The sequence below is a fragment of the Haemorhous mexicanus genome, chromosome 16 (genome assembly GCF_027477595.1).
Source record: "Haemorhous mexicanus isolate bHaeMex1 chromosome 16, bHaeMex1.pri, whole genome shotgun sequence".
NCBI classification, from domain to species: Eukaryota; Metazoa; Chordata; class Aves; order Passeriformes; family Fringillidae; genus Haemorhous; species Haemorhous mexicanus.
This window is the reverse complement of record NC_082356.1, coordinates 16,924,627-17,049,279: the sequence shown is the minus strand read 5'-3', so window position 1 is coordinate 17,049,279 and position 124,653 is coordinate 16,924,627. Positions and strand designations below refer to the sequence as shown.

The following is a 124,653-nucleotide window of genomic DNA, read 5'->3' as shown; positions in this document are numbered from 1 at the left end:
AACCCCCAAATCTCCCACTTGGGACCTTCCAGGAGACCCCAGACCCCCCAAAACCCCCCAACACCTCCCCAGCCCCCCCAAATCATCCACTCAGGACCCCCCAGACCCCCCCTAACCCCCAAATCGCCCACTTAGGACCCCTCAGATGCCCCCAAACGCCCCCAAGACTCCCAAATCTCACACTTAAGACCCCCAAAACCCTCCCCAACACCCTGAAACCCCCACTCAGGACCTTCCAGGACACCCCAGAACCCCCAAATCCCCGCCTGGGAACTCTCCAGGAGACCCCAGACCCCCCAAAACCTCTCATAACCCCCAAATCTCCCACTCAGGACCCCCCAACCCCCCCCAGACCCCCAAATCTCCCACTTGGGACCCTCCAGGAGACCCCAGACCCCCCAAATCCCCCAAATCTCCCACTTGGGACCCCCCAAATCCCCCCCAGACCCCCCAAATCTCCCACTCAGGACCCTCCAGGAGACCCCAGACCCCCCAAAACCCCCCAACACCTCCCCAGCCCCCCCAAATCACCCACTCAGGACCCTCCAAACCCCCAAATCTCCCACTTAGGACCCTCCAGGAGACCCCAGACCCCCCAAAACCCCAAATCTCCCTCTTAGGACCCCCGAAACGGCCCCAAAACTCCCACTTAGGACCCCCCAAACCCCCCTAACACCCCAAATCTCCCACTTGGGACCCTCCAGCAGACCCCAGACCCCCCAGATTCCCCAAATCTCCCACTTAGGACCCCCAAAACCACCTCAAATCCCCCCAGACCCCCCCAAATCTCCCACTTAGGACCCTCCAGCAGACCCCCGACCCCCCCAGATCCCCCAAATCTCCCACTTAGGACCCCCCAAAACCCCCCCACACCCCTCAGACCCCCCCAAATCTCCCACTTAGGACCCCCAAACCACCTCAAAACCCCCCCAGACCCCCCAGATCTCCCACTTGGGACCCTCCAGCTGACCCCAGACCCCCCAAATCTCCCACTTAGGACCCCCCAAGCCACCTCAAAACCCCCCAAATCTCCCACTTAGGACCCCCAAAACCATTCCAAAACCCCCCAAATCTCCCACTTAGGACCCCCCAGACCACTCCCAAACCACCCCAAAACCCCCCAGATCTCCCACTTAGGACACTCCAGGAGACCCCAGACCCCCCAGATTCCCCAAATCTCCCACTTAGGACCCCCAAAACCACCTCAAATCCCCCCAGACCCCCCCAGATCTCCCACTTAGGACCCTCCAGCAGACCCCAGACCCCCCAGATCCCCAAAATCTCCCTCTTAGGACCCCCCAAACCATCCCAAATCCCCCCAGATCCCCCAAATCTCCCACTCTGGACCCCCCAAAACCCCCCAGCCCCCCCAAATCTCCCACTTGGCACCCTCCAGGAGACCCCAGACCCCCCAAATCCCCCCAGATCCTCCAGATCTTCCACTTGGGATCCCCCAGACCACCTCCAAATCCCCCAGACCCCCCAGATCTCCCACTTGGGACCGTCCAGCAGACCCCAGACCCCCCAAATCCCCCAAATCTCCCTCTTAGGACCCCCAAAACGTCCCCAAAACTCCTCCAAATCCCCCCAAACCCCCCCAGACCCCAAAATCCCCCAATCAGGACCCCCAAATCCCCCCAGATCTCCCACTTAAGACCCCCCAAATCCCCCCAGACCCCCCTAACCCCCCGTCTCCCCCTCCCCAGCAGCTCCCGGGCCGCTGAAGCCGGCGATGCCCCAGGCCCATGGCTGCCCTTAGGATGGCCCGGGCGCTGCCCATCCCCCCCCTGCTGCTGGGGGTGCTGGGGGTGCTCCTGGCGGGGGGCGCCGTGCCCGGGGCGGGGGGCAGCGCCCAGGCCACGCCCTGCCCGGCCGCCTGCACCTGCAGCAACCAGGCCAGCCGGGTGATCTGCACCAGGAGGGAGCTGCTGGAGGTGCCGCAGAGCATCTCGGTCAACACGCGCTACCTGAACCTGCAGGAGAACCACATCCAGGTGAGGCACGGCGGGGAAAGGGTTAATTGCATTCCCTGAGCCCGCAGGTGAAGCACAGCCAGGTGAGACACAGCAGGGAAAGGGTTAATTGCATTCCCTGAGCCTGCAGGTGAAGCACAGCCAGGTGAGACACGGCAGGGAAAGGGTTAATTGCATTCCCTGAGCCCGCAGGTGAAGCACAGCCAGGTGAGACACGGCGGGGAAAGGGTTAATTGCATTCCCTGAGCCCGCAGGTGAAGCACAGCCAGGTGAGACACGGCAGGGAAAGGGTTAATTGCATTCCCTGAGCCCACAGGTGAAGCACAGCCAGGTGAGATGGCAGGGAAAGGGTTAATTGCATTCCCTGAGCCTGCAGGTGAAGCACAGCCAGGTGAGATGGCAGGGAAAGGGTTAATTGCATTCCCTGAGCCCGCAGGTGAAGCACAGCCAGGTGAGATGGCAGGGAAAGGGTTAATTGCATTCCCTGAGCCCGCAGGTGAAGCACAGCCAGGTGAGATGGCAGGGAAAGGGTTAATTGCATTCCCTGAGCCTGCAGGTGAAGCACAGCCAGGTGAGGCACGGCAGGGAAAGGGTTAATTGCATTCCCTGAGCCCGCAGGTGAAGCACAGCCAGGTGAGACACGGCAGGGAAAGGGTTAATTGCATTCCCTGAGCCCGCAGGTGAAGCACAGCCAGGTGAGACACGGCAGGGAAAGGGTTAATTGCATTCCCTGAGCCCGCAGGTGAAGCACAGCCAGGTGAGGCACGGCAGGGAAAGGGTTAATTGCATTCCCTGAGCCCGCAGGTGAAGCACAGCCAGGTGAGGCACGGCAGGGAAAGGGTTAATTGCATTCCCTGAGCCCGCAGGTGAAGCACAGCCAGGTGAGACACGGCAGGGAAAGGGTTAATTGCATTCCCTGAGCCCACAGGTGAAGCACAGCCAGGTGAGACACGGCAGGGAAAGGGTTAATTGCATTCCCTGAGCCCGCAGGTGAAGCACAGCCAGGTGAGACACGGCAGGGAAAGGGTTAATTGCATTCCCTGAGCCCGCAGGTGAAGCACAGCCAGGTGAGACACGGCGGGGAAAGGGTTAATTGCATTCCCTGAGCCCACAGGTGAAGCACAGCCAGGTGAGACAGCAGGGAAAGGGTTAATTGCATTCCCTGAGCCCGCAGGTGAAGCACAGCCAGGTGAGATGGCAGGGAAAGGGTTAATTGCATTCCCTGAGCCCGCAGGTGAAGCACAGCCAGGTGAGGCACGGCAGGGAAAGGGTTAATTGCATTCCCTGAGCCCGCAGGTGAAGCACAGCCAGGTGAGACGGCGAGGAAAGGGTTAATTGCATTCCCTGAGCCCGCAGGTGAAGCACAGCCAGGTGAGACACGGCAGGGAAAGGGTTAATTGCATTCCCTGAGCCCGCAGGTGAAGCACAGCCAGGTGAGACACGGCAGGGAAAGGGTTAATTGCATTCCCTGAGCCCGCAGGTGATGCACAGCCAGGTGAGACACAGCAGGGAAAGGGTTAATTGCATTCCCTGAGCCCGCAGGTGAAGCACAGCCAGGTGAGACAGCAGGGAAAGGGTTAATTGCATTCCCTGAGCCCGCAGGTGAAGCACATCCAGGTGAGACACGGCAGGGAAAGGGTTAATTGCATTCCCTGAGCCCGCAGGTGAAGCACAGCCAGGTGAGGCGCGGCAGGGAAAGGGTTAATTGCATTCCCTGAGTTCTAAAGTGTCCGTGCTGAAGTATTAATTAAAGTCAGGCCTAAAGTATTAAAGTCGGTGCTGAGGTATTAAAATCCATGCTGGAGTATTAAAATCTGAGCTAAAATATTAACGTCTGTGCTAAAGCATTAATTAGTCTGTGCTGAAATGTTGAAGTCCACACTGGAGTATTAAAATCCATCCTAAAGTTTTAAAGTTCGGGTTAAAGTCCATGCTAAAGTATTAATTAGTCTGTCCTAAAGTATTAATTAGTCTGTCCTAAAGTATTAATTAGTCTGTCCTAAAGTATTAAAGTCTGGCCTAAAGTAATAAAGTTTGTGCTGAAGTCCCTGCTAAAATATTAATTAAAGTCCGTGCTAAGGTATTAATTAAAGTTTGTGCTAAAGTATTAATTAAGTCAGTGCTAAGGTATTAATTAAAGTCCGTGCTAAGGTACTAATTAAAGTCCCTGCTAAAGTATTAATTAAAGTTTGTGCTAAAGTATCAATTAAAGTTTGTGCTAAAGTATTAAAGTTTGTGCTAACGTGTTAATTGAAGATTGTGCTAAGGTATTAATTAAAGTTTGTGCTAAAGTGTTAATTAAAATCCGTGCTAAAGTGTTAATTAAAGTTTGTGTTAAAGTATTAATTAAAGTTTGTGCTAACATCTTAAAGTCTGCCCTGAAGTATTAAAGTCGGTGCTCAAGTATTAAAGTCAGTGCTAAAGTCCGTGCTAAGGCATTAAGATCCATGCTGAAGTATTAATTAGAGAGTGCTAAAAATATCAAAGTCCACACTGAAGTATTCAAATCCATCCTAAAGTATTAAAGTTCGTGTTAAAGTCCATTCTAAGGTGTCCGTGCTAAAGTATTAATTAAAGTCTGGCCTAAAGTATTAAAGTCGGTCCCAAAGTATTAAAGTCGGTCCTAAAGTATTACAGTCAGTGCTGAAGTGCGTGCTGAGGTATTAAAATCCATGCTGAAGTATTAAAATCTGAGCTAAAACATTAATGTCAGTGCTAGAGCATCAATTAGTCTGTGCTGAAATGTTGAAGTCCACGCTGGAGTATTAGAGTCCATCCAAAAGTATTAAAGTTCGGGTTAAAGTCCGTGCTAAAGGATTAATTAAATCCTGGCCTAAAGTATTAAAGTCTGAGCTAAAGTATTAAAGTCCGTGCTAGAGTATTAATTAGTCTGTGCTGGAGTATTAAAGTCCACGCTGGAGTATTAAAATCCATCCTAAAGTTTTAAAGTTCGGGTTAAAGTCCATGCTAAAGTATTAATTAGTCTGTCCTAAAGTATTAATTAGTCTGGCCTAAAGTATTAAAGTCTGGCCTAAAGTAATAAAGTTTGTGCTGAAGTCCCTGCTAAAATATTAATTAAAGTCCGTGCTAAGGTATTAATTAAAGTTTGTGCTAAAGTATTAATTAAGTCAGTGCTAAGGTATTAATTAAAGTCCGTGCTAAGGTACTAATTAAAGTCCCTGCTAAAGTATTAATTAAAGTTTGTGCTAAAGTATCAATTAAAGTTTGTGCTAAAGTATTAAAGTTTGTGCTAACGTGTTAATTGAAGATTGTGCTAAGGTATTAATTAAAGTTTGTGCTAAAGTGTTAATTAAAATCCGTGCTAAAGTGTTAATTAAAGTTTGTGTTAAAGTATTAATTAAAGTTTGTGCTAACATCTTAAAGTCTGCCCTGAAGTATTAAAGTCGGTGCTCAAGTATTAAAGTCAGTGCTAAAGTCCGTGCTAAGGCATTAAGATCCATGCTGAAGTATTAATTAGAGAGTGCTAAAAATATCAAAGTCCACACTGAAGTATTCAAATCCATCCTAAAGTATTAAAGTTCGTGTTAAAGTCCATTCTAAGGTGTCCGTGCTAAAGTATTAATTAAAGTCTGGCCTAAAGTATTAAAGTCGGTCCTAAAGTATTAAAGTCGGTCCTAAAGTATTACAGTCAGTGCTGAAGTGCGTGCTGAGGTATTAAAATCCATGCTGAAGTATTAAAGTCTGAGCTAAAACATTAACGTCGGTGCTAGAGCATTAATTAGTCTGTGCTGAAATGTTGAAGTCCACGCTGGAGTATTAAAATCCATCCTAAAGTATTAAAGTTCGGGTTAAACTCCGTGCTAAAGGATTAATTAAATCCTGTCCTAAAGTTTTAAAGTCTGAGCTAAAGTATTAAAGTCGGTGCTAGAGCATTAATTAGTCTGTGCTAGAGCATTAATTAGTCTGTGCTGAAGTACTAAAGTCCACACTGAAGTATTAAAAGCCATCCTAACGTTTTAAAGTTCAGGTTAAAGTCCATGCTAAAGTATTAATTAGTCTGTCCTAAAGTACTAAAGTCTGGCCTGAAGTAATAAAGTTTGTGCTGAAGTCCCTGCTAAAGTATTATTAAAGTCCTTGTTAAAATCTGTGTTAATGTCTTAAAGTTTCGGCTAAAGTACTGATTAAAGTTTGTGCTAAAGTATTAATTAAGTCGGTGCTAAGGTATTAATTAAAGTCCGTGCTAAGGTACTAATTAAAGTCCCTGCTAAAGTATCATTTTAAATCCGTGCTCAAGTATTAATTAAAGTTTGTGCTAAAGTATTAATTAAAGTCTATGCTAAAGTATTAATTAAAGTTTGTGCTAAAGTGTTAATTAAAGTTTGTGCTCAAGTATTAATTAAAGTTCGTGCTAACATCCTAAAGTCTGTGCTGAAGTATTGAAGTCCCCACTGAAGTATTCAAATCCGTCCTAAAGTATTAAAATCGGTTCTAAAGTATTAATCAAAGTCTGTGCTAAAGTATTAATAAAAGTTTGTGCTCAAGTATTAATTAAAGTCCGTGCTCAAGTATTAATTAAAGTTTGTGCTAAAGTGTTAATTAAAGTTTGTGCTCAAGTATTAATTAAAGTTTGTGCTAACGTCCTAAAGTCTGTGCTGAAGTATTAAAGTCGGTGCTCAAGTATTAAAGTCAGCGCTAAAGTCCGTGCTAATACATTAAAATCCATGCTGAAGTATTAATTAGTGAGTGCTAAAAATATCAACGTCCATGCTGAAGTATTAAAGTCCACGCTGAAGTATTAAAATCCATCCTGAAGTATTAAAGTCTGGGCTAAAGTACGAATTAAAGTCTGTGCTGAAATATTAAAGTCTCTAAAGTATTAAAATCCATCCTGAAGTATTAAAATCTAGGCTAAAATCAGTACTAAAGTATGAATTAAAGTCTGTGCTGAAATATTACATCTATGATGAAGTATTTAAGTCCACACCAAAGTATTAAAACCCATCCTGAAGTATTAAAGTCTGTGCTGGAGTATTAATTAAAGTCAGTGCTGAAGTATCAAAGTCAGTGCCAAAGTATTAAATTCTGTGCTGAAGTATCAATTAAAATATGTGCTGAAGTATTAATTCAAGTCAGTGCTAAAATATCAACGTCCATGCCAGAGTATTAAACTCTGTGCTGAAGTATTGATTAAAGTCTGTGCTGGAGTATTAATTAAAGTCTGTGCTGAAGTATTAATTAAAGTATGTGCTGGAGTATTAATTAAAGTCAGTGCTAAAGTATCAAAGTCCATGCCAGAGTATTAAAATCTGTGCTGAAGTATTAATTAAAGTCTGTGCTGAAGTCATAAAGTCTTTCCTAAAGTATCAACGTCTGTCCTGGAGTAATAAATCAGTACTCAAGTATTAAAGTCGGCGCCAAGGTATTAAAGTCCGTGCTGAAGTATTAAAGTCTGTGTTAAAGTAAAGCATTAAAATCCATGTTAAAGTATTAAATTCCACGCTAAAGCATTAAAATCCATGTTAAAGTATTAAATTCCACGCTGAAGCATTAAAGTCTGTGCTAAAGCATTAAAATCCATGTTAAAGTATTAAATTCCACGCTGAAGCATTAAGGGCTGTGCTAAAGCATTAAAATCCGGGTTAAAGTATTAAATTCCATGCTAAAGCATTAAAATCCATGTTAATGTATTAAATACCACACTAAAGCACTAAGGTCTGTGCTAAAGCATTAAAATCCATGTTAATGTATTAAATACCACACTAAAGCACTAAGGTCTGTGCTAAAGCATTAAAATCCGTGTTAAAGTATTAAATTCCACACTAGAGCACTAAGGGCTGTGCTAAAGCATTAAAATCTGGGTTAAAGTATTAAATTCCATGCTAAAGCATTAAAATCCATGTTAAAGTATTAAATTCCATGCTAAAGTATTAAAGTCTGTGTTAAAGTATTAAATTCCATGTTAAAGCATTAAATTCCATGCTAAAGCATTAAAATCCATGTTAAAGTATTAAATTCCACTCTAAAGCACTAAGGGCTGTGCTAAAGCATTAAAATCCATGTTAAAGTATTAAATTCCACACTAAAGCATTAAGGTCTGTGCTAAAGCATTAAAATCCACATTAAAGTATTAAATTCCACACTAAAGCACTAAGGTCTGTGCTAAAGCATTAAAATCCGTGTTAAAGTATTAAATTCCACACTAAAGCATTAAGGTCTGTGCTAAAGCATTAAAATCCACATTAAAGTATTAAATTCCACGCTGAAGCACTAAGGGCTGTGCTAAAGCATTAAAATCCATGTTAAAGTATTAAATTCCACACTAAAGCATTAAAACCCATGTTAAAGTATTAAATTCCATGCTAAAGTATTAAAGTCTGTGTTAAAGCATTAAAATCCGTGTTAAAGTATTAAATTCCACACTAAAGCATTAAGGGCTGTGCTAAAGCATTAAAATCCATGTTAAAGTATTAAATTCCACGCTAAAGCATTGAGGGCTGTGCTAAAGTATTAAAATCCGTTTTAAAGTATTAAATTCCACGCTGAAGCACTAAGGGCTGTGCTAAAGCATTAAAATCCATGTTAAAGTATTAAATTCCACGCTAAAGCATTAAAATCCGTGTTAAAGTATTAAATTCCACGCTGAAGCACTAAGGGCTGTGCTAAAGCATTAAAATCCGTGTTAAAGTATTAAATTCCACGCTGAAGCACTAAGGGCTGTGCTAAAGCATTAAAATCCATGTTAAAGTATTAAATTCCATGCTAAAGCATTAAGGGCTGTGCTAAAGCATTAAAATCCGTGTTAAAGTAATAAATTCCAAGCTAAAGCATTAAAATTCATGTTAAAGTATTAAATTCCACGCTGAAGCACTAAGGGCTGTGCTAAAGCATTAAAATCCGTGTTAAAGTATTAAATTCCACACTAAAGCACTAAGGGCTGTGCTAAAGCATTAAAATCCATGTTAAAGTATTAAATTCCACACTAAAGCACTAAGGGCTGTGCTAAAGCATTAAAATCCATGTTAAAGTATTAAATTCCACACTAAAGCATTAAGGTCTGTGCTAAAGCATTAAAATCCGTGCTAAGGTATTGATTGACGTCCATGCTAGAGTATTAAAGTGTGTGCTGGAATATTAATGTGTGTGCTGAAGTATTAACACCCGTACTAGAGTGCTGAACCCCACGCTAAAGTAAAGTCTTAAAATCCGGGCTAAAATATTTTAAATTTGTGCTAAATAATTAAATTCCGTGCTAAATTATTAACATCCGTACTAGAGTCCTAAAGCCCATCCTAAAATATTAAAATCCATGCTAAAATATTAAAATCCATGCTAAAATATGAAAAACCGTGCTGAATAATTAAATTCCTGCTAAAGTATTAAGGTCCACGCTGGAGTAATAAATCAGTACTCGAGTATTAAAGTCCGTGCTAAAGTATTAAAGTCTGTGTTAAAGTAAAGCATTAAAGTCCGTGCTAAAGTATTAAATTCCACACTAAAGCATTAAAGTCCGTGCTAAAGTATTAAATTCCACACTAAAGCATTAAAGTCCGTGCTAAAGTATTAAATTCCACACTAAAGCATTAAAGTCTGTGCTAAAGTATTAAATTCCACACGAAAGCATTAAAGTCCGTGCTAAAGTATTAAATTCCACACTAAAGCATTAAAGTCCGTGCTAAAGTATTAAATTCCACACTAAAGCATTAAAGTCCGTGCTAAAGTATTAAATACCACACTAAAGCATTAAGGTCTGTGCTAAAGTATTAAAGTCCAGGCTGGAGTATTAATTAAAGCCCGTGCTACAGTATTAAAGTCCAGGCTAGAATATTAATTAAAGCCCCTGCTAAAGTATTAAAGCCCAGGCTGGAGTATTAATTAAAGCTCGGGCTAAAGTATTAAAGTCCAGGCTAGAATATTAATTAAAGCCCCTGCTAAAGTATTAAAGTCCAGGTTGGAGTATTAATTAAAGCCCCTGCTAAAGCATTAAAGTCCAGGCTGGAGTATTAATTAAAGCCCGTGCTAAAGTATTAAAGTCCAGGCTGGAGTGTTAATTAAAGCCTGTGCTAAAGCAATAAAGTCCAGGTTGGAGTATTAATTAAAGCCCCTGCTAAAGTATTAAAGTCCAGGCTGGAGTATTAATTAAAGCCCGTGCTAAAGTATTAAAGTCCAGGCTGGAGTATTAATTAAAGCCCGTGCTAAAGCATTAAAGCCCAGGCTGGAGTATTAATTAAAGCTCGGGCTAAAGTATTAAAGTCCAGGCTGGAGTATTAATTAAAGCCCGTGATAAAGTATTAAAGTCCAGGCTGGAGTATCAATTAAAATCCGTGCTAAAGTATTAAAGCCCAGGCTGGAGTATTAATTAAAGCCCGTGCTAAAGTATTAAAGCCCAGGCTGGAGTATCAATTAAAATCCGTGCTAAAGTATTAAAGTCCAGGCTGGAGTATTAATTAAAGCTCGGGCTAAAGTATTAAAGTCCAGGCTGGAGTATTAATTAAAGTCCATGCTAAAGTATTAAAGTCCAGGCTGGAGTATTAATTAAAGCCTGTGCTAAAGTATTAAAGTCCAGGCTGGAGTATTAATTAAAGCCTGTGCTAAAGTATTAAAGTCCAGGCTGGAGTATTAATTAAAGCCCCTGCTAAAGTATTAAAGCCCAGGCTGGAGTATTAATTAAAGTCCATGCTAAAGTATTAAAGCCCATGCTGGAGTATTAATTAAAGCCCGTGCTAAAGTATTAAAGCCCAGGCTGGAGTATTAATTAAAGACCCAGCTGAAGTATTAAAGCCCAGGCTGGAGTATTAATTAAAGACCCTGCTAAAGTATTAAAGTCCAGGCTGGAGTATTAATTAAAGCCCGTGCTAAAGTATTAAAGCCCAGGCTGGAGTATTAATTAAAGCCCGTGCTAAAGTATTAAAGCCCAGGCTGGAGTATTAATTAAAGTCTGTGCTAAAGTATTAAAGACCATGCTGGAGTATTAATTAAAGCCCCTGCTAAAGCATTAAAGTCCAGGCTGGAGTATTAATTAAAGCCCATGCTAAAGTATTAAAGTCCAGGGTGGAGTATTAATTAAAGTCCTTGTTAAAGTCGGTGCCAAGGTATTAAAATTCTAATGCTAAAGTATTAAAGTCTGGGCTAAAGTCTCCAAGTCTGAGCTAAACTCTGGACTAAAGTATTAAAGTCGGTGCTAAAGTACTGAAGTATCAAAGTCCGTGCCTGAGGTATTAAAGGCTGTACTAATAAATTATTTCCTAGTAATTTATTATTATTATTATTATTATTATTATTATTATTATGGAAACTTCGCCACCAGAAAATACTTCTTTGGTGCTTCTCCTTAATTGTAATTACCAAACCAACCAATCAAGGGGGCTTCTCCTTAATTGTAATTACCAAACCAACCAATCAAGGGGGCTTCTCCTTAATTGTAATTACCAAACCAACCAATCAAGGGGGCTTCTCCTTAATTGTAATTACCAAACCAACCAATCAAGGGGGCTTCTCCTTAATTGTAATTACCAAACCAACCAATCAATGGGGCTTCTCCTTAATTGTAATTACCAAACCTACCAATCAAGGGGGCTTCTCCTTAATTGTAATTACCAAACCAACCAACCTTTGGTGCTTCTTAATTATAATTACCAAACCAACCAATTAATGGGGCTTCTCCGTAATTATAATTATGAAACCAACCAACCTTTAATGCTTCTCCTTAATTACAATTACCACACCAACCAATCTTTAATGCTTCTCTCTAATTAAAATTACCAAACCAACCAATCTTTGATACTTCTCATTAATTATAATTACCAAACCAACCAATCAATGGGCCTTCTCATTAATTATAATTACCAAACCAACCAATCAATGGGGCTTCTCATTAATTGTAATTACCAAACCAACCAACCCTTGGTTCTCCTTAATTATAATTACAAATCCAACCAACCTTTGGTGCTTCTCCTTAATTAAAATTGCCAAACCAACCAATCTTTGGCTCTCCTTAATTATAATTACCAAACCAACCAATCTTTGATGCTTCTCCTTAATTATTATGAAACGAAGCAATCTTTGGTTCATCTCCCTAATTAAAATTACCAAACCAATCAATCTTTGGCTCTCCTTAATTACAATTATCAAACCAACCAATCTTTGGTTCTCCTTAATTACAATTACCAAACCAACCAACCTTTAGTGCTTCTCATTAATTACAATTACCAAACCAACCAATCTTTAGTGCTTCTCATTAATTACAATTACCAAACCAACCAATCTTTAGTGCTTCTCCTTAATTAAAATTACCAAACCAATCAATCTTTGGCTCTCCTTAATTACAATTACCAAACCAACCAATCTTTAGTGCTTCTCCTTAATTATAATTATCAAACCAACCAATCTTTGGTGCTTCTCCTTAATTACAATTACCAAACCAACCAATCTTTGGTGGCAACCAACCTTTGGTGCTTCTCCTTAATTAAAAATGACCAAACCAATCAATCTTTGGTTCTCCTTAATTACAATTATCAAACCAACCAATCTTTAGTGCTTCTCCTTAATTATAATTATCAAACCAACCAGTCTTTGGTTCATCTCCCTAATTAAAATTACCAAACCAATCAATCTTTGGCTCTCCTTAATTATAATTACCAAACCAACCAATCTTTAGTGCTTCTCCTTAATTATAATTAGCAAACCAACCAATCTTTGATACTTCTCATTAATTACAATTACCAAACCAACCAATCTTTGATACTTCTCATTAATTACAATTACCAAACCAACCAATCTTTGGTTCATCTCATTAATTATAATTATCAAACCAACCAATCTTTGATGCTTCTCCTTAATTACAATTATCAAACCAACCAACCTTTAGTGCTTCTCCTTAATTATAATTACCAAACCAACCAGTCTTTGGTTCATCTCCCTAATTAAAATTACCAAACCAATCAATCTTTGGCTCTCCTTAATTATAATTACCAAACCAACCAATCTTTGCTGCTTCTCCCTAATTAAAATTACCAAACCAATCAATCTTTGGCTCTCCTTAATTACAATTATCAAACCAACCAATCTTTAATGCTTCTCCTTAATTACAATTACCAAACCAACCAACCTTTAGTGCTTCTCCTTAATTACAATTATCAAACCAACCAATCTTTGATACTTCTCATTAATTATAATTACCAAACCAACCAACCTTTAGTGCTTCTCCCCAATTAAAATTATGAAACCAATCAATCTTTGGCTCTCCTTAATTATAATTACCAAACCAACCAATCTTAGCTGCCTCTCCTTAATTATAATTACCAAACCAACCAATCTTTGGTGCTTCTCCTTAATTATAATTATCAAACCAACCAATCTTAGCTGCCTCTCCTTAATTATTATGAAATGCAGCGATCTTTGGTTCTTCTCCTTAATTACAATTACCAAACCAGTCAATCTTTGGCTCTCCTTAATTACAATTATCAATCCAACCAACCTTTGGTGCTTCTCCTTAATTATAATTATCAAACCAACCAATCTTTGGCTCTCCTTAATTACAATTACCAAACCAACCAATCTTTGATGCTTCTCCTTAATTATAATTATCAAACCAACCAATCTTTGCTGCTTCTCCCTAATTAAAATTACCAAACCAATCAATCTTTGGCTCTCCTTAATTACAATTATCAAACCAACCAATCTTTGATACTTCTCATTAATTACAATTACCAAACCAACCAATCTTTGATACTTCTCATTAATTACAATTACCAAACCAACCAATCTTTGGTGCTTCTCCCTAATTAAAATTACCAAACCAATCAATCTTTGGCTCTCCTTAATTACAATTACCAAACCAACCAATCTTTGATGCTTCTCCTTAATTATAATTATCAAACCAACCAATCTTTAGTGCTTCTCCCTAATTAAAATTACCAAACCAACCAATCTTTAATGCTTCTCCTTAATTATAATTATCAAACCAACCAATCTTTGATACTTCTCATTAATTACAATTACAAAACCAACCAATCTTTAGTGCTTCTCCTTAATTATAATTACCAAACCAACCAATCTTTAGTGCTTCTCCTTAATTATAATTACCAAACCAACCAATCTTTAGTGGCAACCAACCTTTGGTGCTTCTCCTTAATTACAATTACCAAACCAACCAATCTTTGGTGCTTCTCCTTAATTAAAATTATCAATCCAACCAACCTTTGGTGCTTCTCCTTAATTAAAATGACCGAACCAACCAATCCTCGCCTGACTCCAATTACCACCCCGACTAATTACCTCCCCCCGCAGGTGATCCGCACCGACACCTTCAAGCACCTGCGCCACCTGGAGATCCTCCAGCTCAGCCGCAACCTGGTGCGCAAGGTGGAGGTGGGCGCCTTCAACGGGCTGCCCAACCTCAACACGCTGGAGCTCTTCGACAACCGCCTGACCACGGTGCCCACGCAGGCCTTCGAGTACCTGTCCAAGCTCCGCGAGCTCTGGCTGAGGAACAACCCCATCGAGAGCATCCCCAGCTACGCCTTCAACCGCGTGCCCTCGCTGCGCCGCCTCGACCTGGGCGAGCTCAAGCGCCTCGAGTACATCTCCGAGGCCGCCTTCGAGGGCTTGGTCAACCTGCGCTACCTCAACCTGGGCATGTGCAACCTCAAGGAGATCCCCAACCTGACGGCGCTGGTGAGGCTGGAGGAGCTGGAGCTGTCGGGGAACCGCCTGGGCCGGGTGCGGCCGGGCTCCTTCCAAGGCCTGGGCAGCCTGAGGAAGCTGTGGCTGATGCACGCGCGGGTGGCGGCGGTGGAGCGCAACGCCTTCGACGACCTGAAGGCCCTGGAGGAGTTAAACCTGGCCCACAACGACCTGGCCTCGCTGCCCCACGACCTCTTCGCGCCGCTGCACCGGCTGGAGCGCGTGCACCTGCACCACAACCCCTGGCGCTGCGACTGCGACGTGCTGTGGCTCAGCTGGTGGCTGCGCGAGACCGTGCCCAGCAACACCAGCTGCTGCGCCCGCTGCCACGCGCCGCCGGCGCTGCGCGGCCGCTACCTGGGCGAGCTGGAGCCCGGCCACTTCACCTGCTACGCGCCGGTCATCGTGGAGCCGCCGGCCGACCTCAACGTCACCGAGGGCATGGCGGCCGAGCTCAAGTGCCGCACGGGCACGGCCATGACGTCGGTCAACTGGCTGACGCCCAACGGGACGTTGATGACGCACGGCTCGTACCGCGTGCGGATCTCGGTGCTGCACGACGGCACGCTCAACTTCACCAACGTCACCGTGCAGGACACCGGCCAGTACACCTGCATGGTCACCAACGCCGCCGGCAACACCACGGCCACCGCCACGCTCAACGTCTCGGCCGCCGACGCCGCCGCGGCCGCCGCCGCCGCCGCCGCCGCCACCGGCTACACCTACTTCACCACGGTCACCGTGGAGACCACCGAGGGCGCCGGCGGCGACGACCAAGCCCCTCAAACCCCCGCGGCGCCCACGGCGGCCGGCTGGGAACCGGCCGGCGCCTCCACGGCCGCCCCGGCCACGCGCGCCACCGGCAAACCCTTCACCGTGCCCATCACGGCGGCGGCGGCCGGCGCGGCGGCCGGGGGAGGTCTCCAAGATTTGGACGACGTCTTGAAGACCACCAAGATCATCATCGGCTGCTTCGTGGCCATCACCTTCATGGCCGCCGTCATGCTGGTGGCCTTCTACAAGCTCCGCAAGCAGCACCAGCGCCACAAGCACCGCGGCGGCCCCGCGCGCGCCGTGGAGATCGTCAACGTCGAGGACGAGCTCGGAGGTCCCGCCGGGGGCGGCGGAGGCGGGGGCGGTCCCGGAGGCGGCGCCGGGACGGGTGGGGACAACCGCTTGGCGTTGCCGGCGTTGGAGAGGGAGCACCTGGACAGGTACGCGGCGTTGGCCGCCCACTACGGGGGCCCGGCGGCGGCGCTGGGCTGCGGGAAGACGCCGCTGCTCAACTCGGTGCACGAGCCGCTGCTCTTCAAGAGCCCCTCCAAGGAGAACGTGCAGGAGACGCAGATCTGAGATTTTGGGGGGGGGTGGGTGGGGTTTTGGAACGGACCCCGCCCTTGACCCGCCCAACCCCTCCCCCCCCCTCCCCCCAAGCCCGAAAAAAAATCCAGCCGGGAAAAGATTTTTGTGGGGGGAGAGGGGGGATTAAAAAAAAAAACACAAAAAAAGGGAAAAAAAATAAGCGGGGGAGACTTTGGGGGATGGAGGTGGAGGAATGGGGGGAACCCCAAAAATGGGGGAAAACCCCTAAAAAATGGGGGGAACCCTAAAAATGGGGAGAACCCTAAAAATGTGAGGGGAAAACCCCAAAAATGTGGGGGGAACCCCTAAAAAAATGGGGGGGGAACCCCTAAAAATGTGAGGGGAAAACCCCAAAAATGTGGGGGGAACCCCTAAAAAAATGTGGGGGGAACCCTAAAAATGTGAGGGGAAAACCCCAAAAATGTGGGGGGAACCCCTAAAAAAATGGTCGGGGAACCCCTAAAAAATGTGAGGGGAAAAACCCAAAAATGTGGGGGGAACCCCTAAAAAAGTGGGGGGAAACCCTAAAATGTGAGGGGAAAACCTCAAAAATGTGAGGGGAAAACCCCAAAAATGTGGGGGGAACCCCTAAAAAAATGGGGGAGAAACCCTAAAAATGTGAGGGGAAAACCCCAAAAATGTGGGGGGAACCCCTAAAAAAATGGGGGGGGAGAGACCGGAAAAAATGTGGGGGAAACAGCAAAAAAATTTGGGGGAGATGCTGGAAAAAAAGGGGGGGAGAGTCTGGGAAAAAAATTTGGGGGAGAATCCTGGAGGAAAATCCCCCCAGAAATGGGGGGGAAACTTCTAAAAAATGTGGGGGCGAAACCCCAAAAATGTCGGGGGGAACCCCTAAAAAATGGGGGAAAAAGGGGGAAAAACCCCAAAAATGTCGGGGGGGGAACCCCTAAAAAATGAGGGAAATTCGTAAAAAAAAAGTAGGGTGGAGACTGGGAAAAAAAATGGGAGAAACTCCTTAAAAAATGTGGGGGAAAATCCTAAAAAATGGTGGAAATTCCTAAAAAAATGGGGAAGAGACTGCTGAAAAATTGGAGGAAAATGGCCAAAAAATCTGGGGGAGACGCCCCCCAAAAAATGGGGAGGAAAATCAAAAAAATGGGGGAAAATCCCCCAGAAAATAGGAGGGAAAAGGTCCCCAAAAAAATGGGGAAGATTTGGGAAAAATGTGGGGGAAAACTAGTGGGAAAGAGGGAAAAAAAAACCTAAAAAATGAGGGGAAAAAACCCTAAAAAATGTGGGGAAAAACGGGTGGAAAAATGATGGAGGAAATTTTAAAAATATGAGGAGAACCCTAAAAAAATGTGGATGAAAATCCCCAAAAATTGGAGAGGAAAATCCCCTAAAAATGGGAGGGGGGGGGAGACATTAAAAAATGGGGGGAAAATCCTAAAAAAAAGTGGAGGAAACCCCGAAAAAAAGTGGAGGAAAATCCCCCAAAATTGTGATGGAAATCCCCAAAAATTTGGAGGGAATTCGCCCCAAAATGGTGGAGAAAAATCCCCCCAAAATTTTGGGGAACCCCCCAAAAAACGTGGAGGAAAATCCCCCCAAAAATGTGAAGGAAACCCTAAAAAAAAGGGAAAAAAACCCCAAAAATGGGAAAAACTCTAAAAAAACCACGGAGAACCCCAAAAAAATGTGGTGGAACCCCCCCAAAAAAATTTTGGGGACCCCCGGAACTGCGGACCTGAAGGAAAACCCCCCCAAAAAAACTGGGGACCCCCCACCCTAAATCGGTGTTGGACGAGATGGAAAACCCCAAAAATGGGGGGACCCCCCCAAAAAATATTGGGGGACCCCCCCCCCCAATCCCTGAACTGCGAACTTGGAGATGAAGACCCCCAAAAATGGGGGGGGACCCCCAAAAAATGGGGGTTGGACCCCCCCAAACCCACGGACCTGGAGCTGAACCCCCCCCCAAAAACAAATTTGGGGTGCGGGACCCCCCCGAACTTTGGACCTGTTGCTGCCCCCCCCAAAAAAAATTGGGGTGTGGGACCCCCCTCTCACCGGCGGAGATGAAGAGGAGCCCCCCAAAAATGGGGGGGGGAGGTGCGACCCCCCCCCCCCAAAATCCACGGACTTGGAGCTGACCCCGCCCCCCCCCCAAAAAAATTTGGGGTGCGGGACCCCCCCCGCGGACTCGGAGTGGAACCCTCCCAAAAAATGGGGGGAAAATGTGGGGACCCCCCCCAAAATGAGATGGGACCCCCCCCCCAAAATTGGGGTTCGGGACCCCCTCCCAAAAAAAAATATTAAAATTTGGAGCCCCCCCAAAATTTGGGGGTTGGATCCCCCCAAAATGGAGGAAAAATCGGGGGGGACACCCCCAAAATGAGGGGACCCCCCCCCCCCAAAAAAAAAAAAATTGGGGGTGGGGACCCCCAACCCCTCCCCCATTTATAAAACGCCCCCAGCCCCAAAAATTGACCCCCAAACCCCCAAATTTCACCCCAAAACCCCCAAATTTCACCCCAAAAACGGGGGGGGGACCCCAAAATTGGGGGTGGGGGAGGGGAAGCGAAGTGCAAAAAGTGGGGGGGGGAGGGGAGGGGGGAGGGGAGGGAGGGGGCGGGGCCGGGGGGGGATTTTTTAATTCGCCGCGGCCGAAAAGAAGCGAAACTTTCCTACTTTAATAAAAACCCAGCGGGTGTTTCCAACGGCGCCGGGCGCGGGGAGGGGGCCTGGAGCCGGGATTAGCGCCGGCCCGGGGGGTCCTGGGGGGGTTTGGGGGGGTTTGAGGGGGTTAGGCTGGGATTAGGGTGGGTTAGGATGGGTTTGGGGTGGGTTTGCATGAGTTAGGCTGGGTTTTGGAGGTTTGGGGTGGGTTTGGGTGGGTTTGGGCTGGGTTAGGGTGGGTTTGGGTGGGTTAGGGTGGGTTTGGGAGGTTTTGGGTGGGTTTGGGGTGGGTTAGGATGGGTTTGGGTGGGTTAGGGTGGGTTTGGGAGGTTTTGGGTGGGTTTGGGGTGGGTTTGGGGTGGGTTTAGGGGGTTTGGGGTGGGTTTGGGAGGTTTAGGATGGGTTTGAGTGGGTTTGGGGGGGGTTTAGGGTGGGTTTGGGGTGGGTTAGGCTGGGTTTGGGTGGGTTAGGCTGGGTTAGGCTGGGTTTTGGGTGGGTTAGGCTGGGTTTGGGTGGGTTTGGGGTGGGTTTGGGTGGGTTTAGGGGGTTTGGATGGGTTTGGGAGATTTTGGGTGGCTTTGGGTGGGTTAGGCTGGGGTTAGGCTGGGTTTTGGGTGGGTTTGGGGTGGGTTCAGGGGGATTTGGGGTGGGTTTGGGAAGCTTAGGATGGGTTTTGGGTGGGTTTGGGAAGTTTAGGATGGGTTTAGGGTGGATTTTGGGTGGGTTTGGATGGGTTTGGGGTGGGTTAGGATGGGTTTGGGGTGGGTTCGCGTGGGTTAGGATGGGTTTGGGGTGGGTTCAAGGGGATTTGGGGTGGGTTTGGGAGGTTTAGGCTGGGTTTTGGGTGGGTTTGGGGTGGATTCAGGTGGGTTAGGTTTGGTTTTGGGTGGGTTTGGGTGGGTTAGGCTGGGTTTAGGGTGCGTTGGGCTGGGTTTTGGGTGGGTTTGGGTGGGTTTGGTTGGGTTCGGGTGGTTTTGGATGGGTTTGGGAAGTTTAGGATGGGTTTTGGGTGGGTTTAGGGTGGGTTAGGCTGGGTTTTGGGTGGGTTTGGGTGGGTTAGGCTGGGTTTGGGGTGGGTTAGGATGGGTTTGGGGGGTTTGGGGTGGGTTTGGGGTAGGTTTGGGGTGGGTTTAGGGGGTTTGGATGGGTTTGGGAGGTTTAGGGTGGGTTAGGCTGGGTTTTGGGTGGGTTTAGGATGGGTTTGGGGTGGGTCTTCGGTGGGTTAGGCTGGGTTTTGGAGGTTTGGGGTGGGTTTGGGGTGAGTTCAGGGGGATTTTGGGGAGTTTGGGAGGTTTAGGATGGGTTTAGGGTGGCTCAGGATGGGTTAGGCTGGGTTTGGGGTGGGTTCAGGGGGATTTGGGATGGGTTTGGGAAGCTTAGGATGGGTTTTGGGTGGGTTTGGGATGGGTTTAGGGGGTTTGGGTGGGTTTGGGAGGTTTAGGATGGGTTTAGGGTGGCTTAGGATGGGTTTAGAGGGTTTGGGGTGGGTTTGAGCTGGGGTTGGGATGGGTTTTGGGGGGTTTTGGGTGGGTTTGGGGTGGGTTAGGCTGGTTTAGGATGGGTTTGGGAGGTTTTGGGTGGGTTTGGGGTGGGTTAGGATGGGTTTGGGTGGGTTAGGGTGGGTTTGGGAGGTTTTGGGTGGGTTTGGGGTGGGTTCAGGTGGGTTAGGTTTGGTTTTGGGGGTTTGGAGTGGGTTTGGGAGGTTTAGGCTGGGTTTTGGGTGCGTTCAGGTGGGTTAGGATGAGTTTGGGCTGGGTTAGGATGGGTTTGGGTGGGTCTGGGAGGTTTAGGATGGGTTTGGGTGGGTTAGGATGGGTTTGGGGTGGGTTTGGGTGGGTTTTGGGGGTTTGGGCTGGGTTAGGCTGGGTTTTGGGTGGGTTAGGCTGGGATTAGGGTGGGTTAGGCTGGGTTTGGGTGGGTTTGGGGTGGGTTTGGAAAGTTTATGATGGGTTTGGGAGGTTTAGGATGGGTTTAGAGGGTTTTGGGTGGGTTTGATCTGGGGTTAGAATGGGTTTTCGGTGGGTTAGGCTGGTTTGGGTGGGTTAGGCTGGGTTTGGGCTGGGTTAGTCTGGGTTTGGGCTGGGTTAGGCTGGGTTTTGGGTGGGTTCGGGTGGGTTAGGATAGGTTTGGGTGGGTTTGGAAGTTTAGGATGGGTTTTGGGTGGGTTAGGATGGGTTTGGGGTGGGTTTGGGAGGTTTGGGGTGGGTTAGGGTGGGTTTGGGGTGAGTTCAGGGGGATTTGGGGTGGGTTTGGGGTAGGTTTGGGGTGGGTTTAGGGGGTTTGGATGGGTTTGGGAGGTTTTGGGTGGGTTAGGCTGGGTTTTGGGTGGGTTTAGGATGGGTTTGGGGTGGGTCTTCGGTGGGTTAGGCTGGGTTTTGGAGGTTTGGGGTGGGTTTGGGGTGAGTTCAGGGGGATTTTGGGGAGGGTTTGGGAGGTTTAGGATGGGTTTAGGGTGGCTTCGGATGGGTTAGGCTGGGTTTGGGGTGGGTTCAGGGGGATTGGGGTGGGTTTGGGAAGCTTAGGATGGGTTTTGGGTGGGTTAGGATGGGTTTGGGGTGGGTTTAGGGGGTTTGCATGGGTTTGGGCTGGATTTTGGGTGGGTTTAGGGGGTTTGGGGTGGGTTTGGGAGGTTTAGGATGGGTTTGGGGTGGGTTTAGGGGGTTTGGGGTGGGTTTGGGGGGTTTGGGTGGGTTAGGATGGGTTTGGGAGGTTTTGGGTGGGTTTGGGGTGGGTTTGGGTGGGTTAGGATGGGTTTTTGGGTGGGTTTGGGTGGGTTTAGGGTGGGTTAGGATGGGTTGGGGTGGGTTTGGGTGGGTTTGGGTGGGTTTTGGGTTGGTTAGGATCGGTTTTGGGTGGGTTTGGGTAGTTTAGGATGGGTTTAGGGGGTTTGGGGTGGGTTTGGGAGGTTTAGGATGGGTTTAGGGTGGCTTAGGATGGGTTAGGCTGGGTTTGGGGTGGGTTCAGGGGGATTTGGGGTGGGTTTGGGAAGCTTAGGATGGGTTTTGGGTGGGTTAGGATGGGTTTGGGGTGGGTTTGGGTGGGTTAGGGTGGGTTAGGCTGGGTTTTGGGGATTTTGGGTGGGTTAGGCTGGGTTTTGGGTGGGTTCGGGTGGGTTTAGGGGGTTTGGGGTGGGTTTAGGATGGGTTTGGGTGGGTTAGGGTGGGTTTGGGAGGTTTTGGGTGGGTTTGGGGTGGGTTTGGGTGGGTTAGGCTGGGTTTGGGGTGGGTTAGGCTGGGTTTGGGTGGGTTTGGGGTGGGTTTGGGTGGGTTTAGGGGGTTTGGATGGGTTTGGGAGATTTTGGGTGGCTTTGGGTGGGTTAGGCTGGGTTTTGGGTGGGTTTGGGTGGGTTTGGGGTGGGTTCAGGGGGATTTGGGGTGGGTTTGGGAAGCTTAGGATGGGTTTTGGGGGTTTGGGGTGGGTTAGGCTGGGTTTTGGGTGGCTTTGGGAGGTTTAGGATGGGTTTTGGGTGGGTTAAGATGGGTTTGGGGTGGGTTTAGGGGGTTTGGGGTGGGTTTGGGAGGTTTAGGATGGGTTTGGGCGGGTTTGGGGTGGGTTAGGCTGGGTTTTGGGGATTTTGGGTGGGTTTGGGTGGGTTTGGGAGGTTTAGGATGGGTTTTGGGGTTTGGGCTGGGTTTAGGGTGGGTTAGGATGGGTTTATGGTGGGTTTGGGATTTTTAGGATGGGTTTGGGAGGTTTGGGATGGGTTTGGGAAGTTTAGGATGGGCTTTGGGTGGGTTTGGGTGGGTTAGGCTGCATTTAGGGTGGGTTTTGGGTGGGTTTGGGTGGGTTTGGGGGGGTTAGGATGGGTTTGTGGTGGGGTTGGGAGGTTTAGACTGGACTTTGGGGGTTTTGGGTGGGCTAGGCTGGGTTTGGGAAGTTTAGGATGGGTTGGGATGGGGTTGGGAGGTTTAGGATGGGGTTGGGGTAGGTTTAGGGGGCTTGCGGTGCGTTTGGGTGGGTTAGGGTGGGTTTGGGGTGGGTTCAGGTGGGTTAGGCTAGGTTTTGGGGGTTTTGGGTGGGTTTGGGAAGTTTAGGCTGGGGTTTGGGGTTTGGGGTGGGTTAGGCTGGGGTTTGGGTGGGTTTGGGAAGTTTAGGATGGGTTGGGGTGGGTTTAGGGGATTTGGGGTGGGTTTGGGAGGTTTAGACTGGGTTTAGGGTGGGTTTGCATGGGTTAGGCTGGGTTTAGGGTGGGTTAGGATGGGTTTTGGGTCAGTTAGGCTGGGTTTTGGGGGTTTTGGGTGGGTTTGGGATGTTTAGGATGGGTATGGGAGGTTTAGGATGGGTTTGGGGTGGGTTTGGATGGGTTTAGGGAGGTTTTGGGTGGGTTTGGGTGGGTTAGGCTGGGTTTAGGGTGGGTTTGGGGGAGGTTTGGGGTGGGTTAGAATGGGTTTAGAGTAGGTTTGGGAAGTTTAGACTGGGTTTAGAGTGGGTTTGGGTGGGTTAGGATGGGTTTAGGGGGTTTGGGAGGTTTAGGGTGTTTGGGGTGGGTTAGGATGGGTTTGGGTGGGTTTGGGAAGTTTAGGATGGGTTTGGGGTGGGTTTGCGTGGGTTAGGCTGGGTTTGGGGTGAGTTTAGGGGGGTTTGTGTGGGTTTGGGAGGTTTGGGATGGGTTTAGAGGGTTTTGGGTGGGTTTGAGCTGTGGTTAGGATGGGTTTTCGGAGGTTTAGGCTGGGTTTGGGGTGGGTTAGGCTGGTTTTGGGTGGGTTAGGATGGGTTTGGTGTGGGTTTAGGGGGATTTGGGATGGGTTTGGGAGGTTTAGGATGGGTTTAGGATGAGTTTAGGGTGGCTTAGGATGGGTTTAGAGGGTTTTGGGTGGGTTTTGGGTGGTTTGGTCTGGGTTTAGGGGGTTTAGGGTGGGTTTTGGGTGGGTTAGGCTGGGTTTTGGGTGGGTTTGGGAGGTTTAGGATGAGTTTAGGGTGGCTTAGGATGGGTTTAGAGGGTTTTGGGTGGGTTTGGGTGGGTTAGGATGGGTTTAGGGGGTTTTGGGTGGGTTTAGGGTGGGTTAGGCTGGTTTTGGGTGGGTTTGGGTGGGTTTGGGTTGGTTTTTGGCTGGTTTGGGGTGGGTCAGGATGGGTTTGTGGAGGTCTGGGGTGGTTTTGGGGAGGTTTAAGATGGGTTTAGACTGGCTCAGGATGGGTTTAGAGTGGGTAAGGATGGGTTTGGGGTGGGTTGGGGGGTTTGGGCTGGGTTTAGGGGATTTGGGGAGGGTTTGAGGAGGTTTGGGGTGGGTTAGGCTGGGTTTTGGCTGGTTTTGGGTGGGTTTAGGATGGGTTTAGGGTGGTTTAGGCAGGGTTTTGGGTGGTTTGGGGTGGTTTAGGATGAGTTTACTTAATCTTTGTGTCCTTTGGGGTGGTTATGGAATGGGCTGGGATTTTTGGGCTGGTTTGGGTGTGATTTTTGAGGATTTTGGGGTTTTTTGGTGGTTTTGGGGTGATATTTGGGTGGTTTTGGTGGGTTTGGGGTGATTTTTGGGTGGTTTTGGTGGGTTTGGGGTGATTTTTTGTGGTGTGCATGACCCTGGACCAGGGTGTCCCTTGCTGTGGTCAAGAATGCTTCAGAAATGCCCCAAAACCACCCCCAAAAATACCCCAAACCCACCTCCAAATACCCCAAAAATAGCCCAAAATGACCCAAAAAACACCCCCAAAATACCCCAAAACGACATCAAAAAGCTGCTTCAAAAATACCCCCAAACCACCCAAAAAATGCCCCAAAACCACCTCCAAAAATACACCAAAACAGCCCCAAAAATGCCCCAAAAATATGCCCGAAATTCCCCCCAAAATGCCAAAAACCCACACCAAAAATACTCCAAAAACTCCACCCAAACCACCCCAAATTACCCCAAAATTCCCCTAAAAATGCACCTCAAAAATACCCCAAAACCACCCCGAAAATGTCCTAAAATTACCCCCAAAAAACCCCCAAAAAAGTCACCCAAAGGGCCCCAAAACGATCCCAAATTACCCCAAAAAATCCTCAAAAGCCACACCTAAAATATCCCAAAACTACCCCCAAAAAAGTCATGAAAATTACACCAAAACCACCTCAAATTACCCCAAAAACACCCAAAAAATGCCCTAAACCCCACCAGAACCCGCCTGGAAAATCCCCAACATCCACCCCAAAAAACCCACCCAAAATTACCTAAAACTGCCCCAAAATGTCCTCAAAATACCCCAAGAAATCAATAAAAATGCCCAAAATACCCTAAAAATGCCTCAAAACCACTGAAAATACCCCAAAATCACCGAAAATCCCCTGAATTACCCAAAAAATCCGCCCCAAAAAAATCCAGAAATACCCCAAAACCACTAAAATGCCGCCAAAAAACCCAAATAACCCCAAAATCCCCCAAAATCGCCCCAAAACCCCTCGGGCAGGTCCCGGGGGGGGTTCCCCTGTCCTCGCTGTTCCCGTTGCCATGGGAACAGCGCGGTTGTCATGGAAACGGCGCGGGGGGAGTTGCGGCGTTGCCATGACGACGGCGGCGCGGGGGGAGTGGGCGCAAAAGCAGGAACAGCGGAGGGGTTTCTATGGTAACGGGAACAGCGGGGCGGAGGGAGGAGCGGAGATTGGGGGAAGGGCGGTTGCCATGGGAACGGAAGCGGGCGGTTCCCATGGGAACGGGAACAGCGCGGGGCGGGAATCGCCGCCCCCCTCCGGGAAAATCGGATCGGGGAGGGGAAGGACCCCAAAAATGAGACCCTCCCCCAAATTTGGGGATCCCCTCCCCAAAAAAGAGACCCTGGGGTGCGACCCGCACCCCTCTCAAAAATTGGGGAACCCCTACCCAAAATTTGGGGTCCCAAGGGCGCGACCCCCCCCCCCCCAAAAAATTGGGAACCTCCCAAAAATTTGGGGTCCTAAAGGTGAGGACCCCCTCCGCAAAAAATGGAACCTCCCATAAATTGGGGTCCCCCGCTCAAAATTAGGGGCCCAAGGGTGCGCCCCCACCCCCAAAAAATTTGGAATCCCCCAAAATTTGGGGACCCTTCCCTAAAAAAAAGGATCCCAAAGGTGCGACCGCCCCTCCCCCCAAAAATGGAACCTTCCAAATTTGAGGTCCCAGGGGTGCGAATTACCCCCCCCCCAAAAAAAAATGGAATCGCCCAAAATTTGGGGTCCTAAAGGTGCGGACCCCCCTCCCCGACAAAAAAATGGAAACGCCCAGAAATTGAGGACCCCTCCCCAAATTTGGGGGTCCCAAAGGTGCGACCCCCCCCCCCAAAAAAAAATGGAACCGCCCAAAATTTGGGGTCTCCCCCGCCCTTAAAGGGCTTCAGGCCCCGCCCCCAGGCCCCAAGCCCCGCCCCATGAGGGCTCAGACCCCGCCCTCAAATTCCCCAGGCCCCGCCCACAAATCGTCTCATGCCCCGCCCCAATGAGCTCCAGACCACGCCCACAAACGCCTCAAGCTCCGCCTCCTTTAGGCTCCGCCCCCCGGAAGTGCCCCCGCGGGGGGGTGGGGGAGGGGCGGGGGGGGCAAAGGGCAGGAGGGGGAGGGGAGCGGCCGCTAATTAGTGAGTGCGCGTTAATTAGGGCGGGAACTGGGGGGGATGGAGGGGGTGATTAAAGGGGGAGGGGTTAATTAGGGCGGTTTGGGGTTAATTAGGAGGGTTTGGGGCCTAATTAGGGGTTAATTAGGGCCGTTAGGGGTTAATTGGGGGTTTGGGGTTAATTAGGGGTTAATTAGAGGGCATTGGTGGTTAATTAGGGGGGTTTGGGGATTAATTAGGGGTGTTCGGGACCTAATTAGGGGTTAATTAGAATGTTAGGGGGTTAATTAGAGGGGTTTGGGGGTTAATTAGGGGTTAATTAGGGCGGTGAGGGGTTTAATTAGGGAGTTTGGGGCCTAATTAGGGGTTAATTAGAAGGTTGGGGGTTAATTAGGAGGGTTTGGGGGTTAATTAGGGCGGTTAGGGGTTAATTAGGGGGGTTTGGGGCTTAATTAGGGGCTAATTAGGGGGGTTTGGGGGTTAATTGAGGGGGTTGGGGGTTAATTAGGGGCTTTTGGTGCTTAATTAGGAGAATTTAGGGGTTAATTAGAAGATTAGGGGCTTAATTAGGTCGGTTTTGGGGTTAATTAGGGGAATTTGGGAGTTAATTAGAAGAATTCAGAGGTTAATTAGAAGGTTTGGGTCTTAATTAGAGTGGCTTGGGGTTAATAAAGGAAATTTTGGGGTTAATTAGCAGGGCTAATTAAGGGGGTTTGGGGGTAATTAAGGTGGTTTGGGGTTGATTAGGAGTTAAGGGTTAATTAAGGGTGTTTGGGGTTAATTAGGGCGTTAATTAGTGTTAATTTGGGTTGAGTAGGGGGAATTGGGGGTTCAGTGGGGGTTTCGATCGTGCTAATAAGGGGTTAATTAGGGGTTAATTAGTGTTACTTAGGGTTAATTAGTGCTAACTAGGGTTAATTAGGGTTAATTAGGTGTTAATTAGCGTTATGTAGGGGTTAATTAGTGTTATTTAGCGTTAATTAGGGGTTAGTTGGTATTAATTAGGGGTTAATTAGTCCTAATTAGAGGTTAATTAGTAATACTTAGGGGTTAATTAGTGTTAATTGGGGTCAGTTGGGGCTAATTAGGGGTTAATCAGTGTCAATTAGGGTTAAATAGGGGTTAATTAGGGGTTAATGAGGTGTCAATTATTGTTTCATTTTTGTTCATGGTGTGTTAATTAGGGGTTAATTAGTGTTAATTAGGGGTAGTTTGAGTTAATTGGGGGTTAATTAGTGTTAATTGGGGTTAGTTGGGGTTAATTAGGGGTTAATTTGGGGTAATTAGTGGTCAGTTAGTGTTAATTAGTGCTTAATTAGGGTTAATTAGCGATAGTTAGGGCTTAATTAGTGTTAATTAGGGGTCAGTTGGTGTTGATTAGGTGTTAATTTGGGTTAATTAGTGGTTAGTTAGTGTTAATTAGTGGTTAATTAGCGTTAGTTAGGGGTTAATTAGTGTTAATTAGGGGTCAGGTGGTGTTACTGAGGGGTTAATTTGGGTTAATTAGTGGTTAATTAGTCTTAATTAGTGGGTAATGAGTGTTAATTAGCGTTAGTTAGGGGTTAATTAGGGGTTAGCTGGTGTTACTGAGGGGTTAACTAGTGCTAATTGGGGTCAGTTGGTGCTAATTAGGGGTTAATTAGTGTTAATTAGGGGTTAATTAGGGGTCAGTTGGGGTTGATTAGGGGTTAATTAGGGGTCAGTTGGTGTTAATTAGGGGTTAATTAGTGTTAATTAGGGGTTAATTAGGGGTTAATGAGGCGTTAATTAGCGTTAATTAGCGCTAATTGGCCCCCAGGCCATGGAGGAGCAGCCGCGGACTCGGCGCGTCGGAATCCTGGGCTACGGAAACCTCGGTACTGGTTATACTGGGACATACTGGGAGGGACTGGGGATACTGGTTATACTGGGGATACTGGTTATACTGGTTATACTGGTTATACTGGGCTACGGAAACCTCGGTACTGGTTATACTGGGATATACTGGGATATACTGGTTATACTGGTTATACTGGGATATACTGGGGATACTGGTTATACTGGTTATACTGGTTATACTGGTTATACTGGTTATACTGGGCTACGGAAACCTCGGTACTGGTTTATACTGGGATATACTGGGATGGACTGGGATGGACTGGGATATACTGGGATATACTGGGCTACGGAAACCTCGGTACTGGTTATACTGGGAGGGACTGGGGGGGACTGGGAGGGACTGGGGATACTGGTTATACTGGTTATACTGGTTATACTGGGCTACGGAAACCTCGGTACTGGTTTATACTGGTTATACTGGGAGGGACTGGGAGGGACTGGGGATACTAGTTATACTGGTTATACTGTTTATACTGGGAGGGACTGGTTTATACTGGGATATACTGGGATATACTGGGCTACGGAAACCTCGGTCCTGGTTTATACTGGGATATACTGGGAGGGACTGGGGATACTGGTTATACTGGTTATACTGGTTATACTGGGATATACTGGGATATACTGGTTATACTGGGCTACGGAAACCTTGGTACTGGTTATACTGGGATATACTGGGAGGGACTGGGAATACTGGGAGGGACTGGGCTATACTGGTTATACTGGGCTACGGAAACCTCGGTACTGGTTTGTACTGGGATATACTGGGAGGGACTGGGCTACGGAAACCTCGGTACTGGGGATACTGGGGATACTGGGATATACTGGGATATACTGGGAGGGACTGGGGATACTGGGGATACTGGGATATACTGGGATATACTGGGAGGGACTGGGGATACTGGTTATACTGGGGATACTGGGATATACTGGGCTACGGAAACCTTGGTACTGGTTATATTGGTTATACTGGGATATACTGGGATATACTGGTTATACTGGGATGGACTGGTTATACTGGGCTACGGAAACCTCGGTACTGGGGATACTGGGGATACTGGGAGGGACTGGTTATACTGGGAGGGACTGGGGATACTGGTTATACTGGGATATACTGGGATATACTGGTTACACTGGGAGGGACTGGTTATACTGGGCTACGGAAACCTCGGTACTGGTTTATACTGGTTATACTGGGATATACTGGTTATACTGGGAGGGACTGGTTATACTGGTTATACTGGGCTACAGAAACCTCGGTACTGGGGATACTGGTTATACTGGGAGGGACTGGGAGGGACTGGGAGAGACTGGGAGGGACTGGGATATACTGGGAGAGACTGGGAGGGACTGGGATATACTGGGAGGGACTGGGATATACTGGGAGGGACTGGGGGGAACTGGGATATACTGGGGATACTGGGATATACTGGGGATACTGGGAGGGACTGGGAGGGACTGGGAGAGACTGGGATGGACTGGGATATACTGGGAGGGACTGGGATGGACTGGGATATACTGGGAGGGACTGGGATATACTGGGAGGGACTGGGATGGACTGGGATATACTGGGATGGACTGGGATATACTGGGAGGGACTGGGATATACTGGGAGGGACTGGGATGGACTGGGATATACTGGGAGGGACTGGGATATACTGGGAGGGACTGGGATGGACTGGGATATACTGGGAGGGACTGGGATATACTGGGAGGGACTGGGATGGACTGGGATATACTGGGGATACTGGGATATACTGGGGATACTGGGGGGGACTGGGTTATACTGGGAGGGACTGGGATATACTGGGAGGGACTGGGATATACTGGGAGGGACTGGGATGGACTGGGATATACTGGGGATACTGGGATATACTGGGGATACTGGGGGGGACTGGGATATACTGGGAGGGACTGGGATATACTGGGAGGGACTGGGATGGACTGGGATATACTGGGGATACTGGGATATACTGGGGATACTGGGGGGGACTGGGTTATACTGGGAGGGACTGGGATATACTGGGTTATACTGGGATACAGAGAACTCGGTACTGGGAGAGACTGGGATGGGACACTGTGGGGACATTGAGGGGACACTGGGAGGGACTGGGAGAGACTGGGAGAGACTGGGATAAACTGGGAGGGGACACTGGGAGGGACTGGGAGAGACTGGGATAAACTGGGAGGGGACACTGTGGGGACATTGGGAGGGGACACTGGGAGGGGACATTGGGGACACTGAGGGGACACTGGGACAGACTGGGGGATACTGGGAGGGGACACTGGGGACACTGGGAGGGGACACTGGGGACACTGGGAGGGACTGGGAGGGACTGGGAGGGGACACTGGGAGGTGGCAGGAGGTGACAGGGGGAGGTGACAGGGGGGAGGTGACAGGGGGGAGGTGACAGGGCTGTCCCCAATGTCCCCGATGTCCCCAGGGCCGTTCCTGGTGTCCCTGGGGGGAGGTGACAGGGGGGAGGTGACAGGAGGTGGCAGGGCTGTCCCCGGGGGAGGTGACACTGCTGTCCCCGGGGAGGTGACAGTGACAATCCCGATGTCCCCAGGCCCGTTCCTGCTGTCACAGGGGGGAGGTGACAGGAAGGTGACAGGAGGTGACAGGGCTGTCCCCAATGTCCCCTGATGTCCCCAGGGCAGTTCCTGGTGTCGCAGCTGCTGTCCCACGGGCCGTCCGTCGGTCTGTCCCTGTCCCCGTGTCCCAGGGCTGTCCCAGGGAGGTGACAGGAGGTGACAGGGCTGTCCCAGGGGGAGGTGACAGGGCTGTCCCCATGTCCCCAGGGCAGTTCCTGGTGTCGCAGCTGCTGTCCCACGGGTCGTCCGTCGGTCTGTCCCTGTCCCCGTGTCCCAGGGCTGTCCCAGGGAGGTGACAGGGCTGTGACAGGAGGTGACAGGGCTGTCCCAGGGGGAGGTGACAGGGCTGTCCCCATGTCCCCAGGGCAGTTCCTGGTGTCGCAGCTGCTGTCCCACGGGCCGTCCGTCGGTCTGTCCCTGTCCCCATGTCCCAGGGCTGTCCCAGGGAGGTGACAGGGCTGTGACAGGGGGTGACAGGGCTGTCCCAGGGGGAGGTGACAGGGCTGTCCCCATGTCCCCAGGGCAGTTCCTGGTGTCGCAGCTGCTGTCCCACGGGCCGTCCGTCGGTCTGTCCCTCGCCTTTGTCTGGGCTCGCCGCTGGGAGGCGCTGGAGGCGCTGCCGCCCCCGCTGCGCCTGCGCGACCTGCGCGAGCTGCCGAGCGCGTGAGGGACCCGAAATCGCCCCGAATCACCCCAAAAATGGCCCCCAAAATGGCCCCAAAATGGCCCGAATGCACCTGGAAAAAGCCCCAAATTCACCCCAAAAATATCCTGAATTCATCCCAAAAATGTCCCGAATTCACCCCGAAAATATCTCAAATTCACCCCCAAAACGTCCCCAAAAATATCTCAAATTCACCCCAAAAATGGCCCCAAAAATATCTCAAATTCACCCCAAAAATATCTCAAATTCACCCCAAAAATGTCCCCAAAAATATCTCAAATTCACCCAAAAAATGTCCCCAAAAATATCTCAAATTCACCCCGAAAATGTCCCCAAAATGTCTGGAATTCACCCCAAAAAGTCCCCAAAAATGTCACGAATTCACCCCAAAAACGTCCCCAAAAATATCTCAAATTCACCCCAAAACTGTCCCCAAAAATATCTCAAATTCACCCCAAAAAGGTCCCCAAAAATATCTCAAATTCACCCCGAAAATGTCCCCAAAATGTCTGGAATTCACCCCAAAAAGTCCCCAAAAATGTCACGAATTCACCCCAAAAACGTCCCCAAAAATATCTCAAATTCACCCCAAAAATGTCCCCAAAAATATCTCAAATTCACCCCAAAAATGTTCCCAAAAATAACTCAAATTCACCCCAAAAACATCTCAAATTCACCCCAAAAATGTCCCCAAAAATATCTCAAATTCACCCCAAAAACGTCCCCAAAAATATCTCAAATTCACCCCAAAAAATCTCAAATTCACCCCAAAAAGTCCCCAAAAACATCTCAAATTCATCCCAAAAAGTCCCCAAAAATATCTCAAATTCACCCCAAAAATGTCCCCAAAAATATCTCAAATTCACCCCAAAAACATCTCGAATTCACCCCAAAAATGTCCCCAAAAATATCTCAAATTCACCCCGAAAATGTCGCCAAAAATATCTCAAATTCACCCCAAAAAGGTCCCCAAAAATATCTCAAATTCACCCCAAAAATGTCCCCAAAGTGTCCCAAATTCCCCCCAAAAATGTCCCGAATTCACCCCAAAAAAAGCCCCCAAAATGTCCAAAATTTACCCCAAAATATCCTGAATTCATCCCAAAAATGTCCCGAATTCACCCCAAAAATGTCCCCAAAAATATCTCAAATTCACCCCAAAAATGTCCCCAAAAATGTCCCAAATTCACGCCAAAATGTCCCAAAAATGCCCAAAATACCCAATGTCCCCAACCCCCCCAATGTCCCCAGCTCCTCAATGTCCCCCCAATGTCCCCAATGTCCCCTCAGTGTCACCAATGTCCCCAACCCCACAATGTCCCCAAATGTCCCCAATGTCCCCAATGTCCCCAACCCCCCAATGTCCCCTCAGTGTCCCCAAATGTCCCCAACCCCTCCCAATGTCCCCCAATGTCCCCAAATGTCCTCAATCCCCCCAATGTCCCCAACCTCCCCAATCCCCCCAACCCCCCAATGTCCCCAAGCCCCCCCAATGTCCCCAATGTCCCCAACGTCCCCAGCCCCTCAATGTCCCCCAATGTCCCCAATGTCCCCTCAGTGTCACCAATGTCCCCAACCCCACAATGTCCCCAAACCCCCCAATGTCTCCAACCCCCCCAATGTCCCCCATGTCCCCAATGATGTCCCCAATGTCCCCAAATATCCCCAACCCCCCCAATGTCCCCAATGTCCCCAACCCCCCAATGTCCCCAATGTCCCCAACCCCCCCAACCCCCCCAACCCCCCCAACCCCCCCCAATGTCCCCAACGTCCCCAACCCCCCCGCTGTCCCCGCTGACGTCCCCACCGGTGTCCCCAGGGGGGTGGACCTGGTGGTGGAGGTGGCACACCCGTGTGTGACACAGGAGCACGGCGAGGACATCCTGGCACACGCCGACCTCATGGTGACACCGCGGGGACACCGCCCACGGGGTGGCCCCAATGTCCCCGATGTCCCTGATGGCCCTGATGTCCCCAATGTCCTCGGTGTCCCCAAACCCTCCCAATGTCCCCGATGTCCCCAATGTCCTCGATGTCCCCAAACTCTCCCAATGTCCCCGATGTCCCTGATGTCCCCGATGTCCCCAATGTCCTTGATGTCCCCAAACCCTCCCAATGTCCCTGATGTCCCCAAACACCCCCAATGTCCCCAATGTCCTCATAGTCCCCAATCCACCCCAATGTCCCCAATGTCCTCATTGTCCCCAATGTCCCCAAACCCCCCCAATGTCCCCGATGTCCCCAATGTCCCCAATCCCCCCACTGACCCCAATGTCCCAATTGTCCCGAATGTCCCCGTTGTCCCCAGTGTCCCCACTGACCCCGATGTCCCTGATGTCCCCACTGTCCCCAATCTCCCCACTGTCCCCAACCCCCCCACTGACCCCGATGTCCCCAATGTCCCCATTGACCCCAATGTCCCCAATCCCCCCAATGTGTCCCCAATGTCCCCACTGTCCCCAGTCTCCCCACTGACCCCAATGTCCCCAATGTCCCCAATGTCCCCAGTGTCCCCAATCCCCCCAATGTCCCCACTGGCCCCACTGGCCCAAATCCCCCCACTGACCCCGATGTCCCCAATGGTGTCCCCAGCTGGGGTCTCCCATGGCACTGGCGGACGCTGTCACCACACCCAATGTCCCCAATGTCCCCAATGTCCCCAATGTCTCCAATGTCCTCAATGTCCCCAATGTCCCCACTGACCCTGATGTCCCCACTGTCCTCAATCCCCCCAGTGTCCCCAATGTCCCCACTGACCCTGATGTCCCCAGTGTCCCCAATCCCCCCAGTGTCCCCCCATGTCCCCACTGGCTCCACTGTACCCAATCCCCCCAGTGTCCCCAATCCCCCCAATGTCCCCAGTGTCCCCAATGTACCCACTGGCTCCACTGTCCCCAATGTCCCAAATCCCCCAGTGTCCCCAATGTCCCCAGTGTCCCCAATGTCCCCAATGTCCCCAATCCCCCCAATGTCCCCAGTGTCCCCAATGTCCCCAGTGACCCCAATGTCCCCAATCCCCCCAGTGTCCCCAATGTCCCCAATGTCCCCAATCCCCACAATGTCCCCGATCCCCCCACTGACCCCGATGTCCCCAATCCCCCCAATGTCCCCAGTGTCCCCACTAACCCTGATGTCCCTGATGTCCCCAATGTCCCCACTGACCCCAATGTCCCCAATCCCCCCAGTGTCCCTAATCCCCCCAATGTCCCCAGTGTCCCCAATCCCCCCACTGACGCGGATGTCCCCGATGTCCCCGATGGTGTCCCCAGCTGGGGTCCCCCACGGCGCTGGCGGACGCTGTCACCGCACCCAATGTCCCCATTGCCCCCAAGGTCCCCAATGTCCCCAGTGTCCCCACTGACCCCAATGTCCCCAATCCCCCCACTGTCCCCAATGTCCCCACTGACCCCAATCCCCTCAATGTCCCCAATGTCCCCGATGTCCCCACTGACCCCAATGTCCCCAATCCCCCCAGTGTCCCCAATCCCCCCAATGCCCCAATGTCCCCAGTGTCCCCAATCCCCCCAATGTCCCCAGTGTCCCCAATCCCCCACTGACCCCGATGTCCCTAATCCCCCCAATGTCCCCAATGTCCCCGATGCCCCCACTGACCCCAATGTCCCCACTGGCCCCACTGTCCCCAATCCCCCCACTGACCCCGATGTCCCCAATGGTCTCCCCAGCTGGGGTCCCCCACGGCGCTGGCGGATGCTGTCACCGCACCCAATGTCCCCAAGGTCCCCAAACCCCCCGATGTCCCCAATCCCCCCAATGTCCCCAGTGTCCCCAATGTCCCCAGTGACCCCAATGTCCCCAATCCCCCCAGTGTCCCCAATGTCCCCAATGTCCCCAATCCCCACAATGTCCCCAATCCCCCCACTGACCCCGATGTCCCCAATCCCCCCAATGTCCCCAGTGTCCCCAATCCCCCCAGTGTCCCCACTGTCCCCAATCCCCCACTGACCCCGATGTCCCCAGTGTCCCCAATCCCCCACTGACCCCGATGTCCCCACTGTCCCCAATCCCCCACTGACGCGGATGTCCCCGATGTCCCCGATGGTGTCCCCAGCTGGGGTCCCCCACGGCGCTGGCGGACGCTGTCACCGCACCCAATGTCCCCAATGTCCCCAATGTTCCCATTGCCTCCAAGGTCCCCAATGTCCCCAGTGTCCCCAATCCCCCACTGACCCCGATGTCCCCAGTGTCCCCAATCCCCCCACTGACCCCGATGTCCCCGATGGTGTCCCCAGCTGGGGTCCCCCACGGCGCTGGCGGACGCTGTCACCGAGGCGCGGCTGCGGGCGGCGGCGGCGCGCGGGGGCCACACCCTGTACATCCCCCGGGGGGCGCTGTGGGGCTGCGAGGACATCGCCAGGATGGACAGCGCGGGGACACTGCAGGTGACACTGGGGACACTGGGGACATTGGGGACATCGCCAGGATGGACAGCGCGGGGACACAGCAGGTGACACTGGGGACATTGGGGACATTGGGGACATCGCCAGGATGGACAGCGCGGGGACACTGCAGGTGACACTGGGGACACTGCTGGGGACAATGGGGACACTGCTGGGGACATTGGGGACATGGCCAGGATGGACAGCGTGGGGACACTGCAGGTGACACCAGAGGGGACATTGGGGACACTGGGGACACTGCAGGTGACACTGGGGACATTGGGGACATTGGGGACATTGGGGACATCGCCAGGATGGACAGTGCGGGGACACTGCAGGTGACACTGGGGACACTGGGGACATTGGGGACATGGCCAGGATGGACAGCGCGGGGACACTGCAGGTGACACTGGGGACACTGGGGACATTGGGGACATGGCCAGGATGGACAGCGCGGGGACACTGCAGGTGACACCAGAGGGGACACTGGGGACATTGGGGACATCGCCAGGATGGACAGCGCGGGGACACTGCAGGTGACACCAGAGGGGACATTGGGGACATTGGGGACATCGCCAGGATGGACAGCGCGGGGACACTGCAGGTGACACTGGGGACATTGGGGCACTGCTGGGGACACTGGGGACATGGCCAGGATGGACAGCGCGGGGACACTGCAGGTGACATTGGGGACACTGCTGGGGACATTGGGGACATTGGGGACATTGGGGACATCGCCAGGATGGACAGCGCGGGGACACTGCAGGTGACACTGGGGACATTGGGGACATGGCCAGGATGGACAGCGCGGGGACACTGCAGGTGACACCAGAGGGGACATTGGGGACATTGGGCACACTGCTGGGGACATTGGGGACAATGGGGACATCGCCAGGATGGACAGCGCGGGGACACTGCAGGTGACACCGGGGACAATGGGGACATTGGGGACACTGCTGGGGACATTGGGGACATTGGGGACATCGCCAGGATGGACTGTGTGGGGACACTGCAGGTGACACCAGAGGGGACACTGGGGACATTGGGGACAGTGGGGACATTGGGGACATTGGGGACACTGGGGACAATGGGGACATGGCCAGGATGGACAGCGCGGGGACACTGCAGGTGACAGCGGAGGGGACACTGGGGACACTGCAGGTCCCCTGATGCTGTCCCCTGACTGTGCGCCCTGGGCTGTGCCTGTGACCCCAGAGGCGATGGTGACAATGACAATGTGTCTCCAAGGTGACAATGTCCCTGTGTCCCCAGAGGTGATGGTGACAATGTCCCTGTCCCTGTGTCCCCAAGGGTGACAGTGACAATGACAATGTCCCTGTGTCCCCAGGCTCTGAAGGTGACAATGACCAAGTCCCCCGGCAGTTTCCGTGCCCGGGGCTGGCTGTCCCCGCGGGTGGCAGTGACAATGACAATGTCCCCAAGGTGACAATGACAATGTCCCTGTCCCTGTGTCCCCAGGCGCTGAAGGTGACAATGACCAAGTCCCCCGGCAGTTTCCGCGCCCAGGGCTGGCTGTCCCCGCGGGTGGCAGTGACAATGACAATGTCCCCAAGGTGGCAGTGACAATGACAATGTCCCCAAGGTGACAATGACAATGTCCCTGTGTCCCCAGGCGCTGAAGGTGACAATGACCAAGTCCCCGGGCAGTTTCCGCGCCCAGGGCTGGCTGTCCCCGCGGGTGGCAGTGACAGTGACAGTGACAATGTCCCCAAGGTGACAATGACAATGACAATGTCCCCAAGGTGACAATGACAATGTCCCTGTCCCTGTGTCCCCAGGCGCTGAAGGTGACAATGACCAAGTCCCCCGGCAGTTTCCGCGCCCGGGGCTGGCTGTCCCCGCGGGTGGCGGCCGCGGTGGCCTCGGGGACAAGGACCGTGCTGTACCAGGGTCCCCTGCGGCCGCTCTGTCCCCTGGTCCCCAACAACGTCAACAGCATGGCGGCCGCCGCGCTGGCAGCGCCACACCTGGGCTGGGACGGCGTCACCGCCTGCCTGGTGGCCGACCCCAGGTGGGCACCTGGCACCTGGGTCACCTGTGTCACCTCCTGTGTCACCTGTGTGTTACCTGTGCTGTGTGTGTCACCTTCTGTGCTACCGGTGTTACCTGTGTCACCTGTGTGTCACCTGTGTCACCTCCTGTGTCACCTGTGTGTCACCTGTGCTGTGTGTGTCACCTTCTGTGCTACCTGTGTCACCTGTGTGACCTGTGTCACCTGTGTGTCATCTGTGTATCGCCTGTGTGTCACATCCTGTGTCACCTGTGTCACCTGTGTCACCTGTGCTGTGTGTGTCACCTGTGTGTCACCTGTGTGTCACCTGTGTGACCTCCTGTGTCCCCTTGTCCCCAGCGCCACACCTGGGCTGGGACGGCGTCACCGCCTGCCTGGTGGCCGACCCCAGGTGGGCACCTGGCACCTGGGTCACCTGTGTGTCACCTGTGTGACCTGTGTGTCACCTGTGCTGTGTCACCTGTGTGTCACCTGTGTCACCTGTGTGTCACCTGTGTGTCACCTGTGCTGTGTGTGTCACCTGTGTGTCACCTTCTGTGTTACCTGTGTGACTTGTGTGTCATCTGTGTCACCTGTGTGTCACCTTCTGTGTCACCTGTGTGACTTGTGTGACCTGTGTCACCTCCTGTGTCACCTGTGTGTCACCTTCTGTGTTACCTGTGTGTCAGTTGTGTGTCATCTGTGTCACCCGTGTCACCTGTGTGTCACCTCCTGTGTCATCTGTGTGTCATCTGTGTTACCTGTGTCATCTGTGTATCGCCTGTGTGTCACCTCCTGTGTCACCTGTGTGTCACCTGTGCTGTGTGTGTCACCTGTGTGTCACCTTCTGTGTTACCTGTGTCATCTGTGTGTCACCTGTGTGTCACCTGTGTCCCCTCCTGTGTCCCCTTGTCCCCAGTGCCACACCTGGGCTGGGACGGCGTCACCGCCTGCCTGGTGGCCGACCCCAGGTGGGCACCTGGCACCTGGGTCACCTGTGTCACCTGTGTGTCACCTGTGTCACCTCCTGTGTCACCTGTGTGTCACCTGTGCTGAGTGTGTCACCTGTGTCACCTCCTGTGTCACCTGTGTGTCACCTTCTGTGTTACCTGTGTCATCTGTGTGTCACTTTCTGTGTCACCTGTGTGTCACCTGTGTCACCTGTGCTGTGTCACCTTCTGTGTTACCTGTGTCCCCTTGTCCCCAACATCACCTGGGCTGGGACGGCGTCACCGCCTGCCTGGTGGCCGATCCCAGGTGGGTGGCACCTGTGTGTCACCTGTGTGTCACCTGTGCGTCACCTTCTGTGTTACCTGTGTCACCTGTGTGATACCTGTGCTGTGTGTGTCACCTGTGTGCCACCTCCTTTGTCACCTGTGTCCCCAAGTCACCACCTGGGCTGGGACGGCGTCACCGCCTGCCTGGTGGCCAACCCCAGGTGGGTGGCACCTGTGTGACCCGTGTGTCACCTGTGTGTCACCTGTGCTGTGTGTGTCATCTCCTGTGTCCCTTGTCCCCAATGTCACCCGTGTGTCACCTTCTGTGTCACCTGTGTGTCATCTGTGTCACCTCCTGTGTCACCTCCCGTGTCACCTGTGTGTCACCTGTGTCACCTGTGTGTCACCTGTGCTGTGTGTGGCACCTCCCGTGTCACCTGTGTGGCACCTGTGTGTCACCCTCTGTGTCACCTCCTGTGTCACCTCCCATGTCACCTGTGTGGCACCTGTGTCACCTGGGTGGCACCTGTGTGTCACCCTCTGTGTCACCTGTCACCCTCCATGTCACCCTTCTCCCCTCCCTGTGCCCACTGTCCCCTCGGTGCCACCCCAACTGTCCCTGTCCCCAATGTCCCCTCACAGTGTCCCTGTCTGTCACACCATCGATGTCCCCAATGTCCCCTCAGTGCCACCCCAGCTGTCACCCTCACTGTCCCCAACTGTCCCTGTCCCTGTCACCCTCAGTGTCCCCTCAGTGTCCCCACTGTCCCTGTCCCTGTCCCCTCTGTCCCCGCAGTGTCCCCGACTGTCACATCATCGATGTCGAGGTCCCTGTCCCCTCAGTGTCCCCCCTGTCCCCTCAGTGTCCCCGACTGTCACATCACCGATGTCGAGGTCCCTGTCCCCTCAGTGTCCCCCCTGTCCCCGCAGTGTCCCCGACTGTCACATCATCGATGTCGAGGTCCCTGTCCCTGTCACTGTCCCTGTCCCCTCAGTGTCCCCTCTGTGTTCCCCCCGTCCCCTCAATGTCCCCGACTGTCACACCATCGATGTCACTGTCCCTGTCCCCTCAGTGTCCCCCCTGTCCCCTCAGCGTCCCCCCTGTCCCCTCAGTGTCCCCGACTGTCACATCATCGATGTCGAGGTCCCTGTCCCCTCAGTGTCCCCCCTGTCCCCGCAGTGTCCCCGACTGTCACATCACCGATGTCGAGGTCCCTGTCCCTGTCACTGTCCCTGTCCCCTCAGTGTCCCCGACTGTCACATCATCGATGTCGAGGTCACCGCCGTGCCCGAGGGCGGCCGCGCCCTGACCGTCACCAGCACCCGCCGCAACCCCGCCCAGCCCGGCCAGGTCACGGGCAGCGCCACCCGCCACAGCTTCTGGAGCAGCGTGCAGGGTGTGTCACCCGTGTCACCCCCGCTGGCACCCGCGCCACCCCCGGCGTCACCTGTGCCACCGCCCGGTGGCACTTGTGCCACCTCGGGGCCGCTCACTCTGTCCCCTCTCCTCAGCCTGCACCGGACACGGCGGCTGCCTCAAGCTCTGCTGAGGAGGGACGGCGGAAACACCCGCGGGGACAATCTGGGGACAATTTGGGGACATTTTGGGGACAATAAAAACCTGGCCAGGCCTGGCTGTGGTGGCGCCCTTCTTGTAATGGCGGCGGGGAGGAGGCGCCATCTGATTGGTGGAAAGGCCGCGCGTGGCGCGACGGGAGGAAGTGATCTTTCCGCTGATTGGTTAACGAGCGATGCAAAGCATCACGGGAGGAAGGTCAAAACGCTGATTGGTCAGGCGTTGTGGCGGGAGGAGGTTGGCACGTTCTGATTGGTCTGCGCCGCGCAAGGCACGACGGGAGTTGTAGTCGCGGCCTTGAGGGGGCACAGGCCGCCATGGCCCCGGAGGACGCGCGGGGTGAGGAGGGGGAGGCCGGGGCCGGAATTTGGGGGGTCCTGAGGGGTCCTGGGGGGGCTTGGGGGAGGCAGGAAGGGCCCGGGGTGATTTTTGGGGGGGCAGGAGGGGATTTGGGGGGGGAGGGAGGCGGAGGCCGCGCTGAGGGCCCTGAGGGGGGAAGGGCTGGGGAGGCCTGGGGGGGGTTTGGGGGTCCCGGGGGGATTTTGGGGGGGGGTCGGGGTGGTCGTGGGGTTTTGGGGGTGCCAGGAATTTTGGGAGGGGATTTGGAGGGTCCTGGGAGGGGTTTTGGGGGGATTTTTGGGGGGGTCTCAGGCGTCTGGGGGGAATTTGGGGGTGTCAGGAATTTGGGGAGGGGTCTTGGGGGAATTTTGGTGGGGCTCAGAGGGGATTTAAAGGAATTTTGGGGGGTCCCGAGGGGAGTTTGGGGGGATTGGAAGGAATCGAGGGGTTCCAGGAATTTGGGGAGGGGTCTCGGGGTGATTTGAGGGAATTTGGGGAGGGGTCTTGGGGTGGATTTGGGGGAATTTTGGGAGGAATTTGGGGAAGGGTCTCAGGGTGGATTTGAGAGAATTTGGGGAGGGGGTCTTGGAGGGAATTTGGGGAGGGGTCTTGGAGGGAATTTGGGGAATTTTGCGGGGATTTCGGGAGGGGTCTTGGGGGGGGTTTGGGAGGAATTTGGGGAGGGGTCTCAGGGGAGATTTGTGGGAATTTTGGGAGGAATTTGAGGCAATTTTGGTGGAATTTGGGGAGGGGTCTTGGAAGGATTTGAGAGAATTTGGGAGGGGTCTTGGGGTGGATTTGGGGGAGTTTGGGGAGGGGTCTTGGGGGGTTTTGGGAGGAATTTGGGGAGGGGTCTGCGGAGATTTGGGGGAATTTGGGGAGGGGTCTCGGAGGGGATTTTGAGGGGAATTTGAGGGGATTTGGGGGGAATTTGGGGAGGGGTCTTGGCGTGGATTTGTAGGAATTTGGGGAGGGGTCTCGGGGTTGATTTGGGGGAATTTTGGGAGGGGTCTCCCATAATTTGGGTCTGGGGTCTCCCCCAATCGGGTGTCCCCACCAGCTGACGTTGCCCCCTCCCCCCTCTCCCCGCAGCCCCCCAGGCCTCCCCCTCCCCCAGCCCGGATTTGGGGGGGGTCCTGGAGGATCTCCCCGATTTGGGGAGGGGTCTGCCCGGATTTGGGTCTGGGGTCCCGGGCTACCACGAGCGGCAGCGCCGGCAGCTCTGCGCCCTGCACGCCCTCAACAACCTCCTGCAGCGGCCCTGGCTCAGCCAGGCCTCGGCCGACCGCATCTGCCAGCGGTGAGACCCCAGACCCAATTCGGGGAGGGCTCCCGGGGGCGGTGCTGGATTTGGGGAGGGGTCCCGGGGGGGTTTGAGGGCGTTGAGAGGGGGTTTGGGGGGGTTTTAGGGGGGTGGGAAGGGTTCCTGAATTTGGGGAGGGGTCTCAGGGGTGTGACTGAATTTGGGGAGGGGTCTCAGGGGTGTGGGGAGGGCTCCCGGGGGGGGTTTCTGAATTTGGGGAGGGGTCCCGGAGGAGTTTGAGGGCGTTGAGAGGGGGTTTGGGGGGGGTTTTAAGGGGGTGGGAAGGGTTCCTGAATTTGGGGAGGGGTCTCAGGGGGGTGACTGAATTTGGGGAGGGGTCTCAGGGGTGTGGGGAGGGGTCCGGAGATGGTTTCTGAATTTGGGGAGGGGTCCCGGGGGGGTTTGAGGGCGTTGAGAGGGGATTGGGGGCGTTTTAAGGGGGTGGGAAGAGTTCCTGAATTTGGGGAGGGGTCTCAGGGGGGTAACTGAATTTGGGGAGGGGTCTCAGGGGTGTGGGGAGGGGTCCCGGAGATGGTTTCTGAATTTGGGGAGGGGTCCCGGGGGGGTTTGAGGGCGTTGAGAGGGGGTTTGGGGGGGTTTTAGGGGGGTGGGAAGGGTTCCTGAATTTGGGGAGGGGTCTCAGGGGTGTGACTGAATTTGGGGAGGGGTCTCAGCGGTGTGGGGAGGGCTCCCGGGGGCGGTGTTCTGAATTTGGGGAGGGGTCCCGGGGGGGGTTGGGGCTGTGGGAGGGGGTTTGGGGGGGTTTTAGGGGGGTGGGAAGGGTTCCTGAATTTGGGGAGGGGTCTCAGGGGTGTGACTGAATTTGGGGAGGGGTCTCAGGGGTGTGGGGAGGGGTCCCGGAGATGGTTTCTGAATTTGGGGAGGGGTCCCGGGGGGGGTTTGGGGCTGTGGGAGGGGGTTTGGGGGGGTTTTAAGGGGGTGGGAAGGGTTCCTGAATTTGGGGAGGGGTCTCAGGGGCGTGGGGAGGGGTTCTAGAAGGGTTTTCTTAATTTGGGGAGGGGTCTCAGAGGGGTTTGGGGCTGTGGGAGGGGGTTTGGGGGGGTTTAGGGGGGTGGGAAGGGTTCCTGAATTTGGGGAGGGGTCTCAGGGGGGTGACTGAATTTGGGGAGGGGTCTCAGCGGTGTGGGGAGGGCTCCCGGGGGCGGTGTTCTGAATTTGGGGAGGGGTCCCGGGGGGGGGTTGGGGCTGTGGGAGGGGGTTTGGGGGGGTTTTAGGGGGGTGGGAAGGGTTCCTGAATTTGGGGAGGGGTCTCAGGGGTGTGACTGAATTTGGGGAGGGGTCTCAGGGGTGTGGGGAGGGGTCCCGGAGATGGTTTCTGAATTTGGGGAGGGGTCCCGGGGGGGTTTGGGGCTGTGGGAGGGGGTTTGGGGGGGTTTTAAGGGGGTGGGAAGGGTTCCTGAATTTGGGGAGGGGTCTCAGGGGCGTGGGGAGGGGTTCTAGAAGGGTTTTCTTAATTTGGGGAGGGGTCTCAGGGGGGTTTGGGGCTGTGGGAGGGGGTTTGGGGGGGTTTTAGGGGGGTGGGAAGGGTTCCTGAATTTGGGGAGGGGTCTCAGGGGGGTGACTGAATTTGGGGAGGGGTCTCAGGGGTGTGGGGAGGGCTCCCGGGGGTGGTGCTGAATTTGGGGAGGGGTCCCGGGGGGGGTTTGGGGCTGTGGGAGGGGGTTTAGGGGGGGTTTTAGGGGGGTGGGAAGGGTTCCTGAATTTGGGGAGGGGTCTCAGGGGTGTGACTGAATTTGGGGAGGGGTCTCAGGGGTGTGGGGAGGGGTTCTAGAAGGGTTTTCTGAATTTGGGGAGGGGTCCTGGGGGGGGTTTGGGGCTGTGGGAGGGGGTTTCGGGGGGTTTAAGGGGGGTGGGAAGGGTTCCTGAATTTGGGGAGGGGTCTCAGGGGGGTGACTGAATTTGGGGAGGGGTCTCAGGGGTGTGGGGAGGGGTCCCGGGGGGGGTTCTGAATTTGGGGAGGGGTCCCGGGGGGGTTTGGGGCTGTGGGAGGGGGTTTGGGGGGGTTTTAAGGGGGTGGGAAGGGTTCCTGAATTTGGGGAGGGGTCTCAGGGGTGTGGGGAGGGGTCCTAGAAGGGTTTTCTGAATTTGGGGAGGGGTCTCAGGTGGGATTTCCCATATTTGGGGAGGGGTCTCCCCCTGATTTAAAATGACATCATCGCTTTGAGGGCTTCAATTGGGTCTGGGGTCTCTCAGGGGGGGATTCCCCTCCCCAAATTGGGTCTGGGGTCTCTGGGGGTGTCTGGGTTAATTTGGGGAGGGGTCTCAGGGGTGTTCCCAAATTTGGGGAGGGGCCTCGGGTGGGAATTTCCCAAATTTGGGGAGGGGTCTCTCCATGAATTAAAATGACGTCATCGCTTTGTGCCTTCCCCGATTGGGTCTGGGGTCTCTCAGGGGGGGATTCCCCTCCCCAAATTGGGTCTGGGGTCTCTGGGGGGCTCTCTGGGGGTCCCTGGGTTAATTTGGGGAGGGGTCTCACGCGGCAGCCCCCCCAGGTTGGCCCCAAATTCGCGGCCCAACCCCCACCGGAGCCTGCTGGGCACGGGCAATTATGACGTCAACGTGGTGATGGCGGCGCTGGGCACGCTGGGGCTGGCGGCCGTCTGGTGGGACAAGCGGCGGTGAGACCCCTCCCCAAATTCACACAGACCCCAGACCCAAATTCCGGACCCTTCCCGAGACCCCAGACCCAAATCTTGGCCCTCCCCGAGACCCCAGCCCCAAATTCCAGACCCTTCAAAGTCCCTCGCATCTACTGAGAGTCCCTCTCGTCTCTGGTGCAGTGGGACAAACAGCGGTGAGACCCCTCCCCAAATTCGGGACAGACCCTCGAGACCCCAGACCCAAATTCCAGACCCCTCCTGCGACCCCAGACCCAAATCTGGGCCCTCCCCGAGACCCCAGACCCAATTTAGGATCCCCCAAAGTTCCCCTATGCCTGGCTTGGGGCGGGAATAGTGATGGGGAGACCCCTCCCCAAATTCGGGGAAATCCCCCCAAAATTCTGACAGACCCCAGACCCAAATTCTGGACCTTTCCCGAGACCCCAGACCCAAATTTGGGAACTCTCTGAGACCCCAGACCCAATTTGGGACCCCCCAAAGTTCCCCTTTGCCTGGTCCTGGGTGGTTGTGAGGAGGAGACCCCTGCCCAAATTAGGGAGAAACGCCTCGAGACCCCTCCCCAAATTCCCACAGACCCCAGACCCAAATTCCAGACCCCTCCCAGGACCTCAGACCCAAATCTGGGCCCTCCCCAAGACCCCAGACCCAATTTAGGACCCTGCAAACTTCCCCTTTCCCTGGCCTGGGATGGGAATAGTGATGGGGCGACCCCTCCCCAAATTGGGGAGAAACCCTCCCAGACCCCTCCCCAAATTCTGACAGACCCCAGACCCAAATTCCACACCCCTCCCAGGACCCCAGACCCAAATCTGGGCCCTCCCCAAGACCCCAGACCCAATTACTGCCCCCTCCCCTCTCCCCTTCCCCCTCCTCCTTTACCCTCCCACATCTCCCAACCCCCTCCCCTAATTAACCCCCCATTAAGTACCCGCCATTAATTGCCCCCTCGTTAATTACCCTCTCATTAATCAGCCCCCTGGAGCGCCTGTGCCTGTCCCACGTGCTGGGCTTCCTGCTCAATGTCCCCTCCCGGGTGGCCCTGGGGACGCTGGCGCTGCCGCTGTCCCGCCCCCACTGGCTCTGCGTGCGCCCCTTCGGGGGCACCTTCTACAACCTGGACTCCAAACTGGCCACGCCCACCGCCATCGGGGCGGAGCCCCAGCTCAGGTGACACCTGGGGACCTTGGGGACACCTGGGGGACACCTTGGGGACACTGGGGTGGCATCTGGGGACAGATCGGGGACACCACGGGAACACCTCGGGTGGCACCTGGGGACATCTGGGGGCTCTTGGGACACCTGGGGACACCTGGATGGCATCTGGGGACACCTGAGTGGCACCTGGGGACACCTTGGGGACACCTGGGTGGCCCTGGGGACACTGGCCCCCGCCCCCACTGGCTCTGCGTGCGACCCTTCGGGGGCACCTTCTACAACCTGGACTCCAAACTGGCCACGCCCACCGCCATGGGGGCGGAGCCCCAGCTCAGGTGACACCTGGGGACCTTGGGGACACTGGGGTGGCATCTGGGGACAGCTCAGGGACACCTGAGTGGCACCTGGGGACACCTGGTGGCACCTGGGGGTTCCTGAGGGTCACTCGGGGACACCTGGGTGGCATCTGGGGACACCTGGCTGTCACCTGTTTGTCACCTCATTGTCACCTGGCTCTCACCTGTCTGTCCCCTGGCTCTCACCTGTCTGTCCCCTGGGTCTCACCTGTCTGTCCCCTGTTTGTCACCTGTCTGTCACCTGTCTGTCCCCTGGCTCTTGCCTGGCTCTCACCTGTCTGTCCCCTGTCTGTCCCCTGTCTGTCCCCTGTCTGTCCCCTGGCTCTCACCTGGCTCTCACCTGTCTGTCCCCTGTCTGTCCCCTGTCTGTCCCCTGTCTGTCCCCTGTCTGTCCCCTGGCTCTCACCTGGTTCTCACCTGTCTGTCCCCTGTCTGTCCCCTGTCTGTCCCCTGGCTCTCACCTGGCTCTCACCTGTCTGTCCCCTGTCTGTCCCCTGTCTGTCCCCTGTCTGTCCCCTGGCTCTCACCTGTCTGTCCCCTGTCTGTCCCCTGGCTCTCACCTGTCTGTCCCCTGGCTGTCCCCTGTCTGTCCCCTGTCTGTCCCCTGTCTGTCCCCTGGCTCTCACCTGGCTCTCACCTGTCTGTCCCCTGTCTGTCCCCTGTCTGTCCCCTGGCTCTCACCTGTCTGTCCCCTGTCTGTCCCCTGTTTCTCACCTGTCTGTCCCCTGTCTGTCCCCTGTCTGTCCCCTGGCTCTCACCTGTCTGTCCCCTGGCTCTCACCTGGCTCTCACCTGTCTGTCCCCTGTCTGTCCCCTGGCTCTCACCTGGCTCTCACCTGGCTCTCACCTGTCTGTCCCCTGTCTGTCCCCTGTCTGTCCCCTGGCTCTCACCTGGCTCTCACCTGTCTGTCCCCTGTCTGTCCCCTGTCTGTCCCCTGTCTGTCCCCTGGCTCTCACCTGGCTCTCCCCTGTCTGTCCCAGGGAGTTCCTGCGGGCGGCGCTGGCCCAGGGTCCCTCTGAGCTGTTCCTGGTGGTGGCGCGGGACGTGGAGGAGGCTGGCACCTGGCTGAGCCCCGAGTGACACCTGGGGGCACACCTGAGGGCACACCTGGGGGCACACCTGGCACCCGCGCTGGCACCTGAGGTGGCACCGATGCCAAAATTTGGAATTTTGGGGCTTTTTTGGGGGGGGTTACCTGAGGAGAAGGAACAACCCCCATCCCCCACCCCCCCCAACCGTGGGGTTGGTGGCACCTGGGCACACCTGGATGGCACCTGGGGACACTTGGATGGCACCTGAGTGTCACCTGGGGATACCTGAGGGCACCTGGGGGTACCTGGGGACACTTGAGTGTCACCTGGGGATACCTGAGGGCACCTGGGGGCACCTGGGGACACTTGAGTGTCACCTGGGGACACCTGGATGGCACCTGGGGACACTTGGGGAGCACCTGGGGACACGTGGGGACAGCTGGGTGGCAACTGAGTATCACCTGGGGACACCTGGGTGGCATCTGGGGACCCATGGGTGATACCTGGGGACACCTGGTTGGCACCTGAGTGTCACTTGGGAGCACCTGGGGCCACCTGAGGGCACCTGGGGACACCTGGTGGTACCCAGGTGGCAACTGGGGGCATCTGGGGACACCTGGATGGCACCTGGGGACAGCTGGATGGCACCTGGGTGACACCTGGGGACACTTGGATGGTACCTGAGTGTCACTTGGGGACAGCTGGGTGGCACTTGGGGACACCTGAGGGCACCTGGAAGCTCCTGGGTGGCACCTGGTGGCAGCTGGGGACATCTACGGACACCTGAGTGTCACCTGGGCACACCTGGGTGGCACCTGGTGGTACCTGGGGACACCTGAGGGCTCCTGGGATGGCACCTGGGGACATCTGGGGTCACCTGGGGACACCTGGGAGTCACCTGGATACACCTGGGGACACCTGAGTGTCACTTGGGGACACTTGAGGGCACCTGGGGACACCTGGGTGACACCTGGACATTAAAACCGCTCCGTGGCAGCTCCGTCTTTGTGTGCTTGGACCAAAATCCCCCAATTTCACCCCGAAATCCCCAAATTCCACCCAAAACTCCTGAACTTTACCCAAAATCTTCAAATTCCACCCCAAAATGGCCGAATCCCAGAATTTCAACCCAAAATTCCCAAATTTCACCCGAAAATCCCCGAATTTAACCCCCAAAATTCCCAAATTTTACCCCAAAATTCCCGAATTTGGCCCCCAAATCCCCAAATTTAACCCCAAAATTCCCGAATTCTGCCCCAAAATCCCCGAATTTCTCCCCTAAAATTCTGAATTTCACGCCAAATTTCCCAGATTCCCAAATTTCACCCCAAAATTCCCAAATTTCACCCCCAAATCCCCGAATTTCGCCCCAAAATTCCCGATTTTCTCCCCGTCAGCTCCAGGGGCGGCAAACCCGGCATGGGGGGCGTTACCAAGCCTTAGCCTCGCGCTGATTGGCTCTCTGCTTTGATTGACAGCTGCACTCAACCCGCGCAGCCAATCAGCGCACGGAGTGGATTTCAAGGGCGGTGGATGCGCGCAGTTTAAAAATCGCAAAATTTCGCCCCAAAATCCCAAAATTTCACCCCAAATACCAAACTTTCACCCCAAATCCATGAGTTTTCGCCCAAAATCTCTGAATTTCACCCCAAATTCCACTCAAAATTCCCAATTTTTACCCTCAAAATGTCTAAATTCCGCCCCAAAATTCACCCCAAAAATCCCCAAATTTAACCCAAAAATCCCCTAATTTCTCCCCTAAAATTCTGAATTTCACGCCAAGTTTCCCAAATTCCGCCCCCAAATCCCCAAATTTCACCCCAAAATCCCCGAATTTCGCCCCAAAATTCCCGATTTTCTCCCCGTCAGCTCCAGGGGCGGGAAACTCGACATGGGGGCGTTACCAAGCCTTAGCCTCGCGCTGATTGGCTCTCTACTTTGATTGACAGCTGCACTCCACGCGCTCAGCCAATCAGGGCGCGGCGTGGATTTCAAGAGCGTGGGACGCGCGGTTCAAAATCCTCAAATTTCGCCCCAAAAAATCCCAAAATTTCACCCCAAAATCCCAGAGTTCCAGCCCAAATCTCTGAATTTCACCCCAAAATCCTCAAATCTCATCCCCCAAAGTTTTCAAATTCCTCCTCAAAACCCCCAAAGTCTCCCCCCAAAATCCCCAAATTTCACCTCCAAAAAAATTCAAATTCCACCTTAAAAGCTCCAAGTTTTACCCAAAATCCCCGAATTTAACCCAATATCTTCGTATTTCCCTCACAAATCAAGAAATCCCACCCTAAAATCTCCGAATTTTTCACCAAAATTCCCTAATTCCGCCCCAAACCCGCCAAATTTCCTCCCCACAGCGCCGGGCGCCAGAGGCGGGAAACCTGAGGCGGGGGGCGTGACCACGCCAAAACCGCGCTCTGATTGGCTCCGCACTGTGATTGACATCCTCTCCGTGCCATTCCAACCAATAAGCGCACAGCATGCGACTTCGGCGCGAAATCCTCGAGTTTCCACTCAAAATCCCGGAGTTTTAGCCCAAAATCTCCGTGTTCCGCTCTCAAGTCCGCGAATTTCACTCCAAAACACCCAAACTTTTTACCAAAATTCCCGAATTTTACTCCAAAATCGCCAAATTTACTCCCCACAGCGCCCGCCGCCAGAGGCGGGAAACCTGAGGCGAGGGGCGTGACCACGCCAAAACCGCGTTCTGATTGGCTCCGCACTTTGATTGACATCCTCTCCGTACCATTCCAGCCAATAAGCGCACAGCATGCAGCTACGGCGCACAATCCACGAATTTCCACCAGAAATCCCGGAGTTTTAGCTCAAAAATCTCCGCATTCTCCTCACAAATCCGCGATTTTCACCCCAAAATCTCCGAATTTTTCACCAAAATTCCCTAATTCCGCCCCAAAATCGCCAAATTTCCTCCCCACAGCGCCGGGCGCCAGAGGCGGGAAACCTGAGGTGGGAAACCTGAGGCGAGGGGCGTGACCACGCCAAAACCGCGCTCTGATTGGCTGTGCACTTTGATTGACACGTTGTCGGGAGGAGTTTAGCCAATCAGCATCTCTCATAGCGGCTCTGGTGGCAGCGGCACGGCTGAGTCTGCATCTCTCCCTGGTGGTCTAGTGGTTAGGATTCGGCGCTCTCACCGCCGCGGCCCGGGTTCGATTCCCGGTCAGGGAAGAATTTTTTTATTCTACATTTAATTTAATTTTTTTTTCCCAATTTATTGGGAATCCTGTTTTTCCTCCCCCCTCTTTATTCAGCGCTTTGTTGAAAAACAATTTATTAAATGAGGCCAAAAGGAATGTGGCTTGATGCCCAAAATATCGGCGGCGCTGTCGCGACAGAGCCGCGACAGAGCGGAGGCACCGCTGGGATTCGAACCCAGGATCTCCTGTTTACTAGACAGGCGCTTTAACCAACTAAGCCACGGCGCCGCGCGCTCCCCGACCGCCCTTGGACCAGAAAATTTCCCTCGGCCCCACCCCCACCCTCCGACCCCTCCCCAAAATGGGAAAAACCCAAAAATCCCGAATTTTCCTCCCCAAAAAATCCCGAATTTCCTTTCTTAAAAAAGGAAAAAAAAACAAAAATACCAAATTTTTCTCCCCAGAAAGGAAAAAAAAATCCCCCAAAATCCCAAATTTTTATTCCCTAAAAAATCCCAAATTTCCTTCCTTAAGAAAGGAAAAAAACCCCAAAAAATTCCAAATTTTCCTCCCCAAAAATCCCAAATTTCCCCTCCCCAAAAAAAGAAAAAATCCAAAAATCCCAAATTTCCTTCCTTAAAAAAGGGAAAAAATCTAAAAAATCCCAAATTTTTCTCCCCCAAAAATCCCAAATTTCCTTCCTTAAAAAAGGAAAAAACCCAAAAATCCCAAATTTTTCTTCCCTAAAAAAGGAAAAAAAAAAACCAAAAAATCCCAAATTTTCCTCCCCAAAAAATCCCAAATTTCCTTTCTTAAGAAAGAAAAAAAAAAATCCCAAAATTTCCAAATTTTTCTTCTCCAAAAAGGAAAAAAATACCCCAAAAAATCCCAAATTTTTTCCATCAGTAAAAAAGAAAAAAAAAAAAAACAAAATCCCAAATTTTCCCTTCCCTAAAATGGAAAAATCCCCAAAAATCCCAAATTTTCCTCCCCAAAAATCCCAAATTTCCCCTCCCCAAAAAAGCGAGAAAAACCCAAAAATCCCAAATTTTCTTCCCCAAAAAAACCAGAAATTTCCTTTTTTTAAAAGGGAAAAAAACCAAAAATCCCAAATTTTTCTTCCCCAAAAAAAGAAAAAATCCAGAAATCCCAAATTTCCTTCCTTAAAAAGGGAAAAAATCTAAAAAATCCCAAATTTTCTCCCCAAAAATCCTAAATTTCCTTCCTTAAAAAAGGAAAAAAAACCCAAAATCCCAAATTTTCCTCCCCAGAAAGGAAAAAAAAAAACCCAAAAATCCCAAATTTCTCTTCCCTAAAAAATCCCAAATTTCCTTCCTTAAAAAAGGAAAAAAAACCCAAAAAATCCCAAATTTTCCTCCCCAAAAGTTCCAAATTTCCCCTTCCCCAAAAAGGAAAAAAACCTAAAAAATCCCAAATTTTCCTCCCAAAAAAGCCCCGAATTTCCTCTCTTAGAAAAGGAGAAAAACCCAAAAATCCCAAATTTTCCCTTCCCCAAAAAAGAAAAAACCCCAAAACCCCAAATTTCCTTCCTTAAAAAAGGGAAAAAATCTAAAAAATCCCAAATTTTTCTCCCCCAAAAATCCCAAATTTCCTTCCTTAAAAAGGGGAAAAAACCTCAAAAATCCCAAATTTTCTCCCCAAAAATCCCGAATTTCCTTTCTTAAAAAAGGAAAAAAACCCCAAAATCCCAAATTTTTCTTCCCCAAAAGTCCAAATTTCTTTCCCCCAAAAAATTCCAAATTTCCTTTCTTAAAAAAGGAAAAAAAACCCCAAAAATCCCAAATTTTTCTTCCCTAAAAAAGGAAAAAAAACCCAAAATCACAAATTTCTTCCCCAAAAAATCCCAAATTTCCCCTCCCAAAAAATAAAAAAAAAAAACCGAAAAAATCCCAAATTTTTCCTTCCCCAAAAAGGAAAAAAATACCCCAAAAAATCCCAATTTTTTCCATCAGTAAAAAAGAAAAAAAAAAAAACCAAAATCCCAAATTTTCCCTTCCCTAAAATGGAAAAATCCCCAAAAATCCCAAATTTTCTTCCCCAAAAATCCCAAATTTCCCCTCCCCAAAAAAGCGAGAAAAACCCAAAAATCCCAAATTTTCTTCCCCAAAAAAACCAGAAATTTCCTTTTTTTAAAAAGGGAAAAAAACCAAAAATCCCAAATTTTTCTTCCCCAAAAAAAGAAAAAATCCAAAAATCCCAAATTTCCTTCCTTAAAAAGGGAAAAAATCTAAAAAATCCCAAATTTTCTCCCCCAAAAATCCCAAATTTCCTTCCTTAAAAAGGGGAAAAAACCCCAAAATCCCAAATTTTCCTCCCCAAAAATCCTAAATTTCCCCATTCTCAAAAATCCCAAATTTCCCCTCCCCCCCAAAATGGAAAAAACCTCAAAAATCCCAAATTTTCCTCCCCAAAAATCCCAAATTTCCCCTCCCCAAAAAGGGAAAAAACTTAAAATTCCCAAATTTTACCCCCCAAAAAATCCCAAATTTCCTTTCTTAAAATAGGGAGAAAACCTAAAAATCCCAAATTTTTCTTCCATAAAAAAAAGAAAAAAAACCCCCCAAATCTCAAATATTTTTCCATCACTAAAAAAGGGGAAAAAAACCAAAATCCCAAATTTTCCTTCCCAAAAAATCTCAAATTTCCTTCCTTAAAAAAGAAAAAAAACCAAAAAATCCCAAATTTTTCTCCCCAAAAAATCCCAAATTTCCTTCCTTAAAAAAGGGAAAAAACCCCAAAAATCCCAAATTTTTCTTCCCCAAAATTCCAAATTTCTTTCCCCACAAAATCCCAAATTTCCTTTCTTAAAAAAGGAAAAAAACCCCAAAATCCCAAAATTTCCTCCCCAGAAAGGAAAAAAAAAATCCCCAAAAATCCCAAATTTTTATTCCCTAAAAAATCCCAAATTTCCTTCCTTAAAAAAGGAAAAAAAACCTTAGAAATCCCAAATTTTCCTCCCCAAAAGTCCCAAATTTCCCCTCCCCAAAAAAGCGAGAAAAACCCAAAAATCCCAAATTTTCTTCCCCAAAAAACCCGAAATTTCCTTTCTTAAAAAAGGGAAAAAAAACAAAAATCCCAAATTTTTCTTCCCCAAAAAAAGAAAAAATCCAAAAATCCCAAATTTCCTTCCTTAAAAAAGGGAAAAAATCTAAAAAATCCCAAATTTTTCTCCCCCAAAAATCCCAAATTTCCTTCCTTAAAAAGGGGAAAAAACCTCAAAAATCCCAAATTTTCTCCCCAAAAATCCCAAATTTTCTCTCTTAAAAAAGGAAAAAAACCCCAAAAATCCCAAATTTTTCTTCCCTAAAAAAGGAAAAAAAACCCCAAAAAAACCCAAATTTTCCTCCCCAAAAAATCCCAAATTTCCTTTCTTAAGAAAGAAAAAAAAAAATCCCCAAATTTCCAAATTTTTCTTCTCCCAAAAAGGAAAAAAATACCCCAAAAAATCCCAAATTTTTTCCATCAGTAAAAAAGAAAAAAAAAAAAAACAAAATCCCAAATTTTCCCTTCCCTAAAATGGAAAAATCCCCAAAAATCCCAAATTTTCCTCCCCAAAAATCCCAAATTTCCCCTCCCCAAAAAAGCGAGAAAAACCCAAAAATCCCAAATTTTCTTCCCCAAAAAACCCGAAATTTCCTTTCTTAAAAAAGGGAAAAAAAACAAAAATCCCAAATTTTTCTTCCCCAAAAAAAGAAAAAATCCAAAAATTCCAAATTTCCTTCCTTAAAAAACGGAAAAAATCTAAAAAATCCCAAATTTTTCTCCCCCAAAAATCCCAAATTTCCTTCCTTAAAAAGGGGAAAAAACCCCCAAATCCCAAATTTTCTCCCCAAAAATCCCAAATTTCCTTTCTTAAAAAAGGAAAAAAATCAGAAATCCCAAATTTTTCTCCCCAGAAAAGAAAAAAAAAACCCCAAAAATCCCAAATTTTTCTTCCATAAAAAATCCCAAATATCCTTCCTTAAAAAAGGAAAAAAAACCCAAAAAATCCCAAATTTTCCTCCCCAAAAGTCCCAAATTTCCCCTTCCCCAAAAAGGAAAAAAAACCTAAAAAATCCCAAATTTTCCTCCCAAAAAAGCCCCGAATTTCCTCTCTTAGAAAAGGAGAAAAACCCAAAAATCCCAAATTTTCCCTTCCCCAAAAAAGAAAAAACCCCAAAACCCCAAATTTCCTTCCTTAAAAAAGGGAAAAAATCTAAAAAATCCCAAATTTTTCTCCCCAAAAAATCTCAAATTTCCTTCCTTAAAAAGGGGAAAAAACCTCAAAATCCCAAATTTTCTCCCCAAAAATCCCAAATTTCCTTTCTTAAAAAAGGAAAAAAACCCAAAAATCCCAAATTTTTCTTCCCCAAAAGTCCAAATTTCTTTCCCCCAAAAAATCCCAAATTTCCCCCTCCCAAAAAATCGAAAAAAACCCCAAAAAATCCCAAATTTTTCTCCCCAAAAAATTGAAAAAAACCCCCAAAAATCCCAAATTTCCCTTCCCCCAAAAAGGGAGAAAACCCCAAAATCAAAAATCCCCCAAAATTCCAAAATTTTCTCCTAAAAAATCCCAAATTTTTCCACCCCAAAATGACCAAATTCAACCTCAAATCCCCAACATTTTCCATTTTTCCCCCCAAATTTTCCAAATATCCCCAAAATCCTCCATTTTTGCCCCTCAAATTTTTAAATTTTACCCCAAATTCTCACATTTTTCCCATTTTTTAAAATTTTTTACCGAAATTTTAAATTTTCCCACAAAATCCCCAAATTTCGCCATTAAAATTCTCAAATTTTGCCCCAAAATTTTCAAATTTTTGCCCGAAATCCGCAAATTTCACCCCAAAATTGTCAAATTCTGGCTCAAATCCACCAATTTTGCCCTAAAATCTTAAAATTCACCCCAAATTTCAGAAATTTTGCCCCAAAATCCCCAAATTTCACCCAAAATTGACGAAAAAAAATCAAAATTAAAGGGAAAAAATTGGGGAGAATTTCGAAATAAATGGGAAAACTGAGGGGAAAGCAGAAAAATTTAAATTTGGGGGGGAAAAATCCCAAAAATTGGGGGAAAATGGGAAAAATTGGGGGAAAAATCAAAATAAATGGGAAAATTGGGGAGAAAATGATGGGGAAAATTGGAATTAAATGGGAAAATTCTGGGGAAATTGGGAAAAATGATGGAAAAAATGGGAATAAATGGAAAAGTTGAGGGGAAATGAGGGAAAAAGGGAAAATCAATGGGAAAATTGAGGAAATAAATGGGAAAAATGGAAAAATAAATGGAAAAATGAGGAAATGAATGGAAAAATGGGAAAATCAATGGGAAAAAAATTAGAATTAAATGGGAAAATGATGGGAAATTGGGAAAAATGATGGGAAAAATTGAAATAAATGGAAAATTTAAGGGGGAAAATGAGGGGAAAAGGGAAAATAAATGGGAAAATTGAGGGGGAATGGGGAAAATGAGGGAAAATGGAATTAAATGGGAAAAATGAGGAAATAAATGTAAAAAATGGGAAATAAATGGAAAAACGAGGGGGAAAATTGGGAGAAAAATGGAAATTAAATGGGAAAATTTGGGGGGGAAATAAAAGGGGAAATTGAAAGAAAAAATGGGAAATTAAATGGGAAAAATGAGAAAATAAATGGGAAAAATGAGGGGAAATTGAGGGAAAAAGGGGAAATGATGGAAAAAAGGAAATGAATGGGAAAATGGAGAGGAAAATGAGGGAAAAGGGAAAATAAATGGGAAAGTTGGAATTAAAGGGGAAAATTCTGGGGAAATTGGGCAAAATGAGGGGAAAAAATTGAAATAAATGGAAAAATTGGAGGGGAAAATGGAAAATAAATGGGAAAATTGAGGGGAAAAAGGGAAAATTAATGAGAAAATGAGGGGGGAAATGGGAAAAATGAGGGGAAAATTGGAACGAAATGGAAAAATTGAGGGGAAATTGTGCAAAAAGGGGGAAATTGAGGGGGAAATGAGGGGGGAAAGCAATTTAAATGGAAAAATTGAGGGAAAAATGAAGAAAAAAGGGAAAATTGAGGGGAAATGGGAAAAATTATGGAAAAAAACTTAAATATACGGAAAATTTGAGGGGAAAATGAGGGGGAAATGAGAGGAAAAGGGAAATAAATGGGAAAATGGAGGGAAAATGGGGAAAATTATGGAAAAATCGTAAATAAATGGAAAATTTGAGGGGAAAATGAGAGGAAAAGGGAAATAAATGGGAAAATGGAGGGAAAATTGAGGGGGAAATGGGAAAAATTGTGGAAAAAACCGTAAATAAATGGAAAATTTGAAGGGAAAATGAGAGAAAAAGGGAATTAAATGGGAAAATGGAAGGAAAATTGAAGGGGAAATGGGAAAAATTATGGAAAAAACCGTAAATAAATGGAAAATTTGATCGGAAAATGAGAGAAATAGGGAAATAAATGGGGAAATGGAGGGAAAGTTGAAGGGGAAAGTGGGAAAAATTATGGAAAAAAACTTAAATAAATGGAAAATTTGAGGGGAAAATGAGGGTAAAATGGAAATAAAGGGGGAAATTGAGGGGAAATTGAGGAGAAGATCAGGAAAATTGTGGAAAAATCGGGAAAATAGAAGGGAAATTTGAGGTGAAAATGGAAAAATTGGGGGGAAAAGCCGAGGGGAAATGGAAGAACGGAGGGAAAAATGAAAATAAAAATGGTGAAAAAAAGGAAATAAGCGAAAGTTTGATGGGAAACGGAGGGAAAAGCGGAGTTAGCAGAGGATGGTTTCGATCCATCGACCTCTGGGTTATGGGCCCAGCACGCTCCCGCTGCGCCACTCTGCTGCCCGTCCGTTCTGGGCGCTGATTGGTTACTTAACAATTACGTAGCCGGTGACGTCACCGCCCCGGGATTTGCAGCCCCCGCCCCGCCCGTTTTAATGGAGAATTTTTGCTCGTTTTTTCTTTATTTTTAATTTAATTTTGGCTGATTTTCGAGGTTTTCAAATGAATTTTACAATCTTTAGAATTAATGGCGTGTTGTTTAGAAATAATTTCATGTTTTTTCAGATTGAATTTTATGGTTTTCTCATTGGAATTTTCTTTTACAATTTTAATTTTCTCCTTTTTATCATTTGAATTTTCCAGTTTTTAAAGTCCAATTTTCTCTGTTTTTCGAACTGTCTTTTCTTTAAAATTTTCCCTCTCTCATTTAATTCCCCCTTTCATAAAATTTATTTTCCCTTTTTTTACTTAATTTTCCCTTTCTAATTCAATTTTCCCTTTCTAATTCAATTTCCCCTTTCTAATTCAATTTCCCCTTTCTAATTAAATTTCCCCTTTTTAATTCAATTTCCCCTTTTTAAATCAATTTCCCCTTTCTAATAAAATTTCCCCCTTTAAAATCAATTTCCCCTTTTTAATTCAATTTTCCCTTTTAAATTTTTTCCCCTTTTAAATTTAATTTTCCCTTTTGAATTTATTTTTTTCCTGTTTGAATTTAATTTCTTATTTTTCCAATTTCATTTCTCTATTTTTTTTTTTTTAATTTCATTTTCCCCTCTTTTGTAATTTAATTTTCTCTTTTTTATTTAATTTCCCCTTTCGGTGAAAAACAAAATCAAGAAAATAATAAAATTGGAGATAACTTGGAAAGAACAGCGGGGAACAGCAGAAAAAGAGGAAAAAAATTTGGGATAAAAAAGGAGAAAATTGGGATTTTCCCTCACTTGGCGGGACCGGGATTCGAACCCGCGATCTCCGGAGCTGCAGCCGCGCCTTAACCACGCCCCTGACCACGCCCCCTGAGGTGGCCACGCCCCCTGAGCACAGCCTATGGGCGCCGGGCGCGGTCGCGCAGCCGCGGACGAGGTGGCCGAGTGGTTAAGGCGATGGACTGCTAATCCATTGTGCTCTGCACGCGTGGGTTCGAATCCCACCCTCGTCGGGAGCGCTCTTTTGGGGGAAACCCGCGAGTTTTGGGTCAAATCCCCCAATTTTGGGGAAAATCCCAATTTTTGGGAGGGAATCCCCGAATTTTGGGGCGGAATTCCCAATTTTAAGGTTAAATCCCCGATTTTTGGGGTTCAACCCCCGATTTTTGAGGTTAAATCCCCGATTTTTGGGGCTCAATCCTCAATTTTTGAGATGAAATCCCCGAATTTTGGGGGGTTAAATCCTCAATTTTTGTAGGAAATTCCCAATTTTGGGGATTAAACCCCCAATATTTTGGCAAAAAATCCCCGAATTTTGGGGTGAAATCCCCGAATTTTGGGGGTTAAATCCTCGACTTTTGAGGTGAAATCCCCGAATTTTGGGGTAAATCCTCGATTTTTAAGGTGAAATCCCCGATATTTTGGGCGTCGATCCCCGATTTTTGAAATCTTCGATTTTTGGGGTGAAATCCCCGATTTTGGGCGAGAAATCGCTCATTCTTGGGGTTAATTCCCGATTTTTGGGGTGAAATCCCCGAATTTTTGGGCTCCATTCCCCGAATTTGAGGCTGAGATCTGCGATTTTTGGGGTTAAATCCCCGATTTTTGGGGCGAAATTCCCAATTTTATGGTTAAATCCCAGATTTTGGGGAGGGAATCGCTGATTTTTTGGGGTGAAATCCCCGAATTTTGAGGTTAAATCTCCGATTTTTGGGGTTCAGTCCCTGATTTTTGGGGCGAAATCCCCGAATTTTGGGGGTTAAATCCTCCATTTTGGTGGGAATTTCCCAATTTTTGCTGGGAAATCTCGGAATTTTTGAGCTTCCATCCCCGATTTTTGGGGTGAAATCCTCGATTTTTCGGGGTCACCCAAAATTCCCCGACCCCACCCTCATCGGGACCGGGATTTTGGGATGAAAAACCCGAAACTGGCAACTTTGGGGTGATCCCAAAATCCTCAGTTCCGCTCGGATGCGGTTTTGGGGTGAAATCTCCGATTTTTGGGGATCATTCCCGGAATTTTTGGGGTCAATTCCCAATTTTTGGGGTGAAACCCCCGAATTTTGGTGGGAAAATTCCGGTTTTTGGTGGGAAATCCCCAATTTTTGGGGTGAAATCCCCGAATTTTGGGGTGAACCCCCCGAATTTTGGCGGGAAATTCCCAATTTTTGGGGTTAAACTCCTGATTTTTGGGGTTCAATCCCCGAATTTTGGGGTGAAATCCCCGATTTTTGCTGGGAATTCCGATTTTTGTAGCAAATTCCCAATTTTTGGGATTAAACCCCCCATTTTTGGCAAAAGATCCCCGAATTTTGTGGTGAAATCCCCGAATTTTGAGGGTTAAATCCTCGATTTTTGAGGTGAAATCCCCGATATTTTGGGCTTCGATCCCCGATTTTTGAAATCTTCGATTTTTGGGGTGAAATTCCCGATTTTGGACGAGAAATCGCTCATTCTTGGGGTTAATTCCCGATTTTTGGGGTGAAATCCCCGAATTTTTGGGACTAAATCCCCGAATTTTGGGGGTTAAATCCTCGATTTTTGGGGTTTAATCCCTGATTTTTGACAGGAAATTCCCAATTTCGGGAGTTCAAGTCCCAATTTTGGGAGTTCAATCCCCGATTTTTGGGGTTTAACCCCGATTTTTGGCGGGAAATCCCCGTTTTTTGGCGGGAAATCTCCCATTCTTGGGGTCAATCCCCGATTTTTGGGAGGGGAAATCCCCAATTTTTAGGGTGAAATCCCCAATTTTTGGGGTGAAATCCCCGATTTTTGGGGTGAAATCCCCCAATTTTGGGATTCAAGCCCCAATTTTGGGGTGAAACCCCCGATTTTTTGGCGGGAACTCCCCGAATTTTGGCGGGAACTCCCCGATTTTGGGACCCCCCCCTCTCCTTAAAATTCCCCTTTTAAGCTCCCCGGTCCCCCCCAGTCCCTCCCAGTCCCTCCCAGTTTATCCCAGTCCCTCCCAGTTTATCCCAGCCCCTCCCAGTTCCCGCGCAGGCCCCGCCCATTCCGGCGGTGACGTCATCGCGCGCGAGCGCGGCCGGAAGTGGCTCCGGGGGCGGTGGCGGCGCCCGGTGAGAAACTGGGAGAGAACTGGGACGGACTGGGATGGACTGGGAGGGACTGGGAGGGACTGGGATGGACTGGGATGGACTGGGATGGACTGGGACAGACTGGGACAAACTGGGATGGACTGGGATGGACTGGGACGGACTGGGATGGACTGGGACGGACTGGGACAAACTGGGATGGACTGGGACAGACTGGGATGGACTGGGATGGACTGGGATGGACTGGGACGGACTGGGACAAACTGGGACGGACTGGGACAAACTGGGATGGACTGGGACAGACTGGGATGGACTGGGATGGACTGGGGCACTCCCAGGGGTTCCCCAGTCCCAGCTGGGGCCGTTCCCGGGGGGATCCCAAATCCGGAATTTTCGGGAATCCCAAAATCCGGAATTTTGGGGTTCCCAAATCCCCAAATCCGGAATTTTCGGGAATCCCCAAATCCGGAATTTTGGGGTTCCCAAATCCCCAAATCCGGAATTTTCGGGAATCCCTAAATCCGGAATTTTGGGGTTCCCAAATCCCCAAATCCGGAATTTTCAGGAATCCCCAAATCCCGAATCTTTGGAGATCCCAAATCCCGAATTTTTGGGGGTCCCAGATCCGGAATTTCGGGGGGATCCCGAATCCCCAAATCCCCAAACCCAGCCCGGGGGAGGGGTCTGGGAATTCCCAAATCCCGAATTTCTCCTCAAGGGATCCCAAATCCCCAGATCCATCCCAAGGAATTCCCAAATCCCCCCTCAGGGGATCCCGAACCCATCCTGGGCTTCCAAGAAGGGAATTCCCAAATCCTCATAAATTCCCAAAATCCCCCAAAAATTCCCAAAATCCCCCAAAATTCCCAAATCCCCAAAATCCCAAATTCTCAAATCCCCAGAAATCCCGAAACCCCAATTTCCCAGAAATTCCCAAAATTCCCAAAATCCCAATTCCCAAATATCTCAAATTCCCAAAAATTCCCAAATCCCCTAAACCCCGAATTCCAAGAAATTCCCAAAACCCCAAAAAATTCCCCCAAAATTCCCAATTTCCCCAAACCCCAAAACCCCAAATCTCCAAAATCCCAAATCCCCAAAAATTCCCAAATTCCCCAAAAATCCCAAAATTCCAAATCCTCAAAAATTCCCAAATCCCAAAAATCCCAAATCCCCTAAACCCCGAATTCCCAGAAATTCCCAAAATCCCCAAATTCCCCAAAATCCCAAAACCCCAAAATTCCCAAATTCCCAAATCCCCAGAAATCTCAAAACCCCAAATTCCCCCCAAAATCCCAAATCCCCAAAACCCCAAATTCCCAAACTCCCAAATCCCAAAATCCCAAAAATCCCAAAACCGAGAAATCCCAAATCCCCAAAATACCAAATCCCCAAAATTCCAAATCCTCAAAAATTCCCAAAATCCCAAATCCTTAAAATCCCAAATTTCCAAAACCCCAAATTCCCAAATCTCCAAAATCCCAAATTCCCCAAAAATTCCCAAATCCCAGAATCCCCTGCAGGAATCCCTGCCCCTGGCACTAATGAGATGCAAATGCCTCATTTGCATATTCACGACACCTCGTTTATCTCAATCCTGGATTTTGGGAATTTTTGGGAATTTGGGAATTTTGGGGGAATTTGGGCCCAATTTGGGGATTTTGGGATTTTTGGGATTTTTGGATCCGGGATTATTTTGGGATTTGGAGATTTTTGGGATATTTGGGGATTTTTGAGATTTTAGGATCCCAGATTTGGGGATTTTGGGATTTTTGGGATTTTGGGATCCCAGATTTGGGATTTTTGGGATATTTGGGGATTTTTGAGATTTTAGGATCCCAGATTTGGGGATTTTGGGATTTTTGGGATCCCAGATTTTTGGGATTTGGGGATTTTGGTATTTTTGGGATCCCAAATTTGGGGATTTTGGGGATTTTTGGGATTTTGGGATCCCGGATTTGGGATTTTTGGGATTTTGGGGATTTGGAGATTTTTGGGATGATTTGGGGATTTTCCAGAACTCCTGAAATTCCCGAATATTTTTGGAATTCCCGAATTTTTTTTTTTTTCTTGGTCCTTCCTGGGACTGTTCGGATCCCGGAGCTCCGCCCGGGGGGTCCCAGAGGGATCCCAAAATCCTTCCCAGGGAATTCCCATGGGAATTCCTCACCTGTCCCTCACCTGTCCATCACCTGTCCCACCTGTCTCACCTGTCCCTCACCTGTCTCACCTGTCCCTCACCTGTCCCTCACCTATTTCACCTGTCCTACCTGTCTCACCTGTCCCTCACCTGTCTCACCTGTCCCTCACCTGTCCCTCACCTGTCCCACCTCTCACCTGTCCCTCACCTGTCTCACCTGTCCCACCTGTCTCACCTGTCTCACCTGTCCCTCACCTGTCCCTCACCTGTCCATCACCTGTCCCACCTGTCTCACCTGTCCCTCACCTGTCCATCACCTGTCCCACCTCTCACCTGTCCCTCACCTGTCTCACCTGTCCCACCTGTCTCACCTGTCCCTCACCTGTCTCACCTCTCTCACCTGTCCCACCTGTCTCACCTGTCCCTCACCTGTCTCACCTGTCCCTCACCTGTCTCACCTGTCCCTCACCTGTCCCTCACCTGTCTCACCTGTCCCTCACCTGTCTCACCTGTCCCTCACCTGTCTCACCTGTCTCACCTGTCCCTCACCTGTCCCTCACCTGTCTCACCTGTCCCTCACCTGTCCCTCACCTGTCCATCACCTGTCCCACCTGTCCCTCACCTGTCCCACCTGTCCATCACCTGTCCCACCTGTCTCACCTGTCTCACCTGTCCCACCTCTCACCTGTCCCTCACCTGTCTCACCTGTCCCACCTGTCTCACCTCTCCCTCACCTGTCTCACCTGTCCTCATCCCCCCTTTTCCAGGTGTGGCCATGGAGGGCCATTCCCCCTTTGCCCAGGTGATGCCTCACCTGTCCGAGGAAGAGGAGGAGGAGGAGGAGGAGCAGCCAGGTGAGGAGGAAGAAGGGCCAGGTGAGGAAGGAACAGGTGAAGAACCAGGTGAGGAAGAAGATCCAGGTGAGGAAGATCCAGGTGACGGTGAAGACCCAGGTGAGGAAGACCCAGGTGAGGAAGATCCAGGTGATGACGATGAAGATCCAGGTGATGACGATGAAGATCCGGGTGATGACGACGACGATGAAGAAGACGCAGGTGACGAAGACCACCACCCCCAGCCAGGTGCCTCCCTCCAAGTGCGCCCCTCTCCAGGTGACCCCTCCACCTCCCGCCTCCGCCGGCCCCGCCTTTACCTGCGGCCACGCCCACCCCCTGCCGAGCCCGGCCCCTCCCACCTGCAGCTGCCCTGGGCCCACCCAGGTGCTCCGGGCTCGGAGTCCCCCTCACCTGAGCCAGGTGAGGCCACGCCCGGCTTCGTGCAGCTCATCGACGAGCGCGGCGTCTACTCCACCGCCAAGCTGGTGCTGGGCGGCCGCTCAGGTGCGCCAGGTGCGCCAGGTGAGGCCGAGAAGCCAGGTGAGGAGGAGGAGGAGGAGGAGGAGGAGGAGGGAGACCTACCTGCCCACCTGGAGATCCGCCAGGTGATCGTGGCCGACAAACCCTTCCAGTGCCCCGCCTGCCACAAGAGCTTCAAGCGCACCTGGGAGCTGCTGAGCCACCAGGTGGTGCACACGGAGGCGCGGCCCTTCACCTGTCACCTGTGCCGCGCCACCTTCAAGCGCCACTCGGACTTCAAGAGCCACGCCCTGGTGCACACGGAGGAGCGGCCGCACAGGTGCGACCTGTGCGGGAAGCGCTTCAAGCGCTCCTCCAACCTGCAGGAGCACCGCCGCATCCACAGCGGCCAGCGCCCCTTCACCTGCCCCAGGTGCGCCAAAGCTTTCAAAACCCCCTACGAGCGCCGGCGCCACGCCCTGACTCACCTGGCGGAAGCCGAGCGACCTTTCAGGTGCGCCGAGTGCGGCAAGGATTTCCCGGCGGCCAACGCGCTGCTGCTGCACCGGCGGCACAGGTGCGAGGACAAGCCGCACACCTGCGGCGTCTGCGGCAAGCGCTTCACCTACGGCCACTCGCTGAAGGTGCACGAGCGCGTGCACACAGGTGACCGCCCCTTCAGGTGCGCCCTCTGCGGCAAGGCCTTCAAGCAGAGCAACGCGCTGGCCTCGCACGAGCGCGTGCACACAGGTGAGCGCCCCTTCGCCTGCCGCACCTGCGGCAAGGCCTTCAAGCAGTCCTCTTACCTGGCCATCCACCAGCGCGCTCACACAGGTGAGCGGCCCTACAGGTGCGAGGCGTGCGGGAAGGCGTTCGCCCGGCCCTCGCTGCTGCTGCAGCACCGGCGCGTGCACAGCCAGGTGAGGCCGCACCAGTGCGGCCACTGCCACAAGTTCTTCAAGGACCTGGCGTACCTGGCCGTGCACGAGAAGGTGCACACAGGTGAGACGCCCTACAAGTGCGGGGTGTGCGCCAAGGGCTTCGCGCACCCCTCCAACCTGCTGCAGCACCAGCGCGTGCACCGCGACACCTGAGCTGCAGGTGAGCGCCCTGGACAGGTGTGGTGCCTTCACCTGGAGCACCTGAGCCGCGTGGGTGAAGCCCCAGGTGAAAGGACTCGGTACCTGTGAGCCCGGACAGGTGTGGACCCCAAAAATCTCCTGTGGACCCCATAAAGGTGTGGCAGGAACACCTGGACTGCAACACCTGAGCTGCAGGTGTCGGAACCCCAGAACTGCACACCTGGACAGGTGTGGACTCCATAAAGCTTCACCTGCAACGCCTGAACAGTGACACCTGTGCCCCAGGTGTGGGAACCCCAAATCTGCATCCCAGGACAGGTGTGGGTCTGGGTGTGCTCACCTGGACAGGTGAGCGGCCTGGACAGGTGTGGTGTCTTCACCTGGAGCACCTGAGCCCTGTGGGTGAAGCCCCAGGTGAAAGGACTCGGTACCTGTGAGCCCGGACAGGTGTGGACCCAAAAATCTCCTGTGGAGCCCAGAAAGGTGTGGCAGGAACACCTGGACTGCAACACCTGAGCCGCAGGTGTGGGAACCCCAGAACTGCACACCTGGGCAGGTGTGGACCCAAAAATCTCCTGTGGACCCCAGAAAGGTGTGGCAGGAACACCTGGACAGCAACACCTGAGCCGCAGGTGTGGGAACCCCAGAACTGCACACCTGGACAGGTGTGGACTCCATAAAGCTTCACCTGCAACGCCTGAACAGTGACACCTGTGCCCCAGGTGTGGGAACCCCAAATCTGCATCCCAGGACAGGTGTGGGTCTGGGTGTGCTCACCTGGACAGGTGAGCGGCCTGGACAGGTGTGGTGTCTTCACCTGGAGCACCTGAGCCCCGTGGGTGAAGCCCCAGGTGAAAGGACTCGGTACCTGTGAGCCCGGACAGGTGTGGACCCAAAAATCTCCTGTGGAGCCCAGAAAGGTGTGGCAGGAACACCTGGACTGCAACACCTGAGCCGCAGGTGTGGGAACCCCAGAACTGCACACCTGGGCAGGTGTGGACCCAAAAATCTCCTGTGGACCCCAGAAAGGTGTGGCAGGAACACCTGGACAGCAACACCTGAGCCGCAGGTGTGGGAACCCCAGAACTGCACACCTGGACAGGTGTGGACTCCATAAAGCTTCACCTGCAACGCCTGGAGAGTGACACCTGAGCTCCAGGTGTGGGAACCCCAAATCTGCATCCCAGGACAGGTGTGGACCTAGAACTGCACACCTGAAGAGGTGTGAGAACCCCGGACCTGCCCACCTGTCCAGGTGTGCCCCCAGCACCTGCAGCCCCAGCCAGGTGAGGCCGCACCAGTGCGGCCACTGCCACAAGTTCTTCAAGGACCTGGCGTACCTGGCCGTGCACGAGAAGGTGCACACAGGTGAGACGCCCTACAAGTGCGGCGTGTGCGCCAAGGGCTTCGCGCACCCCTCCAACCTGCTGCAGCACCAGCGCGTGCACCGTGACACCTGAGCCGCAGGTGAGCGCCCTGGACAGGTGTGGTGTCTTCACCTGGAGCACCTGAGCCCTGTGGATGAAGCCCCAGGTGAAAGGACTCGGTACCTGTGAGCCCGGACAGGTGTGGACCCCAAAAAAGTGTTTTAGACCCCAAAAAGCTTCACCTGCAACACCTGGAATGCAACACCTGAGCCCCAGGTGAGGGAAGCCCAGAACTGCACACCTGGACAGGTGTGGACCCAAAAATCTCCTACGGACCCCATAAAGGTGTGGCAGGAACACCTGGACTGCAACACCTGAGCCACAGGTGTGGGAACCCCAGAACTGCACACCTGGACAGGTGTGGACTCCATAAAGCTTCACCTGCAACACCTGGAGAGTGACACCTGAGCCCCAGGTGTGGGAACCCCGAATCTGCATCCTAGGACAGGTGTGGACTCCATAAAGCTTCACCTGCAACACCTGGAGAGTGACACCTGAGCCCCAGGTGTGGGAACCCCGAATCTGCATCCTAGGACAGGTGTGGACCTAGAACTGCACACCTGAAGAGGTGTGAGAACCCCGGACCTGCCCACCTGTCCAGGTGTGCCCCCAGCACCTGCAGCCCCATCCAGGTGAGGCCGCACCAGTGCGGCCACTGCCACAAGTTCTTCAAGGACCTGGCGTACCTGGCCGTGCACGAGAAGGTGCACACAGGTGAGACGCCCGACAGGTGCGGCGTGTGCGCCAAGGGCTTCGCGCACCCCTCCAACCTGCTGCAGCACCAGCGCGTGCACCGCGACACCTGAGCCGCAGGTGAGCGGCCTGGACAGGTGTGGTGTCTTCACCTGGAGCACCTGAGCCCTGTGGGTGAAGCCCCAGGTGAAAGGACTCGGTACCTGTGAGCCCAGACAGGTGTGGACATCAAAAAAGTGTTTTAGACCCCAAAAAGCTTCACCTGCAACACCTGGACAGCAACACCTGAGCCGCAGGTGTGGGAACCCCAGAACTGCACACCTGGACAGGTGTGGACCCAAAAATCTCCTGTGGGCCCCATAAAGGTGGAGCAGCAACACCTGGACAGCAACACCTGAGCTGCAGGTGTGGGAACCACAGAACTGCACACCTGGACAGGTGTGGGAAGCCCAGAACTGCACACCTGGACAGGTGTGGGCTCCATAAAGCTTCACCTGCAACGCCTGAACATTCACACCTGAGCCGCAGGTGTGGGAACCCCGAATCTGCATCCCAGGACACGTGTGGACCTAGAACTGCACACCTGAAGAGGTGTGAGAACCCCGGACCTGCCCACCTGTCCAGGTGTGCCCCCAGCACCTGCAGCCCCAGCCAGGTGAGGCCGCACCAGTGCGGCCACTGCCACAAGTTCTTCAAGGACCTGGCGTACCTGGCCGTGCACGAGAAGGTGCACACAGGTGAGACGCCCTACAAGTGCGGCGTGTGCGCCAAGGGCTTCGCGCACCCCTCCAACCTGCTGCAGCACCAGCGCGTGCACCGCGACACCTGAGCCGCAGGTGAGCGCCCTGGACAGGTGTGGTGTCTTCACCTGGAGCACCTGAGCCGCGTGGATGAAGCCCCAGGTGAAAGGACTCAGTACCTGTGAGCCCAGACAGGTGTGGACCCCAAAAATCTCCTGTGGAGCCCAGAAAGGTGTGGCAGGAACACCTGGACTGCAACACCTGAGCCGCAGGTGTGAGAAGCCCAGAACTGCACACCTGGACAGGTGTGGACCCAAAAATCTCCTGTGGACCCCAGAAAGGTGCGGCAGGAACACCTGGACAGCAACACCTGAGCTGCAGGTGAGGGAACCCCAGAACTGCACACCTGGACAGGTGTGGACTCCATAAAGCTTCACCTGCAACGCCTGGAGAGTGACACCTGAGCTCCAGGTGTGGGAACCCCAAATCTGCATCCCAGGACAGGTGTGAGGCTTAGGTGTGCTCACCTCTCCAGGTGTGGGGTCCTGGACAGGTGTGGTGTCTTCACCTGGAGCACCTGAGCCCATCGGTGAAGCCCCAGGTGAAAGGACTCAGTACCTGTGAGCCCGGACAGGTGTGGACCCAAAAATCTCCTGTGGAGCCCAGAAAGGTGTGGCAGGAACACCTGGACTGCAACACCTGAGCTGCAGGTGTGAGAAGCCCAGAACTGCACACCTAGACAGGTGTGGACCCAAAAATCTCCTGTGGACCCCAGAAAGGTGTGGCAGGAACACCTGGACTGCAACACCTGAGCCGCAGTTGTGGGAAGCCCAGAACTGCACACCTGGACAGGTGTTGGCTTCAAACCTGCAGCAGGAACACCTGGACTGCAACACCTGAGCTCCAGGTGAGGGAAGCCCAGAACTGCACACCTGGACAGGTGTGGACTCCATAAAGCTTCACCTGCAACACCTGGACAGTGACACCTGAGGCCCAGGAATGAGCGCCAGGTGAGGGGACCCTGAATCTGCACACCTGGACAGGTGGGAGAACCTTGGACCTGCACACCTGGACAGGTGCGGGAACCCTGGAACTGGGAGCCAGGACCGGTGTGTGGGCCCAGAACCGCACACCTGGACAGGTGTGGACCCTTCAAAGGTGCAGCAGCAACACCTGGACAGTGACACCTGAGCCCCAGGTGAGGGCGCCTCAGCCAGGTGTGCACCCCAAACTCTGCAGCACCTGGACAGCGACACCTGCGTGACACCTGAGCTGCAGGTGAGGGACACCTGGACAGGTGTGGACCCCGAACTCTGCAGCACCTGGACAGCGACACCTGCGTGACACCTGAGCTGCAGGTGAGGGACATCTGGACAGGTGTGGACCCCGAACTTTGCAGCACCTGGACAGTGACACCTGAGCCGCAGGTGAGGGGCCCCAGCGCGGCCACACCTGAGCTGTGACGTCACCGACGGCGGATGAGGAACTGAGGGACCCCCAGGGCTCACCTGGGGCCAGGTGTGACCCGGGCACTGCGAGGGCTCACCTGGGCACACCTGAGCTCATGTGGGACACACCTGAGCACACCTGGACCCACCTGGGCCACACCTGGGCATACTTGGGGAACACCTGAACACACCTGGGGCACACCTGAGCTCATGTGGGACACACCTGAGCACACCTGGGCATACTTGGGGAACACCTGAGCTCACCTGAACATACCTGGGGCACACCTGAGCTCATGTGGGACACACCTGAGCACACCTGGGCATACTTGAGGAACACCTGAGCACACCTGGGCATACTTGGGGAACACCTGAACTCACCTGAACATACCTGGGGCACACCTGAGCTCATGTGGGACACACCTGGGCATACTTGGGGAACACCTGAGCACACCTGGGGCACACCTGACCATACCTGAGCTCCCCTGGGCACACCTGAGCTCCCCTGGGCACACCTGGGCACACCTGAGCTCCCCTGGGCACACCTGTCCCACCTTCCCGGGCGGTACCTGTAGCGCTGGGGGCGGGGCACACCTGGATCGTTCATTAAAGGCTCGTTAATGGATGACGTCATCGCCGGTCTCACCTGAGTCTCACCTGGAGCTTCAGGGGTGGAGTCAGTGCACAGGTGGGGGTGGGGGGGGGGAGACCCCCAAAATTCACACCTGGGGGGGTGGGGACACCTGAGAGTCACACCTGGGGGGGTTGGGATCTCCAAAACTCACACCTGGCACACCTGAGGGGATTGGGGCACCTGAGAGCCACACCTGGGGGGTTTGGGAACCCCCAAAGATCACACCTATCCCACCTGAGGGCATTGGGACACCTGAGAGTCACACCTGGGGGGGGTTGGGATCTCCAAAACTCACACCTGGCACACCTGAGGGGATTGGGGCACCTGAGAGCCACACCTGGGGGGTTTGGGAACCCCCAAAGATCACACCTATCCCACCTGAGGGCATTGGGACACCTGAGAGTCACACCTGGGGGGGGTTGGGATCTCCAAAACTCACACCTGGCACACCTGAGGGGATTGGGGCACCTGAGATTCACACCTGTCACACCTGGAGGAGTTCTGGAGGAGTAAGAACACCTGAGAGTCACACCTGGATGGTTTGGGGACACCTGAGATTCCCACCTGTCACACCTGAGGGGGTGGGGGACCCCAAAATTCACACCTGGGGGGTTGGGAACACCTGAGAGTCACACCTGTCACACCTGGCGGGGTTGGGAGCTCCCAAGATTCACACCTGGCACACCTGAGGGGGTGGGAACACCTGAGAGTCACACCTGGGGGGTTTGGGAGCTCCAACATTCACACCTGGGGGGGGTGGGGACACCTGAGAGTCACACCTGTCACACCTGTCACACCTGAGGGGGTGGGGAAGCCCCAAAATTGACACCTGGGGGGGTGGGAACACCTGAGAGTCACACCTGGGGGGTTTGGGAGCTCCAACATTCACACCTCGGGGGGGTGGGAACACCTGAGAGTCACACCTGGGGGGGGGATGAGATTCCCAAAATTCACACCTGGGGGCTCCAGACGCCATTTTTTATTTATTCACCTGCCCAGGTGTACGGGGACACCTGAGCTGCTAAAGAGGGGGGAGGGGCCAGGTGAGAGTGGCCAGGTGAGAGCGGCCAGGTGAGGATTCCAGGTGAGGATTCCAGGTGAGAGCAGCCAGGTGAGGATTCCAGGTGAGAGCGGCCAGGTGAGGATTCCAGGTGAGGATTCCAGGTGAGGATTCCAGATGAGAGCAGCCAGGTGAGGATTCCAGGTGAGGATTCCAGATGAGGATTCCAGGTGAGGATTCCAGGTGAGAGAAGCCAGGTGAGGATTCCAGGTGAGGATTCCAGGTGAGAGCAGCAAGGTGAGAGCAGCCAGGTGAGGATTCCAGGTGAGGATTCCAGGTGAGAGCAGCCAGGTGAGGATTCCAGGTGAGGATTCCAGGTGAGAGCAGCCAGGTGAGGATTCCAGGTGAGGATTCCAGGTGAGAGCAGCCAGGTGAGGATTCCAGGTGAGAGCGGCCAGGTGAGAGCAGCCAGGTGAGGATTCCAGGTGAGGATTCCAGGTGAGGATTCCAGGTGAGAGCAGCCAGGTGAGGATTCCAGGTGAGGATTCCAGGTGAGAGCGGCCAGGTGAGGATTCCAGGTGAGAGCGGCCAGGTGAGAGTGGCCAGGTGAGAGCAGCCAGGTGAGGATTCCAGGTGAGGATTCCAGGTGAGAGCAGCCAGGTGAGGATTCCAGGGGAGGATTCCAGGTGAGAGCGGCCAGGTGAGAGCGGCCAGGTGAGGATTCCAGGTGAGAGCAGCCAGGTGAGGATTCCAGGTGAGGATTCCAGGTGAGAGTGGCCAGGTGAGAGCGGCCAGGTGAGGATTCCAGGTGAGAGCGGCCAGGTGAGGATTCCAGGTGAGAGCGGCCAGGTGAGAGTGGCCAGGTGAGGATTCCAGGTGAGAGCGGCCAGGTAAGGTTCAGGTGAGGTTCAGGTGAAAGATTCCAGGTGAGGGCGACCAGGTGAGAAATTCCAGGTGAGAGCGGCCAGGTGAGGGATTCCAGGTGAGAGGTTCAGGTAAGAGATTCCAGGTGCAGATTCCAGGTGAGAGCAGCCAGGTGAGAGTGGCCAGGTAAGGTTCAAGTGAGGATTCCAGGTGAGATTCCAGGTGAGGGCGGCCAGGTGAGGTTCAGAGATTGCAGGTGAGAGGTTCAGGTGAGGGATTCCACGTAGGGATCCCAGGTGAGTGCAGCCAGGTGAGCGTGGCCAGGTGAGGGTTTGCAGGTGAGGATTCCAGGTGAGGTTCAGGTGAGGATTCCAGGTGAGGTTCAGGTGAGGATTCCAGGTGAGGTTCAGGTGAGAGGTTCAGGTGAGGATTCCAGGTGAGAGGAGCCAGGTGAGGATTCAGGTGAGATGTTCAGGTGAGAGCAGCCAGATGAGAGATTGCAGGTGAGGTTCAGGTGAGGATTCCAGGTGAGGGTTTGCAGGTGAGGGTGGCCAGGTGAGAGGTTCCGTTGGAGATTGCAGGTGAGGACTCCAGGTGAGAGATCCCAGGTGAGATTTCCAGGTGAGGGTGGCCAGGTGAGGGTTTGCAGGTGAGGATTCCAGGTGAGGTTCAGGTGAGGAGTCCAGGTGAGAGCAGCCAGGTGAGAGGTTCCAGTCCCCAGGTGAGCCCCACCAGGTGAGGGATCCCAGGTGAGAGGTTCCAGTCCAGGTGAGCCCCACCAGGTGAGGGATCCCAGGTGAGTTCCAGTCCCCAGGTGAGCCCCACCAGGTGAGTTCCAGGTGAGCCCCACCAGGTGAGCTCAGGGGGCATCATCCATCAGCTGCAGCGCCTCGACCTGGCCAGGTGAGGCCCTCCTGGGCAGGTAGATGTTGCCGGGGGCCCTCGGGGCGTCCAGGTGAGCTGGGGACACACCTGAGGTCACCTGGGGTCACCTGGGGTCGCCTGGGGGGCGGGGCAGGGGCGGGACTCACCTGGGACACACCTGGCCCGCAAGGTGAGCCAGAGGAGGGCCCCGCCCAGTGACGTCAGCAGCACCAGCAGCACCACCAGGTAGGCACAGGTGGGGGCAGCACCTGGGGACAGGTGAGGCGTCGGGGGGAGCCGTCACACCTGTCCTTACCTGTCCTGCCTTCCTCACCTGTCCTTACCTGTCCTGCCTTCCTCACCTGTCCTGACCTGCCCTACCCTTCACACCTGTCTCCTCCTTCTCACCTGTCCCACCTTTACCTGTCCCACCTGTCCCACCTGTCTCACCTGTCCCAGCCCTCCCCCCTCACCTGGACCTTCACTGGGATTCCTTCCCCCACACCTGTCCCTCCCCTTTGGCCCCTCCCCCACACCTGTCCCTCATTTGAAGCCCCTCCCCCAGACCTTGAGCCCCTCCCCCATACCTGGAGTTCACCTTTAGCTCCTCCCCCACACCTGCAGCCCCTCCCCCACACATGGGGCTCACCTGGGCCCCTCCCCCACACCTGTCCCACACCTTTGGCCCCTCCCCCACCCCCGTCCCTCACCTTCGGCCCCTCCCCCTCACTCACCTGCAGGCAGGGCACACCTGGCCTCTGCCGCCCCACCTGCGCAGGTGCTCGGCCCCGCCCCCCGCTCCAGGCACTCGGCCAGCTGCGACTCGGAGCCGTCACAGGTGAGCCCGGCCAGGTGAGGCCCCTGCTCGGGCAGGTGCGGCCCCACAGGTGCGCCGAGGGCGGGGCCGCAGCCCAGCTGCCGGCACAGCACCTGCGCCTCGGGCAGCCCCCAGGTGAGGCCGCACACCTGCAGCCAGGTGCGGTTCAGCAGCACCTGCACCTGCCCCGCGCAGGGCCCGGCCCCGCCCCGCAGCCGCACCTGGGGGGGATCCTCACCTGCGGGAGGGGGCGGGGTCAGGCACGGCCGGGGCACCTGAACCCACCTGAGCTCACCTGAACCCACCTGAGCTCACCTGAACACACCTGAGCCCACCTGAGCTCACCTGAACACACCTGAGCTCACCTGAACACACCTGAGCTCACCTGAATACACCTGAGCTCACCTGAGGGCATCTTGGGCACACCTGGGGACACCTGAGCTCACCTGGGGGCACCTGAGTCCCCAATGCTCACCTGAGCCCACCTGTGTTACCTGAGTATACCTGAGCTCAACTGAGCACACCTGGCAGCACCTGGAGGGAACCAGGGGACACCTGAGCTCACCTGAACCCACCTGAGCTCACCTGGGGGCACCTGGGAACACCTGAGCTCACCTGAACACACCTGAGCTCACCTGAGCTCATCTGAACACACCTGAGCTCACCTAGGGGCACCTGGGGACAGGTGGGGACACCTGGGGGTACCTGGGAGCACCTGAGCTCACCTGGGCACACCTGTGTTACCTGGGTAACACAGTAGTTCAACTGAGCACACCTGGAAGCACCTGGATGCACCTGAACCTACCTGGAGGGAACCAGGGGACACCTGAACCCACCTGAGCACACCTGGGGGCACCAGGGGACACCTGAACCTACTTGGGGGAACCTGGGGCCAACTGGGAGCACCTGGGCACACCTGGGTGCCTCACCTCATCTACATTACCTGAGCACACCTGAGCTCACCTGGGCACACCTGAGACCCCCAAACCACACCTGAGCCTTCCCACCCTTCACCTGTGCCAGGTGGTCACCTGCGCACACCTGTGTCCCCTCACCTGTCCCCCCAGGTGCTCACCTGTCCCCCTCACCTGTTCCAGGTGCTCACCCACGCACACCTGTTCCTCACCTGTGCACACCTGTTCTTCCAGGTGCTCGCCTGCACACACCTGTCCCTCACCTGCGCACACCTGTCACAGGTTCTCACCTGTCCCTCACCTGCGCACACCTGTCCCTCACCTGTGCAGGTGCTCACCTGCACACACCTGTCCCTCACCTGCGCACACCTGTCCCAGGTTCTCACCTGTCCCTCACCTGCCCAGGTGCTCACCTCCGCACACCTGTTCCAGGTGCTCACCTGTCCCTCACCTGCCCAGGTGCTCACCTGTGCACACCTGTCCCTCACCTGCCCAGGTGCTCACCTCCGCACACCTGTCCCAGGTGCACACCTGTCCCTCACCTGCGCACACCTGTCCCTCACCTGTGCAGGTGCTCACCTGCGCACACCTGTCCCTCACCTGCGCACACCTGTTCCAGGTGCTTACCTGTCCCTCACCTGTCCAGGTGCTCACCTGCGCACACCTGTCCCTCACCTGCCCAGGTGCTCACCTGTCCCTCACCTGCCCAGGTGCTCACCTGCGCACACCTGTCCCAGGTTCTCACCTGTCCCTCACCTACCCAGGTGCTCACCTGCGCACACCTGTCCCAGGTTCTCACCTGTCCCTCACCTACCCAGGTGCTCACCTGCGCACACCTGTCCCAGGTGCTCACCTGTCCCTCACCTACCCAGGTGCTCACCTGCGCACACCTGTCCCAGGTGCTCACCTGTCCCTCACCTGCCCAGGTGCTCACCTGCACACACGGCCGCCGCCGTCTCCTCCGGCCCGCAGTCGTGCTCCTCCCAGGGCCGCCGCTCGCACCTGTCCAAGGTGAGCTCCTCACCTGTGCAGCGCACCTGGCCCAGCCACACCGGGCCCTCACCTGGGCCAAAGCGCGCGCGGCTGGGCGCGCCCAGGGCGGGGCCGCAGCTCACCTGGCGGCAGGTGACGCGCGCGGCCGCCAGGTCCCAGGAGTGGTCGCAGACCGAGCCCCACCTGCCCAGGTGCAGCAGCTCCACCCGGCCGGCGCACCTGTGCGGGCCCCCGGCCAGGCGCACCTGGGGAGCCCCCGGGACAGGTGAGGGGGAGGGGGGAGAGGCTGCTGGGAGACAGACAGGTGAGGGACAGGTGAGTCAATGGACAGGTACAGGTGAGTGAATGCACAGGTACAGGTGAGGGACAGGTGAGTCAATGGACAGGTACAGGTGAGTGAATGCACAGGTACAGGTGAGGGACAGGTGAGTCAATGGACAGGTACAGGTGAGGGACAGGTGAGGTGAGGGGGGGCTGTGGGGAAAGGGGAGAGGTGAGGGGGGCACAGCTGAGGGACAGGTGAGCACCTGGGGGGACAGGTGAGGGATGGACAGGTGAGGGATGGACAGGTGAGGGATGGACAGGTGAGGGATGGACAGGTGAGGGATGGACAGGTGAGGGACAGGTGAAGGATGGACAGGTGAGGGATGGACAGGTGAGGGATAGACAGGTGAGGGATGGACAGGTGAGGGATAGACAGGTGAGGGATAGACAGGTGAGGGATAGACAGGTGAGGGACAGGTGAAGGATGGACAGGTGAGGGATGGACAGGTGAGGGATAGACAGGTGAGGGAGGGACAGGTGAGGATGTGGGGTAAGGGGAAAGGGGACAGGTGAGACAGGTGAGGGATGGAGAAGGACAGGTGAGGGCAGGTAACGGACACCTCACAGCACACCTGTGCCCCGCCCCCTCACCTGAGCACGCCTGTCCCTGCCCACCTGTCCATAATTGCTCACCTCTTCATAGCTGTGCCCACCTGTCCATGCTCACCTGTACACACCTGTCCATACCTGTTCTCACCTGTCTTTCCTCACCTGTACACACCTGTCCATGCCTGTTCTCATCTGTCCATGCTCACCTGTACACACCTGTCCATACCTGTCCTGACCTGTCTGTGCTCACCTGTACACACCTGTCCATACCTGTTCTCACCTGTCTGTGCTCACCTGTACACACCTGTCCATACCTGTTCTCACCTGTCTGTGCTCACCTGTACACACCTGTCCATACCTGTTCTCACCTGTCTGTGCTCACCTGTCCATACCCATTCTCATCTGCCTGTGCCTGTTCTCACCTGTCCTCACCTGTTCCCACCTGTTTGTGCTCACCTGCGCACACCTGCCTGTACCTGTCCTCACCTGTCCATGCTCACCTGTCCCCACCTGTCCGTACCTGTCCGTACCTGTTGGTGCTCACCTGCACACACCTGTCCTTACCTGTCCGTGCTCACCTGTCCGTACCTGTCGGTACCTGCGGGTGCTCACCTGCACACACCTGTCCTCACCTGTCCGTGCTCACCTGTCCGTACCTGTCAATACCTGCAGGTGCTCACCTGCGCACACCTGTCCTCACCTGTCCGTGCTCACCTGTCCGTACCTGTCGGTACCTGTGGGTGCTCACCTGCGCACACCTGTCCTCACCTGTCCGTGCTCACCTGTCCGTACCTGTCGGTACCTGTGGGTGCTCACCTGCGCACACCTGTCCTCACCTGTCCGTGCTCACCTGTCCGTACCTGTTGGTACCTGCGGGTGCTCACCTGCGCACACCTGTCCTCACCTGTCCATGCTCACCTGTCCGTACCTGTCAGTACCTGCAGGTGCTCACCTGCGCACACCTGTCCTCACCTGTCCATGCTCACCTGTCCGTACCTGCAGGTGCTCACCTGCACACACCTGTCCTCACCTGTCCGTGCTCACCTGTCCGTACCTGTCGGTACCTGCGGGTGCTCACCTGCACACACCTGTCCTCACCTGTCCATGCTCACCTGTCCTCACCTGTCGGTACCTGCGGGTGCTCACCTGCACACACCTGTCCTCACCTGTCTGTGCTCACCTGTCCTCACCTGTCGGTACCTGCGGGTGCTCACCTGCGCACACCTGTCCTCACCTGTCCGTGCTCAGCTGTCTGTACCTGTTGGTACCTGCGGGTGCTCACCTGCGCACACCTGTCCTCACCTGTCCGTGCTCAGCTGTCTGTACCTGTTGGTACCTGCGGGTGCTCACCTGCACACACCTGTCCTCACCTGTCCGTGCTCACCTGTCCCCACCTGTCGGTACCTGCGGGTGCTCACCTGCGCACTCCACCGCCGCGTCCTGGCCGTGCCCGCAGGTGTTGCTGCCCCAGGGAGGGGCGGGGCACTGGCCCAGGTGCCGCTCGCTGCCCGCACAGGTGAGCTCGCTCAGCCACACCTGGCCCGAGCCCTGCCCGAAGCGCGCCCCACCTGGCGCCGACAGCGCCCGCCCGCAGCCCACCTGGCGGCAGACTACCTGTGGGACAGGTAACACACCTGAGGGACCTGAAACACGCCTGGGGGACAGGTAACACACCTGGCTGAGCTGCAAACACACCTGAGTTATCCCAAGCACACCTGAGCTCACCCAGGGATACACCTGAGCTCACCTGTCCCCTCCCCTTCGCTCACCTCTGCACCCCATGCTCAACTGTCCCCACCTGAGCTCACCTGTCCCCCCCCCATGCTCACCTGTGCGGCCCCTCAGGACCCCCCCGAGCTCACCTGTCCCCCCCTGCCCTCACCTGTCCCCACCTGGGCTCACCTGGGCGTCCCTCAGGTCCCAGCCGCGGTCGCAGACGCTGCCCCAGCTCCCCTCGTGCAGCACCTCCACCCTACCTGCGCACAGGTGAGGCCCGGCCACCAACCGCACCTCACCTGAGCTCGAGTTACCTGCGGGGACACGGACAGGTGAGAGCCAGCACCAGGTGAGGCTCACCTGAACAGGTGAGACCCGCCCTATAGGAGCCCCCACCTCACCTGTGCATGGCACACCTGTGCACACCTGTCCTTGTTCACCTGAGCACAGCACACCTGTCCGTATCACACCTGCGCACCTGGGCACAGCTGGGCACAGCTGTCTCACCTGTTCTCGCTCACCTGTCCCTGTCTCAACTGTCTGCACTCACCTGCACACATCACACCTGTCTCACCTGTCGGGGCTCACCTGCACAGACCACACCTGTCCATATCACACCTGTCTCACCTGTCGGTGTTCACCTGCGCACATCTGTCCATATCACACCTGTCCCTGTCTCACCTGTCCCACCTGTCTCACCTGTCGCACCTGTCGCACCTGTCCATGTCTCACCTGTGCACACCTGTCCATATCACACCTGTCCATATCACACCTGTCACACCTGTCCCTTTCTCACCTGTCCCTGTCTCACCTGTCCCACCTGTCGGGGCTCTCCTGCGCAGACCACATCTGTCCATATCTCACCTGTCCATATCTCACCTGTCCATGTCACACCTGTCCCTGTCCCACCTGTCCCACCTGTCTCACCTGTCCACATCACACCTGTCACACCTGTCCATGTCACACCTGTCCACATCACACCTGTCCCACCTGTCTCACCTGTCCATATCACACCTGTCTCACCTGTCCCTGTCTCACCTGTCCATATCACACCTGTCCCTGTCCCACCTGTCTCACTTGTCCACATCACACTTGTCTCACCTGTCCCTGTCCCACCTGTCTCACCTGTCCATATCACACCTGTCCCTGTCCCACCTGTCTCACTTGTCCACATCACACTTGTCTCACCTGTCCCTGTCCCACCTGTCTCACCTGTCCATATCACACCTGTCCCACCTGTCTCACCTGTCCATATCACACCTGTCCCACCTGTCCCACCTGTCTCACCTGTCCATGTCACACCTGTCCCACCTGTCCCACCTGTCTCACCTGTCTCACCTGTCCATATCACACCTGTCTCACCTGTCTGACCTGTCCATGTCACACCTGTCCCACCTGTCCCACCTGTCGGGGCTCACCTGCGCAGACCACGCCCGCGTCCTCGCCGTGGTGGCAGTTGTGCTCCCCCCAGGTGCGGTGGGCGCACCTGAAGAAGTCGGGCTCCTCCCCCGTGCAGGTGACGTCATCCAGCCAGATGGGCCCCGCCCCCCGGCCGTACCTGGCCGCGCCCGGTGCCTCCAGGGCGGGGCCGCAGCCCAGGTGAGCGCAGAGCACCTGAGCCTCGCGCAGCCCCCAGGTGTCGTCGCAGACGGTGCCCCACAGGTGAGCGCGCAGCACCTCCACCCGCCCCGCGCACCTGTCGGGCGCACCTGAGAGACGCACCTGGGGAGGGGGCGGGGCCTCCGACTCTGGGGGAGGGACAGAGGGAGGGGTCACCTGGGGGGCACTTGGGCACAGGTGAGGGGCAGGGTCACCTGGGGGGCACCTGGGCACAGGTGAGGGGCAGGTGTGGGGGGTCAGGGTTACCTGGGCACAGGTGAGGGGCAGGGTCACCTGGGGGGCACCTGGGCACAGGTGAGGGGTCAGGGTTACCTGGGAATCACCTGGGCACAGGTGAGGGGCAGGGTTACCTGGGGGGCACCTGGGCACAGGTGAGGGGCAGGGTCACCTGGGGGACACCTGGGCACAGGTGAGGGGCAGGGTTACCTGGGGGGCACCTGTGGGTCACCTGGGACAGGTGTGGGACAGGTGAGGGGTCAGGGTTACCTGGGGGGCACCTGGGCACAGGTGAGGGGCAGGTGTGGGGGCAGGGTTACCTGGGAATCACCTGGGCACAGGTGAGGGGCAGGGACAGGTATGGGGGGGTCAGGGTTACCTGGGGGTCACCTGGGGGTTACCTGGGACAGGTGTGGGACAGGTGTGGGGCAGGTGAGGGGTCAGGGTTCCCTGGAGGCCACCTGGGCACAGGTGTGTGGGCAGGGACAGGTGTGGGGGTGGGTCAGGGTTACCTGGGGGTCACCTGCAGATCACCTGGGCACAGGTGAGGGGGCAGGGACAGGTGAGCTATAGGACAGGTGGGGGGGGTCAGGGTTACCTGGGGGTTACCTGAGACAGGTGTGGGACAGGTGTTGGGGCAGGGACAGGTAAGGTACAGGACAGGTGTGAGGGCAGGGTCACCTGGGACAGGTGTGGGGGCAGGAGAGGGACAGAGAGGGACAGGTGTGGCACAGGTGTGGGGGCAGAGCTACAGGAGATCCCCAGGTGTGGGACAGGTGTGGGGGGCAGGATCACCTGGGGGAGTTACCTGGGACAGGTGTGGGACAAGAACGGGGCAGGGCCAGGTGTGCCCAGGTGTGCCCAGGTGCGCCCTTCCCTCTTCTTCACCCATGCCCTCCCCCCCCCATAATCCAGGTGTGCTCACCTGTCCCTCACCTGAACACACCTGAGCTCACCTGTGCACACCTGAGCTCACCTGTCCCCTCACCTGAACTCACCTGTGCACACCTGCACACATCTGAGCTCACCTGAACACACCTGAGCTCACCTGTGCACACCTGAGCTCACCTGTCCCACCTGCCCTGGCTCACCTGCGCACGCGGCCCCGGCGTCCTCGGCGTGGTTACAGGTGTGCTGCCCCCAGGTGTGCCCGGGGCACTCGGCCAGGTGAGCCTCGCTCCCGGTGCACCTGAGCCCGTCCAGCCAGATGGGCCCCGCCCCCTCCCCGAACTGCGCCGCACCTGGCGCCCACAGGGCGGGGCCGCAGCGCACCTGGCGGCAGGTGACCCGCGCGGCCGCCAGGTCCCAGGTGTCGTCGCACACCGTGCCCCACCTGCCCGCGTGGAACACCTCGACGCGCCCCGCGCACCTGTGCGGGCCCCCGGCCAGGCGCACCTGGCCCTCCTGGGGCTCACCTGGGCACCGAGGGACGGGGAGAGCAGGTGAGTGCTCAGAGGGGACAGGTGAGCTCACCTGGGCACCCAGCGGGGCTCACCTGGGCACCCAGCGGGGCTCACCTGGGCACCCAGCGGGGATCACCTGAGCGCTCCAGGGGCTCACCTGGGTGCCCAGCAGGGACAGGTGAGCTCACCTGAGCACTCCAGGAGCTCACCTGGGCACCCAATGGGGACAGGTGAGCACACCTGGGCATGCCAAGAGCTCACCTGGGCACCCAGTGGGGCTCACCTGGGTGTGCCAGGCTCACCTGGAGGCACCAGGGGCTCACCTGGGCACCACATGGGGACAGGTGAACTCACCTGGGTGTGTCAGGTTCTCACTTGAGGGTCCCAGAATCGCACCTGGGGGCACACCTGGAACACAGAACAGGGACAGGTGAGCTCACCTGGGCCGGCCCCAGCCAGGTGCACCTCGGGCTCACCTGGGCCACAGCACAGGGACAGGTGAGCTCACCTGGGTACCAGGGACTCACCTGAGGGTTCTGGGCTCGCACTTGAGGGCGGCAGGGCCTCACCTGGAGCACAGAACGTGGACAGGTGAGCCCACCTGGGCAGGGCCACGCCCACCTCAGCCAGGTGTGGGGGCGGTTCAGCAGCCCCAGCTCACCTGGGCACACCTGGACCTCACCTGGGGGTTTCGTGGTTGCACCTGAGACTGTCAGGGCCTCACCTGGGGCCGCTGGGGTCTCACCTGAAACACACAGGGGGGAGCTGGGCAGGTGTGCTCACCTGGCCAGGGTTCCAGCTGTGCCCCCAGGTGTGCCCAGGTGTGTCTGTGGATATCCCCAGGTGTCCCGAGGTACCCCCAGATGTGTCCCCAGGTGTCCCCAAGTGCCCCCAGGTACCCCCAGGTGTGTCCCCAGGTGTCCCCAAGTGCCCCCAGGTATCCCCAGGTGTGTCCCCAGGTGTGCCCCCCTCACCCCTCACCTGCCCAGGTGCCCCGTGCCTCACCTGGCTGTGCACAGGTGACGGTGGCGTGCGGGCAGTGGGCCAGTGGGCGGCGCCCCAGGCGCTCACCTGGCACTCCAGCAGGTTCCCCCAGGTGCCCCCAGGTGTGTCCCAGGTGCCTCCAGGTATGCCCAGGTGTGCCCAGGTGTGCCCCAGGTGTGTCTTTGATGTCCCCAGGTGTGCCCAGGTATCCCCAGGTATTCCCAGGTGTGTCCCCAGGTGTGTCCCCAGGTGTCCCCAAGTGCCCCCAGGTATCCCCAGGTGTGTCCCCAGGTGTGCCCCCTTCACCCCTCACCCGCCCAGGTGCCCCGTGCCTCACCTGGCTGTGCAGAGGTGACGGTGGCGTGCGGGCAGTGGGCGGCGCCCCAGGCGCTCACCTGGCACTCCAGCAGGTTCCCCCAGGTGCCCCCAGGTGTGTCCCAGGTGCCTCCAGGTATGCCCAGGTGTGCCCAGGTGTGCCCCAGGTGTGTCTTTGGTGTCCCCAGGTGTGCCCAGGTATCCCCAGGTGTGTCCCCAAGTATCCCCCAGGTATCCCAGGTGTGTCCCCAGGTGTCCTCTGGTGTGTCCAGGTGTGTCTGCAGATATCCCCAGGTGCCCTCAGGTGTGTCCCCAGGTGTCCCCAAGTGCCCCCAGGTATCCCCAGGTGTGTCCCCAGGTGTGCCCCCCTCACCCCTCACCTGCCCAGGTGCCCCGTGCCTCACCTGGCTGTGCACAGGTGACGGTGGCGTGCGGGCAGTGGGCGGCGCCCCAGGCGCTCACCTGGCACTCCAGCAGGTTCCCCTCGCCGCCCTCGCACCTGAGCCACTCCAGCCAGGTGAGCTCCTCCCCGGGCACGCTCACCTGGGCGGCGCCGAGGGCGGGGCCGCAGCCCAGGTAGCGGCAGGTGACCTGAGCCGCCGGCAGCGCCCAGGTGAGGCCGCAGACCCCGCCCCAGCGCCCCTCGTGCCGCACCTGGAGGCGCCCGGCGCACCTGTGCGGGCCCTCGGCCAGGCGCAGGTGAGTCAGGTCAGCCAGGCCCGAACCTGGGGACAGGTGAGGGACAGGTGAGGGACAGGTGAGGGGGGACAGGTGAGAGTGGAGGAGCAGGTGAGGGGGGACAGGTGAGGACAGGTGGGATAAGTGAGGGTGGGACAGGTGAGAATGGGTGAGAGAGGGACAGGTGGGACAGGTGAGGTTGGGGGGACAGGTGAGAATGGGACAGGTGAGAACAGGTGAGAATGGGACAGGTGAGAATGGGACAGGTGAGAACAGGTGAGAGTGAGACAGCTGAGGGTGGAGGGACAGGTGGGATATGTGAGGGTGGGACAGGTGAGAATGGGTGAGAGAGGGACAGGTGGGACAGGTGAGGGTGTGGGGGACAGGTGAGGGACAGGTGAGGACAGGTGAGAATGAGACTGGTGAGGTTGGGGGGACAGGTGAGGGTGGGACAGGTGAGAACAGGTGAGAGTGAGACAGGTGAGGGTGGAGGGACAGGTGGGACAGGTGAGGGTGGGACAGGTGAGAATTTGTGACAGGTGAGGGACAGGTGAGAATTGGGGACAGGTGAGAATGGGACAGGTGAGAACAGGGGAGAGTGGGAGAGGTGAGGGGCTTTGGTCACAGCCCACCTGTCCCACCTGTCTCACCTGTCCCACCTGTCCCCCTGTCCCCTCCATCCCTCACCTGTCCTTCAACTGTCCCACCTGTCCCACCTGTCCCTCACCTGTTCTCACCTCCCCCCCATTGTCACCCATCACTCACCTGTCCCACACCTGTCCCTCACCTGCACACACCTGTCCTCCTGTCCCTCACCTGTCCCACCTGTGCTCACCTGCACACACCACACTGGCATCCTCGCTGTGCTCACAGGTGTGCACTCCCCACCTCACCTGTCCCTCACCTGTCCCCACCTATGCACACCTGTGCACACACCTGTCCCTCACCTGTCTCATACCTGTCCAACCCCTCACCTGTCCCATTCTCACCTGTTCTCCATTCTCACTTGTCCCACCCACACCTGTCCCACCCCTCACCTGTCCCCCTGTCCCTCACCTGTCCCACCTGTACTCACCTGTCCCTCACCTGCGCACACCTGTCCCACCCCTCACCTGTCCCACCCCTCACCTGTGCTCACCTGCGCACACGACCCCGGCGTCCTCGCTGTGCTCACAGGTGTGCTCTCCCCACCTCACCTGTCCCACACCTGTTCCACCCCTCACCTGTTCTCACCTGTCCCCTCCCATTCTCACCCATCCCTCACCTGTCCCTCACCTGAGCACACCTTTTCCCCTGTCCCTCACCTGTCCCTCACCTGCACACACCTGTCCCACCTGTTCTCACCTGTCCCCTCCATTCTCACCCATCCCTCACCTGTCCCTCACCTGTGCACACCTTTCCCCCTGTCCCTCACCTGTCCCACCTGTTCTCACCTGTCCCACCTGTTCTCACCTGTCCCCTCCATTCTCACCCATCCCTCACCTGTCCCTCACCTGCGCACACCTTTCCCCCTGTCCCTCACCTGTCCCACCTGTTCTCACCTGTCCCCTCCATTCTCACCCATCCCTCACCTGTCCCTCACCTGCGCACACCTTTCCCCCTGTCCCTCACCTGTCCCACCTGTGCTCACCTGTCCCACCTGTTCTCACCTGTCCCCTCCGTTCTCACCCATCCCTCACCTGTCCCTCACCTGCGCACACCTTTCCCCCTGTCCCTCACCTGTCCCACCTGTGCTCACCTGTCCCACCTGTGCTCACCTGCGCACACCACCCCGGCGTCCTCGCTGTGCTCGCAGGTGTGCACTCCCCACCCTTTGTGGCGGCACTCGGAGGGCGCGGCCTCCTCACCTGTGCAGGTGAGCCCGTCCAGCCACACCTGGCCGCGGCCGGGCCCGAAGCGGGCGCGGGGCGGGGCCGCGATCACCTGGCCGCAGCCCAGGTACCTGCAGACCACGGCGGCGGCCGGGAAGGCCCAGGTGTCGTCGCAGACCGTGCCCCACCTGCCCAGGTGCAGCACCTCCACCCGGCCCGCGCACGCACCTGGCCCGTCCGCCAGGCGCACCTGGGGGGGCGTGGCCAGCGCCCAGCCTGCGGACAGGTGAGGGGGGACAGGTGAGAGGATTGGGGGGACAGGTGAGAGGATTGGGGGGACAGGTGAGGGAGGACAGGTGAGAGGATTGGAGGGGGACAGGTGAGAGGATTGGGGGGACAGGTGAGAGGATTGGGGGGACAGATGAGGGAGGGGCTCAGGTGAGGAGGGACAAGTGAGGGGGGGACAGGTGGGGGGGACAGGTGAGAGGATTGGAGTGGGACAGGTGAGGGAGGGGCTCAGGTGAGGAGGGACAGGTGGGGGGGACAGGTGGGGGGACAGGTGAGAGGATTGGGGGGACAGGCGAGAGGATTGGAGGAGGACAGGTGAGGGAGGGGCTCAGGTGAGGAGGGACAGGTGAGAGGATTGGAGGGGGACAGGTGAGGGAGGACAGGTGAGGAGGGACAGGTGAGGGAGGGGCTCAGGTGAGGAGGGACAGGTGAGGGGGGACAGGTGAGAGAGAGGCTCAGGTGAGAGCTGGGCAGGTGAGGGGGAGGCAGGTGAGGGGGGGCTCAGGTGTGATCTGAGCAGGGGGTTACAGGTGAGGGAGGGCCAGGTGAGGTTGGACAGGTGAGAGGATGGAGGGGGGGGTCAACTGTGACTGGGCAGGTGGGGGGGGACAGGTGAGAGGATTGGAGGGGGACAGGTGAGGGAGGACAGGTGAGGGAGGGACAGGTGAGAGGATTGGGGGGTCAGGTGTGACTGGGCAGGTGAGGGTGGGGCTCAGGTGAGGGGGAGCAAATCAGATCTGGACAGGTGAGGGGGAGACAGGTGAGACTTGGACAGGTGAGGGCTGGGCAGGTGATGGGGGGGTTACAGGTGAGGGAGGACAGGTGAGAGGATTGGGGGGGGTCAGGTGAAGGTGGGGGAGGTGAGGAAAGGCTCAGGTGAAATCTGGACAGGTGAGGGGGACAGGTGAGAGGATTGGGGGGGTCAGGTGTGAGCTGGGCAGGTGAGGGGGGGCAGGTGAGGTCTGGCCAGGTGAGGGGGGTGCAGGTGAGGTCTGGCCAGGTGAGGGGGCTTCAGGTGAGGGGGCTCAGGTGTGACCTGGCCAGGTGAATTTCTCAGACCCACCTGAGCCCCCCTGACCCATCCCCCCCCCCAACCTGCACCACCTGCCCGCACAGGTGAGGATGACGTCACACCCACCTGAGCACGTCACGTTGGCCACGCCCCCCTGGCCACAGGTGCTCTCCCGCCAGGGCCCCGCCCTGCACTGCCTCAGGTCGCTCTCGGTGCCTTTGCAGCTCACCTGGTCCAGCCACACCTGGCCAGGTGCGTCCCCAGGTGCGTCCCCAGGTGCGTCCCCAGGTGAGGCGCCCCCAGGTGAGGCGCCCCCAGGTGAGGCCAGGGGGGTCCCGCAGCCCAGGTACCTGCAGACCACCTGAGCCTCGCGCGGGCCCCAGGTGTGCCCGCAGACCCCGGCCCACCTGCCCAGGTGCAGCAGCTCCACCCTCCCCGCGCAGCGGTGCCCGCCCCCGGCCAGCCGCAGGTGAGGCGGCTCCGGCTCCAGCGAGTCTGGAAACACCTGAGCTGGTCAGGACAGGTAACACGGGGGCACGCAGGTAACCCCCAGGTGACCCCCCCCAGGTACCCTCAGGTCACCCCAGGTACCCACAGGTGTCTCCCAGGTACCCCCAGCTGCCCCACAGGTAACCCACAGGTAACCCCCAGGTATCTCCCAGGTACCCTCAGGTATGCTCAGGTAACCCCAGGTACCCACAGGGACCCCCAGGTGTCCCCAGGTGCTCCTCAGGTAACCCCAGGTGACCTCAGGTTCCCCCCAGGTGCCCCTCAAAGACCCCCAGGTAACCCCAGGTACACACAGGTACACACAGGTAACCCCAGGTAACCCCACCTGAGCACAGCTGTCTTTTCCTGCACACCTGAGCACACCTGAGCACACCTGAGCACATGGCCCCCGTGTCCTGTCCTGTCCCTCACCTGCGCACACCTGTGTGCACCTGTCCCCTCAGCTGCACACACCTGTGTGCACCTGTCCCCTCACCTGCACACACCTGTCCATACCCACACACCTGTCCTCACATCTCCCCCACCTGTCCTCACCTGTCGCGCCTGTCCTACACATGTCCCACCACACCTGTCTGTGCTCCCCTGTCACACCTGCCCCACCTGTCCATGCTCACCTGTCCCCTCACCTGTCTCACCTGTCTGTGCACACCTGTCTCCACATTTCCCTCACCTGTCCCCTTTACCTGCACTCACCTGCGCACACCTGCCTCACATGTCTCACCTGTCCCACCTGTCCGTGCTCACCTGCCTCACCTGTCCCCTCACCTGTCCTCACCTGTCCCCTCATGTCTCACCTGTCCTCACCTGTCCGTGCTCACCTGCCCCACCGACCTTGCTCACCTGTGCGCACCTGCTTTAGCTATCTCACCTGTCCCTCACCTGCCCCACCTGTGCCCACCTGTCCTCACCTGTCCCACCTTTCTCGCCTGTCCCAGTTTTTCCTCACCTGTCCCACCTGTCCTCACCTGTCCTCACCTACCCCACACCTGTCCCCCCACCTGTCTCACCTGCCCCACCTGCCCTGGCTCACCTGTCCCACCTGTCCCACCTGTCCCACCTGTCTCACCTGTCCCACCTGCCCTGGCTCACCTGTCCCACACCTGTCCATGCTCACCTGTCCCACCTGTCCCACACCTGTCTCACCTGCCCCACTTGTGCCCACCTGTCCTCACCTGTCCCACCTTTCTCTCCTGTCCCAGTTTTTCCTCACCTGTCCCACACCTGTCCTCACCTGTCCCACCTGCCCTGGCTCACCTGTCCCACCTGTCCCACACCTGTCCCACCTGTCCCACCTGCCCCGGCTCACCTGCGCACACGGCCCCGGCGTCCTCCCCGTGGTAGCAGTCGTTGTGCCCCCAGGTGTGGGCGGGGCACTCGGCCAGGTGAGCCTCGCTCCCGGCGCACCTGATCCCGTCCAGCCAGATCACACCTGAGCCCCGCCCGAACTGCGCCGCACCTGGCGCCCACAGGGCGGGGCCGCAGCGCACCTGGCGGCAGGTGACCCGCGCGGCCGCCAGGTCCCAGGTGTCGTCGCACACCGTGCCCCACCTGCCCGCGTGGAACACCTCGACGCGCCCCGCGCACCTGTGCGGGCCCCCGGCCAGGCGCACCTGGCCCTCCTGGGGCTCACCTGGGCACCGAGGGACGGGGAGAGCAGGTGAGTGCTCAGAGGGGACAGGTGAGCTCACCTGGGCACCCAGCGGGGCTCACCTGGGCACCCAATGGCAACAGGTGAGCTCACCTGGGTGTGCCAGGCTCACCTGGAGGCACCAGGAGCTCACCTGGGCACCCATGGGAACAGGTGAGCTCACCTGGCGGTGTCAGGTGAGCTCACCTGGGCACCCAGCAGGGATCACCTGGCACTCCAAGGGCTCACCTAGGCACCCAATGCGGACAGGTGAGCTCACCTGGGCACCCAGCGGGGCTCACCTGGGCACCCAATAGGGACAGGTGGGCTCACCTGGGTGTGCCGGGGATCACCTGGGCGCCCAATTGGGACAGGTGAGCTCACCTGGGCACCCAGCAGGGACAGGTGAGCTCACCTGGGTGCTCCAGGGGCACACCTGAGCAGTGCAGGAGCTCACCTGGGTGCTCAATGGGGACAGGTGAGCTTACCTAGGTGTGCCAGGGGCTCACCTGGAGGCAGCAGGGGCTCACCTGGCACCCAATGGGCTCACCTGGGCGCCCAACAGGGACAGGTGAGCTCACCTGGGCATGCCGGGGGCTCACCTGGGCGCCCAGCAGGGACAGGTGAGCTCACCTGGGCACTCCAGGGGCTCACCTGGGCACCCAGCAGGGACAGGTGAGCTCACCTGGGCACTCCAGGGGCTCACCTACGCACCCAGCAGGGACAGGTGAGCTCACCTGGGCACTCCAGGGGCTCACCTGAGCAGTCCAGGAGCTCACCTGGGCACCCAATGGGGCCAGGTGACCTCACCTGGGTGTGCCAGGAGCTCACGTGGGCCACAGAACAGGGACAGGTGAGCTCACCTGGGCTCACCTGGGGGTGTCAGGTTCTTACCTGGGGGTTCCGGGGTCACACCTGGGGACACACCTGGAACACGGGACATGGACAGGTGAGCTCACCTGGGCGCTCCAGGGACTCACCTGAGGGTGTCAGGGGCTCACCTGGTGTGCAGAGCCAGGAGGTCTCACCTGAGCCCCTCCCCCACCTCCGCTGTACCTGGGCACCCCAAATGGCCCCAGGTGGGGCCTCACCTTGCCCCTCCCCCTCACCCGGCCCAGCCCCCTCACCTGGCCCCTCCCCCCTCACCTGGCCCAGCCCCCTCACCCGGCCCCTCCCCCACTCACCTGGCCCCTTCCCCTCACCTGGCCCCTCCCCCACTCACCGCAGAGCCCCCACAGGTGCAGGAGCAGCCCCAGGTGAGCCCCCAGGTGAGGGGGGCCCCAAATCCTCATGGCAGGTGAGGACAGGTGGGCTCAGGTGTGCTCAGGTGAGTTCAGGTGGGCTCAGGTGGGCTCATGAGTGCTTAGGTGAGCTCAGGTGAGGACAGGTGAGTTCAGGTGTGCTCAGGTGGGCTCGGGCCACCACAGGTGAGGTCTCAGGACAGGCTGAGCTGGGGCACAGGTGAGGGGGGAGGGAACAGGTGAGGGAGGGGCTGGGACAGGTGAGGGAGGGGCTGGGACAGGTGAGGGTCCCCCCCACAGTGGTTTCGGATCCCCCCCCACACCTGAGCCAGGTGTCCCTGCCCAGGTGCATCCCCACCCCCAGGTGCATCCCCACTCCCAGGTGTGTTCCCTCCCCAGGTGACCCCCCCTGCCCCCCATCCCCAGGTGACCCCTCAGGTGTGTTCCCAGCCCCAGGTGACCTCCAGGTGTTTCCCCCCCAGGTGCCCCCAGGTGTTTCCAGGTGAGCGTTACCTACCCCTGTCCCCAGGTGTTTCCAGGTGCATCCCAGGTGTGCCCAGGTGTGCCCCCCAGGTGAGTTTTACCTGCCTCCTCTCCCCAGGTGCCCCCAGGTGTCCCCTGGTCTGTCCCAGCTGTCCCCAGGACCCCCAGGTACCCCCAGGTGTGCCCAGGTGCCCTCAGGTGCCCCCGGGTGACCCCCAGGTGAGCGTTACCTGCCCCCCAGGTGCCCCCAGGTGTCTCCATGTCCCTCCAGGTGAGGTTACCTGTCCTGTCCCCCCCAGGTGAGGTTACCTGTCCCATCCCTCCCAGGTGAGGTTACCTGTCCTGCCCCCCCAGGTGAGGTTACCTGTCCTGTCCCCCCCAGGTGAGGTTACCTGTCCTGTCCCCCCCAGCTGAGGTTACCTGTCCCCCCCAGGTGAGGTTACCTGTCCTGTCCCCCCCAGGTGAGGTTACCTGTCCTGTCCCCCAGGTGAGGTTACCTGTCCCCCCCAGGTGAGGTTACCTGTCCTGTCTCCCAGGTGAGGTTACCTGCCACCCCCAGGTGAGGTTACCTGTCCTGTCTCCCCCAGGTGAGGTTACCTGTCCTGTCCCCCCCAGGTGAGGTTACCTGTCCTGTCCCCCAGGTGAGGTTACCTGTCCTGTCCCCCCCAGGTGAGGTTACCTGTCCCCCCCAGGTGAGGTTACCTGTCCTGTCCCCCCAGGTGAGGTTACCTGTCCCGTGTCCCCCCCAGGTGAGGTTACCTGTCTCCCCCAGGTGAGGTTACCTGTCCTGTCCCCCCCAGGTGAGGTTACCTGTCCCTGCCCCCCCCAGGTGAGGTTACCTGTCCTGCCCCCCCAGGTGAGGTTTCCTGCCCTCCCCCCCCAGGTGAGGTTACCTGTCCTGTCCCCCCAGGTGAGGTTACCTGTCCCCCCAGGTGAGGTTACCTGTCCTCCCAGGTGAGGTTACCTGTCCTGCCCCCCCAGGTGAGGTTACCTGTCCCGGCCCCCCCAGGTGAGGTTACCTGTCCTGCCCCCCCAGGTGAGGTTACCTGTCCTGCCCCCCCAGGTGAGGTTACCTGTCCTGTCCCCCCCAGGTGAGGTTACCTGTCCTGTCCCCCCCAGGTGAGGTTACCTGTCCTGTCCCCCCCAGGTGTCTCCGTTCCGTTCCCGCAGCAGCTCTGAGGAAACCCCGCCCCTCCCCCGCCCCTCCCCCCGCCCCTCCCCCGCCCCCCCGGGGTCACTGTGGGGGGAGGGAGGGGCGGGGCCAGCCGAGCGGGCGGGGTCAGCGGGGCAGAAGGGCGGAGCCACCCAGACAGGGGGGCGGGGTCACCTGAAGGAGGAGGGGCGGGGTCAACAGGGGGCGGGGTCAATTGGAGGGGTGGGGCGGGGTCAGAGGGGGAGGGGCGGGGTCACCTGGAGGGGGAGGGGCGAGGTCAAGGGGTGGGAGGGGGAGGAGGCATCACGTGGGTGAAAGAGGGCGGGGTCAAATGGGGAGGAGGAGGGGTCAGCTGTGGGGGGTGGGGCTACATGAGGAGGAGTCACCGGGGGGAGCGGAGGGGTCCCGGTGTGGGGGAGGGGTCCCGCTGTGGGGGAGGGGCGCTCTCCCGGCCTCACCTGCGGCCATGACGGCTCCAGGTGCGCTCACCTGGGGCATCCTGGGGCTGCTGCACCTGGGCGGTGAGTGACGTCATCGGGGGGGGGTTAGCCCAAAATTGGGGGGGGTTGATCCCCAAAAATTCGGGATTTTTATCCCAAAATTTGGGATTTTATCCCCCAAAATTGGGGAATTTTATCCCAAAATTGGGAAATTTTATCCCAAATAAATTCCGGATCTGGGGCCAAAAAAATCCTTTATTTTATCCCCAAAACTTTAGGGATTTTTATCCCAAATAAATTGGGAATTGTATCCCATCAAATTCAGGAATTTCATCCCAAATTTGGGAGATTTTCTCCCCCCAAAATTTCAGGAATTTGGGAGCGAAATTCGGGGATTTCCCGCCAAAATTCGGGGATTTTGGTCCCAAAAAAATTCAGAATTTGGGGCCAAAATTCAGGGATTTTATCCCCAAAAATTCAGGAATTTTCTCCCCAAAATTCCCTTTTTTTTTTACCCCCCTCATTCCCCTCCCCCCCCTTCCCAAATTCCGGGAATTTCCCGTTTCCCGCCCATTTTTTCCCGCCAGTTCCGCCCCTCCCCCGCCCTCGGGCCCCGATCGATTTTTTGGGGGCAAATTCCGCGATTTTGGGGCCCCCGCGCGACCTTCGGCCCCAATTCCCGGAATTCCCAAATTCCCAGAATTCCCCAATTCCCGGAATTCCCCTCCCCCTCCCCAGTTCCCCCTTTTTTCCCCCAAATTTTCCCGATTTTTTCCAATTTTCCTCAATTTTTCTCAAATTTTCCCCATTTTCCCCCAATTTTTCCCCAATTTTCCCCATTTCCCCCCAATTTTCCCCCAATTTTTCCCCAATTTTCCCCATTTTTCCCCATTTTTCCCAAGTTCCCCCAATTTTTTCCCATTTTCCCAATTTTCCGCATTTTTCTCCTCCTTTTCCCCATTTTCCCTCCATTTGTTCTCCATTTTTCCCAAATTTTCCCCCAATTTCCCCCAAATTTTCCCAAATTTTCTTCTCCTCTTTCGCCAATTTTCCCCCAATTTTCCCCCCAATTTTCCCAATTTTCCCCCAATTTTTCCCCATTTTCCTCAATTTCCCCCCAATTTTCCCCAATTTTCCCTCCATTTTTACCCATCTTCCCCATTTTTTCCCAATTTCCCCCCAATTTTTCCCAAATTTTCTTCGCTTCTTTCCCAATTTTCCCCCATTTTCCCCCCAATTTTCCTGATTCTCCCCAATTTTCTCCTCCTTTTCCCAATTTCCCCCAATTTTTTCCCAAATTTTCTTCTCCTCTTTCCCCAATTTTCCAACTTCCCCCCAATTTTCCCGATTTTCCCCCAATTTTCTCCTTTTCCCAATTTCCCCCAATTTTTTCCTCAGTTCCCCCCAATTTTCCTCCCTTTTTCCCCCAATTTTCCCCCAATTTTCCTCCCTTTCCCCCCCAATTTTCCCGATTTTCCCCATTTTTCTCATCCTTTCCCCCGATTTCCCCCCATTTTTCCCCATTTTTTCCCGATTTCCCACAATTTTTTCCCAAATTTTCTGCTCCTCTTTCCTCAATTTTCCCCCAAATTTTTCTCCAATTTTCCTCCCATTTTCCCCCCATTTTTTCCTCATTTTTCCCCCAATTTTTTCCCAAATTTTCCTCTCCTCTTTCCCCTTTTTTCCCCAATTTCCCCCCAATTTTCCCCATTTTTCTCCTCCTTTTCCCCATTTTCCCCAAATTTTCCCCCAAAATTTTCCCCAAATTTTTCCCCATTTTCCCCATTTTTTCCCAATTTTCCCCCAAATTTTTCTCCAATTTTCCTCCCTTTTTTCCCCAACTTTCCCCAATTTTTTCCCAAATTTTCTTCTCCTCTTCCCCCCAATTTTCCCCTTTTCCCTCCCTTTCTCCATTCTCAAATCCCCTCACCTGGGCTCACCTGTCCATGCTCACCTGGGCTAACCTGGGCTCACCTGTCCCTTTCCCCACCTCACCTGTCCCTCACCTGTCCTTTGTTTCCCACAGGTGTGCTGACTGCAGGTGAGTCTGACAGGTGAGCACAGGTGTGCACAGGTGAGCACAGGTGAGCACAGGTGAGTCTGTAAGGGTGAGCACAGGTGAGCATGGACAGGTGAGCATGGACAGGTGAGTCTGAAGAGGTGAGCACAGGTGAGCACAGGTGAGCCTGACAGGTGAGCACAGGTGAGTCTGTAAGGGTGAGCACAGGTGAGCCTGACAGGTGTGCACAGGTGAGTCTGACAGGCGAGCACAGTTGAGTCTGAACAGGTGATCACAGGTGAGCTGGGGCAGGTGAGCATGGACAGGTGAGTCTGAACAGGTGAGCACAGGTGAGCAGAGGTGAGCATGGGCAGGTGAGCATGGGCAGGTGAGTCTGAACAGGTGAGTCTGAACAGGTGAGCACAGGTGAGTCTGTAAGGGTGAGCACAGGTGAGTCTGTAAGGGTGAGCACAGGTGAGCATGGACAGGTGAGCATGGACAGGTGAGTCTGAACAGGTGAGCACAGGTGAGCACAGGTGAGTCTGAGCAGGTGAGCACAGGTATGGATGGGTGAGCACAGGTGAGCATGGGCAGGTGTGCACAGGCGAGTGCAGACAGGTGTTCTCAGGAATGGACAGGTGCGCAGGTGAGCATGGACAGGTGTGCACAGGTGTGCTCAGGTACGGACAGGTGAGAACGCGTGACCCGGGACAGGTGTGCTTAGGTGTGCACAGGTGAGTCCAGGTGAGAGCAGGTATGGACAGGTGAGCCATGGACAGGTGTGCTCAGGTATGGACAGGTGAGCCATGGACAGGTGTGCTCAGGTGTGCACAGGTGAGTCCAGGTGTGCTCAGGTATGGACAGGTGAGCCATGGACAGGTGTGCTCAGGTATGGACAGGTGAGCCATGGACAGGTGTGCACAGGTGTGCTCAGGTACGGACAGGTGAGAACACGTGACCCGGGACAGGTGTGCTCAGGTGTGCACAGGTGATTCCAGGTGAGAGCAGGTATGGACAGGTGAGCCATGGACAGGTGTGCTCAGGTATGGACAGGTGAGCGCAGGTGAGCAGGGACAGCCACAGCTGTGTGCAGGTAACACACCTGGGCACACCTGGGCACACCTGGGCACACCTGTGCATGCACACCTGTGGGGGGGCGGAGCTCAGCACCTGGACAGGCCCCATGGCCACACCTGCACAGGTGAGGCCCCAACACCTGCCCAGGTGCTGCATTAGCATCTGCTCAGGTGTCCCTCCTCCACCTGAGCCCCCCCCAGGTGCCCCCAGCCCCTCCCTCACCCCCCAGTCCCCGCCCAGGTGAGCTCACCTGTCCGTGTCCCGTGTTCCAGGTGTGCCCCCAGGTGAGGCCCTGCTGCTCTCAGGTGTCACCCCGGAACCCTCAGGTGAGTCCTTGGTGCCCAGGTGAGCCCAACTGAGTGCCCAGGTGAGCTCACCTGTCCCTGTGCTGTGGCCCAGGTGAGCCCGAGGTGCACCCGGCTGGGGCCGGCCCAGGTGAGCTCACCTGTCCCTGTTCTGTGTTCCAGGTGTGCCCCCAGGTGCGACCCCGGATCCCTCAGGTGAGAACCTGACACCCCCAGGTGAGCTCACCTGTCCCCATGGGTGCCCAGGTGAGCCCCTGGTGCCTCCAGGTGAGCCTGGCACACCCAGGTGAGCTCACCTGTTGCCATTGGGTGCCCAGGTGAGTCCCTGGAGTGCCCAGGTGAGCTCCTGGTGCGCAGGTGAGCCCAATTGGGTGCCCAGGTGAGCTCTTGGCATGACCAGGTGAGCTCACCTGCCCCCATTGGGTGCCCAGGTGATCCCCGCTGGGTGCCCAGGTGAGCTCACCTGTCCCCATTGAGCACCCAGGTGAGCCCCACTGGGTGCCCAGGTGAGCCCCGCTGGGTGCCCAGGTGAGCTCACCTGTCCCCTCTGAGCACTCACCTGCTCTCCCCGTCCCTCGGTGCCCAGGTGAGCCCCAGGAGGGCCAGGTGCGCCTGGCCGGGGGCCCGCACAGGTGCGCGGGGCGCGTCGAGGTGTTCCACGCGGGCAGGTGGGGCACGGTCTGCGACGACACCTGGGACCTGGCGGCCGCGCGGGTCACCTGCCGCCAGGTGCGCTGCGGCCCCGCCCTGGCGGCGCTGCCGGGCTCAGGTGAGTTCGGGCCAGGTGAGGGCCCCATCTGGCTCGATGACGTCACCTGCCGGGGGTCGGAGGTGGAGCTCGGGCGCTGCCCCGCCCGCACCTGGGGGGAGAACAACTGCCACCACGGGGAGGACGCAGGTGTGCGCTGCGCAGGTGAGATATGGACAGGTGAGATATGGACAGGTGTGCTCAGGTGTGCTCAGGTGTGTGCTGCGCAGGTGAGATATGGACAGGTGTGCTCAGGTGTGCTCAGGTGTGTGCTGCGCAGGTGAGATATGGACAGGTGTGCTCAGGTGTGCTCAGGTGTGCTCAGGTGTGCGCTGTGCAGGTGAGATATGGACAGGTGTGCTCAGGTGTGCTCAGGTGTGCTCAGGTGTGCGCTGTGCAGGTGAGATATGGACAGGTGTGCTCAGGTGTGCTCAGGTGTGCTCAGGTGTGCACTGTGCAGGTGAGATATGGACAGGTGAGAGTGGATAGGTGAGCTCAGGTGTGCTCAGGTGTGCACTGTGCAGGTGAGATATGGACAGGTGAGAGTGGATAGGTGAGCTCAGGTGTGCTCAGGTGTGCTCAGGTGTGCACTGCGCAGGTGAGATATGCACAGGTGTGCTCAGGTGTGCTCAGGTGTGCTCAGGTGTGCTCAGGTGTGCGCTGTGCAGGTGAGATATGGACAGGTGTGCTCAGGTGTGCTCAGGTGTGCTCAGGTGTGCACTGTGCAGGTGAGATATGGACAGGTGTGCTCAGGTGTGCTCAGGTGTGCACTGTGCAGGTGAGCAAGGACAGGTGGACTGGACAGGTGTTTGCAGGTGTGGACAGGTGTGCAGTGCACAGGTGAGCATGGACAGGTGTGCTCAGGTGTGCATTGCACAGGTGAGATGTGGACAGGAGAGAGTGGACAGGTGTGTTCAGGTGTGACTGGACAGGTGAGGCTGGACAGGTGTGCGTGCACAGGTGAACATGGACAAGTGTGTGCAGGTATGGACAGGTGTGCGCAGATGTGGGCTGTGCAGGTGAGACAGGGACAGGTGAGACTGGGCATGTGAGACTGGACAGGTGAGACATGAACAGGTGAGACTGGACAGGTGAGACTGGACAGGTGAGACAGGGACAGGTGAGATTGGGCAGGTTTGCACAGGTGTGTAGGCATGTGCTGCACAGGTGAGCATGAGCAGGTGTGCTCAGGTGTGCTCAGGTATGGACAGGTGTGCTCAGGTGTGCACAGGTGTGCTCAGGTGTGCTCAGGTATGGACAGGTGTGCTCAGGTGTGGACAGGTGTGATCAGGTGTGCTCAGGTATGGACAGGTGTGCTCAGGTGTGGACAGGTGTGATCAGGTGTGCTCAGGTATGGACAGGTGTGCTCAGGTGTGGACAGGTGTGCTCAGGTGTGCCACTCCCCTCTTCCCTCCCCCCCCAGGTGCTGATCCCCTGCTGCAGGTGAATGCACAGGTGCAGCCCCAGGTGAATGCACAGGTGCAGCCCCAGGTGAATGCACAGGTGCAGCCCCAGGTGCAGCCCCAGGTGCACTCACAGGTGGATGCCCAGGTGGAGCCTCAGGTGGGCGCCCGGGAGCTGTTGCAGGTAAGGCCCAGGTGTGCCCAGGTGTGCCCAGGTGTGCCCAGGTGTGCCTGCAGGTGCCCCCAGGTGCCCTTGGGTGGCCCAGGTGTGCCAGGTATACCCAGGTGCACCAGGTGTGCCAGGTGTGCCCAGGTGCCCTTGGGTGGCCCAGGTGTGCCAGGTATACCCAGGTGCACCAGGTGTGCCAGGTGTGCCAGGTGCGCCAGGTGTGCCAGGTGTGCCAGGTGTGCCAGGTGTGCCAGGTGTGCCAGGTGTGCCAGGTGCCCGCGCTGTGCCCGCAGGTGCGGTTGGTGAACGGCTCCTCCAGGTGCATGGGCAGGGTGGAGGTGCTGCACCTGCGCAGGTGGGGCTCGGTCTGCGATGACACCTGGGACATGGCGGACGCACAGGTGAGCCCGGGACACACCTGGGACAGGTGGGGACACACCTGGGGATGGGGACACACCTGGGACAGGTGGGGACACACCTGGGGAGGGGGACACACCTGGGACACTCCTGGGGAAACACCTGGGACATGGCAGAGGCACAGGTGAGCCCGGGACACACCTGGGACAGGTGGGGACACACCTGGGAATGGGGACACACCTGGGACACACCTGGGACATGGTGGATGCACAGGTGAGCCAGGACACACCTGGGGACACACCTGGGGATGGGGTCACACCTGGGACATGGCGGAGGCACAGGTGAGCCCGGGACACACCTGGGACAGGTGGGGACAGGTTGGGACACACCTGGGGATACCTGGGCACACCTGAGACATACCTGGGCATAGCCACAGACACACCTGGGCTTACCTGGGCTTACCTGGGCACACCTGGGCACACCTGGGACACACGTGGGGATTCCTGTGACACACCTGGGCACACCTGGGGCACACCTGGGACACACCTGGGCACACTTGAGACACCTGGGGATACCAGGGCACACCTGGGCACACCTGGGCACACCTGAGACATACCTGGGCATAGCCACAAACACACCTGGGCACACCTGGGGACACACGTGGGGATACCTGTGGCACATCTGGGCACACCTGGGCACACCTGGGCACACCTGTCCCCCTCCTTCACCTGTCCCCTCCCCCCCAAGGTGATCTGCCGCTCCCTGGGCTGCGGCTCCGCCCTGGCCGCACCTGGCCACGCCTACTTCGGGCAGGGGGCGGGGCCGATCTGGCTGGACGGGACGCACTGCACAGGTGAGGAGCTCACCTTGGCCAGGTGCGCCCTGCACACCTGGGGAGAGCACAACTGCGGGCACGGTGAGGACGCCGGGGCCGTCTGCTCAGGTGAGCAGGGATAGGGGGGACAGGTGGGACAGGTGAGGGGACGGGTGGGGCTCAGGTGAGGCCAGGTGTGCTCAGGTGAGAACAGTGGGGACAGGTGAGGCTCAGGCGAGCACGGGGACAGGTGAGGGGATGGGTGGGGACAGGTGAGCTCAGGTGGGCTCAGGTGAGCACCAGTGAGGCACAGGTGGGTTCAGGTGGGTTCAGGGGAGCTCAGTGGGGACAGGTGTGCTCAGGTGAGCTCAGGGGGGCAGCTAGGGACAGGTGGGACAGGTGGGGGGACAGGTGAGGGTTTAGATGAGCACGGGGTGGGGACAAGTGAGGGCCAGATGAGGGGACAGGTGAGAACAGGTGAGAACAGGTGAGGGTCATGTGGGGTCAGATGGGATCAGGTGTGTTCAGGTAACACAGGTGAGCTCAGGTGTTCTCAGTTAACACAGGTGAGGCTCAGGTGAGCATTGAGGCCTCAGGTGAGCTCAGGTGCCCCCAGGTGAGCCATGGGGCGCTCAGGTGTGCCCAGGTGTGCTCAGGTAACATAGATGGGGTGAGGTGCCCAGGTGTGCACAGGTGTGCTCAGGTGTGTTCAGATGAGCTCAGGTGGGTTCAGGTGCCCCCAGGTGAGCTCAGGTTCCCCCAGGTGAGTTTAGGTGTGCTCAGGTGTGTTCAGGTGAGCTCAGGTGTGCTCAGGTGGGTTCAGAGGAGCTCAGGTGTGCTCAGGTGAGCTCAGGTGAGCTCTGGTGTGTTCAGGTGAGCTCAGGTGGGTTCAGGTGCCCCGGCCGTGCCTGACCCCGCCCCCTCCCGCAGGTGCGGATCCCCCCCAGGTGCGGCTGCGGGGCGGGGCCGGGCCCTGCGCGGGGCAGGTGCAGGTGCTGCTGAACCGCACCTGGCTGCAGGTGTGCGGCCTCACCTGGGGGCTGCCCGAGGCGCAGGTGCTGTGCCGGCAGCTGGGCTGCGGCCCCGCCCTCAGCGCACCTGTGGGGCCGCACCTGCCGGGCCAGCCTTACCTGGCCGAGCTCACCTGCCGGGGCTCCGAGGAGCTGCTGCTCGAGTGCCGCCAGCTCCGCCCAGGTACCTGCGCCTCAGGTGTGGCCGCCGCCGTGGCCTGCGCCGAGCCGCCAGGTGAGACAGGCACCTGTGAACAGGTGGGGCAGGTGGGCTCACCTGTCCTCACCTCTGCCCCCGTCCCTCACCTGTCCATCCTCACCTGTCCCACCCCTCTCACCTGTCCCCTCACCTTCCCCCCCCATCCCTCACCTGTATCTCATCTGTCTCTCACCTGTGTCCCACCTGTCCCACCCCTCTCACCTGTCCCCTCACCTGGTCTGTCCCTCACCTGTCTGTGTCTCACCTGTCTCTCATCTGTCCTGCTGTGTCTCACCTGTGTCTCTCTCACCTGTCTCTCACTCGTCTCACCTGTTACTCACTCACCTGAGTCTCACCTGTCCATCTCTCACTTCTCTCACCTGTCCCACCTGTCTCTCATCGGAGTCTCACCTGTGTCTCTCTCACCTGTCCCACGTGTGTCCCACCTGTCTCACCTGTCTGTCTCTCACCTGTCCCACCTGTCCCACCTGTATCTCACCTGTGTCTCTTGCTCACCTATCACACCTGTGTCTCACCTGTGTCACTTGTCTCTCTCACCTGTCCCACCTGTCTCACGTGTGTCTCACCTGTCCATGTCTCACCTGTCCCACCTGTGTCTGTCCTCTCACCTGTCCATGTCTCACCTGTATCTCACCTGTCTCACCATCTGTCTCTCACCTGTGTCTGTCCCACCTGTCCATGTCTCACCTGTCCCACCTGTGTCTCACCTGTGTCCCACCTGTATCTCACCTGTCCCACCTGTGTCTGTCCCACCTGTCCATGTCTCACCTGTCCCACCTGTGTCTCACCTGTCCCACCTGTGTCTGTCCCACCTGTCCATATCTCACCTGTCTCACCTGTCTCTCACCTGTTTCTTTCTCTCACCTGTCTCACCTGTCCATGTCTCACCTGTGTCTCACCTGTCTGTATCTTATCTGTCTCACCTCTGTCCCTTACCCATCCCTCACCTGTGTCTCTCTCACCTCTCACATGTCTCTCACCTGTCTCACCTGTATCTTGTCTCTCTCACCTGTCCCTCACCTGTCTCTCTCTTTCTCTCACCTGTCTCTCACCTGTCTCTCACCTGTCTCTCACCTGTCTCACCTGTCTCTCTCTCTCTCACCTGTCTCACCTGTCTCTCACCTGTCTCACCTGTCTAACCTGTCTCTCACCTGTCTCTCACCTGTCTCACCTGTCTCACCTGTCTAACCTGTCTCTCACCTGTCTCTCACCTGTCTCTCTCTCTCTCACCTGTCTCACCTGTCTCTCTCTCTCTCTCACCTGTCCCATCTGTCCCACCTGTCTCTCACCTGTCTCACCTGTCCCACCTGTCTCTCACCTGTCCCTCACCTGTCTCACCTGTCCCACCTGTCTCTCACCTGTCTCACCTGTCTCTCACCTGTCTCACCTGTCCCACCTGTCTCACCTGTCCCACCCGTCCCTCACCTGTCCCACCTGTCCCACCTGTATCCCACCTGTCCCACCTGTCTCTCACCTGTCTCTCTCTCTCTCACCTGTCTCCCACCTGTCCCACCCGTATCTCACCTGTCTCACCTCTCTCTCTCACCTGTCTCTCACCTGTCCCACCTGTCCCACCTGTCCCACCTGTATCTCACCTGTCTCTCACCTGTCTCTCTCTCTCACCTGTCCCACCTGTCTCTCACCTGTCCCACCTGTCCCACCTGTCCCACCTGTCCCACCTGTATCTCACCTGTGTCTCTTGCTCACCTATCACACCTGTGTCTCACCTGTGTCACTTGTCTCTCTCACCTGTCCCACCTGTCTCACCTGTGTCCCACCTGTATCTCACCTGTCCCACCTGTGTCTGTCCTCTCACCTGTCCATGTCTCACCTGTATCTCACCTGTCTCACCGTCTGTCTCTCACCTGTGTCTGTCCCACCTGTCCATGTCTCACCTGTCCCACCTGTGTCTCACCTGTGTCCCACCTGTATCTCACCTGTCCCACCTGTATCTCACCTGTCCCACCTGTGTCTGTCCCACCTGTCCATGTCTCACCTGTCCCACCTGTCTCTCACCTGTTTCTCTCTCTCACCTGTCTCACCTGTCCATGTCTCACCTGTGTCTCACCTGTCTGTATCTTACCTGTCTCACCTCTGTCCCTTACCTGTCCCTCACCTGTGTCTCTCTCACCTCTCACCTGTCTCTCACCTGTCTCACCTGTATCTTGTCTCTCTCACCTGTCCCTCACCTGTCTCTCTCTTTCTCTCACCTGTCTCTCACCTGTCCCTCACCTGTCCCACCTGTCCCTCACCTGTCCCACCTGTCTCTCACCTGTCTCTCTCTCTCTCACCTGTCTCACCTGTCTCACCTGTCTCTCACCTGTCTCTCACCTGTCTCACCTGTATCTTGTCTCTCTCACCTGTCCCTCACCTGTCTCTCTCTTTCTCTCACCTGTCTCTCACCTGTCCCTCACCTGTCCCACCTGTCCCTCACCTGTCCCACCTGTCTCTCACCTGTCTCTCTCTCTCTCACCTGTCTCACCTGTCTCACCTGTCTCTCACCTGTCTCTCACCTGTCTCACCTGTCTCTCACCTGTCTCTCACCTGTCTCACCTGTCTCTCACCTGTCCCACCTGTCTCTCACCTGTCTCTCTCTCTCTCTCACCTGTCTCTCACCTGTCTCACCTGTCTCTCACCTGTCTCTCTAACCTGTCCCACCTGTCCCACCTGTCCCACCTCTCCCACCTGTCTCACCTGTCTCTCACCTGTCCCACCTGTATCTCACCTGTCTCTCTCTCTCACCTGTCTCACCTGTCTCTCACCTGTCTCTCTCACCTGTCCCACCTGTCCCACCTGTCCCACCTGTCCCACCTGTCTCACCCGTCTCTCACCTGTCCCACCTGTATCTCACCTGTCTCTCTCTCTCTCACCTGTCTCTCTCTCTCTCACCTGTCCCATCTGTCCCACCTGTCCCTCACCTGTCCCACCTGTCTCTCACCTGTCTCACCTGTATCTCACCTGTATCTCACCTGTCTCACCTGTCCCACCTGTCCCACCCGTATCTCACCTGTCCCACCTGTCCCACCTGTCCCACCCGTATCTCACCTGTCTCACCTCTCTCTCTCACCTGTCCCACCTGTCCCACCTGTCCCACCTGTCCCACCTGTATCTCACCTGTCTCTCACCTGTATCTCACCTGTCTCTCTCTCTCACCTGTCTCTCACCTGTCCCACCTGTCCCACCTGTCCCACCTGTCCCACCTGTATCTCACCTGTCTCTCACCTGTCTCTCTCTCTCTCTCACCTGTCCAGCCCCGCCCGACTCCTGCTCGCTGCTGGGGGCGCTGCTGGGGGTGGGGGCGGGGCTCTGCGGGGCCCTGCTGGGCCTTTACCTGTGCGCCAGGTGCGCCAGGTGGGCCCGGGGCGCCCCCCCCCGCTGGGGCCGGCCACGCCCAGGTACGGCTCAGGTGACCCCAAAATCCCCAAATCCCCCCCAAAAACCCCTCAGGTGACCCCAAAATGCCCCAAATCCACCCCAAAAATGGCTCAGGTGACCCCAAAAATCCTAAACCCCCAAAATTCCCCCAAACCCGCCCAGGAGACCCCAAAAATCCCAAAATCCACCCCAAAACCGCCCAGGTGACCCCAAAAACCCCAAAACCCCCAAAATTCCCCCAAAACCGCCCAGGTGACCCCAAAAACCCCAAAATCCCCAAAATTCCCCCAAAATGGCTCGGGTGACCCCAAAATCCCCAAAATGCCCCAAATCCACCCCAAAAATGGCTCCAGTGACCCCAAAAATCCCAAAACCCCCAAAATCCCCCCAAAACCCCCTCAGGTGACCCCAAAACTGCCCAGGTGGCCCCAAAAACCCCAAAATCCCCCAAATTTCTCCCAAAACTCCTCAGGTGACCCCAAAATCCCTCCAAAAACGGCTCGGGGGACCCCAAAATCCCCAAAATTCACCCCAAAATTCACCCGAAAAACCCCAAAATCTCCCCCAAATCCCTCAGGTGATCCCTCAGGTGACCCCAAAAAACCCAAAATCCTCAAAAATCCCCCCAAAAACCACTCAGGGGACCCCAAAATTCCCCCCCAAACGGCTCAGGTGACCCCAAAATCCCCAAATCCACCCCAAAAATGGCTCAGGTGATCCCAAAACCCCCAAAATCCCCCCAAAACCCCCTCAGGTGATCCCTCAGGTGACCCCAAAACCGCCCAGATGACCCAAAAACCCCAAAATCCCCAAAATTTCTCCCAAAACTCCTCAGGTGACCCCAAAATCCCCCCCAAAAACGGCTCGGGTGACCCCAAAAACCCCAAAATTCACCCCAAAACCCCCAAAATCTCCCCTAAATCCCTCAGGTGATCCCTCAGGTGACCCCAAAATCCCCCAAATTTCTCCCAAAACTCCTCAGGTGACCCCAAAATCCCCCCAAAAACGGCTCGGGCGACCCCAAAAACCCCAAAATTCACCCCAAAATTCACCCCAAAAACCCCAAAATCTCCCCCAAACCTCTCAGGTGATCCCTCAGGTGACCCCAAAATCCCAAAAATCAAAAAAAATCCCCCCAAAAACCACTCAGGGGACCCCAAAATTCCCCCCAAAACGGCTCAGGTGACCCCAAAATCCCCCAAATCCACCCCAAAACGTCTCAGGTGACCCCAAAAATCCCAAAATCTTCCCCAAAAATGGCTCCGGTGACCCCAAAAATCCCCAAAACTCCCAAAATCTCCCCAAAACCCCCTCAGGTGATCCCTCAGGTGACCCCAAAACCGCCCAGGTGACCCCAAAAACCCCAAAATCCCCCAAAATTTCTCCCAAAACTCCTCAGGTGACCCCAAAATCCCCCCCAAAACGGCTCGTGGGACCCCAAAATCCCCAAAATTCACCCCAAAATTCACCCCAAAAACCCCCAAATCCCCCAAACCCCTCAGGTGATCCCTCAGGTGACCCCAAAAAACCCAAAATCCTCAAAAATCCCCCAAAAATCACTCAGGGGACCCCAAACTCCACCCCAAAATGGCTCCGGTGACCCCAAAATCCCCCAAATCCACCCCAAAACGGCTCAGGTGACCCCAAAAATCCCAAAATCTTCCCCAAAAATGGCTCGGGTGACCCCAAAAATCCCCAAATCCCCCCAAATCCCCCCAAATTCCCCTAAAAACCCCTCGGGGACCCCAAAATCCCCCCCAAAACGGCTCGGGGGACCCCAAAACTCCCAAAATTCACCCCAAAAACGACTCAAGGGACCCCAAAACCCCAAAGCCCCCCCAGGACCCCCCAAAATCCCTCCCGAGACCCCCCCCCAAAATCCCCCAAATTCCCCCCAGGACCCCCCAAAATCCCCAAAGACCCCCCAGGACACCCCAAATTTCCCAAAATCCCCCCGAGACCCCCCCCAAAATCCCCCAAATTCCCCAAGCCCCCCCCCCCAAATCCCCCAAATCCCTCCCGAGACCCCCCCAAAATTCCCCAAATTCCCCCCAGGACCCCCCAAATTTCCCCAGCCCCCCCAAATTCCCCCAAATTCCCCCGAGGGTCCTGGGGGGGTCCTGAAGGATTTTGGGGGGGGGGTCGTGTGGAATTTGGGGTGGATTTGGGGGGTCCCAGGGGATTTTGGGGGGTTTTGGGGGGTCCTAGGGGGGTCCTGGGGGGGTCTTGGGGTGGGTTTTGGGGGGTTTGGGGAATTTGGGGTGGATTTGGAGGGTCCAGGGGATTTTGGGGGGATTTGGGGGGTCCTGGGGAGGATTTGGGGGTCCCTGGGGGGTCCTGAGGGGTTTTGGGGGGTCCTGGGGGGGGGATCTTGGGAAATTTTGGGGGGAATTTGGGGGTCCCGGGGTGGATTTTGGGGGATTTGGGGAATTTGGTGGATTTTGGGGGGGTCTCAGGGGATTTTGGGGGGATTTGGGGAATTTGGGGGGGATTTGGGGAATTTCGGGGGGTCCTGGGTGGGTTTTGGGGGGATTCTGGTGGAATTTGGGGGGGGGTCCTTGGAGATTTTGGGGGTCCCTGAGGGGTTTTGGGATCATTTTGGGGTGGATTTGGGGGGTCCTGGGGAATTTGGGGGGTCCTGGGGGGGTCCCGAGGGGATTTTGGGATGGATTTGGGGAATTTGGGGATTCCGGGGAGGTTTTGGGGGTCCCGGGGGGATTTTGGGGTGGATTTGGGGAATTTGGGGGTTCCAGGGACGACTTGGGGGTCCCGGGGGGATTTTGGGGGTCCCTGGGGGGTCCCCGCGAGGTTTTGGGGGTCCCTGGGGGGGTCCCGGGGGGGATTTTGGGGATGGATTTGGGGAATTTGGGGGGTCCCGGGGGGATTTTGAGGGGGGTCTTGGGGGGGATTTGGGGGTCCCTGAGGGGTTTTGGGGGAATTTGGGGGATTTGGGGATTTTGGGGGGTCCCGGGAGGGTTTGGGGGTCCCTGGGGGGGTCCCGGGGAGGTTTTGGGAGTCCCTGGGGGGGTCCCGGGGAGGTTTTGGGGGTCCCTGAGGGATTTTGGGGTGGATTTGGGGAATTTGGTGGTCCCGGGGAGGTTTTTGGGGGATTGGGGGATTTTGGGGGGTCCCTGGGGGGTCCTGGGATGAAATTTTGGGGTGGATTTGGGGATTTTGGGGGTCCCGGGGGATTTGGGGGGTCCTGGGGAGGTTTTGGGGTGGATTTGGGGAATTTTGGGGTCCTGGGGAAGTTTTGGGGGTCGCGAGGAGGTTTTGGGGGGAATTTGTGGATTTTGGGGAATTTTGGGGGTCCCAGGGAGGTTTTGGGGGTCCCTGGGGGATTTGGGGGGGGTCTCAGGGGGGATTTTGGAAATTTGGGAGTCCTTGGAGGGGTCCTGGGGAATTTGGGGAATTTTGGGGGTCCCGGGGAGGTTTTGGGGGGATTTTGGGATTTTGGGGAATTTGGGGATTTTGGGGGTCCCGGGGAGGTTTTGGGGTCCCTGGGGGGGTCCCGGGGAGGTTTTGGGGGTCCCGAGGGGGTCCCGAGGGGATTTTGGGGTGGATTTGGGGATTTTGGGGGTCCCGGGGAGGTTTTGGGGGTCCCTGGGGGGTCCCGGGGAGGTTTTGGGGGTCCCTGGGGGGTCCCGAGGGGATTTTGGGGTGGATTTGGGGGTTTTGGGGATTTTGGGGGTCCCGGGGAGGTTTTGGGGTTCCCCCCCCCCAAATCCCCCCTGAGGCCGCCCCTCCCCCCCAGGGGAGCCCCTGCTGCCCCCGGAGCCCCCGGAAGGGCCGGGAACAGCCGGAGAGACCAGTACGGACCAGTATGGACCAGTATAGACCAGTACGGACCAGTACGGACCAGTATAGACCAGTAAAAACTCAATAAAACCAGTATAAACCAGTATGGACCAGTACGGACCAGTACGGACCAGTATAGACCAGTACGGACCAGTACGGACCAGTATAGACCAGTATGGACCAGTATAGACCAGTATGGACCAGTACAAACCAGTACGGACCAGTATGGACCAGTATGAACCAGTAAAAACTCAATAAAACCAGTATAAAACAGTATGGACCAGTATGGCCCAATATGGACCAGTATAGACCAGTACGGACCAGTACGGACCAGTACAAACCAGTACGGACCAGTATGGACCAGTCTGGACCAGTATGGACCAGTAAAAACTCAATAAAACCAGTATAAAACAGTACGGACCAGTACGGACCAGTATAAATCACTATAAACCAGTATGGACCAGTATGGACCAGTATGGATGAGTATGGACCAGTATAGACCAGTACGGACCAGTACAGACCAGTACAAACCACTACAAACCAGCACGGACCAGTACCGGCCAGTATGAACCAGTAAAAACTCAATAAAACCAGTATAAACCAGTATAGACCAGTACGGACCAGTATAGACCAGTACGGAACAGTACAAACCAGTACAAACCAGTACGGACCAGTATGAACCAGTAAAAACTCAATAAAACCAGTATAAAACAGTCTGGACCATTATGGACCAGTATGGACCAGTATGGACCAGTATAAACCAGTACGGACCAGTACAGACCAGTATAGATCAGTATAGACCAGTACAAACCAGCACAGAGCAGTATGAACCAGTAAAAACTCAATAAAACCAGTATAAAACAGTATGGACCAGTACAGACCAGTACAGAGCAGTATAGACCAGTACAAACCAGTATAAACCAGTATAGACCAGCACAGACCAGTCAGGACCAGTATGAACCAGTAAAAACTCAATAAAACCAGTATAAACCAGTATGGACCAGTACGGCCCAGTATGGACCAGCACAAACCAGTATGAACCAGTAAAAACTCAATAAAAGCAGTACAAACCAGTATACACCAGTACGGACCAGTGTGAACCAGCACAGACCAGTAAAAACTCAATAAAACCAGTATAAACCAGTATGGACCAGTATGCACCAGTACAAACCAGTAAAAACTCGATAAAAACCAATAAAACCCAGTACAGACCAATATAAACCAGTACAGACCAGTACAAACCAGTATGGACCAGTATAGACCAGTAAAAACTCAATAAAACCCAGTAAAAACCAGTAGGGACCAGTATAAACCAGTATGGACCAGTACGGACCAGTACGGACCAGTATGGACCAGTATGAACCAGTAAAAACTCAATAAAACCAGTATAAACCAGTATGGACCAGTACGGACCAGTACAAACCAGTACGGACCAGTATAAACCAGTATGGACCAGTATAGACCAGTAAAAACTCAATAAAACCCAGTAAAAACCAGTAGGGACCAGTATGAACCAGTATGGACTGGTATAAACCAGTATAAACCAGTACGGACCAGTATAAACCAGTATAGACCAGCATGGACCAGTGCAGACCAGTACAAACCAGTATGAACCAGCATGGACCGGTATAAACCAGTATAAACCAGTATAAACCAGTATGGACCGGTAAAAACTCAATAAAACCAGTACAAACCAGTATAAACCAGTACAGACCATTATAAACCAGTACAGACCAGTACAGACCAGTATGGACCAGTACAGACCAGTACAAACCAGTATAACCAGTACAAACCAGTATAACCAGTATAAACCAGTACAGACCAGTATGGACCAGTACGAACCAGTATAAACTCAATAAAACCAGTATAAACCAGTATGGACCAGTATAACCAGTATAGACCAGTACGGACGACCACCGTGACGTCACACCCTGCACCGTGACGTCACATTCACCGCAGTGACGTCACCGCTGGTGCCCTGTCCTGCCCCCACCACAGCTGGCACCGTGACCTCACAGGTGACATCACAGGTGACACCGCAGGTGACATCGCAGGTGACATCACAGGTGACACCAGATACCTGTGCCACCGTGTCCCCTCAGGTGGAGGTGCCACCCAAATTCAGGTGACACCCGTGTCCCCTCAGGTGCCACCCAGATACCTGTGCCACCTGTGTCCCCTCGGGTGAAGGTGTCACCCAGATACCTGTGCCACCCTTGTCCCCTCAGGTGCCACCCAAATTCAGGTGACACCTGTGTCCCCTCAGGTGCCACCCAGATACCTGTGCCACCTCTGTCCCCTCAGGTGCCACCCAGATACCTGTGCCACCTGTGTCCCCTCAGGTGAAGGTGTCACCCAGATACCTGTGCCACCCGTGTCCTCTCAGGTGAAGGTGTCACCCAAATTCAGGTGACACATGTGTCCCCTCAGGTGGGGTCTGTGCCACCTGTGTCCCCTCAGGTGCCAGCCAAATTCAGGTGACACCTGTGTCCCCTCAGGTGAGGGTGCCACCTTGATTCCCTGTGCCACCCGTGTCCCCTCAGGCGCCACCAGATACCTGTGCCACTTGTGTCCCCTCAGGTGCCACCAGATACCTGTGACACCTGTGTCCCCTCAGGTGAGGGTGCCACCCAGATACCTGTGCCACCCTTGTCCCCTCAGGTGCCACCCAAAATTCAGGTGACACCTGTGTCCCCTCAGGTGGGGTCTGTGCCACCCGTGTCCCCTCAGGTGCCAGCCAAATTCAGGTGACACCTGTGTCCCCTCAGGTGAGGGTGCCACCTTGATTCCCTCTGCCACCCGTGTCCCCTCAGGTGCCACCCAGATACCTGTGCCACCTGTGTCCCCTCAGGTGCCACCAGATACCTGTGACACCTGTGTCCCCTCAGGTGAGGGTGCCACCCAGATACCTGTGACACCCGTGTCCCCTCAGGTGAGGGTGACACCCAGATACCTGTGACACCTCTGTCCCCTCAGGTGCCACCCAGATACCTGTGCCACCCGTGTCCCCTCAGGTGAAGGTGTCACCCAAATTCAGGTGACGCCTGTGTCCCCTCAGGTGGGGTCTGTGCCACCTGTGTCCCCTCAGGTGCCAGCCAAATTCAGGTGACACCTGTGCCCCCTCAGGTGAGGGTGCCACCTTGATTCCCTGTGCCACCCCTGTCCCCTCAGGTGCCACCCACATACCTGTGACACCTCTGTCCCCTCAGGTGCCACCCAGATACCTGTGCCGCCTGTGTCCCCTCAGGTGGAGGTGTCACCCAAATTCAGGTGACACCTGTGTCCCCTCAGGTGCCACCCACATACCTGTGCCACCTGTGTCCCCTCAGGTGAAGGTGTCACCCAAATTCAGGTGACACCTGTGTCCCCTCAGGTGCCACCCACATACCTGTGCCACCTGTGTCCCCTCGGGCGGGGGCGGCGGTGACACCGGAGCGGAAGGGAGCCCGGGGGGGGGGGGGATGGGCGGGGCCTGTCCCCTCCCCGAGGGGACACCCGGGGGGAGGGGCGCGGTGCCACTCGCGGTGCCACTGCCGGTGTCACTCGCGGTGTCACTGCCGGTGCCACTCCCGGTGTCGCACGGCCGGGGCTCAGCAGCGACAGGTGAGGGACAGGTGAGGGACACCGGGGGCGGGGGGGGCTTTCCCGGGGTGGGCAGGGGGCACCAACCCCCCCAGGGTGGGCAGGGGGCACAAACCCCCCCAAGGTGGGTCCCCAAACCCCCCAGGGTGGGCAGGGGGCACAACCCCCCCCCAGGATGGGATCCCGGGGACCCCCGACCCTTCCCCCCCCCCCAGAACGGGACCCGGAGCTGTTTGGGGGGGAGGGGTCGGGGGTCCCATCCCGGGGCTGCTGCGGATTTTGGGGAGGGGTCTCTGCTGCTCCAGAGCCCCCCCGGTGTGAGCCATGATGGACACGGGGGACAGCGGGGGACAGCGGAGCCCCCCCCCGGCTGGCACAGGTGAGGGGGGACCCCCGGGGACCCCCAGGTGAGGGAGGGACCCCCAGGTGGGGGGAGGGACCCCCGGGGACCCCCAGGTGAGGGGAGGGACCCCCAAATCAATGAGGGGACCCCCAGGTGGGGGGAGGGACCCCCGGGGACCCCCAGGTGGGGGGAGGGGAGGGCGCGGGGGGGTTTTGGGGGGCCTCAGGTGTCGCTGGGGACCCCCCCAAGCCCCGGCGGGGTCCCGGGGGTGGGGGAGGGGAGGGGTCCCGGCATTCGGGGGCTCCCAGCCCCGCCCCCCCCCCCTTTGGCTCGGGACCCCCGGCGCCCCCTCGGCGGCCCCCGGCTGGAATTGGGACACGGGGCGGGGACAGCGACAGCGACAGGGACGGGGACACGGGGGGGGGACAGCGGGGACAGCGAGAGAGACACGGGGAGGGGACAGCGGGGAGGGGACAGCGACAGCGAGAGGGACACGGGGAGGGGACAGCGGGGACAGCGACAGCGACAGAGACGCGGGGGGGACGGGACAGCGAGAGGGACACGGTGAGGGGACAGGGACAGCGACAGGGACAGTGGGGAGGGGACAGGGACAGGGACAGGGACACGGGAGGAGACAGCGACAGGGACAGGGGCACGGTGAGGGGACAGCGACGCGAAGCCCTGAGAGCCCCTCCCCCCCGCCGTGGGAACGGACTCATCGCCCCATCCCCCCCATCCCGGGACCCCCCGGACAAAGGGGACCCCCGGATTTTGGGACCCCCGGATTTTGGGACCCCCGGATTCCTGCGACCCCCCCAACACCTGAGACCTCCGAAACTTTGGGGACCCCCCCCAACACCTGGGCCCCCCCAACACCTGGGACCCCCCAACACCTGAGACCCCCCCCCAAAAGATCTGGAACCCCTCCCCAAACCTGACCTCCCCAAAGATCTGGGACCCCCCGCAACACCTGAGAACCCCCAAAACCCCAGGATCCCCCAAAGATCTGGGACCCCCCCAAGACTTCTGGGTCCCCCCAAAACCTGGGCCCTCCAAAGACCTGGAACACCTCAAACACCTGGGCCCCCCCAAAGATCAGGGACCCCCCCCCCAAACCTAAGCACCCCCAAACAGCTGGGACCCCCAAAGATCTGGGACCCCCCAATACCTGGGACCCCCCCAAACACCTGGGAACCTCAAATACCTGGAACACCTCAAACACCTGGGCCCCCCCAAAGATCAGGGACCCCCCCAAAACACCTGGGACCCACAAAGAGCTAAGCCCCCCCAAACATCTGGGACCCCCAAATACCTGAGACCCCCCCAAATACAAATACCTGAGACCCCCCCAAACACCTGGGACCCCCCCAAAGATCTGGGACCCCCCAAACCAGGGCCCCTCCAAACACCTGAGACCCCCCGCAAACACCTGGGACCCTCAAATACCTGGGACGCCCCCAAATACCTGGGATCCCACAAACACCGGGGACCCCCCCAAAACACCTGAGCCCCCCAAAGACCTAAGCCCCCCCAAATACCTGGGACCCCCCCAAACACCTGGGACCCCCCCCAAATACCTGGGACCCCCCCGCAACACCTGGGACCCCCAAATACCTGGGACCCCCCAAACACCGGGGACCCCCAGACTTCTGCCCCCCCCCAAACTTTGGGGTTCCCCCCGCATTTGGGACCCTCCGGACACCCCGGGACCCCCGGGACCCCCAGGGACACTCGGGGTCCCGCAGACCCCGGGGACCCCCCGGGAAATTGGGGACCCCCTCGGATTTTGGGACCCCCCCCCAGATTTTGGGACCCTCCCCGGATTTTGGGAACTCCCCCAGATTTCGGGACCCCCCCAGATTTTGGGACCTCCCCAAGATTTTGGGACCCCCCCCCGGACTTCGAGACCCCCCTCCCCCAGATTTTGGGACCCCCCTCCCCCAGATTTTGGGAGCCCTCCCCCAGATTTTGGGACCCCCCCCCGGATTTTGGGACCCCCCCCAGATTTTGGGACCTCCCCAAGATTTTGGGACACCCCAGATTTTGGGACCCCCCCCAAATTTTGAGACGCCCCCAAGATTTTGGGACCCCCCCCAGATTTTGGGACCCCCCCGGATTTCGGGACCCCCCCGGATTTTGGGGAATTTGGGGATTTTGGGGAATTTTGGGACCCCCCAAAATCCCTCCCCCCCCCCCAGGCTCAGCATCGGCGGGACCTGGAGGCGGAGCTTCGTGACCTCAGCAGCCAGGTGGGCGGGGCTTGCAGAGGGGGTGGGACCAGCACCTGTCAATCACAACCTGGCCCCCCCTCTCACATAGAAGGGGGTGGGGCATGCGGCTGTCAATCACCCAAGTGGGCTGGGTGGGGGGAGTTATTGCCACGGGGCGGAGCTTGAGGCTGTCAATCACCTGAGGGCAGGGCCTGGGGATGTCAATCACTCCCTGCCCAATCAGGTGGCAGCGCTGGGGCGGAGCCTGGCAGCTGAACGTGGGAGGAGCCTGATGGAGGGCGGGGCCCTACGGGCGCTGGAGATCGCGGTGGGCGGAGCCCAGGCCCGGGTGGGCGGAGCCTGTCGGGCCCTGGACCGAGCCAAGGAACGCCTGCGCCTGCAGCAGGTGGGCGGGGCCTGGGGGCTGAGGGGGCGGGGCCTCTGAGAGGTGTGGGGGAATGGGTGTGGCCGTGGGGTGTGGCCTGTGAGGGAGGCGGGGCTGGGTGGGGCCATGGGGGAGGGGCCAGAGGGGGTGGAGCGTCTGTAATGGGTGGAGTCAGGGTGGGTGTGGCTATGGGGGGCTAAGGAGGCGTGGTCTGTCTAAAAGGGGGTGGGGTCTGAGGGTTGTGTGGCTGTGAATGTGTGGTGTTGTAGTGGGCGGGGCCAGATATGTGGGCGTGGCCTGTCCCTGACCCCGCCCCTCTGCAGGAGGCGGGGCAGGTGCTGTGGGGGGAGCTGGAGGCCGCTCGCGCTGCCAAGGTGGGGGCGGAGCTCCGGGCGCAGGAGGCGGAGTCTCAGTGCCGGGCCCGGGGGGCGGAGCTGGAGCGGCTGCGACAGGTGGGCGGGGCTAAGGCGAGGGGAGGGGCCATGGGCGATGGGCGGTACTTTTGCAGCTGGGGAGGGGCTAAGGACCAATGGGCGGGGCTATAGCAGCCTGTGGGAGTGGCTAAGGACTAATGGGCGGGGCTATTGCGTTTGGGACGGGGCTAAGGAGCAATGGGCGTGGCCACTGTACTTGGGGCGGGGCTAAGGACCAATGGGAGGGGCTATAACAACATGTGGGTGGGGCTAATCACATAAGGGCGGGGCTGTTGCTGCTGGGGGTGGGGCTATGGAATAATGGGCAGGGCTAAAGCAGCTGGTGGGCGTGTCTCTGGCTGTGGGCGTGGCTATGGGCGTGTCCACGTTGGCCCCGCCCACAGGCGGTGCGGGCAGCCCAGCATTCCCGGCGCCGGGCGGAGCAGGAGCGCGACCAGGTGGCGGCCGAGTTCGGCCACGCCCCCCCGCCCAGGTGAGCTCGGCCACGCCTCCTCCAGGGCCGACGGTCCCAGGGTGTCCCCTACAGCCTCCATATGTCCCCTACAGGTCCCTCCATGTCCCTGGTGTCCCCTATAGCCCCCATATGTCCCCATGTCCCCTATGTGTCCCTCTATGTCCCCCATAGGTCCCTATAGCCCCTATAGGTCGCTACATGTCCCCTATAGCCCCCCTATGTCCCCATGTCCCCTATAGCCTCCCTATGTCCCCCCTATGTCCCCCATGTCCCCCATATGTCCTCATGTCCCCTATATCCCCCATATGTCCCCCAATGTCCCCGTATGTCCCCGTGTCCCCCCCATGTCCCCCATATCCCCTATGTCACCCCTATATCCCCCTCAATGTCCCCCCTATGTCCCCCCCATGTCCCCCCCTATGTCCCCTGTATGTCCCCGAGTCCCATATGTCCCCATGTCCCCATGTCCCCTATATCCCCCATATGTCCCCTATGTCCCCATGTCCCCCATGTCCCCCCATATGTCCCCTGTATGTCCCCTATATCCCCCATATGTCCCCTATGTCCCCATGTCCCCCATGTCCCCCCCATGTCCCCCCATGTCCCCACTATGTCACCTGTATGTCCCCTATGTCCCATATCCCCCATATGTCCCCATATGTCCCCATATGACCCCATGTCCCCCCCATGTCCCCCCTATGTCCCCATGTCCCCTGTATGTCCCCGTGTCCCATATGTCCCCCATGTCCCCTATATCCCCCCTATGTCCCCCCATGTCCCCCCCATGTCCCCCCTATGTCCCCTGTATGTCCCCGTGTCCCATATGTCCCCCATGTCCCCTATATCCCCCATATGTCCCCATATGTCTCTCCCACGTCCCCCATGTTCCCCCATGTCCCCCCTACGTCCCCTGTATGTCCCCGTGTCCCATATGTCCCCTATGTCCCCTATATCCCCCATGTCCCCCATGTCCCCCCCATATCCCCCCATGTCCCCCCCACGTCCCCCTATATGTCCCCCATGTCCCCCATTTGTCCCCATGTCCCCATGTCCCCCCCATGTCCCCTCTCTGTCCCCCCCATGTCCCCCCATGTCCCCTCCCTGTCCCCGCAGCGCCCCCTGCGGTGACCCCGCGGCGCTGCAGGCGGCGCTGGAGGAGCTGCGGGAGCGCAACCGGCACCTGCGGGAGCGGCTGGGACAGCGGCTGGGACAGGTGGGGACACCTGGGGGACATGGGGACACCTGGGGGACATGGGGGTATGGGGGGAGCTGCGGGAGCGGCTGGGACAGCGGCTGGGACAGGTGGGGACACCTGGGGGACATGGGGACACCTGGGGGGCATGGGGGACATGGGGGCACCTGCGGGAGCGGCTGGGACAGCGGCTGGGACAGGTGGGGACACCTGGGGGACATGGGGACACCTGGGGGGCATGGGGACACCTGGGGGGCATGGGGGCACCTGCGGGAGCGGCTGGGACAGCGGCTGGGACACCTGGGGACACCTGGGGGACATGGGGGGAGCTGCGGGAGCGGCTGGGACAGCGGCTGGGACAGGTGGGGACACCTGGGGGACATGGGGGACATGGGGGCACCTGCGGGAGCGGCTGGGGCAGCGCCTGGGACAGGTGGGGACACCTGGGGGACATGGGGGGCATGGGGGCACCTGCGGGAGCGGCTGGGGCAGCGGCTGGGACAGGTGGGGACACCTGGGGGACATGGGGACACCTGGGGGACATGGGGGGCATGGGGGACTTGGGGGGCATGGGGGACATTGGGGGAGGTGCAGGAGCACAACCGGCACCTGCGGGAGCGGCTGGGACAGGTGGGGACACCTGGGGACACCTGGGGGGACATGGGGGCACCTGCGGGAGCGGCTGGGGCAGCGGCTGGGACAGGTGGGGACACCTGGGACACCTGGGGGGCATGGGGGACAGGTGGGGACATGGGGGCACCTGCGGGAGCGGCTGGGACACCGGCTGGGACAGGTGGGGACACCTGGGACACCTGGGGGACATGAGACACCTGGGGCGACCTGCAGGAGCCGCTGGGAGAGGTGGGGACACACCTGGGGGGACACCTGGGAGATATGGGACACCTGGGGGGACATGGGACACATGGGGGGACATGGGGACACCTGGGGGGACCTGCGGGAGCGGCTGGGACAGCGGCTGGAACACCTGGGGACACCTGGGACACCTGGGGGACATGGGGGGACCTGCGGGAGAGGCTGGGACAGGAGGCGACAGGTGGGGACACCTGGGGACACCTGGGGGACATGGGGACACCTGGGGGGACATGAGGGACGTGAAGGGAGTGGCTATGGCAGCGGCTGGGACAGGTGGGGACACCTGGGGACACCTGGGGGGACATGGGGGGACCAGCGGGAGCACAACGGGGACCTGCGGGAGTGGCTGGGACAGGTGGGGACACACCTGGGGGGACATGGGGGACATGGGGACACCTGCGGGAGCGGCTGGGACAGGTGGGGACACACCTGGGGACACACCTGGGGACACCTGGGGGGACATGGGGGGGACCTGCGGGAGTGGCTGGGGCAGTGGCTGGGACAGGTGGGGACACCTGAGGACACCTGGGGGACATGGGGGACATGGGGGCACCTGGGGGGACACCTGGGGGACATGGGCACACCTGGGGACACCTGGGGGAACATGGGCACACCTGGGAGGACACCTGGGGGACATGGGGACACGTTTAGGCCCTGACCCCACTTTCCTGGGGATGGAGGAGCTGAGGCGGACACTGCTGGTTATGGGCACAGGTGTGGGTGCCCCGGGCACAGGTGTGGGTGCCATGGGCACAGGTGTGGGTGCCATGGGTACCATGGGTACAGGTGTGGGTGCCAGGGGGTGCCAGGGGTGCCATGGTGCCCTGTCTCACCTGCGGCAGGTGGAGGAGCTGCGCCGGGCGCTGCTGGTTATGGCCACAGGTGTGGGTGCCCCGGGCACAGGTGTGGGTGCCAGGGGTGCCAGGGGTGCCATGGAGCCCTGTCTCACCTGCGGCAGGTGGAGGAGCTGTGGTGGGCACTGCTGGTTATGGGCACAGGTGTGGGTGCCCTGGGCACAGGTGTGGGTGCCAGGGGTGCCAGGGGTGCCATGGTGCCCTGTCTCACCTGTCGCAGGTGGAGGAGCTGCGCCGGGCGCTGCTGGTTATGGGCACAGGTGTGGGTGCCAGGGGTACCATGGGCACAGGTGTGGGTGCCCCGGGCACAGGTGTGGGTGCCAGGGGTACCATGGGCACAGGTGTGGTGCCATGGGGTGCCCTGGGCACAGGTGTGGGTGCCAGGGGTACCATGGGCACAGGTGTGGTGCCAGGGGTGCCATGGTGCCCTGTCTCACCTGCCGCAGGTGGAGGAGCTGTGGTGGGCACTGCTGGTTATGGGCACAGGTGTGGGTGCCCTGGGCACAGGTGTAGGTGCCAGGGGTACCATGGGCACAGGTGTGGTGCCAGGGGTGCCAGGGGTGCCATGGAGCCCTGTCTCACCTGCCGCAGGTGGAGGAGCTGCGCCGGGCGCTGCTGGTTATGGGCACAGGTGTGGGTGCCCTGGGCACAGGTGTGGTGCCATGGGCACAGGTGTGGTGCCAGGGGTGCCAGGGGTGCCATGGAGCCGTGTCTCACCTGCCGCAGGTGGAGGAGCTGCGCCGGGCGCTGCTGGTTATGGGCACAGGTGTGGGTGCCCTGGGCACAGGTGTGGGTGCCAGGGGTACCATGGGCACAGGTGTGGGTGCCAGGAGTACCATGGGCACAGGTGTGGTGCCAGGGGTGCCAGGGGTGCCATGGAGCCGTGTCTCACCTGTCGCAGGTGGAGGAGCTGCGCCGGGCGCTGCTGGTTATGGGCACAGGTGTGGGTGCCCTGGGCACAGGTGTGGGTGCCATGGGCACAGGTGTGGGTGCCCTGGGCACAGGTGTGGGTGCCAGGGGTGCCCTGGGCACAGGTGTGGGTGCCAGGGGTGCCAGGGGTGCCATGGTGCCCTGTCTCACCTGCCGCAGGTGGAGGAGCTGCGCCGGGCGCTGCTGGTTATGGGCACAGGTGTGGGTGCCATGGGCACAGGTGTGGTGCCAGGGGTGCCATGGGTGCCATGGAGCCCTGTCTCACCTGCCGCAGGTGGAGGAGCTGTGCCGGGCGCTGCTGGCCGCGGGCTCGCGGGCTCAGGACGCGCAGGTGGCGCGGGCCCGGCTGGCGCAGGAGCAGCGGCGGCTCCGGGAGCGGCTGCGGCCGCCGCGGGACCCCCCCGGGACCCCCGGGACCCCCGGGACCACCGAGACCCTCGACACCACCGAGACCCTCGGGACCACCGAGACCACCGAGACCAACCCCGAGACCCCCGGGACCCTCAGGACCACGGAGACCACCGAGACCATCGCGGGACCCCCGGGAGCCCCGGGACCACCGAGACCACCGAGACCAACCCCGAGACCCCCGAGACCCTCGGGACCCCCGGCACCACCGAGACCCCCGGGACCACCCCCGAGACCCCCGGGACCACCCCCGAGACCCCCGGGACCCTCGAGACCATCGGGACCCCCGAGACCACAGAGACCACCGGGACCCTTGAGACCCTCGGTGTCCCCGATGTGCTCGATGGCCTCGGTGTCCCCAGTGTCCCCGATGGTCTCGGTGTCCTCGATGGCCTCGGTGTCCTCGGTGTCCCCGGTGGTCCCGGTGGTCCCGAGCCCGCCCTGCGCGCCCGCTGCGCGCACCTGCAGGAGCTGCTGCGGAGAGAGGCGGGGTCAGCGACAGCGGGGACAGGGGACAGGGGACAGGGGGGACAGGGGGGGACAGGGGGGACAGGGGACAGGGGGACAGGGGACAGGGGACAGGGGGGACAGGGGGGGACAGGGGACAGGGGGACAGGAGGGGACGGGGGGAACAGGGGACAGGGGGGGACGGGGGGGACAGGGGGACAGGGGGGGACAGGGGGGACAGGGGACGGGGGGGACAGGGGACAGGGGGGGACAGGGGGGGACAGGGGGACAGGGGACAGGGGACAGGGGACAGGGGACGGGGGGGACAGGGGGGGACAGGGGGGGACAGGGGGGACAGGGGACAGGGGACAGGGGGGACAGAGGGGAAAAGGGGACAGGGGACAGGAGGGGACAGGGGACAGGGGGACAGGGGACGGGGGGGGACAGGGGGGGGACGGGGGACAGGGGGGACAGGGGGGGGACAGGGGACAGGGGACAGGGGGACAGGGGACGGGGGGGACAGGAGGGGACGGGGGGGACAGGGGACATTGGGGGCAGGCGGGACAGAGGGGGGACACGGGGGGGGGGACATTGGGGGACAAGTGGGGACAGCAGGGGGTCATGGGGGGACACGGTGGGACAGAGGGGGGCACAGGGGGGACACGGGGGTGACAGGGGGCCCGTGGCGGTACGGGGGACACCGGGGGTACAGGGGGACAGAGCGGACAGAGGGGACACGGGGGGGCGGGGGCGCACAGGGGGACACGGGTGACCCACGGGTGACCCAAGGGTGACCCAGGTGTGACCCAGGTGACCCAGGTGACAGTGCTGTCCCCGCAGGGCGCGGCTGGCGCTGTCCCGCTCCGCCCGGGTCACCGGGCGCCGCCTGCGGCTGTTGGCGGCCGAGGCCGAGGAGCAGCGGCTGCGGGGGGAGAGATACCGGCAGCAGGTGCGACCTGCCTGGGACACCTGGGGGTCACCTGGGTGTCACCTGGGTGTCACCTGTGTCACTGTGTGTCAGCTGGGTGTCACTGTGTGTCACCTCTGTGTCACCTCTGTGTCACCTGTGTCACTGTGTGTCACCTGGGTGTCACCTGGGTCACCTTTGTCACCTGTGTGTCACCTGTGTATCACCTGTGTGCCACCTCTGTGTCACCTCTGTGTCACCTGGGTCACCTTTGTCACCTGTGTGTCACTGTGTGTCACCTGTGTGTCACCTCTGTGTCACCTCTGTGTCACCTCTGTGTCACTGTGTGTCACCTGTGTCACTGTGTGTCACCTGTGCATCACCTGTGTGCCACCTCTGTGTCACCTCTGTGTCACCTGTGTCACCTGTGTGTCACCTGTGTCACCTGTGTGGGACTGTGTGTCCCTTGTGTGTCACTGTGTGTCACTGTGTGTCACCTGTGTGTCACCTGTGTCACCTGTGTCACCTGTGTGTCACCTGTGTCACTGTGTGTCACTGTGTGTCACCTGTGTCAATGTGTGTCACCTGTGTGTCATTGTGTGTCACCTGTGTGTCACTGTGTGTCACCTGGGTCACCTGTGTCACCTGTGCGTCACTGTGTGTCACTGTGTGTCACCTCTGTGTCACCTGTGTGTCACCTGTGTGTCACTGTGTGCCACCTCTGTGTCACCTGTGTGTCACCTGTGTGTCACCTGTGTGTCACCTCTGTGTCACTGTGTGTCACCTGGGTGTCACCTGTGTGTCACCTGTGTCACTGTGTGTCACCTGTGTGTCACCTGTGCGTCACCTGTGTCACCTGTGTCACTGTGTGTCACCTCTGTGTCACCTGTGTGTCACCTGTGTGCCACCTCTGTGTCACCTGTGCCACCTGTGCATCACTGTGTGTTACTGTGTGTCACCTCTGTGTCACCTGTGTCACTGTGTGTCACCTCTGTGTCACCTGGGTCACCTCTGTGTCACTGTGTGTCACTTTGTGTCACCTGTGTGCCACCTGTGTGTCACCTGTGTCACCTGGGTCACCTGTGGGTCACTGTGTGTCACCTGTGTCACTTTTTGTCACCTATTGTCACCTATTGTCACTTACTGTCACCTTCTGCCACCTCCGTCATGTGCTGTCATTTACTGTCACCTGCTGCCACCTGCTGTCATGTCCTGTCACCTCATGCCCCCTCCTGCCACTCACTGTCACCTCCTGTCACTCACTGTCACTCACTGTCACCTCCTGCCACTCACTGTCACTCACTGTCACTCACTGTCACTCACTGTCACTCACTGTCACTTTGTGTCCCCCGCTGTCCCCCTACACCTCCATGTCCCCCCTGTGTCCCCACGTCCCAGTGCCCGGTGGCACCATCCCCGTGTCACCCGGGCCCCGTCCCCAGTGTCCCCACTGTCCCCAGTGTCCCCAGTGATGTCCCCAATGTCCCCAGTGTCCCCATGTCCCCAGTGTCCCCAATGTCCCCAGTGTCCCCAGTGTCCCCAATGTCCCCAGTGTCCCCACTGTCCCCAATGTCCCCAAGGTCCCCAATGTCCCCAATCCCCCCAGTGTCCCCAATGTCCCCAGTGTCCCCAGTGTCCCCAATGTCCCCAGTGTCCCCAGTGATGTCCTCAATGTCCCCAGTGTCCCCAATGATGTCCCCAATGATGTCCCCATGTCCCCAATGATGTCCCCATGTCCCCATGTCCCCAGGCCCGTGTGGCAGACACAGCTGCCCAGCTGGTGGCCCAGCAGGTGGCCGCGGTGGCCGCTGTCCCCAATGTCCCCAATGATGTCCCCATGTCCCCAGGCCCGCTCTGCAGAGGTGGCTGCCCAGCAGGTGGCCCGGCAGGTGGCTGCGGTGGCCGCTGTCCCCAATGATGTCCCCAATGTCCCCATGTCCCCAATGATGTCCCCATGTCCCCAATGATGTCCCCATGTCCCCAATGATGTCCCCAATGATGTCCCCATGTCCCTAATGATGTCCCCATGTCCCCATGTCCCCAGGCCCGCTCTGCAGAGGTGGCTGCCCAGCTGGTGGCCCGGCAGGTGGCCGCGGTGGCCGCTGTCACCGCCCGGGCGCTGGCCCAGGGGCGCCGCCTGCGCCGGGAGCTCGAGGCCGTCGGGGACGGCGCCGCCACCACGGCGCGGCTGAGGGCGCGGCTCAGGGCACGGCTCAGGTGGGGCTGGCACCCTATAGACACCCCAGAGACACCCTAGAGACCCTATAGAGACCCTATAGTGACCCTATAGTGACCCTATAGATCCTATGGACACCCTATAGACCCTACAGAGACCCTATAGCGACCCTATGGACACCCTATGGACACCCTATGGACACCCTATGGACACCCTATGGACACCCTATAGACCCTATAGACCCTATGGACACCCTATGGACACCCTATGGACACCCTATGGACACCCTATAGACCCTATAGACCCTATGGACACCCTATGGACACCCTATGGACACCCTATAGACCCTATGGACACCCTATGGACACCCTATGGACACCCTATGGACACCCTATAGACCCTATAGACCCTATGGACACCCAATGGACACCCTATGGACACCCTATGGACACCCTATGGACCCTGTAGAGACCCTATAGTGACCCTATAGACCCTATGAACACCCTATGGACACCCTATGGACACCCTATAGACCCTATAGTGACCCTATGGACACCCTATAGACCCTATGGACACCCTATGGACACCCTATAGAGAGCCTATAGTGACCCTATAGATCCTATAGAGACCCTATGGACACCCTATAGACCCTATAGACACCCTATGGACACCCTATGGACACCCTATAGACACCCAACAGAGACCCTATGGTGATCCTATGGACACACTATGGACACCCTATGGAGATCCTATAGTGACCCTATAGACCCTATACAGACCCTATGGACCCTATGGACACCCTATAGAGACCCTATGGACCCAATAGACCCTAGAGACCCCATAGAACCCATAGACATCCCTGGAGACCCTATAGAGACCCTATAGAGACCCTATAGAGACCCTGTAAAACCCCTATAAACCCTATAGAGATCCCATAGAGACTCTATAGAACCCTATAGAGACCCTATAGACCCAATAGACCCTAGAGACCCCATAGAACCCATAGACATCCCTGGAGACCCTATAGAGACCCTGTAGAACCCATAGACCCTATAGAGACCCTCTAGACCCCATAGAGACCCTATAGAACCCCTATAAACCCTATAGAGACCCCATAGAGACCCTACAGAACCCTATAGAGACCCTATAGAACCCTATAGAGACCTATAGAACCTATAGAGACCCTATCGAGCCTATAGAGACCCTATAAACCCTATAGAGACCCTATAGAGACCCTATAGAGACCCTGTAGAACCCATAGACCCTATAGAGACCCTCTAGACCCTATAGAGACACTGCGGGGCCTATAGAGACCTATAGAACCAGTAGAGACCCTATGGAAATCCTATAGAGACCCTACAGACCCCACAGAGCCCCTGTGGACCCTACAGAGCCCATAGAGCCCTGGGCCCCTATGGGATGGGGGTCTGGGGGGTACCGGGGTCCCTATGGGGTCCCTATGGGGTCTGGGGGGTCTGGGGGGTGTGGGGGGTCCCTATGGGGTCTGTGGGGTCCCTATGGGGTCTGTGGGGTCTGTGGGGTTTATGGGATATTGGGGTCTGTGGGGTCTGTGGGGTTTATGGGATATTGGGGTCTGTGGGGTCTGTGGGGTCTGTGGGGTCTGTGGGGTCTGTGAGGTCCCTATGGGGTCTGTGGGGTCTCTATGGGATATTGGGGTCCCTATGGGGTCTGTGGGGTCTGTGGGGTCTGTATGGGATATTGGGGTCCCTATGGGGTCTTTGGGGTCTGTGGGGTTTATGGGATATTGGGGTCCCTATGGAGTCCCTATGGGGTCTGTGGGGTCTGTGGGGTCTCTATGGGATATTGGGGGTCCCTGTGGGGTCTGTGGGGTCTGTGGGGTCTCTGTGGGGTATTGGGGGTCTCTATGGGATCTATGGGGTCTCTGTGGGATATTGGGGTCCCTATGGGATCTATGGGGTCCGTGGGGTCTCTGTGGGGTATTGGGATCCCTGTGGGGTATTGGGGTCCCTGTGGGGTCTATGGGGTCTGTAGGGTCTCTGTGGGGTTTATGGGGTCCCTGTGGGGTCTGTGGGGTCTCTGTAGGGTCTGTGGGATATCGGGGTCCCTATGGGATCTATGGGGTCTGTGGGGTCTCTGTGGGGTATTGGGATCCCTGTGGGGTCTGTGGGGTCTCTGTGGGTCTCTGTGGGATGTTGGGGGTCTCTATGTGATCTGTGGGGTGTCTGTGGGGTCTCTGTGGGGTATTGGGGGTCTCTATGGGATCTAGGGATCTCTGTGGGGTTTATGGGGTCCCTATGGGATCTATGGGGTCCGTGGGGTCTCTATGGGATATTGGGGTCCCTGTGGGGTCTCTGTGGGGTATTGGGGTCCCTGTGGGGTCTGTGGGGTCCCTGTGGGGTCTGTGGGGTCTCTGTGGGTCTCTGTGGGGTATTGGGATCCCTGTGGGGTCTGTGGGGTCTCTGTGGGGTATCGGGGTCCCTGTGGGGTCCCTGTGGGGTCTGTGGGGTCTGTGGGG

At 56.2% G+C, this 124,653-nt stretch overlaps 6 protein-coding genes, 1 long non-coding RNA gene and 4 other non-coding genes across 45 annotated transcripts; 7 read left to right on the top strand and 4 right to left on the bottom strand.

Moving 5' to 3' along the window:
• The first annotated feature begins 1,708 nt into the window (after nucleotides 1–1,708).
• LRRC4B (leucine rich repeat containing 4B) lies at nucleotides 1,709–15,975 on the top strand. The gene is made up of 2 exons (XM_059861047.1): nucleotides 1,709–1,994; nucleotides 14,220–15,975. The coding sequence occupies exons 1-2, from the start codon at nucleotides 1,746–1,748 to the stop codon at nucleotides 15,966–15,968; spliced, it is 1,998 nt and encodes a 665-aa protein (XP_059717030.1). The 5' UTR covers nucleotides 1,709–1,745; the 3' UTR covers nucleotides 15,969–15,975.
• Nucleotides 15,976–26,091: 10,116 nt separating this feature from the next.
• ASPDH (aspartate dehydrogenase domain containing) lies at nucleotides 26,092–40,507 on the top strand. Its single transcript, XM_059861033.1, has 8 exons — nucleotides 26,092–26,141; nucleotides 27,916–27,973; nucleotides 31,109–31,250; nucleotides 33,071–33,155; nucleotides 35,502–35,651; nucleotides 37,448–37,680; nucleotides 40,122–40,273; nucleotides 40,389–40,507. The coding sequence occupies exons 2-8, from the start codon at nucleotides 27,919–27,921 to the stop codon at nucleotides 40,424–40,426; spliced, it is 855 nt and encodes a 284-aa protein (XP_059717016.1). The 5' UTR covers nucleotides 26,092–26,141; nucleotides 27,916–27,918; the 3' UTR covers nucleotides 40,427–40,507.
• Nucleotides 40,508–40,662: 155 nt separating this feature from the next.
• Nucleotides 40,663–47,364, top strand: JOSD2 (Josephin domain containing 2). Of its 3 annotated transcripts, none has more exons than XM_059860975.1 (5): nucleotides 40,663–40,791; nucleotides 41,884–42,091; nucleotides 44,608–44,733; nucleotides 45,709–45,903; nucleotides 47,228–47,364. In XM_059860975.1, the coding sequence occupies exons 1-5, from the start codon at nucleotides 40,770–40,772 to the stop codon at nucleotides 47,325–47,327; spliced, it is 651 nt and encodes a 216-aa protein (XP_059716958.1). In that variant the 5' UTR covers nucleotides 40,663–40,769; the 3' UTR covers nucleotides 47,328–47,364. The 3 variants fall into 3 exon arrangements, with proteins under 3 accessions (XP_059716958.1, XP_059716957.1, XP_059716959.1); XM_059860974.1 differs by having other exon boundaries at nucleotides 44,599–44,733; XM_059860976.1 differs by lacking the exon at nucleotides 44,608–44,733.
• Nucleotides 47,365–47,476: 112 nt separating this feature from the next.
• LOC132334858 (uncharacterized) lies at nucleotides 47,477–48,110 on the bottom strand. Of its 5 annotated transcripts, none has more exons than XR_009488493.1 (3): nucleotides 47,927–48,110; nucleotides 47,656–47,853; nucleotides 47,477–47,604 (listed from the first exon to the last, which is right to left on the bottom strand). It is a non-coding gene; the product is annotated as an uncharacterized LOC132334858 (long non-coding RNA). The 5 variants fall into 5 exon arrangements; XR_009488492.1 differs by having other exon boundaries at nucleotides 47,491–47,573; nucleotides 47,625–47,853; XR_009488490.1 differs by having other exon boundaries at nucleotides 47,492–47,563; nucleotides 47,625–47,853.
• A 2,288-nt stretch (nucleotides 48,111–50,398) lies between these two features.
• Nucleotides 50,399–50,470, top strand: TRNAE-CUC (transfer RNA glutamic acid (anticodon CUC)). The gene has a single exon. It is a non-coding gene; the product is annotated as a tRNA-Glu (tRNA).
• A 183-nt stretch (nucleotides 50,471–50,653) lies between these two features.
• Nucleotides 50,654–50,727, bottom strand: TRNAT-AGU (transfer RNA threonine (anticodon AGU)). The gene has a single exon. It is a non-coding gene; the product is annotated as a tRNA-Thr (tRNA).
• A 6,464-nt stretch (nucleotides 50,728–57,191) lies between these two features.
• Nucleotides 57,192–57,263, bottom strand: TRNAM-CAU (transfer RNA methionine (anticodon CAU)). The gene has a single exon. It is a non-coding gene; the product is annotated as a tRNA-Met (tRNA).
• A 1,020-nt stretch (nucleotides 57,264–58,283) lies between these two features.
• On the top strand, nucleotides 58,284–58,365 carry TRNAS-GCU (transfer RNA serine (anticodon GCU)). Its single transcript has one exon. It is a non-coding gene; the product is annotated as a tRNA-Ser (tRNA).
• Nucleotides 58,366–60,360: 1,995 nt separating this feature from the next.
• Nucleotides 60,361–69,863, top strand: LOC132334723 (zinc finger protein 70-like). 14 transcript variants are annotated; one of them, XR_009488458.1, is made up of 4 exons: nucleotides 60,361–60,432; nucleotides 63,316–68,199; nucleotides 68,420–68,495; nucleotides 68,693–69,863. XR_009488458.1 is itself a non-coding variant. In XM_059860813.1 (2 exons), exon 2 carries the CDS (start codon nucleotides 63,324–63,326, stop codon nucleotides 64,935–64,937), a length of 1,614 nt encoding a protein of 537 aa, XP_059716796.1. In that variant the 5' UTR covers nucleotides 60,361–60,432; nucleotides 63,316–63,323; the 3' UTR covers nucleotides 64,938–69,863. The 14 variants fall into 14 exon arrangements, 1 of the variants encoding a protein (XP_059716796.1); XR_009488449.1 differs by having other exon boundaries at nucleotides 63,316–65,153; nucleotides 65,373–69,863; XR_009488457.1 differs by having other exon boundaries at nucleotides 63,316–65,590; nucleotides 65,810–69,863.
• A 965-nt stretch (nucleotides 69,864–70,828) lies between these two features.
• On the bottom strand, nucleotides 70,829–91,290 carry LOC132334708 (scavenger receptor cysteine-rich domain-containing group B protein-like). Of its 8 annotated transcripts, none has more exons than XM_059860795.1 (18): nucleotides 91,223–91,290; nucleotides 89,592–89,819; nucleotides 89,264–89,296; nucleotides 88,049–88,372; nucleotides 86,359–86,727; nucleotides 84,879–85,208; nucleotides 82,848–83,168; nucleotides 81,827–81,889; nucleotides 81,672–81,713; nucleotides 81,499–81,552; nucleotides 80,833–81,156; nucleotides 79,324–79,653; nucleotides 78,092–78,219; nucleotides 77,608–77,803; nucleotides 75,258–75,605; nucleotides 73,327–73,647; nucleotides 72,760–72,861; nucleotides 70,829–72,688 (listed from the first exon to the last, which is right to left on the bottom strand). In XM_059860795.1, exons 2-18 carry the CDS (start codon nucleotides 89,659–89,661, stop codon nucleotides 72,588–72,590), a joined length of 3,456 nt encoding a protein of 1,151 aa, XP_059716778.1. In that variant the 5' UTR covers nucleotides 89,662–89,819; nucleotides 91,223–91,290; the 3' UTR covers nucleotides 70,829–72,587. The 8 variants fall into 8 exon arrangements, 5 of the variants coding, with proteins under 5 accessions (XP_059716778.1, XP_059716779.1, XP_059716780.1 ...); XM_059860796.1 differs by having other exon boundaries at nucleotides 75,258–75,602; XM_059860797.1 differs by lacking the exon at nucleotides 81,827–81,889.
• A 382-nt stretch (nucleotides 91,291–91,672) lies between these two features.
• LOC132334725 (scavenger receptor cysteine-rich domain-containing group B protein-like) lies at nucleotides 91,673–107,065 on the top strand. Of its 9 annotated transcripts, none has more exons than XM_059860819.1 (12): nucleotides 91,673–91,767; nucleotides 93,713–93,727; nucleotides 95,035–95,088; nucleotides 95,230–95,262; nucleotides 95,654–95,980; nucleotides 97,239–97,306; nucleotides 97,343–97,402; nucleotides 97,681–97,788; nucleotides 98,492–98,687; nucleotides 99,489–99,803; nucleotides 103,040–103,183; nucleotides 106,918–107,065. In XM_059860819.1, exons 1-12 carry the CDS (start codon nucleotides 91,713–91,715, stop codon nucleotides 106,998–107,000), a joined length of 1,458 nt encoding a protein of 485 aa, XP_059716802.1. In that variant the 5' UTR covers nucleotides 91,673–91,712; the 3' UTR covers nucleotides 107,001–107,065. The 9 variants fall into 9 exon arrangements, with proteins under 9 accessions (XP_059716802.1, XP_059716801.1, XP_059716799.1 ...); XM_059860818.1 differs by having other exon boundaries at nucleotides 95,654–95,995; XM_059860816.1 differs by having other exon boundaries at nucleotides 97,239–97,402.
• The last annotated feature ends 17,588 nt before the right edge of the window (nucleotides 107,066–124,653 follow it).

Coding starts and splice junctions, on each gene's coding strand:
- ASPDH (XM_059861033.1), top strand. CDS start 27,919: ATGGAGGAGCAGCCGCGGACTCGGCGCGTCGGAATCCTGGGCTACGGA. Junction 33,156..35,501: donor TGGCACACGCCGACCTCATG/GTGACACCGCGG, acceptor TGGTGTCCCCAG/CTGGGGTCCCCCACGGCGCT. Junction 40,274..40,388: donor CTTCTGGAGCAGCGTGCAGG/GTGTGTCACCCG, acceptor CCCTCTCCTCAG/CCTGCACCGGACACGGCGGC.
- LRRC4B (XM_059861047.1), top strand. CDS start 1,746: ATGGCTGCCCTTAGGATGGCCCGGGCGCTGCCCATCCCCCCCCTGCTG. Junction 1,995..14,219: donor TGCAGGAGAACCACATCCAG/GTGAGGCACGGC, acceptor CTCCCCCCGCAG/GTGATCCGCACCGACACCTT.
- LOC132334725 (XM_059860815.1), top strand. CDS start 91,713: ATGACGGCTCCAGGTGCGCTCACCTGGGGCATCCTGGGGCTGCTGCAC. Junction 97,789..98,491: donor GGGACATGGCGGACGCACAG/GTGAGCCCGGGA, acceptor CTCCCCCCCAAG/GTGATCTGCCGCTCCCTGGG. Junction 99,804..103,039: donor GGCCTGCGCCGAGCCGCCAG/GTGAGACAGGCA, acceptor TCACCTGTCCAG/CCCCGCCCGACTCCTGCTCG.
- LOC132334708 (XM_059860795.1), bottom strand. CDS start 89,661: ATGAGGATTTGGGGCCCCCCTCACCTGGGGGCTCACCTGGGGCTGCTC. Junction 89,297..89,591: donor GCACCTGTGGGGGCTCTGCG/GTGAGTGGGGGA, acceptor CCCGTGTTCCAG/GTGTGTCCCCAGGTGTGACC. Junction 81,714..81,826: donor TGCAACCACGAAACCCCCAG/GTGAGGTCCAGG, acceptor TCTGTGCTCCAG/GTGAGGCCCTGCCGCCCTCA.
- LOC132334723 (XM_059860813.1), top strand. CDS start 63,324: ATGGAGGGCCATTCCCCCTTTGCCCAGGTGATGCCTCACCTGTCCGAG.
- JOSD2 (XM_059860974.1), top strand. CDS start 40,770: ATGGCCCCGGAGGACGCGCGGG. Junction 40,792..41,883: donor GGCCCCGGAGGACGCGCGGG/GTGAGGAGGGGG, acceptor CTCTCCCCGCAG/CCCCCCAGGCCTCCCCCTCC. Junction 42,092..44,598: donor GCCGACCGCATCTGCCAGCG/GTGAGACCCCAG, acceptor CTCACGCGGCAG/CCCCCCCAGGTTGGCCCCAA.